The 144,179-nt window shown below is 35.1% G+C and overlaps 1 long non-coding RNA gene across 1 annotated transcript; it reads right to left on the bottom strand.

Moving 5' to 3' along the window:
* Positions 1 to 29,269: 29,269 nt before the first annotated feature.
* LOC141495245 (uncharacterized) lies at positions 29,270 to 126,554 on the bottom strand. Its single transcript, XR_012470708.1, has 5 exons — positions 126,023 to 126,554; positions 74,909 to 75,035; positions 74,559 to 74,696; positions 73,920 to 74,003; positions 29,270 to 29,721 (listed from the first exon to the last, which is right to left on the bottom strand). It is a non-coding gene; the product is annotated as an uncharacterized LOC141495245 (long non-coding RNA).
* Positions 126,555 to 144,179: the final 17,625 nt, after the last annotated feature.

The following is a 144,179-nucleotide window of genomic DNA, read 5'->3' as shown; positions in this document are numbered from 1 at the left end:
TGTAGACATAACTCACCTCAGAACATGTAATGTCCATAGAATGTTCCATTCTCAACTAGCGTAGGCTGCTATGTTCATTGGGAGACTTGTTCTATTGCTTAAATTCTATTATTTCTCTATTCTATTCCAATAAATGCTTTGCTATTTCAAATAAAAATTACCCCTGAAATTAGTAAGAAATCCTCAACTTGATTTTTCACTTAAATCATTAATGGGGTTATCCCTAGGCAAAATTGTAAAACAGTCAAATTTGGTTTATCTTACTTTTTTGCTTGCCTCTAAATGGCCGCTCTATTCTAGGAGTGATTCCATGAACTTCCAAGCAGTATCCCAATTTTGCTGTACCTTTTTTCACCTTCTTCCCCAACAAAGCTTTCCTATTCCATGATACATTCCCTCAGGAATCTCATTTGCTCATATGCCACTATGATGTCGCTAGCCCATCTGAGAAAATAATGATGGGCAATGATATCTTAATGTGTCATTTCTTCCAAGAACATTTGTGCAATTTAGCAGCATGTCTCAACTTCCACCATAGAAAGGGGTGAGTAATGGAGGAATTAATTGGGGAAAGCAAAGATAGGGAAGAAGGGATAAATAATTTTAGATTAAGGAAAGTTTTAGGGACCATAAATTACAGCTCATATATAAATACCTGGGTACGCCCACCTCATCTGGTATTTTAATGAAAGGACTTTGCAAACCTTAAAAGAGTATCAAAATATGAATATGACAATAACAACAATGATGATGGTCATGATGATGAAACATAGTACCAGTACCAGTTTGATATAAAGCAATGTCTATAAGTATACATGTATATACATATGTGTATGTTTATCTCCCAAAAGTCTTAGAGTAGTTTGAAGCTATTAGACTTTTGAGACACCCCTGTATAGATAACATGCATATTTATACAGAGCTAAGAAAAAATAGTCAGTATTTAAATCAGGTCTTCTGTTTCCAAACCTGGTACTCTTTCCATTATATCTCACTGCAAAGATTGTTTTCTGCACCAATGAAGGAAGAACCCGCATGAATGAATTCACAGAGCTGGGGTGATTTCTGCTAAAGCAGTTAAGTATGTGAGTGTGCATATGTGGACATATACATGCACATACATGCACATTCAGGAACTTGCATATGTTTAGAAATAGATCATAATATGAGAGATTAGAGACAGAGATGTATGTTTTGTGAATTATTCCTTTTCCTGCATTGAAATCTAAAGGAGAAAATTGAATGCAGGTGTGCAGCAAAGCTCTTTGGATTTGCTGTACAAACACACAACAGGGACCCTGGTAGTTTGGCTTTGTTCTCACAGATAAGATTTGTCTTCTGGGGGTTGGGGGGTGGGAACTATGCTTGATGACTTATTAGTTACAATTTGCTGCAGTGCAACCCAGCATTCTGGGAAGACATTTTCAAACCTGAATCCCAAACTGAGGCAATGCCTTCTTTGTATGAGGAGCTTGTACTGAAGGCATTTTGCAGCAAGCTAATTTTTGCAGAGTTCAGGGTTTTGGTTTGTTTAGAATTTTTTTTTTATTTTCCTTAACCTGCCTTCTATTTCCTGCACACAACGCTCAATGCCATCCATTCTTTGTCTTGATGAGGATAAAGGACCCCCTAGCATCATTCTTGCTGCAGAATCCAGGCCAGAGCTGGTGATTTGGTTTCTGGGAAGGGGCTGCAGAAGCTGGCTGCCAGTTACTGGGGACTGGGTTGGAGGAAGTTGACCTGCTACTATAAATTTAAGGCATTTGTCAGGTTTCTGAAGAAGGTGGACTGTGCTCTCTCTCTCTCATTATCAATTGAAGCATTTTCCCTGATTGAATCCCTTTCTGCTGAGTACAGAAAAGTGCCTTCAGCCTAGAGTGGCCCCTCCCAGGGTGAGGGTGTAGATACCTTGCAGTTGCCATCAGGGCAGGGTCACTAAGCACAGGACCAAGGTCTTACTTTGGGAACTGCTCTATCCCTTGGCCCTTTGACCAGGAGGGACCACAATTGACATTTTCTAGGGGAAAGAGTGGGGAAGGAAGGAGTGGTAATATCTCATCTTATTTTTTCTAGTAGAATAAAGTGGATAAAGTGACCCCACACCTAAATAATAAGATTTTTCAATATTATATACTGGATTGTATCTATGTGTGTATATTGGATCAATGGGGGGGGGGGTAAAGACCTTTGGAATTAGAGTCAAAAGATCTGGGTTCAAGCTTTGCTTATGTCAATTACTACTAGCTATGAGATATCAGGCAAGGCATTTTACTTTTCCCAGTCTCCCTTCACATTTATAAATTGAGAGAATTGGGCTAGATGATCTCTAGGCTTCCTTCCAGTTTCAGATATGATTCTGCAGGGAAAGAGGGGTAAGGCATGAAGGTACTGTGCCCAGGAAGGGTTTTTGGAGTCAAAGAAATCAGGATCCAATCCTGGCTTTGCTGTCTACCAGTTGTGTAACCTTCCAGTATATCACTTTCCTCATCTGTAAAATAAAGGTGTTGGTATAGATGATCATGAAGAACCCTTTCAGTGTTAAATCTATGATCCTTATCATGATCAGGATTCAAATCCAGACTCTAACTCTGGGCAAGTCACTTAACTTCTACATATATCAAACAACTCCCTCAAAAGGATATATACTTCTACTTTTCTTGTGGAGTAGAAACTATGACAAAAATCAAAAGTGCTTTATATTCTATCAAAAAAATACCATATCCTTGTTCTATTGTGCACCTTCTGAAACCCACAGTGCCTAATCTACCCTTCTTCCCTCACTCCCTCTCTCTGTTCCCCATTCTCTTCTTTCTGTGTATATACACACATATGCACATATACGCTTACACATATGTATGTATGTGTGTAATCATAGGAAGATGCTCTATCCCTATGTACTTAATATTCTCTACTCCCTGACTCTTGACTTCCCCATAGCCCATGTTCTTTACTGTCCTGATGCCTCATCCAAACTTCTCTGTTCTATGCCCAGTCCTCTTATAGCTCTGCTTTCTTCTAGAGACAAGATAACTGATACACTTTTTCTTATAAATGGAATGAATAGGAATGGGTTAAGCCACTTGGCATCCTTATTCCAAAAGTTTAACAGAAGAGACACACAACCCCTTTCTGTACTAACTACCCACAGTCATTGTGAGAGTTCTCATTACTGACATCTTGGCAGATCTTAAATTAGACCAAAGCAGCTTCACACATATAAACATGTCCTTGGGATCCTGGGGGAGCCATGCCTGAGAGCTAATGAGCAGAATTATATAGACTCAGAGTGGAAAGAGATTGAAGGCCACATCATGTCCAACCTATACCTGAGCAAATCTCCCATCTCCCACATTCAAGCCTCCCCACTCCAACCCTTACCTTCTGAAGAAACACACATTACCTCAGGTCTTAAATGGGATTGATGTCACCATTCCCCTTTCAAAAACCCCATTATTTGGAAGTTTTTTCCTAGGCAAAGCTTAAATTTGTGTTTTTATTATTATATTTTCTTGTGGAGTAGAAACTATGACAAAACTTGGCAACCTTCTGGTGCCAAGCAGAATATGAATGAATGAAGCTAAAAACTGAGGCTACAAATAAAAAATTGAAATAATTCTGGCACTTAATTATTTTTATAATAATAAAGGAAGATAATATATACATATATATATATATATATATATATATATATATATATATATATATATATATATATAATGTGGGTGGCAAAGAATTGGGTTTTCTGGAAAGTTCCAAGGATTAAAAATGACCATAAAGAGGAGTTGCAAATTTTCAGGAGCCATAGCTGGTTATATAACCAGCTAGTTAGATAGTAATATAGCTATATTTTTATACACTCACACCACTCACTAGTTAAGAAAGCAGGGATTCTAGGCTATGCATTCAAAGCTCAACATGCCAATTCAGTTCCTCATGGAATGGTCTCTGGGGTGAAATAGTCCTAATCTACATAACAAATCTTCAAATATCCAAAGACAGCAAACATCTCCTTCCCCCATCTTCTGTTCTCTAAGCTAATCATCCCTATTTCCTTCATCTGACCCTCCTGAGCTATGATCTTCATTATATGTTTGCCCTCATCTGCACCTGAATATATTAATTCCCTTCCAAAAATGTGACACTCAGGACTGAATACAAAATTCCAGATGTGGTCTGAGCCAATCATAGTATAGCAGGACTATAATAAAATCAACCCTGTGTAGTCGAAGATGTAGTGTTCTTTCATACTCATACTGAGCTTGAAATACACTAAAGCCTTCAGGTTTTTTTTTCAGAAGAGATGCCTATCCTTGTCCCAGTCAGTCCTTTTGTTGGAAAGTTACAGAAGAATCAGGGAGAACTTTTCATGGTCTGTGCATTAACAAATTGGTACATTCGACCCTCTAAGTACACAAATCACACCTAGATGCACAAGGACATCTTATGTCAAAACTGATGTAAGTCAAGTTGACTTTCAGTATTTAATATGCCCACTTTTAGGATTATTTTGCTTTCTTGAATCCTTCGTACATGTCCAGTGACTTCAAACTTCCTCTTAGCTTTCCAAGGTCTCCTAATCATTCAACCAAGAATTATTTATGGGCCAAGCACTTGGTTAGGGGCCTCTACAAGCTGGTCCTCCCTAAATAATGTTCCAGGCATGTCTGTGAAATTTTCTCCCTTCCTCCTGGGGTCAGCAAAATTTTCTCTTAACTAAAGATACAGTTGAAAATGACCTGATGTAACATATTGGAGAGGAAAGAGCACTTGGTAAGGGGCCAACACATGTGACTTCTAACTTTTCTAACTTATTATGACTTTGGATAAGTCACAGTGGAAAATAAACTGGATATAGAGTCAGAGGTCCTGGATTCAAATTCTATAACTGATGCTTCATATTCATGTGATAATAGGCACAACAGTCTCTGTTTTCTTATGTGCAAAATGAAATTATCATATCTGTACAATTTAATCCTTTTCTGTAAAATTTGTAAAATGGACTAGCTGGCTTCTGAAATCTCTTCCATCTCTAACACTAATTTTATAATCTCTAGACCTCAGTTTCCTTATCTGTAAAAGTTCACTATGTTTAGTGAGTCTCTATAGTGGACAAAGTGCTATGCTAAATACTAAGGGAAATCAAAAGATGGACCAGATATGATTTCTTCCCTAAAGGAGCTTGCAGTATGTTGGGTGCTAAGACATAGACTAATAATAATAAATTAAACTCAAAATAGAATGTCCTAGGGTTTCAGAGGAGGGGAACAAGGTTTAAAAAACTATACAAAAGAAGAATTTGAGCTGAACCTGGATGGATGGGTAAGATTTCAAGTTAGTCATTGAGCATTATTAAGCATGTTAATTACCTACTATTTGCTAGGCATTCTGCTAAGTATTTTACAAATATCTCATTTATTCTTCACAATAACCATGGAAAGTGGAGGCTATTATTACGCCCATTTTATTGTTGAAGAAATTGAGACAGACTAAGGTTAAGTGACTTGATCAAAGTCAAAAACTAGTCATGTCTCTGAGACTGGAATTAAATTTATGTCTTATTGACCCAATGCTTATTCCACTGTACCATCTAGCTGATAGAGTACTGGAAGGGTATACAGGAACCAAGTGATGAAGAACATGAAAAACTAAACAGAGGAATTTCTATTCAGTCTTAGAGAAAATAAGAAACCGCTGTGTGCAAATGTAGATGCTTATAGGAAACCATTTCACACAGAGAGAATGGCATATGCCCATTGTAGAGATGAAACAATATGTTCAAAAGAGTGAGTGTCTAGTTATTTTTAAGTAAATTTGATTGATACCTTTTGAAGGGGAAGAAATATGAAAGGATTTGAAAAATAGGCTGGAGACAGAGTGCATAAAATCTTGAATGGGTCCTATATTCCAGGTTACAGAATGCCAAGCTGGGAAATTTTGACTTTATTAGGTAACAGTAGGGACTCTTATTTTTAACTGACTTGAATTTGAACAAGCAACAATGCCTTTAACCTAAAGGAAAATATCTCTAAGGGCAGTTCAGTTATCATCTACAGGACAGCAGGGAAGGTATTTGAAGCTAGAACCAGATGGCTTATAGTGCTTAGGCAGCTGTGGCTTCACCCATTCTTTAGACTGTCCCTTCCAAAGCAATCCCATGAATGATTAATTCCATTCCAGGTTTGTAAACTTACCTACTTTGTCCTTGATGAACTATTTCTTCTTTTTCAGACAATTTCACTTGTTTCAGCAGAGAGAACTCAGAATGTATGGGATCCTTGTCCTTAATGGATCACCATCTCCTCTTGTGCCTTAAGGAGGTAGATCATTAGCTACTGGTGGGGCAAGCAATAAGGATATTTGGATAATCCTACCTTACTTAGTCTATAATGATCTTCTCAACAGTAGTACCTGCTATTTGCAAACTACCTTTTACATTTCAAAGTATGTTGATTCATGGTTGAGGGGAAAGAACACTGTCCTAGGACAGGCAACCTAACCCTAGAATCTACTAATTAATTGTGTGACCTTGATTCATTGATTATGCAATAAGTATTGTATGTCAAGAATTATCTACTGTCCCAAGAGTAAGGAAGTACATAGAGTGTTGAACTAGGAGTTAGGAAGATCTGTGTCAAATCCAGCCTCAAGCACTTACTGGTTGTGTGATCCTGATAAAGTGATTTAATCTCTGTTTGCCTCAGTTTCCTTATCTGTCAAATGGAGATCACCTACCTTAAAGGGTTGTTGTGAGAGTCAAATAAGATAACGTACATTAAATGCACAAACAGTCCCAACCCTCAAAGCATTCACAATCCCTTACAAGGAGACATTATACAAATAACTATGTATAAACAAGACATAGCATGAATTAGAAATAATCTCATATAGAAGGAGTATGAAAAACTTGCAAAAGTTGGAACTTTTGCTGAATCTTAAAAGAAAACCAAAAAAGAAATTGAGAACATTTGAAGCATGGGAAATAGGCAATGAAAATTATTCCCTTCCTCTTCATCTTTAAAAGGGATGTCTTCATTTCTAAAAATGGAGATCATTAATCTCAAACTTAAGTTTAATTATACTTGATTTTAGGCTCAAAATTTCCTGACAATGAGAGCAGAGTAGAAATGAAATAGACTACCTCAGTGGTATTGAATTCCTTCTCCCTAGAAATCTTCAAGCAAAGGCCATATGATCATCTGTTTGGTGTGTTGTAGAGGGCAGAGATTCCTGATCCATCTGGCAGAGGTTAGTCTAGATGGCTACTTTGGTTTCTTCAATCAATTAATAAATTATCAATGAATAAACATTTTGTTAAGTGCCTGCTATTACTATTAACCAGACAATGTGCTAAATGCTGGGGATACAAAAGGAAGCAAAAGCCAGTCTCTACTTTCAAGAAGTTTACAATCTAATGGAGGAAAGAAGTTGCAAACAAATACCTACAAAACAAGTTATAAACAGAACAAATAGAAAATAATTAACAGAGGAAAAACACTTTATCTCTAAAAAGCTGTGATTTAGTGTGATTCTTACAAGACTAGGTGATAGGTAGAGCAGGTATTTGTATTGTTTTACAAACAGTAAATTGAGATACCAAAAAAAGTTACTTTTCAAAGGTAAACACATGTTTGGTGTTGGAGAGCATAATTCTAACAGTGTTTCAATACCTGGAGTTCTCTACTGAAAAGAAATCAGTTGCATGCAACAATCAATTAATTACATCATCCTTTAAAAAATAAAACAAATTATGGTGTTTGGATGTAGATGGAAATTACAGATCTCCCTTAATACGGTCAATGAACTGGGTAATTAAAACTGTGCCTCAATAATTCAGGTCCTAATTGCAAAGAATGTTTTAGGATAGTGGTGATATGCAGAATGCTGTGTCATCACTTCTGGTCAGGAAACTACATTTTTTCAAGAGTTTACAATAAATGCATCACATGGGGGAAAAAATAAATCTGCCAAGGCCATAATGAGGTGTTCTTGGGATGAGGTTCAAAGATGTAGAACTAGAAATACCCTTAATCTCATTCACTCGTTGTGCATTGCAAATAATAGCCCCAGAGAGACAATGTTGCCCAAGGTCACCCAAATAGTACAACAGCCAAAATCTGAATCAAGGTCCACTGACTACAAATAGATTTTTCAAAGCACCGCACCATGATTTGGATAATTTTCCTCTTAAAAAAAAGCAACACAAGGAAACATGAAAATATAAATCTAGACGATCCTGTGTTTTACTGTAAGTTAAAAATTATCATGATAGAATATTCAATCATTTAAATACTTATTAGTTATAATAATCACAATGACATGAATTTATATAATATTTTTTCCAGTTATAAAACACTTTAACATATTTTGTCTCACACAGGCCCCATCTCCAACCCAAATGAGAACACCTTTCTACAAACTCCCTATCAAAAGATAGGGTAGTCTCTATCCTGACACTTCCAGATATCAGTTATTCACTGTCTCACTAGGCAGCTCATTTCATTTTTGAGGTGGTTGGTATAGCAAGGAAAGTATATTGATTTGTAATAAGTTTAAAACTGACTACTGATTTACAGCTGAGTAACCACAACTTTATTTAGTTTCTCTAAGTCTGTCTTCTCTTTATAAAATGGGGAAAAGTTTTGCTAAAACTAAGTACCTTGGGAGGCTAGGTGGTGAAGTGGATAAAGCACCGGTCCTGGAGTCAGGAGTACCTGGGTTCAAATCCGGTCTCAGACACTTAATAATTACCTAGCTGTGTGGCCTTGGGCAAGCTATGTAACCCCATTTGCCTTGCAAAAAAAAAAAAAAGAAAAAAACCTAAAAGAAAAAACTAAGTACCTCAAAAGGTTGTTGTAAGGCAAAGTACTCTATAAACTGTAAAGCTTTGAAATATGAATGTTTCATTATTGATAGTTCCATTTCTGTGAAAGTTGATCCTTTAGGGTTTTCTAGAGGGATAGAGTACTTAGGCTTGGAACATAAAGACTCCTCTTCCTGAGTTCATATCTGGCCTCAGACACTAGCTCCATGCATATGTGTATGTGTATATGTATGTGTATGTATGTATGTGTGCGTGTGTGTGTGTGTGTGTGTGTGTGTGAGTGTGCCTCTGGGCAGTCATTTCATCCTACTTGCCTTGGTTTTCCCTTCTTTAAAATGAACTGTTGCAGGAAATGGCAAACCACTCCAGAATCCTTTTCCAAGAAAACCCCAAATGGGGTCATGAAGAAACAACTGAACAACAGAAATTATTCTTTATATGGAATAGAAGTTTGTCACTTTTCAATAAGTTCTAGCCCTCAGTTCTAGATTCTGTGTTCTGAAGACATATAGAAATGTCTCTTCCATGTGACACATCATAAATTATTGTGATGTAGGACACAGGAAATAACTTGTGTTGGACTTAAAAGTCATGCACAGGAAAGACTAGTGCATAGACTGTCACTCATATGCAATAAACACTGTCTTTTTTTAAATCTGTGAACTTTGTAGGCTTGTGAAATAAAAATTCTGAGTTATTTCAACTCCAGGACTAGTCATGATTCTTTATTTTCACAAGAGCTCTCAATCTTTATTGGTGACACCAATTTCTCCTGCAACAATTAGCCATTATGACAGTCAATCAATATGAAGTACACACTATGTGCCTCCAACTCCATATTTTCTTTTCCCCAAGTTATTTCACAAATTCCCTCATTCCTTCAATTAGAAGGTTTTCATTTTTATGATAATTGAAAATTTTAGATAATAGACATACAGATTTAAGCTGTGCATAAGTTTAGAGGGTTCAGGGACAAAAGAAAGGAAGAACAAAATTGGGATAATGTATATAAGAAAAGTAACATTAGAACCAGGACTTAGAGACTAATTTGATTATCCCAGTCAATTAAAAATGGAGAAAGCCTTAGGTGTCCTTGAGAAAGTTGTTCTCAATAATTTTCTGAACAGTTACTGAAGTTATAGTTCTGAGAACCCTTCTCACTCTTATCAAATAAGATAATCCCACATTAGCCTAACACCTTTAATATTCCCTGAACACAACTAAGTGAACTAAACACACACTGGAAATCATAACAAGATTTTCTTATTCATAGAAGAATTTGTTCATGTTGGGTTCTGAAGTTTGCTTTTGCTTTGAATTTATATTCAGAGCTTAAGCTACTCATGAGGACTGCAAAGGTTCATAGAGCTAGAGAAGAAGGGACCTCAAACACTTGCTAATTCATGCAATCCATAGAGGTTAAACAACTATATGTTACAATGGGAAAACTCTCCTTTGGAGTCAGACATACTTGAATTCAAAACCTGACTTTGCTGCTAGACCCTCTGTACCTTAATTCTCATTACTTATGTTCCCTGAGTCTCTTTTCAGATTAATCATTTGCAAAGGAAGAGATTAAATGACTTCAGTCAAAGAACAAGGCAAGCAAGGGCAAAAAATATGAATGAATGAATGAATGAATGAATGAATGAATGAATATTAAAAAATAATTTAACTACATGTGTGGCACTGTGCTTTCATGGCAGTGCAGATGGCAAGATAACTTGGGTAAGTGATTCTCCAGGATGTGAGCATGAACTCATGCAAGTCTTGCTAAATACAATGGACTGGTAAGTTTGCAATCTTTCAGTCACTAATAAAGTTAAGTCCCAGTTCAAGAGTTCAAAAGTTCCAGGAGCACAGAGAAAGAGCAAAATTACTAATACAAAAAAAAAATTCTCTGGGAAGTTTCACATGGAGACCTATGCCCTTGGAGGTGAATCTTGTTTAAGTAAAGGGTTAATAACAATAAGGCTGGGTGATCCATAGAACAAGCCCTGACACATTATAACCAAATGATAAAAGAGAGGGACAATAGTGAAGGAATGTGTCATAAAGCCATTATATAGTTGAGTTCATGATAATGAAGGCCTCATAGACCAGATAGGTTTAAAGGAGAATGTTCTGGGTATATTAATCTGGGACTGGTCTTATCTGTCTGGGACCTGGGAAGCAAACATCTCCAGAATTTGGGAAAAATGAGATTCAAAAGAAAATCAGTTATGAAAGAGATGAGTACGCTCCAGCTCAGGTAACTATTGCCTAATACTTTCTAACTTGACCTAAAATGTCTTCTTGTGTTTTCCTTTATTATCCCATCAAGAGCTTTAACTAAAATTATGTGGTCGGGGTTTTGCCCTAGGGTTCTGGAAGTTACAACTAACATCATTTCATTATCCAGTAGAAATAGAAGAGATCAGCACCTAGTTAATAAGAATAATTATTTTAAATAAGTAATTATAAGTTGGTTTTCTTCACCATTTTTGTTCCCCATACCCTAGATGAATTATCAGACCAGATCCTCCCTAGGCCTGCTTCATGTGTACTTTCCTTCAACAGTGGCCTCTGATTCACCTCACTGCTTGTCTTGGGAAGTCATGTAAGAATTAACTAGTTTCAACTCTAACCAAATCATCTCTTCTCCTTCCTTGATCAGGACTTCAAGTTTTGTGTTGTATTATATGTTATTGTGGCTGTTGTTGCTGCTGTAGTCTCATGCTAGTCATTCTCCCTCTCTCATTCTATGGTTATAATGTTAAATACCTAAGGATCATATAGTAGGTTCATCTTTCCTAAACCTTGAAACTAGAGGACTAGGGCTCAGAGTTGAAAGAAGGTTGGAGAAAGAAACAAAGAGAAAGAAAGAGAGAGAGAGAGAGAGAGAGAGGGAGGGAGGGAGGGAGGAAAGAAGGAAGGAAGGAAGGAAGGAAGGAAGGAAGGAAGGAAGGAAGGAAGGAAGGAAGGAAGGAAGGAAGGAAGCAAGGAAGGAAGGAAGGAAGGAAGGAAGGAAGGAAAATAGAAAGGAAGAAGAGAGGAAGGGAAGGGAGGAAGGAAGGAGAAAGATAATCTTAGCTATTCATTTCTCCTCTAGATCTTACTTTAGACTGGTTTGTGTAAAAGATTTTATCTTGAACCTTGATCTAAATTCATTTCTGAAAAGTTCACTTCTTATGATGTTACTCTGGTTTTTTCCATCTACTGGGTAACAAGATTCTGAGTCAAGACAAGTCACCACAAAAGTCAATAAAACTGCAGGCTATGTCTTGCTTTTGGGGCTCCATATAGAGAATTTAAGGTTAAGCAAAATATCTCAACTAGTATGAAAATCTCCCAATACACAAGTAGGTGTAATTGAGAGCCTACTATGTGCTTGAGATCATTTTGGGTACTGAAGATAGGAGAGATATGAACCAAAAAAAATGTGCCAGAAACTTACTTGGAGCCTATTTTCACGGAGTTTGCAGAGTTCCTAGAAAAATAAAATGTTAGTGCCTGGAAGGAAGTATTATGGAAGAAAATGTCTGGAGCACCTGATCCATTTCCCTCATTTAACAGATGAGGGAATCAAGGCCCAAAGAACTAAAGCAGCTTGACCATAATAGACACTGTGAGTGAGGACTACAATCAGGAATAGAATGAAAGTCTCCTTTTCCTGGGCCAGTGCATTTTCTACCACAGCACAACACCCTGATATTAGTACAAAACTTTCTAGGACTAGATAGTACAGTACATATCAAAGCACTAAATTTTGCAGGATTAGTAATTACAGAACAAAGTAGCATACAACAAGGTGAATTATTGTTCAGTGAAGGGAAGGAGTTCAAAAGGAAAAAGAAGGAAAAAAAGTTGAATGAGTTGTATCCCTCCTGGAGAGCTTCACAAATTAAGTTAAGAAATGATCTCATTTTCTCACTATTCCTGCCATCAGTAGAAATCTCATATCCACATATACTAACATTGATGGAGTTGAGGGAAATTGTTCAAGGTTAGAATCATCAACTATCAGATTTGGAAAGGACCTTGAAAGTCATCTAGCCTAATCTTTGCATGAACATAAAGACCTTCAATAATATTTCCAACACTATATTTTTCCCCTTCTCATTTCATTGTACTGTAGGGACAGTCTGTTTTAGTCCCAAGAGTAAAGATTCAACCTATACACTTAAAAGTCACATTGTGAAGGCTTCTGTGGGGAAGAATATATAAAGGCATGAACCTAGTAAGAGGATTTTTAGCATATGCCTTGCCTCATTTTCTATCCTGACTTATTCTTCCACTGTCTGTAAATATACTGAATCCCTGACTACAATAATCCCTTCCACTTCTCAAGGCTTAGACATAAGGTGCCCAGGCCATCTGGTAAAATACTTTGGCCCTCCTTTCATACCAGAGGGGAAGTCTGAATCTTCCCCCCCCCCCCTTTTTTTAGAATATTTAGAATACCTTCTTGTAAAATTTGGGTTAAATATTTGGTTATAAGTTCTGTGTCATCTACTGGCCCTCATGTGTTCTCTGAAGCTTCAGCAAAAATCCCCAAAAAAATTCCCATTTAATTTCTTAAGTCTACCCAAACTATGTCAAAACCACAAGAGGGAAAGTCCTCATGTGGAAGAGATAATTGTAATTTGTTTCAACAATAATAGAAAGAAGTCTAGCACAGAAGGAGAAGAGCTAGATTCAGAGTCAGAGGACCTGAACTCCAATCCCAGCCCTGACTATTTTTTGTCTATGTAACTTTGCGAAAAGTCACTTAACCTTTCTGGGAACCTCCAATTCCTCATGGGTAAAATGAGAGGGTTGGATCAGATAACCTCTGAGGTCTTTTCCATTAGTGGATTATAGAGTTAGAATGCTTTCTAGTTCAAAATTTATGATGGAACATAGTGCTGTTACTTTGGCTTGAAAGCACTAAAAACCTTAGTTTGCAGTTGCCTGCCAGTGGAGCTAACTTGTAGATAAGCCTGCTCAAGGACACAGCACACAGGTTCTGAATAGACTGGGCTCCAGACTTTAGGATACCAGGTCATCTGTCTGTGCTCACAGGACCCACAGCAAGAGAGGTCATTTCAGCCCCAGGATATCTATTTTTTTCCCATGAAGAACTATTGTTAGAGCACTAGGCAAAAAACTTTGGCTCTGGAACTATGGAATTTGGGTCCAAATTCTGACTTTGTTACTGCTGCCTTATGTGACTTTGGGCAAATATCAACAGATACAGGTATAGGAACTCTGAAATGAGAAAATGAAACTAGATGACCTTAATGATTCCTTCCTGTTCTATATCTAGGATCCTTTGAACATCCAACAATCATACTGGAAAACTAGCTGTCACCTAAACTATCATCCAGATGTGGCAGTGATGGGCAGCTCAGAGGAGACAATTTTTCAAGGTCAATGCTTGAAAATAGAGAGAAGTACTTGCACTTTATTAATGCCTTTTTTATGAATATAGCAGCAACCCAGAAGGGAATGGGCAGGCTTTGATATTAACCACCATGGAAAATTTCATTGCTTTAAATCACCAACCCAGCTAATACATTGTCATGGATGAGACACACACATAGCAATCTGACTTTGATAAAACACCTAGAATAATATTTAAAGATCCCCAAAGCTAGTATTTTCCATTCTTGTAAGATTCAATTAGAAATCCCAAATTGTGTAAATCTTGGCATTCTTATTGCTCCATAAAAAATATTAAACAAAAAAAATTTTGCTAAATGATCTAGGCTGTGATTCACTTGGCAATGGAGATGATATATATTTTACTATCATAATCATCACATTACTTGCGGCAAACAGCTGCTTAAAGTAATTTCGGTGGAGATCATTCTGTTAGATGTAGGTCTGTAGAACAAGGATTATGCACTTGGTCCAAAGGTCCCATGACCACCTTCTGGAGATAGACAATGGATGAGGACAGTTCTCTAGCTAATCCTCCTCTCTTTTTGGTTTTGCCTAATCCTACTTATTCTATATAATCCTATATCAAACTGTATATCTAAAGGAGGATGGCCAGGGCATTGAAGCAACCCAAGATAATGTCCCATGAGGATCACGTTAAAGCACTTAGGATGCTTAGCCTGAAGGATAAAAGACTTAGAGAGAACAAGACAAATATTTGTACAACTTGGAAGGGTCATCATATGGAAAAAGAGCAGACTGGTTCTGTTTGGACACAAAAGACCAATGGATAGAAGATAGGATCACTATAATTCACCAGGGATCTCAGAAGATATTGAATCCAAAACATACCTAAGCAGGAAGAAATCCCCTCAATCACAAATCTTAAGAAATGGTCAGTTTCTACTTGAAGACCATCTAAAATAGCACCTTTGGAGAAACTTAGAGGTTTTTAACTGCATCATGTTAAGATCTGTTTATTAAACTTCTACCCATTGCTCCTAGTTTTGCTAACCAGAACCAAGCAGAATATTTCTAATTCTGTTTCCACAATGACAAAAACTTGAAGACAGTTATCTTAGCCCTAGTTAAATTTTAATTTCTCTAAGCTAAATATCTTTATTACTTCAAATGGTCCAATATGGTGTGGCTCTGTCCTTTCATTCTACAGTCATTCTTTGTAGTAGTTTGGCAGTTCTTTACCAAAAACCTGGCACTCAGAATTGTACACAATAACCCAATAATGGTTCAGAAGGAATTATCATATCTTTTGTTCTGGATGCTATTCCTTTATTAAAAACAGATAATAGCATAGTGTTTTAGGGTTTGCCAAGTGCTTTTGCAAATATTTATTTTATCATCAAAATAATCCAGAAAGGTAGATGCTGTTGTTACCCTATTTTATAGATAAGGAAAACTCAGACAAACAAAGATTAAGTCTTTTGCCTATTAAATATTCTGAGGCTAGGTGAACATAGAACTTCTTGACTGTGGGTCCTGATATTATCCATTGTAACATCCAGGTGCTGTCAAATGAAGATGGAATTGAGAAGGAGTAATATAGTGAGCTGACCCTAAAATCAAGAAAACCTAGGTTCAAATCCTGCCTATAATATGCAGTAACTTTTCAATCATGGGTAAATTATTTAACTTCTCAGTACACAAATGATCCTTTAACTCTATGATATAGAGAAAAGTTTTTCATCAACAGTGGAAGAAATTCTCTATTCAAATGCAATTTTACAAAATTAAATCAGATTTTTGACTATTATAACAACATATTGAATTACCTTGAGCATAAAGTCTACTTTAACAAGAAATTTAAAAAAGGAAATGGGAAATGGACAACAGAAATGACATCAATACTATTTTAATAATTTCATCCAGAAATTTAACTAGCATAAATTAATTGCTACAATGAAAGGATTAAAAAAGCTCAAAAAGGTCTTTTAGTATATATCTTACTCTGTTGCCAATCAGAAACGACTGCCCCAAAACAACATCAGATTAAAATATGAACTTGTTTGCAAAATCTTATGAAGAAAGATGATGGAAAATGAGCAGTATAATTTCATGAGAAAGAAAGGAGAGAGAGAGAGAGAGAGAGAGAGAGAGAGAGAGAGAGAGAGAGAGAGAGAGAGAGAGAGAGAGAGAGAGAGAGAGAGAGAGAGGGAGGGAGAGGGAGAGGGAGAGAGAGAGAGAGAAGGAAAGGGGGAAAGGGGGCCAGGCAAAAATAGTATAAAGTAAGCTTGGCAAAATATACAAGTTAATAGAATCATCAAGTCATTTGAAGATTAGAATGGGAAAAGGTAATATAAATATTAGAAACAGATCTGTGAAAACCATTTCAACAAACTTTTCTCATGAAAAATAATGATGTACAATTATGATCAATAGTATCTCATATCAGACAGATTCTATGTAGGGTACAACCAGTTTAAACAAAGTTCAACAACTTATCCAGCTAAGTAATCATCCCAAGGGCATTCAAGGACAAAATGGAAGTGAAATGGAGGTGATCTGTGAAAATCATTAAGCAATTTTCTCCATCAATTGTGCTGGAAGCATCTGCTTTGAATGTTAACATGGCAGTCGCAGATATCTTTCTAAAGGAGGTAAATATGGCACATAAAAAGACAAAGCAGCAAGAAAGCATGAATCAAATCGATAGAGATAGTACCAGAGATCATCTATCTAAAGTAAGCATAGTAGAGAGATGCATATATCTAAAACACAACTTGTGTGAGTGTATGTGTTATAAAGAGAGAAAGAATAAAGAGGTAGAAAGACAGAAGCATGGGGGGAGCAGGGAAGGAAGATCCATGTCAGAGTTGATACAGTTGTAAAACTATTGAAGAACCAAAGCTTCTGTATGAAGGAAATAGACCAAAGGTGTAGGGAGAAAAATTTTAAACCATATTACTCAATCAACCAACAAGTATTTAATTGCTTATTATACATCAGTCACATCTGGGAATACAATGCTAAAGCAGTAAAATTTTAAGAATTTAAAAAAACATTCCCTGCTCCCCCCAATAATTTATATTCTAAATTAAAATTAATAAGATAAATACATTGCAGATGGAAAATTACCTTAGAAAATGGTAACAGAGGCTAAAGGAAAAGAAAAGGCATCCTGAATGAAGTGGTATTTGCACTCAATTTAAAGGGGAGCCAACCAAGTATCTGAAGAATCAGAAAGTGGGGAAAAAAAGACCATTCTATGTATGGGGAACAGACAGTGGAAAGGCACAAAAACAGGAAATGGAATGTCATGTTCAAAGAACAAAAACAAAAAAATAGGAAATAGAAAAATGGGCAGTATAGTATGCAAGGAACAGAGTAGAATGTAAGAAGATGGGGAAGATAGGAAGGGGTCAGAGTTAAAGCCAAAGAATTTTATGTTAAATCCTAGAGATAATAGAGAGCCATTAGAGTTTGTTGAGCAGGAAAGTAATGTAATCAGACCTACAATTTAAGAAAATCATTTTAGCAGCTGAGTGGAGGTTTGAGTGGGGAGAGAGTTTGATAAAGGACAACCAATTAGAAGCCTAAACAGTAGTCCAGTAAAAAAGTGAAGAGGGATTGAATTTTCATGCTGGTTATATGAATAGAGAGAAAGGAACATATGTGAGAGAAGTTGCAGAAAAAAATTATAAGATTTAGCAACTACATATGTACGTAAATCAGGCAAGAGAGAAGAATCAAGGATAAGACTGAAATTGTAAAACTTGGGCAACTGAAAGAATAGTATTCCCATCAACTGTAATAGAAAAGTTCAGAAGAGAGGAAAATTTATTGGAATAAACAAATTTTTTTTTGGACATGACTATGGGTCCAAGAAGTCTATGGAGTATCCAATTATAAATGTCTAACAATTTATATCTAAGTGTGTAACAGAATGGAGTTTGGGAGAAAGATAAGGACTACATAAATAGAACCAGATTATTCTTTGAATACGGATGGTAACTGAATCCCTGGGAGCAAATTACATCAATAAGTGAGAGAACAGAAAAGAGGGCCCAAGACAGTCTTAAGCAACACCCTCAGTTATAGGTCATGATGAGGATGAAAATGTGAGACTGAGGAAGTTGGATCAAATAGGTAAGAGAATCAAGGAAAAATAAAGTCCTAAAAGCTAAAACTAAAAAAAGTCACCAAGATAACAACAATAACTACTTAACTATATGTCTTTTTTCATGTCTATACAAAATTTTTACGAGAATCTCCTTTAAACAAATGAAGAGCATCCACAATGAAGGTATTAATAGGGAACTAACACAAGAAATGTTCACTAATGGACAATAAACTAGGTATGTAACAGTAAAGAAGCAAATGTACATAAAAGCATAATTTGCAATAAATCCAAAGACCTCAACTTTGGGGATAAGGTCTCACTATTTAACAAAAAATACTGGGAAAACCAGAAAATAGTATGGAAGAAATTAGGTTTAAGAGAATACATACATATATATATATATGTATATATATATATATATATATACATATATATATATATGTACATACATATATATATATATATTCACAATATATATTTCAAAAAGTTCCAACTGGATAAGGAACATAGATATAAATGATAACATAATAAATAGAAGAAGAAATATTTTTGTAAGTATGAATAGGGAAGAATGCTGGAATAGATTAATTATATTATTGAACAAAGGAGATAATATGGTCAATTTTAGTTACATAAAATTATTAGAGTTTTTCATAAGTAAAATCAATAGACTTAAAATAAGAAGAGAATGAGTTAACTGAGAGAAAAATATCTCTGCCAGATATTTCTCTGAAAAAAAGGCTGATATCCAAAATATATAAAGAATTGATTCAAACATTTAAGGATGACACAGATAAATCATGAAATATAATAGACATTTTTCAGAGGAAGAAATCTAATCTATCAATGGCCTTAAAAATGATCCAATTTTTCTAATTAGATAAATGTGGATTAAAATAACTCTTAAGTATCCATCATATTTTTTAAAAATGGGGAATTTAAGATGGGGAAAGTGGGGGGGTGACTGAAAAGCAATTGTAAAAGGAGAATTTGGAAAACACTCTAAGTAGCCCAGTGGATAGAGACAGGATCTGGACTCAGAAGACAAATACAAATCTAGACTCAGATATTTGAAAACATTGTGACTCTGAGTAAGTCATTTAATGCATCTGCCTCAGTTTCCTCATATGTACAATAGAAATAAAAATAACTCCCAATGTTGTTATCAAAATAAAGTTATAATATACATAAAAGATTTTGCAAATATTAAAACTCTTTATAAATGCTAAAAAAGTACTCTGAATTGGTCCAACCATTCTGGAAAGCAATTTGGAACTCTGCCCCAAAAGTTACTAAACTGTGCTAAAAAGAGCTTTGTATTAAAAAAATTTATAAAAGCTTTTCTAGTTATATAAAAGAACAACCAATGAATTGGGGAATAGCTGAACAAATTATGGTGTAGAATATCATTGAATATTATTGTGCTTAATAAATAATGAAAGGCATGGTTTTAGAGAAACTGGGTATGATTTCTATAACTACTACAAAATTAAGTAAACAGAACCAGCACAATTTATACAGTAGCAACAACATTGTACTTAAAATCTTGAAGAGACAAAAAAAGGTCAATAAATGACCCACCTTGCTAGAAGACTGCCAATAAAAAAGGAAAATCCATATTAACCATGTTACAAAAAAAAAAAAAAAACCAAAAAATCCAGTAAGAAAAAAGAAAGTGAAAATGTATGCTTTAATTTACATTCAGACTCCATCTCCATCAGTTCTTTCTGTGAGATGGAAAGCATTTTTCTTCAGGAGGTTTTTGGAATTAGATTGTCTTGATCAGAGTAGATACATATATATATATATATATATATATATATATATATATATATATATATATATGTCTTTTTCCTTTTTCTTTGATTTCTTTGGGATGCAGACCTAGTAACAGTATTACTGAATCAACAGGTATGCATAATTGTATAGTTGTAGAGAGTGCATATTACTATGCACAGAAAGCCAAGTGACATGCAGTAAGGTCCATAACTGGGGAGGCATAAACAGTATCAGAGTCAAGATTTGCACTCTGTGAGCCTGATAGAGGTAACACTGACATGCCCCCTTTGGTCAAGCAGACTGTCTCACCAGGTGATTTTTCAGGTGGCTAAAATCAAGATCAGCAATACTAAATATCATATACACATATATGAAATGCATCAATATAGACTATGGAAAATGAGCTTATGTAATAAAAGGACACACAAACATTTTGCTGATGACATACAAGGACAAGCAGCATGTAAATGTTAATTGTATGCACTCTACCCAGTTTCTGAAGGATTGCACAATTTGAGGTGAGATACTAGTCACTGTTGACTCACCTCATGTCTTTCCTCATATTTGAGGCTAAAATATGCAAATTCAACTGTTTTTTTCTGTGAAAATGACTAGAAACATGACTATAAACTACATATACATATACATATAAATATATATATAAAACACAGGTCATTGAGCCAGCATTAATATTTATTTTATTTTATCATTGTTATTATTATTATTATTATTATTATTTGTTTTGCACGATGTCAGAAGGATGCCTCCCCTGACTACACATCCTTCCTTTGGGCATAGTTCCAAATTGTTCTCCAAAATAGCTGGACCAATTCACAATTCCACCAACAATTTATTAGTGTACCTATTTTTTCATATCCCCTCAAGCAATTGTCATTTTCCTTTTCTCATACCTTTTTTCCCCTTTCAATACTGACTCTTCTTATCTTTACAACCTGCTATTTCCCAACCTGGATTGGTTCTTCCCTCCTTAGGCAACCTAAAGGTCCTTATTTTCTGAACTCAACATATTAATGCTTAATTTAAAGATGATCTTAACTCACAATTCCAGGGTTCAAGAGATCTATAAGAGACTTCTACTATAGCTGCAGGTATTACATGTATGTAACCACCACACCTGGCCATTTCTACATTTAATTTCATATGATATTTCTGGCACTTTAGTAGCTTACTTGCTGTTCTTTAGAGTTAATTTCAATTTCCCACTTTTGTGCCTATATACAATTTGCATCCTCTACTTTTAATGTGCTTCCTTCTTACCTTTATCTTCTAAATTCTCTATCTTCCTTCAGAAGACAACTTCCTTCAGTAGGTACCACCTAATACAGGAGTATTTTCTTGGGACCCTTAGATGTCAGTGTTCTTGATCTTCTCAAATATTTTTGTATGTTTTCTTTCTGCCTTTCATTCTGTAAGCTTCAGAGGAGAAAGGACTATATTTTATTTTGTCTTTATTTCCATAGTATCTAGTACAGTGTCTTGAATGTAACCAGAATTTGATAAAATTGTTTATTGAACGAGTTGGTGGATTCCCTCCAGTTTTCTGACATTTGTAAATTTGATAAAACTAATAATATATTACTCAGTGGTTATTTTTATTGTTGATTTCCCATGGTTAACCTTGCCCTCTTAATCGATTATAGGTAGATAGCAAATCATAATGATGTCCTATGATTCTTTAATCTCTCATAATGTACTCAGAACTGTGCTATGCACATTGAAGACATTGAACAAATATTCAGTGATTAGTTGAGTGCTGTCATATGATTTTTCACAAGAGAAGAGAATTCTTGATGCCACTAGGATGATGCAAGATGTCTAATTAATCTCCATGGATAAGAGGCCACTTTCTTCTGGCATGCAATCAACATTCATTGCATATCCTGCCTGCAAAGCAAATTAGTCAACCAGCGCAGACAAGGTCAGTAAAGATTTACTTGAGGTGTTTATCAGCATGAAATGATCATCCAAACACAGCAAGCTCTTCTGTGCTTCCACTTGGCAAGTTTGCATTTCCTATTAACGATGGAGCCATCAAAGTTAAACATTCTAAAGCTAGAAACAATAAGGTAGGAAAAGAGTCTCACAGTTTAAATCCATCAGTGACTGGCCTCAGCTATGCTATGAACAACAGGAATATAGGCAATAATCGTGATGCTACACATTTTCACCTAGTCCTTTCTCAAAGCATTTTCACATACATGTTTTCATTTCATTCAGTCATTCATCAAAACTTTAGGACATTTATAAAGTACAAGACACTATAGTAGGTACAGTAGAATATAATCTATAAGCAACAGTTCCTATTCTCAAGTATATACATAATTACTTCCATGTTGCTGTGACCTAGAAAGTCTGCTTTAAAATTTTTTATCTTTCCTTCATACCAGAGAAGAAATCTGAATTATTATGGTATTAAAAGATATAAAATGTTGATAATATAAATGCCATACATATATTTTATACATTTCCAAGTTTTTCTGTATTACCAAAAAGCTCCCTCCCCAAAATCCCCACTTTTTTCTCAGATAGCAACCCCAAAGGGCAAGGTACCATTGGTAGGGGTAACAGATTCTATGACATTTATTCTTCTTCTGACCATTTTTCCTCATTCTATCAACAATGAGTCCTTCCATTTCTGTCCTATGACTGATTACCACTGCATGTATTCATCAGTTTGACAATCTGCAACTCCAGTTCCTTTGCACTGTTTATTAACTATTAATTAAGCAATGAGAAAAAATGAGACCAGCATGAAGAAGGACTTCTCAGGCTGCCATTCCTCTTTTCTTTGAACCATTGATCCTTCACTGTCCACCTAGCCTCAATCTATATCACATCCATTGCATTTGGCACATTCGTTTCCTAGGCAACTTGGTTAGCACACTCATTTTCAGTACCAGACAGTGGCAATTATATGGAGCAGTGAATAGAGTGCCAGACCTGAAGTCAAGAAGACCTGAGCCCAAATTCAGCCTTAGACACTTACTAGCTATGTGTGACCTTGGAAAAGAAGTGTAACTTCTGTTTGCTTCAGTTTGCTCATCTGTAATAGGGTATAATAACAGCACCTACTTTCCAGGGTTATTGTAAGGATCTAATGAGATATTTATAAAGTATTGTGAAGTACAACCTGGCTTGTAACTAAGTATTACATAAATACTAGCTTTTAACATTATTATTTTAATAATAGTAAAATATTTAAAGGAAGAAGAAGGCTAGGCTGGGTTGAGGGGTACTCTTACTACACATATACAACCTTGTCTTCCACAGGAAATATTTACCTAAACCAGAATGGCCTACTTATTGTCCCTAGAACATACTTTCCACATTCCACTTTGTTCATATTATGTCTCTCTACCTTTACTTTTCCTTCAAAGTTCGGGATAGATCCCTACCTCTTTTGTGTAGTTTTACAAGAATTGTATGCATACACATCCTTAAATACTCATACATCCCAATCCACCAGTATCTCCTCTCCCTTCTGGCTCATACTTCTTTGGGTGGTTTTCCCTATTATTTCCTAATTATTCGTAATATTTCACAGATATTGGTTTTTAGGAATGTGGGAGCTCTTTGATTTTTACTTTGTTTTGTTCTGGCAAGAAGATTCTAGAAAGACCCTTGAACATTAAGTTTATCTCCACCCTCTCTGGAGCCACACTCTTTCTTATCAAATATCTGAAACCACTTATCATTTCTACCAAGGTTTTTTGCTAGAAGCTCCAGGATTGCTTATATGTGATTTATCCACAATTATACTGATAGGCAAAGTTTTTGAGTTCAATGCTACTGTCTCCTTCTGGAATCCTTTAATTTTTATCAAAATTAAATAGTAGTGAGATCTAAGAATTTCTTTTCCTTCTTTATTTCTTTGACATTTGGTCCAACTCCATTCTTGCTCAGAACCATGTCATTCTTCATTGTGTCATCTTGATTCAGATGAATGCGAATTCTTTAGTCAAGAGGTTAATTAAGAGTTCTAATTAGTTCTGGTTAGTTAAGGGGGAGGGGGAAGCTACTGCAATGAAGTTATTATGATGGTGATCATCACTACCAAAATTATTTAGTAGATGTATGTATTTGCGGAACCAAAGAGCTATAGAAAGTAAAAGATAAAAAAAATATGGATTTAAGAGATTTTATCCACTTGCCTAATTTTAAAAATAAGGAAACATACCTGAAGAGGTGATGTGATCTGCCCTAGGTTGAACCATTTTTACTCAGAAAAAATAATTTTGATCCATTTAAAAAATCAGGAAATTAATTAAAATATGCTTACTTGGATTTCTGATAGACATAAAACAATATTGCAGCAAATTCAGTTTATAAGAAATTCTAGTTAATTTTTTATTGTTTGGCACTTTAATTTGTTCATCATTATAAGGAAGTTCCAGAATCTTCAGAGAAATGTGAAACCATCAAGGCTATATACAAAAACAATCAATTCCTTGATTAAAATCTGACAGTTTAATTAATTAGTACTTAATCACTCAACCTTAATTACAATCTACATGGTTATTTGATGATATTCCTAGATTTTCCACTTTGTTGTACACACATGTGTTTTATCAGCTGATTACAAAGAGATGAACTTGACCTCAATACAATGCAAAATGCCAAGAACATGAAAAACTTAATTAACACTCAATTTCTCCCCTGCTGGGATTTTCTCATACTTAATAATTTTGTAGCTTAAAAGTTCTTTGAGATCCTCAAGTGAAAAAAGACTATTCACCACCTCCCACCTCCATAATTTTGGCAATTTTCTGAAGTGTTGAATTAACAATCCTGTAACTCACTGACTCATTAAAGAGCTCAAGCTTTGACTTGCTAATTTCAAGATTTCTTTTACTGGAAGGTTGAGATGAGAGAAAAGGGAGACATTCTTAGAATTATGTGTATTATTACTAGATTTCTAGAATGACATTGAAAAGGGAATAAGAGACAAGATTGAAGAGCTCCAAAGAAAGAAAAGAGTCTTAAGATTCTAAGATTAAAATGGTATTCAAGGGGGCAGCTAGGTGGCACAGTGGATAGAGCACTGGCCTTGGATTCAGGAGTACCTGAGTTCAAATCCAACCTTAGACACTTAATAATTACCTAGCTGTGTGGCCTTGGCCAAGTCACTTAATCCCATTGCCTTGCAAAAACAAAAAAAAGTATTCAAAATATTAATATATTCAGATGGATGTTCCATCTAATCCTTGAAAAATGAACCAGAGGTTCAATTCAGCACAATTAAATCTCTGTGCATGGTGCTGTGATGGGCAAAAATTAGATAACTCTTGCCCTCAAAAAATTTTAAGTTCTATTGTGTGGTAGGGTGGAATATAACATGTAGACAAGTAAGAAAAAACAAAATTTACAAAATTATATAAAGTATTTTTAAGAGAGGGAGATCCTTCAGAAAGACTCCATTTTTATCACATTATAACCCTTCTCAAAAACTTTCCAAGACTCACTAATACCTAGACATTCAAGGCCAAATTGCTAAGCCAAACATTCAAAAGCCTCACCTGACTATAACCTATAACACAATCGTTCTGAACTGGACCTGATTCAGGCTAGTCCTCTGGTATTTTAGGTTCAATATTGAAAAAAAATGAGATACTCTTACACCATTCATCATTAGTAAAATGAGATTTACATAGCCATAATGAGAAAAAGATATTTAATAAGGAAAGGCAGCAAGAATCACTTAAATTGATTCAACTAAGCAATGTTCCCATAGGGATTCACCAGCAAAATACCTGAGAACCCCTCTCCCTCCTTGAGACTCCTTTGTACTTGGGGAATGAAAAAATAAGGTCAATAGTCTGAATCCTTAGTCTTTTGAAACAATCAAGTCTTGAAGAATGTCTTAATACCTTCCTTCCAGGAAAAAATGGCCCAATCTATCTGGGGAGGTGTGGGGTGAGGGGAGAAGAATTTGAGATCCTACCAAACACATATAACCTAGCCTACTACATAAAACATCTAACTAAACATGGCTGAAACAGTCACCATCCCTGAAACATATTTTACACATTCTAGAGCTTGCGCTTTCCCCTTCCTTTCATATGTATTTACCCATACTTTTACTTCATGCTAAGCTATATGACTAAATTCTCTGAATAAAGAAGTGAATAAACTACTAATGGTTTGAACTCTCCATTTGAGCATGATATTCCAATTCCTCCTTCTATGCCTTCGCCTTGACTGTCCCCCAAGCCTGAAATGCTCATCTTAACTCTTCTTAATAGTTCCTCTGAATTTCATCATACAAAAACTCAAATCACACCTTCTTTGGAGGTTTTTCTGATCCCTCCAGCTTAGGTTTTTCCCTTCTCAAAGTATCTTCTATCTACTCTGTATACATCTTGTAAGTAACTAGTTATTTATAGATCTTTTCAATTAGACTGTTATCTCATTGAGGTCATGAATTATTTTTGTCTTTCTTTGTATCCCCTTGCTTAATACAACACTTGTCATATAGTAGGTGATCAATTCATGTGTGTTTCCTTTTAGACAGTGACTTTCAAATAGCCATAAAATTAGATTAACATCTTCCAACATCCCTGAAGTAGCCTGCCATAAATAGTAGTGAGCAGCAGATGAGGACTGGTTGACTAGAAGGCTGAATTCTATGATGACACTACCCAGAAACTTCCTTTTATATCCAGGATGCTAGGGCTCAGTATCTCCTACCACACACATATCCCATGGTTCTACTCTCCATATCTGTTAAATGGTTCAGAGTTTGCACCAATGCTTCTCCAAAACTTGGCTAAGAACCTGGGATCTAGAAACTTTCCTTTCCCCAACAAAGAATTCATGTGATTCACTCCCAAGGTAGTCATTAAAATGGTTGAAACTCAATTATTCTAAATTGCTTCAATATATAGAAAACCCTAGACAGCCTTAAAAAGTTTTTATAATTTGGAAATGTCCCATTTTAGTAAGCACTGACCAAGATTTGGCCAAGTGATAGTCACACTAAAGTTTCATTTTTTATAAAACATGATAATTACCCTTCTCAAAGAGTTTACATTCATATCTTCCTGACTTAGCATAACATAAGTTCTCAAATATATTTATTATAAAAGATATTTTCATTTAATTCATTGTCTGCTCACTGATATACAGGCTGCTTTAGAGAGAGTAGAAGACATTGATCTGAGAAGTAATGTGAAAATCACTCTCCAAAGGTAAACATTTTTTATAAAGGAAAGAATCACAATTTTAGAACAGGATAGAAAGAAAGAAAGAAAGAGAGAAAGAGAGACAGAGAGAGAGAGAGAGAGAGACAGAGAGAGAGAGAGAAAGAAAGAAAGAAAGAAAGAAAGAAAGAAAGAAAGAAGGAACGAAGGAAGGAAGGAAGGAAGAAAGAAAGAAGAGGAGGAGAAGGAAGGAAAGAAGGAAGGAAGGAAAGAAGGAAGGAAGGAACGAAGGAAGGAAGGAAGGAAGAAAGGAAGGGAGATAAGATGAAGATGATGAAGATGATGATTATAACTTGCTAGAATTTATTAAGTGCTTTCTATATATTAAGCACTAGAAACACAGATTTAAAAAAATAGTAGTCCTTTACCTTCAAGGAACTTACATTCAAATGGTGACTGGGGATAGGAGGAAAGAGCACATAAAAGAGAACTGCAAAGCAGAGGAGAGAAGTACTTGTATGAATAGCCTAGGCATTTCTTTTTTAAAGGTAGCCCTAGAAAGGAAATCAACATTTGGAGAAAAAGATTATAGGGGTAGAGGCATCTTTGGAGTGAAAATACTGTTGAGAAATAGAGGTGGGAAAATCCAGAAAGTTAGGAATGATATTATCTCCAAAAGTTTTTCTACTTTTAAATCAAAGATTTTTTAATGATTATTTATTTGCATATTACAACAATAATCTTGTTGTGAAAGTAAGCATAACCCCCTTCCCCATAAGACAGAGAAACCTCAAGATAAATAAAGTGAGAAAAAAGTGTACTTCATTCTGCGTTGATGAGTTGCATTTGTTATCATGTAGAGCAGGAGGAATTTCCCCTTTGCCCACAGTTTTCTGACCCTTCTGTACCAAAAGAGTGGACAAGACTATAAATGCCAGGCCTGCACTTTATTTGTGGCATGCAAACTTGCTCAATTCTCAGCCCAGTAAATTCTCCTGTCTGTCTGTCTGTCTGTCTGTCTGTCTGTATGTATGTATGTATGTATGTATGTATGTGTATCATCTGTATCTCTCTCTCTCTCTCTCTCTCTCTCTCTCGCTCTCTCTCTCACACACACACACACTCACTGAAATCCCAGCTAGCCTTTTGTAATTCAGTCCTGTTCTCAAACAGCTTACAAATTGCTTACTATTTTTTCAGAAGGAGAAAAGATTTTAATCTGTATTCTTTGCAGTTTATATAATAAATCCTGGGTGGTTTTAAGATCCCAGTTCAGTATGTGAATTCTTTCACCTTTCAAGGTCTCTCAATCTTAAATTGGCAACACCAATCTCTGGCAACAGTCTCAGCCTCACTGAAATGGCTCTATTTTCCCCAAGTCCACCATGAAAAGACAAAGTTTTATTCATATGAGTCCTTCTCTGGTTTCTCATTGAGCACAGTACTCATATTAGTACCAGAGGAATATTTCTTCCCAAGTTCTAATTGGCTTGAACCCTTATTACTCATTTATGAAATGAAAGAGTTGAACCAGATGACATCAAAGGCCCATTTTGATTAAACACATTATCCCATAACTCTATGTAGCATTGTTGGTTATATTAGTTCTATTATTTTAAAACCTAGTCAAATCACCAAACAGTATAATCAATATTCTCTTCTCTTCAACTCATGAAGAGAGTCTAAAATAATCTCTAAAAGGAAATGATACCAAAGGTGTCAAAAGGTGGGCATATGATCCATAAGTACAACCCAAACCAAATTAAAATATAATTGGGAAATGTTTTAAAAATAAATAAAATACAAAGAAAGTAAGATAATGTTCATTTGGGGCTTTCTAAATCAATATATTCTCCAGAATAAAAATGGTTTAGTGACTCCATTTCTATATAACACCTCTGTTCTATACCTCTTACAGCAAGCGTTTACATTCATATGGACCTGGAGTCAAGAAAAACTGAATTTGAACATGACCTTGGACATTTAATAGCTGTGTGACCCTTTCTTAGCAAGTCACTTAATTTTTGTCTGTCTCAGTTTCCTCAACTGTAAAGTGTGCATTATAATTACAACTACCTCTCAATGTTGTTGTGAAGAGTGAATGAGATAAAGAAGCACTTAGAACAGTGTAAAGCACTTAGAACAGTGCTTGCAACATAGTAGGAAGTTAATAAATATTTGTTTCTTTTCTTCCTGCCTTTCTTTCATACGATTTTACTTTTTTACTTCATGCTAAACCATGTGACTAAATTTCCTTCATATAGAAGTGAATAGACTACTGATTGTATTAACTCTCTATTTTACTATAAACACCAGTCATTAATTACATAAATTATGGAAATCAGACAAACACAATGGGCACTTACAATAGAAGGAATTTGAGTCTTTCCTTACTGGGAAATATCTTCTCTCCAATATTAGTTTCCATTAATTTTCAAATGCATTTTTACAGAATTTTTCATTATTTTCCCAGCATGAATCTAATAGGAAACAAGAAATATTTTTTAAACCCTATTAATGTTTCCTAATGGAAAATCTCCAAATATTACAATTACTATAGGTTTTTATTCTAGAGTTAACCTTTGGGAGCATTTAGATACTTTTGGGGACACATACAGAAGACTAAGGAAATCTTTCATTCCCACTTCATTAGAGAGCTTTGCATGCTTGACTGGTCTTAGAACTGCTTATTCCTCATTTGTTTCTTTGCTTGGATATTGATTTGACTCACATCATGTATCACAGATGCATATTTATATCAAACTGTGGAGACATAGGGAAAATTGGTTTAATAGTAAACTTTTAGCTCTTTAAGTCCATATACTGTTTTCCTTCGGCTATTCAACTTGTTGCTGCCATTCATTTTTTAATATTGTGATTCAAATAACAAGAAATACTAACTAATAAGAAGAGAGAGTTTTCTTTTTTTAACATTTGGTACTTTATTTTCTCCCAATTACATATAAAAGCAATTTTCAACATTTGTTTTTAAAATTGAGTTCCAAATTCTCTCCCTTTGTTTCCAAACTCTTCACTGAACAGAGAATTTCCAAAAAAAAAGAAACACAAATTGCTAAAAATCATTTGAAAAATATAGTCAAATTCAACAATAATCAAAACCAAACAAATTAAAACAAATCTAAAGTACCACCTTGTATTCATCAATTTAAAATATTGAAATACAGTGCTTGGCTATTCTGTGGAGAAAGATATTCATTGTATTAGAATTACAAACTAATAAAATCTTTGGGGAAAGAGATATGTAATTAATCAGCAAAAGATACAAAAATAAGCATATCCTTTGAATAAAAACAATAAATATATTCTACCTATTTTATAGTTCACACAGGTTATGGGATTCAGAGGATGGTAATACATGGCTCAAGCCCCCATCTATTCCCTATTCTACTAGTCAGTTGGGAAGATGCAATAAAACAAATACCAAGTGTTTCATTTGGACAGAATAGTAAATGGGGTGGGTGGGGGAATGGGGAGACAGGAGGAAAGAAATTAAGCAGTAAAAGCACTATCCCTTCCAGAGACAATTAAGTGTAGACTTATGTGGGAGTAGGAAAGATAAATAGCCTTTTTCCTGAAAAAAATCCCTGGAAAAACTCACATTCTAAGGTGAAAGACAGTTTAGACATTAGACTCTGCTGTTAGAAGACTTCTCCTGTCTGAGTTTGAATTGCTTATTGCTATTATCCCCAAAAACTTTTGTTTGTTCTCACCACATCCTCCACTCTGATGCCACTCTCTCTAATACTGTTGTTACTATTTGTTTCTGGTAAAATTACTGCTGCTATCTTTAAGGGTCCAACAACTCTGCTTTTTTAGGAAATTGCTATTATTTGTTTAGAATAAAAGAAATACTTAGATTAGTATAATCAATTTAAAACTAAAGGGATTCACCAACCATGTAATCAATATTCACTTCCCCTCAACTCATGATGATAGTTACATTTGAAAGGAATGATGTTCTATCCATACTGTTACAGACCTAGTTAACAAACTTTTACCTCTGTTAACCAGACTCACAAATAGATTGCTAACAAACAACTTCTTAGGATGCTGAAAGACTTCAATGCTTACCTTTCTCAACAGATCTCCAGACTTATTTCCAAATGAATCTCATTTACTTCTTTTCTCCCACAGCATTCTACAGTGTGACTCCCACATGATCAATGCATTTTTTTGAGACTGAGAGGACATACTCTTTTCCCCTTCTATTTGTTTTTCCAATTCCTATTATATTTCTCACCCCCAATTTATTTATTCTGAAGCTTTGATAAGCTTCAAAAGGCAGGAAAAGAACTGATACAATGACAAAATTATTGCCTTCTGCCAATGTTTCTGCCTTTAGGATTAGAATATTTATATTTTAAAATATCATAGTAGCACTATTTATTTCTAAGTGTCAAAACTGACCAAACAATCAAAAAGAACTTTATTCATAGTTCAAATCTTAATGTCCAACAGTAGCATAGACAAAGTATAGGATGCAATTAAGAAATTAAAGTATATTATGCAATTAAGAAATCTGAAAAAAACTTTTGTCAAATAATGTAATAGAAAATTATAAAGAAGACCATAAGACATAGGTACACCCAAATCATGACCTTATGAAAGATAAAGAGAATGAGAATGAGTAGTCAAACAGAAATACTAAAAGGTTGCTATGACATTTAAGCCAATAATGATCTAAAAGTATATTATTGTAAATAAAGTTTAGTTGGTAATCTTAATATAAAATTCTAAATTTATAAGGTAACATTTTAAATGAAAACTTGTTGAACATGGAAGCTCTGATCTAAATCTTCAAGTAAACACCTCTAAGGTTAAAATTCTTTCAACTGTTTTTGATGTAGGAAAGATCAGAAATTGACATTATCCAAAAGTAGGCAGACATGGAAGAAAAATGAGCAGTACGAAACAGAGAAAAGTTGAGTAGATTTAGAAAATTCCCAAAGGAAATGTTATTGTATGGAAAGGCGATAGAAAATAATTTTGAGAAGTAGACATTACAGAGAAAACTCTGACTTACACCTCTCTTCTAGCTTAGCAAATAGGAAGAATATCTCCCCAATACTTAAATATAAATTATGCAAATTCAAAATTACCTGGAGAAAGGATATAAAAAAAAGAAAAGAAAAATGGAAGATCACAGGCACAGCAAAAGCTGTAATGTCGGTAGTGTTTTCTCACATTTACATTAGAAGATGTCTTCTTCTAAAGCCTCTGGCTTTTGTAGTATGATTTAGTATAGGATTAAATATAAATCAAAAGATAGCATCTACTCTACCCCCCTTGTGTTATTAATGAGGAAACTGAGGCTCATAAAGATTTGTGATTTTTCTAAGATTTGAACTTCAAATTCAAGTTCAATATATTAATTCAAGAAAATCTATTAATGACATGATGTTTTAGTGATTTATTCCTCTTAAATTTATGCATATATTAATAAAGGACTACTTAAAACATAATGACATTATCTAAAAGAATGAAGAGTAAGGAATCTATCATTTTCTTTTCTATTTTCTTGTGGGTTGTTGTAAGAATCAAATGAGATGATATTTTAAAAAAGAAGTATTTAGCAAATTCCCAACGTCTAATCTATTTTCCTTTTATCCTCTACTTCTCTCAGCTTCTGAAGCATCCTGATGCAGAACATTGTGAATAGAGAAAATTTATAATAAGAAACGAGTTCTGTAATCTTTAATGCTGTTAAATCTTGTTAAAGGGTGGAAGATTCTTTGCTCTTGAGATACAAATTGAACTGTATTGTTTCATTGTTATATGTAATTTTTGTAGCCTGTCTCCTCATTCTCAGCCCCTGCTTCCAACTTTCTACTTGGGTTTTGATAATGTAAGGGGTGGGGGGAGGAATTTCCTCTTGCCCTCAGTGTCCAGATAAGGGGCAAGGCAAGGAGCAAGATCCAAAACTAGGTTGGATCTCTGTTTAGGGCCGATCCAATTTCTGGTCCAGTCAACTCTCCCTGACTGTCTTTATTCCTCTCTTTATCTCCCTCTCTCTCTCTCTCTCTGTCTCTACCTTTGTCTCCCAAGCAACCTCGCCTAGCCTTTTGTTATTCACCCTAACCTAAAGTGCTTGCTGGCTCTCCAGGAGGAGGAAAAGTTTTAGCCTGTTTATTTCATTATAATTTGTAATAAAATCCTGAGTCATTTTAAAATCCCAGGGAGCACATGAATTCCTTCATCTTTCAGTAACCCTAGATTTCTATCTTCAGTTGTCAACCTCAAATCCCATTGTCAACAATCCTACTTTTAAGCTCATTGTCTCTGCCCCTATATTTTGATAATAACATCTCAGCCAGTCTTCTCATCAAAGGACCTCTCTAATCAGTCAGGCCCAAACCCTATTGCCAAATTAATCTTCAAAACGCATAGCTCTAGTCCTATAAGACCCCATTGCCTAAATAATAAATTTCAAATTCTTTTAGTTTGTATTCTAAATCCTACATAACCTGCCTCAATTTGCCATTTTCCTAATTATCTCACACTACTCCTCCTAGCACTCCCTAGATTCCAGGCAGGTTGAATTCTATTCACTAATCTCACAGAAAATTCAACAAATTCCTTATTCTCCCAGATCCTTTATCACTCTCTCTCTCAAGAAAACCTATGTTCATGAAGAATTCTCTCTCTACCCTTACAGATCCTTATCTTCTTTGTGGAGCATTTTTTAGTCTTAGAGAGTTACCTGGGATGTTCTTGAGTGGCTAAGTAACTTGCCCAGTGTCCCACAGTCATTTGGTGTCAGAGGCTTGCCTCAACAGAACATCCTTACACAGATTAAATAGATCTAGTAGAAAAACAAAATAAAACAAAAACAAAAGTATGTGTAACAAATTATAATACTACATACATATACTTAAATACATATTTATGTATATGTATTTGTATATATATATATATATATTGTTTATGGGGAGGGGGAGAGAAAGAGAAAGAAACCAAAGACTGATGGGAGACTAACATACCTGTTAAATCATAGTTATGGGTATGAAGCCCCACATACAATTTTAATTCAGGAGCAGCTGAGTGTGTGTTTTTTTTTTATTTTTGCAAATAATTTGATTAAATGGTGAAGCCCTGTACTGAACTTGTGAGACACCCAGCTGTCAGTTACCTTACTAAGCTTGGATTTGTCAAAGCCTCAGTTAGTTAATATTATGGAAAATAAAGCTATAAACTCTGCCAGGAAATTATCAGGCCTGGAAGAATGTAAAGGAATGTTAAGCCTCATAAAAGGAGGAAACAGTATTGAAAACAAAGCAAGATGTGGGAATAAGCAAAGCTGGAGTTGCTGAAAGAGAGATTCACGGAAGATAAACAAAGCATATTTGATAAAATGGAAAATGAAATTGCAACAGCCTGGTGAAGTGGTACCAATAATAGGTAAATAGACTCCCTCAAAGACTGCTAAATTACTTGGCAGAGTTTCAAGAACCTCTGAATGTGCATTTTTCATTGTATTCAGTTACTCTACATACAAATAATTGGGGTAGGTAAGGGAGTTAAATCAACTCATTGGTAATGTGCATTTTTTAAAATAAATCTTTAAAATGGTAGCCTTTCACACTCCAGCTCAAAAAGCAAAGCCTTCTTAGAGGTGCTATGTCTGCTCTTTAGCCAGCACCTCGACTGGAGCCTTAGCAAAGGAGCAAAGATGTGTTGCACCAACATGCACAGTATATAGAAGTAATATATTGTTTCCTGTAGTGGTAGATAGAACTGCTCTCATATGGGTCTTTGTGGGAGGAGAGTTCAGTGATTCCAGTGATAAAGTCTTGATTCTGACTGGGAGTGCAGGTATAAAAAGAAAATAAAGATTTATTAAGAAGCTACTGAAACATAAAGAAAGACATAAAGATAGTTAGAAGTTCTTAAAGTCCTTTTGGCCATGGCAGTTTAACCAGGCAGGCCAGTCTTTGACATAAAAAAAAAAGTTGGGATACAACCATGTGATACCACTAGTCAACTCCAGGATAGGGAGAGAGAAGGGAAAGAAAAAGAGGGAGGCCCTATGAAGAAGGGAACCACAGAAAACATTATACATTGCCTACAGGAGATGGGATGAAGGGTATGAGATGTAGTATAAGAGGAATGGGTCATTCATAGCAGAAAGATGCATACAGAAGAGGGGTGAAAATCTCCTGCTTCCTAATTCATGATCAGCAAAGGATCAGCCTCAGTGAGTTGGGGATGGAGGTGGGAGAGCTTAGTATATGGTTATGCAACCCTGGTTACCAATATCTCCCATGTGACTGGTGAATAAATCATAAGTTGGACATAAAAGGCATTTGTTTCACAAAGACAAGATTTACATTTCCTCTAATTCTGTTATGGTGTACCAACTCAATTTTCTCAGACTTTGTAACTCATTCCCAGAAAAATTTCTCTCTCTGGCTTTCTGTTTTTAGTCTGTCTGACTCTCTCCTCTCCCATCTCACTTTGATAAGAAGATGACTCTGAATACTTAAAGGCATTCTTATGGTGTGATATATAATATGCATTCTGGGGAGTCTTAATAGACTGAAAAGGCTATGTCTGGTTTGTAAGGAACAGCTATTCATTAATTGACCAAATGTCCATTAAGAAATTCTTTGTCTAGATTCTAGTGTAAATAAAATACAAAATGGTCATCAGTTCTGTAAAAGTAATGATATAGGAAACAGAATAAAGAGGGGTGCTAAAAAAGTTTCAAAACCATCTATAAACATTACCAGTTATTATGCTACATGTAAGATCCATGTCCAGTAACTGATAAACCAGCACACTACTATAAAAGGAACTGAGCTCTATCTATAGTAACATTGTCACTCTAAATAAAACTGGTATATAAGGGAAGAAATCATTGCGTAGACGGAGTTCACCTTCCTCATCATCATCTGCAACAATTGTTCCCTAATTGCCATCAATGGACATAAGCACTTTGAAAATGTTTGCATCTTCCAGACCACCAATTCTGCTTCACAGCTTCATCCAAGGAAGGAACTCCTGTGGAGAAGGGTATAGCCATCCCCCAACTATCAATCAAATGCTGTAAAAAGAAAAGGTGAGCCAATCTAACTGAAGTAGTAAGGCATTCTGGAAGAGAGATAGGAGGCAGCATGTACTAGCCAAGTCAAAGCACACCCTCTACCTTAACTATCTCCCCTCATATTCTGATAAAGACAATCCAAGACCAAGTACCCCTAAACTTCAAGAACAGCAATGCTATCTCAACGCCTAAAGTTTTCATCTTAGAAACAACTCAGATTCAGTCTGGCAACTACTCCTACAGGAGCTATAATCACAAGTACTGGAGATTCAGAAAACAAAGTTCTTGCTGCCAAAGTCTTTGGCATTGTCAACTGGCTCAACCTCAGAATCAGAAGAGGATTTGATTTTTTATCAGTAGAAGTGATATTGAATAAGAAGCCTTTACATTTGTATTGTTATTTCATGATAAGAATCATGGGGCCTCTCCATCTGACTTGTAGCAGAAACCTTCCATATGTGTTATTTCCCCAATTAAAATGTAAGCTTCCTGACAACAGAAACTGCCTTACTTTTTACCTTTCACAATACTTTGCATGAAATAAGAGCTTAAATAAGTGCATTATTCATTCTTTCATAAGGAAATTACAGTTAATAAAGGGTTAGCAAATCACTTCTCTTTCAAGAAGTTGGTAAAGCTAATTTGATCTTGGACCCAAAAACCAGAATCATGATAAATATAAACAAAAAACCTCCACAATGATAATTTAAGACTATGCATAAAATTATATTGTAGCGTTTGAGAAAGTTGAGAATTTTTACAAAGAATCCTATAAAACCCTACAAACTGACTTGATATATACCTTAATACTCTGTGATTTTAATGTCAAAATGGGTACAGGAAAGGACTGTTATAAATGTCAGAAAATATGGTTCATAATAAAGAATCAAAAGATTATCAACAGTTAGTACCTCATTAAATAAAAGTGGTGAAGGGAAAAAAGCATGTTTTCAGAAAGCTTAACATGAAACACAATTGATCAGATCATCCCAAGATCATTTGAAAATGAAAACAGAAAGAAAGGGGGAAATGGAAGAGATTTGTCATTATTCCAATAACAAAATAATACCTTAAGAAAAATCAGTTTTCTTCTCTGGTTCTCAGTTTCCTCCTCTGTAATATGAGATTGTCAGACTAGATGACTTGCAAGGTCCCTTCCAACGTCCCTTCCATCTATGAAAATAGAATCATAGATGACCTTGGGACCACATTATCTGAACTACTACCTAAGTCACCAACGTCCTAAATGAGGAAGATGAAATGACATTAAAGGATGAGAAAAACTGAATCAGAATAGAACTACAAAAAGAGCATTTAATCCATACTGGTGGGCACATGATTTATAGAGATTTTGAGGGACTGAGTCCTTAGACATCTTAAAGAACAGAAGAGAGCAGATGATGCGGGGGGGGGGGGGGGCATTCCAGGTATTACAACAGCTTGAAAAAAAAATGCAAGTGAAAATACCTCAAATAACTGCCAACTTATGTGCTTGATTTCTAATATCAATAAAATCTTTATGAGAATTATATATGTGTGTGTATGTGTGTTGTATATATCTATACATAAACATCTGTGTGTATCTCAAGCGTATCCTTGATTTAAAAAAAAGAGGATCATGAAACAGGCAGTTGCTTTTTTTAATGGTTTTCTGAAGCTGAACATATCTTTATAGTTACACAGTTGACTAAAAGGTACTAAAAATTCAAGGTTCCAGTTTGTTAATTGTTGCTTTTAATAAAGCAATTAATACTGAAGGCAGCCCCCATGATGCCTTGTTATCTTTGTTAAGATTATATTAGATTTCATAGGAAATACAACAGAATAAGAGATAAGGTTTGAGAATAGAACTAGATTTCATTGGTGCAAGGAATTACTAGTTGAGGATACCCTTTACTAGTGGAAGCCTACACCTTCTCTAGAAATTAGTCTCTGAGAACTGCATGGAATACTGCTCAGTGTGTGAATTTGAACCAGAAAGAACTTGATCCCATTTCTTCCTGTCCTAGAATGCAGTTTTTTACTTATTATCCCATGCTGCCTTTCAGTATAATAGTAGTAGTAGTAGTAGTAGTAGTAGTAGTAGTAGTAGTAGTAGTAGTAGTAATTTATCAGAATTGTAATGTATAGTAATTATATAACATTTTATACCTATAATCTTATTTGATATAACAAAGATAACATGATTTACTATCTTTTAATAGCGAGTTTTAAACAAAACATATGACAAAGAGATGGTAATGGATCCTACATGTTTTCTATGGTCATGAATACAAATTCTAAATGAAATAGGGATTCCTTATTAAAGGTGTGATGCTGTTGTAGATGACATCATACAATTGCTTCAAGCTTAAGAATACTACAGAGCCTCCTTAATGACATCTATAGTCATTCAAGTGAATTCAGTCTAATAACTTATAGAAGAAAAATAATAGTTTTATCAAGCTTTTCTCTCTCTGAGGGTTTAAAATCAGAAAATCTTCTATGAAAAGGACATTCTACATTCTATAGAAGACAGTTCTATTGTTTGGTTTTCTATAAGTTAGTTTTCTAGAATTTATGAAATGCGAACTGATCAATAATTTATAGACAAGTTTTATGGAAAGTCAGACCCCTTTGACCAAGTAGTCCAATAAACATTTCAACATTTTCATTTTGGCTTATATTCATCTGCTCAATTCTCAGTGTTTTTTAAACACTGTCCTATTTGTGGTTATGTATCTTTCTTTTCTCTGTTCCTTTGTGTTGGCTGTCCCAGAAGCCTGGTATGATCTTCTTCATCTCTGCTTCTTGGAATACCGAAATTCCTTCAAGTCTCAGTTTAAATGCTTTCATTTAAATGTTATTTTTTCCTCCTCTTTCTAGTAAGTAATGTCTTCCTCCCAAAATAAATATATTGATTTGTATATACTTTTATGTAAGGATGTGCCTCATTTAGGTTTTAATAGTTTGTATACTGTAAGAGCCAAGGGGTGAGGTAAAGAAATGTAAGGATAAGATGTTTTGAAAATAATTGGATCGTTCTATAACCAGTAGGAAATGTGAAGAATCTGGTAGTGAATTTCCATATGAAAAAAGTCAGTAAAGAGAATACCTCCATATTATTTTCCCAGTCACTCATTTCCATTAACCAACAACAAAATTAGAGTTTTAAAAAATGAAGGGACAAAAAAAAGCTAAAAACAAAAGAGGGGTGGCTAGGTGGCATAGTGGATTAAGCACCAGCCTTGGAGTCAGGAGTACCTGGGTTCAAATCCAGTCTCAGACACTTAATAATTACCTAGCTGTGTGGCCTTGAGCAAGCCACTTAACCCCATTTTCCTTGCAAAAGAAAAAACCTAAAAAATGAAGGGACACTGAATTCTAGAAATGTTTAACCACACCTGGGCAGACAGTCATTGCCAAGTTATGACCTAGCTTGCAGAGATGAAAGTTTTTTAAGATACTTTATGATTCTGGTAAGTGAGAATGACAACAAGGAGTGATGTCTTGACTTGCCTATGAATTAAATTTAAGTGAGGCAGTACTGGGCAAAGTTATCAGTTTCAAACTCTCTTCCAGAGTCATGCAAGTACAATGGCAAGACAAAAGTCAGGATGACTGCAGAAAAACTGTAGAAGTTGTTCCAGGTTTTGGGAATAAATGTTTTGTACTGATTATTCTTATTTGAGTAAGTGCCTCTGCTAAGAATTAACTGAGTTTCCAGACTGATCATTTATAGGGAGAACACTGATAGGGAAACAAGAATGAAACGCAGTGATGATGGGGAAATGTCCTTAGGGAAAGAGGGCTTAATGGTAGATCTATGGGAGTTCATTTGGGAATGGAAAAATTCAACAACTCTCTAACTCAGGAGGTTACGAAAGACTTAAAGTTTAATTGCATTCATCACTGCAAAGTTCACAATCTACTACAAAAAAATTTACAGATGACCGCAAATAGTTTACAGGTTAAACTCTCTGGAAAAGCAGCAAGATAGTAAGCTACTTATTGGACAGGTTGATTAGTAGAAATTTAGGTTAAAAAGACTAAAGTGCTTAAGAGGAAAAAGGAGCACATATATTAAAGCTACAGATTCCACTAGAAAAAAAATCAAAACAAGTTTTCAACAGTAGACATTGTGGAGGGTCATCAGTGAAAGCCTGTGGGGGTTGGGGAGGGGGAGAAGAAGTAAAGCCCAGCTAGGCAGGAAAGCAAGAAAGCCAACTGGAGGCTTTTAGCCACAATGCAGCCCAGGTCCTGGTGGCTAGATAGAAAGCCAGGAAAGGTTTCAACCCCAGGTAAAGTCTGAACCCCGGGAACATTGGGACAAAAGACAGGACTGGGTTGGGTACAAATGACTGCAATAGACAAAGCCTGGACATAATGGCAGAAATAAACCTCAGCAAAGGCAACACTTGGGCTGTTTGGACAACATCTGGACCAGCAACCATCCAGGGATCAGACCTCAGCACTAGCACAAAAAGCTTGGATCTATACCCTCTGTATCCCAGGAGGAGAACTCAAGCAATCAAAATGGACAAAAAACTAAAAGAACACTAACTATTGAAAGTTACTATACAGATAGAGATGTTAAAAATGCCAACTCAGAAGAAGAAAGCAAAGACAGATTACCTACATGGGAACTCTCAAATGAGTCTATGAATTGGACTCAAATTCAAAACCTCATAGAAGAGCTTAAAAAGAATTTAAAAACCAAAGAAGAGAGGAAGAAGAAAAATGGAAAAAAAAAGATATGAGAGCCATGGAGGAAAACTATGGAAAAATTGACCAAAGAAAAATAACCAACTAGAAAAAGAATATAACTCTACAAAAAAAAAAATCAACCAACTGGAAGAGGAATACAGCTCATCTAAAACTCAAATAGACCAACTGGAAAGGTAATACAAAGTAAGATTAACCAAGTGGAAAAGGAAACACAAAAGCTAACTGAAGAAAATAAAACCCTAAAAATTAGAACTGGATAAATGGAAACTAATGAATCTATAAGACATCAAGGTTCCAGCAAACAAAGTCAAAAGACTAAAAAAGCTGAAGAAAACATGAAGTATCTTTTAGGAAAAATAACAAGCTGGAAAATAGATCCAAAAGAGCTAATTTATGAATTATTTGTCAACCAGGAACCCTAAAACAAAAAAAAGAGCCTGAAAAATATCTTTCAGGAAATTATCAGGGAAAATTGTCCAAATATCCTAGATCAAGAAAAGAAAATAGCCTTTAAGGAATACACATAATACATCCAGAAAGAGAGAGAGCCCAGGATAAAAATGTCAAATTCCAAAATTCTCAAATAAAGGAGAAAATACTGCAAGCAGCCAAAAAGAAGCAATTTATATGCAAAGGAAACACAATGAGAATTACAAAGGACTTATCAGCTTCATGATTAAAGAATTGAAGGAGCTGGAATATAATATTTTGGAGGGCAAAGGGCCTTGAATTACAATCAATAATTTACTGCCCTGCAAAATTCAACATATTCTGTCAGGAAAAAGATGGATGTTCAATGAAATAGAAGAGTTCCAAACTTTCCTCATTAAAAAACCAGAACTGAGCATAGAACTCAATCTGAATACAAGACTCAAGAGATGCATAAAAAAGGTAAAAAGAAAGGGAAAAATATTAGTTAAGAAATTAAATTACATATAACCCTACAAGAGAAGATAACACTTGTAACTCTTGAGAATGGTATTTCTCTTAGGAAAGTCAAAGGGTTGAAAATTGTTGAAAAGGTTGTCCTTTGCTATTAAAGAAGACCAAAATGGCATCACTATGTTTGAGACAAATTACAATGCATCTGACTGTGACTAATCAGACCAATATGAGTTTAGAATGCTCTATAACAAATCAGGCACAAATAATCCAGGTGAACACCTGGGGTGTTTACTCTAAACTCATATATCTCATATTTCTGTTGAACTACTTTAATTCTGCTTTGGTCATAAAGCTCAGCATATTCTCTGATGAGGGTAGCCTATCCTGGATGATCTTCTGCAGGTGTCTCCCATGCCTTACAATAAATGTTAAAGTTCTTAAGAGAAACCTTCAGGGTGACCCAGTACTTAGTGTATTTAGAGGTTCTAGACATAATTAAATCAGAAGTGACTTTACTAAATACTTAGACATTTATAGTATAGTAGGGACAAAAGGTAGGATTGAAATTAGAGGGTTAGAAATAAAAAGATTAGGAAATGATCTTATCTTAATCATACTTTAGTTAATGAGGGTTTTAGTATCATGGTTGGGGTGCTAAAGGGACAATGGGTGGACATATACCTGATGCTTTGGTTGGGAAACATTCTAGGACTATGGTTGATATACTATAGAGACAGAGGGAAAGAGTTTTCTTAGAAGGCCTGGATATTAAAGCATCATGACAAGACGTACTTTGCTTGAAGCCTTGGCTACAAAAGGAGGATGTATGCTTGCTTTGGGGGGGGGATGAGGGTACAAATGGTTCATGAAATGATTTGACTTTGCATGATGCTTTGGCTCATGAGGATTGGGTATACTTAGGGGGTACTTGAATAGGGGGTAAAGCATAAAGTGATTATAATTTGATATGATTCATGAGTCTTAAGAAGTATATTTATAGTGAGACAAAAGAAGGGAGGGTACTTAGTGATTATGAAGCAAGGCTGCTTAACAGTCAATCAACTCTGAGGTTAGCTATCATTCAATCAATCAACCTTTGATTGATTGTATTTTGATTTGCTAGTACTTTGATGCTACTTCTATCAGGACTGATAAAAGGAATGTATTTTGACAAAGGGTTAAAACAATAAAAATATAAAAAGAAGGACTACATTAGGAAAAGACTAGGAATTAGTGGATAAATAACACCAGGTGAAGAGGCATAAAAGCCTATTATAGTAGAAGGAAAGAAGGGGAAATGTGAACACTCGGTAAATCCTACTCCATAGATTTGGCCCAGAGAGGGAATAACATACATTCCCAATTAAGTTTAAAAATCTATTCTATTATACAGGGAAATGGGGGGAGAAGGGAAGAGGGAAAGAAAAGGGAAGAAGGGACTTATAAAAGGGAAGGTGAAGATATATATATTTATATATACATAAATATATATATATATATATAATATGTAAACAAAGTTAAAATTTAATAGAAAAGTTAAAGGGGAAAGAGAGCAAAACATTTGTGAGAAGAAATAAGAGTAAAGGAAAGAGTAAGGTACAAACAGAAAGATAACATGGAGGGAAATAAAGATTCAGTAATCTTAACTGTAAATGTAAAAGGGATGAACTCTCTCTCACAAAATGGAAGCAGAAATCAGAATGAATTAAAAACAGTCTTTTCTTGCTCCAAAGGACATGATCTGCTCTGAAGTAATATAAATCAGTACCATATTGCTGATTTATACAACATCACCTCCCATTCAAGAAGACTATGAGTTTGAGGGTATAGAAAATGAAGCATTAGCTAGAATATTTTTCCATGAAAAAGTTGCCAGATAAGTTGCCACTATATTTTTACTTTGTATTATATCTGATCAATGACAGATTATGAGATTTTATTCCCAATGATAGCAGATTTCAGAGCAAAGAAACATTCCAATTGAATCAAGGAGGGTGGAGAAAGGGAGGGAGAGAAGAGAAAAGGAGAGTAACATTATCCATTTATGCAATTTTTCTACAAAAGAAGAAATGATAATAACCTAAGCACAAATTATACATGGTTATACATTTAATGCTTTCTAAATCAGAACCAGTTGACAAATAATTAGAAACTGAGAAGATTCTTATCAATTGAAGAATTGCTGAATAAGTTATGCTATATGATTTGGATATAATACTTTTGCTCTGTAAGAAATGATTAAGAGGGGGGCAGCTAGGTGGTGCAGTGGATAGAGCACCAGCCCTGGAGTCAGGAGTACCTGAGTTCAAATGCGGCCTCAGACACTTAATAATTACCTAGCTGTGTGGCCTTGGGCAAGCCACTTAACCCCCATTTGCCTTGCAAAGAAAACCCTAAAAAAAATGAGGAAGAGGATGGTTTTGGAAAAATCTAGGAAGATATATATAGGAACTAATACAATATATGTACGCAGAACCAGTAGAACAGTGTACTCAGTAACAGCAGCATTGTAATGATAATTAATTGTAAAGGATTTAGCAAGTCTGCCAATATGATCCCAAATGATTGAGGATTAAAAACAAATGCAAGAACAAAAACAAAAACTAAACAACTGCCATCTACCTAAAGGGACAGAACTGATGTAGTCTGAAGGAGATTGAAACAGAATTTTTTCTTTTTATTTTTCTTGCTTTTTTATCCTTTCACAACAAGGCTAATGCAGAACTATATTTTGCATGACTTCATATTTATTATAGCTACTATATTTCTTGCCTTTCCAATCAGTAGAAAAGGGAGTGGGAGAAAGGAGGAATTTGGAAGTAAAAATAAAATTTAAAAAGAAAATACTGAATATATGAATGAATAAATGAATGAGTGAGTGAGTGAATGAATAAATGAAAATAAACTGAGACCACTGACTATGACAGAAAATAGTTAAGATCATAAAAATTTGTTGGTTCCAGGAAGGAAGGTATGAATGAAATTTTATTTGCTCTTCTACTCTTACCTGTAATCATACTTGTTTGAATTTGTGGTCTCCTAAGTATATCAAAATAATTAGTATTTTTAATAAGACTACTTATTATATATCACAAGTAGGTATGAATTAGAGAATGAATAATGAGGACCCTATCCATCATCTATAATCACAGCTAATATCACCAAGTAAAGTCCTCGGCTTAATGGAAGCCAAGAAATGGCTATAATGCCTGATAAAAGAATTAATAATGGGCTTTCATGATGTAGATTAAGTTAAGCAATTATTTCTGTGATATTATTTGAGGACAGTTATAAAGGCAACTTGTCCCAAAATATCTAACCCCTCCCATGGTACCTGAAATTGTATTCAGCATATAAAGCTGCTATTCCTAAGCTATGATCTCTAAAGGAATTTCAGAAAGTCCATAAACTTGAATGAGAAAAAATATTGCAGCTTTATTTTTACCATTCTCTAAATGAAATTTAGCATTTCCTTCAATTATTTGAAAATATTGTTATGAAAGTGATTCCATGAATTTCATCAAACTTCAAAAAGCATCAGCGACTCAGAAAAATTAAGAATACCTGGTATAAAGGTTAGACCTAGAATTTAACATATCTTACATGACCTAAACCCAGTCAGTGTGAGATTCCCTCATCAAAGTTAACTCCTCAGTAACATGCATGAATGAGGCCTTTGTTCTGTCTTTGAAAGCTCCTTGACAAGGTATGAATACTGGGAATTAATAATACCACCTTGATAATTAATTTCATGCCCTATTAATACCACATTACTGATGAATTTCATACTTGAGCTATACCCTTAGTCCTGACCTTTAGAAAAAGAGAGAGCTAGAGAGATGGAAATAGTCAGTGAGAACTAGAGCTAAGAATAGAAAGCAAGAAATCAGATATATACAGACTGGCTCCTTGGATAAAAATCCACACAATCACATGACTTTGACCACCATGGAATAATATGCATCAGAGAATTTGGTATTCCAGATATGGTCTCAGAGGTGCCAGTGTAGCCAACAGTAAATTAATGAGGAATTCATTGATTACCTTGAAAACTAAAGAAATACAAGCTAGAAGAAATAGAATTGTAATGACAGAGTAAGAGAGGGCCCCATGGTTAACCAGATGTATTCCTGAACTTAGTCTCCTACTTAGGAAATAATTCCTAAAAAATTCCATATTCCTGGACTAAATGGAATCAATCATGGGATTCTAGTTTTAGAAATAGAGGTAACCCTTGCATACCCTACATCAAATTGCCTACCATTTAGGGAAGGGAGAAAGGAAAAAAAATTTGGAAATCAAAATCTTGTAAAAATGAATGCTTAAAATTGTCCTGACATGATTGGAAAAAAATACCATTAAAAAAAGAAATAGGTGATCAGGGGTCATTCAGTCCAACAACCTCATTATACATATGAAGAAAATCAGTGCAGGGGAGGGCAAATGACTTGCCCAAAGTTATAGAGAAAACAAATATCAGAGGTGTGAGTGAACCCCCATCTTCTGACTTCAGAGACAATGCTATTTCTATTGTACCATTCTACTAAGTAAGAACAACAAGGAACTGAATACAGGGAAGAAAAGCAAATTCATACACCCAAAGGGCAATAAAAATGTGCACATCCTTTGATCCAACAATACCACTACTGGGTCTATACCCTGAAGAGATCATGAAAAGGGTAAAAATATCACTTGTACAAAAAATATTCTCTGTTAGTGGTGGTAAAGAACTGGAAATCAAGGGGATATCCATCAATTAGGGAATGGCTGAACAAATTGTGGTATATGTATGTAATGGAACACTATTGTTCTTTTAGAAGCCAGAAGGTATGGGATTTCAGAGAAGCCTGGAAAGACTTGCATGAATTGTTGTTGAGCAAGATGAGCAGAACCAGAAGACCATTATACATAATAGCAACAACATGGGGGTGTTGATCAACCTTAATGGACTTACTCATTCCCAGTGCAATAATCTGGGACAATTTTAGGGTAATTGTGACAGAGAATACCATCTGTATTCAGAGAAAACCTGTGGAGTTTAAACAAAGACCAAAGACTATTACCTTGAATTTAAAAAAAAAAAGTTGTCTTATATACTACATAATTTTGCTAACTCCAATATTTTATTTTTTCCTCAATGATATGTTTTTTCTCTCAACACATTCAATTTTGATCAATGCATAGGATGGAAACAATGTAAAGATTATCAGATTGCCTTCTGTGGGGGGAAGGGGGGAGGAAAGTGTAAAATTCAAAATCTTACAAAAAATTATAGGTAGAAACTACTATTGTACATAATTGGAAAACAAATAAATATTAAAAAAAAAAAGAAAAACAAATTCAGATTCTGCCTTTTACTAGAACTGGCAGTTGTATGCTGGTCCTGGGAAGTGAAACCTGAGTGTTTTATCATTTCTGGGGGAACATAAGCTCAACTCTAAGGTAATACAATAAGTATCAATGACTAAACAGATATAGGAAAGAAGTAAGGTTCTCTAGAAAAATGAGTTTCTTGACTCCAGCAATGATGAATATCTTCTCCTTACAGAGGAACATGGATAGGATGATGATATGGTAAGAGAGATACTAGACTTCTAGACAAGATGGCTGCCCAAACAATGACATGCTCCATAACTCCCACATACCTTCTCTAGCAAAAACCTGAATTTCATATTAGGCTAAATGATAATCCAAAAATCCAATGGAAAAGTATCTGAAGAGACCTCTACCACCTCAGAATTATGCAGAAAGTCAATCAAAAGGCTCTAGGTAATAGGAAAAGAGGACTACTAGAAGGACTGGAGCCAGTACAGGCAACCAAGTCTTCAACCTCCCACCAGAAATGGCCCAAAGACTTAAAAATACAATACTTTGTAACCAGAAACAACAGAATCAAAGGTTTCCTTCCAGCTAGATCATATAATCTCAGGGTAGTCAGAAAGATTCAAAGTTGGATATCCCATATCCCAGAGCTCTGTTCTAAGATATTAAAAAGTCCCAGAATATCTAATACCTCAGAAACTCAAAGATATAGGAAAAACCTCAAAGAACCAGAAGATAGAAATTAGTAAATGAACCCAGGTGAGCCCAAGGCAATACAAAGCAAGACCTAAACCCCCCACCCAAAAGTTCATCGGAAAGAGCAACACAAAGTCCCAATGCAGAAACAAAAATTAAAAACTGAGGACATTGAAAATATGAACCACTATAATAAATTGTTACAAATCTATAGATTTCCAAAATAGGGAGAGAAGTCTCTGAAAAAAATTAGGAAAAAAAAATGTTTTTTTCTCAAGGATTATATGAATACCTAAAAGAAGTAAAGCAAGAGGCTTAAAAAAATAAATAATAACTATGATAAAAAAGAATAAGGAGAGGATAATGAATAACAGAACAGAAAAAAAAAAAACAAAAGCTCAACAAAAAGATACCCTGGAAAGGAGAATACCCCTGAAAGAAACCATTTGCTCCATCACATTTGTGTAGGAAATTTAGGAAAAATTTAAAAGATTGAAAAATAGAATAAAATATGAAATATCTGATGTATAACAAATGATTTGGAAAACAACTCAAGGAGAGCTTATTTGAGAATCACTGTACTCTCCAAAAATGATTTTAAAAATAAGCTCAAATATTGTAATAAAAGAAATCAAAAAGAAATAACTGTCCAGATATATCTGCTCAGATATTGTCAAAGTTGATAATTTTTACAAGAAAAAGATGAATTGATCTTATGTCATAGAACTCAAAAAAGATTTTGAAAATCAAGTAAAGGAAGTAGAGGAAAAATTGGGAAGAGAAATGAGAGTGATGCAGGAAAACTGTGTCAGCAACTTGGTGAAGATATACAAAAACACTGAAGAAAATAACATCTTAAAAATGAGTTTGGGCCAAACAGAAAAAAAAAAGTTCAAAAAGTTGGTAAGGATGCAGCAGCTAGGTGGAGCAAAGAATAGAGCACCAGCCCTGGAATCAAGAGGACCTGAGTTCAAATGTGACTTGACACTGACACTTAATAATTACCTAACTGTGTGACCATGGGCAACCCCATTGCCTTGCAAAAACTAAAAAAAAAAAATTTAAATAATGAATAAAAAGTTGATAAGGATAAGAATGCCTTAAAAAGTAGAGTTAGTCAAATGGAAAAGGAGTTACAAAAGCTCACTGAAGAAAACAATTCCTTAAAATATTGATTAAAGCAAAGGGAAGCTGATAATTTTGTGAGAAATCAAGAAACAATAAAGCACAACCAAAATAATGAAAAATTAGAATAAAATGTGAAATATCTCATTGGAAAAACAACTGACCTGGAAAACAAATCCAGGAGAGATAATTTTTAAAGTATTGAACTGGGGGCTGGGGACAAGATGGCAGCAGGAAAAGAGTCTCTCTTAGGTACTCTCTCCAAAATATTTCAAAAATCTTAAAATTATGACTCTAAATAAATTATCAAGAGATAGAACCCACAGAAAGATCCAGTGAGGCAATTCTAGAGCCCAAGGTAACCTGGAAAATAGTAAAAAAGTCTCTGTTCCACGGAGTTAGAGGAGTGGCCCCTCCAGAGCAAAGGAACTTCAGCCTACCGGGAATAGCCCTAAGGCATCGGGGAACCATGGCTCCCAGTAGCATAAGTAGTTTCCTTACCTGCACCCCAGGGAGCACCAAGCACAACTTGGAAGAACAGCAGGGAGACCTCTGCCAAAATGAACGCAAAACCCAGGCCCTCACCATGGGTGCTGCAGCCCAGATGTAGGAAACAGAAGCTGGCTACAGCTTCCAGCAAGAGCCTCCAAGCAAATATGCCCTGAGTGCTCAGCCAACCAAAGGTAAGTGAGTGGAGGGAGACTTCTGAGATCTCTCCTTTGTCCCTGAAACAGGATTCTGGGGCTCTGACCACATTCAGATCCTGATCGCAGTCTAGGTTCCCCCATAGAACAGGGATGCCCCGCCCCTCAGCCCTATGTCAGAGGGGTGTGTTTATGGTCATTCACAGACCAGGAGAGCAATAAGAACCTCACACATGTTGTAGGGATGTCCCACTAAAATTCAAAAGCTCAGGAAGCATCCCAAAACCAGGAAGAGACTGGGGAAATGAGTAAACAGGAAAAAAAAGGAAACAGACAATTACTTTGTCTATGATCCCATGGAGGATCAAAATACTCAATCCAAAGATGAGGAAGTCCAAGCTTCTGCATCTAAAGACTCCAAGAAATATAGAAGTTGGACTCAGGCTATGATAGAGTTCAAAAGAGATTTTGAAAATCAAGTAAGGGAAACAGAAAAAATTGGGAAAAGAAATGACAGAGATGCATGAAAACAAAGTCAGAAACTTAGTCAAGGAGATCCAAAAAAAATGCTGAAGAAAATAACATGTTAAAAAAAACAGCTTAGGTCAAATGGATAAAACAGTTCAAAAAGCGATTGAGAAGAATGCTTTAAAAAGCAGAATTGGCCAAATGGAAAAGGAGATAACAAAGCTCTCTGAGGAAAACAAATCTTTCAGATATAGAATGGAGCTAAAGGATGTTGATGACTTTGTGAGAAATCAAGACACAATAGATCAACACCAAAAGAATCAAAAATTAGAAAAAAATGTGAACTATCTCATTAAAAAAACTGATCTGGAAAACAGATTCAGAAAAGATAACTTAAAAATTATTGGGATACCTGAAAGTCATGATCAGGAAAAGAGTCTTGACGTCATTTTTAAAGAATTCTTTTAGGAAAATTGTCCTGATATCATAGAAGCAGAGGGTAAAATAGAAATTGAGAGAATCCACCAATCTCCCCCAGAAAGAGATCCAAAAAAAAAAACCCAATGAATATTATAGCCATGTTCCAGAACTCTCAAGTCAAAGAAAAAATATTACAAGCAGCCAGAAGGATACAATTCAAATATTGTGGAGCTGCTATCAGGATCACACAGGACTTAGCAGCAATTACATTAAAGGTTCATAAGGCTTGGAATATGATATTCCAGAAGGCAAGAGAACTTAGAATGCAAACAAGAATCAACTACCCAGAAAAACTGAACATCCTCTTTTGGGGGAAAAGATGGACTTTCAATGAAACAACCTGTTAAAACAACCAGAGCTGAACGGAAAGTTTGATTTTCAAGTATAGGACACAGGTGAAGCATAGACAGTGGATGAGAAGGGTAAATTATGAGGGATTTAATGATGATGACTGCATATATTCCTGCATGGAAAGATGATACTGATAATAGTCATATGAACCTTCTTATTGAATAGAACAGGTAGAAGGAGCTTTAATAGATGAGACACAGGAGAGAGCTGAATTTAAAGATATAATACATTGTAAAAATTAAGTCAATGGCTAAAAAGGAAATGCACTGGGAGTAAGAGAAAGGAGAGATGGAATAGGCTAAGATATTTCATATAAAAGATAGTTTTTACAATGAGCTTTTTCAATGGTATGGAAGGGGGAAGGTGATGGGGAATGAGAGAACCTTCATTCTCATAAAAAATGACTCAGAGAGGAAACAGCATACACACTCACTTGGATATAGACATCTAGAGAAAGAAGGAAAGAAGGGGGCACAGGGGGAAGGGGGGATGTGAGTAATAGAGGAGAGGGTAGATCAAAGGAGAGAATAGTCAGATATAACACATTTTCTTTTTTACTTTTTGCAAGGTGATTGGGTGGCCTGTCCAGGACCACGGGGCCAGGTGGTTGCTGGGTCTCTGGGGTGGTATGTGAGCTTCGGACCTCTTGGCCCCAGGGCCAGTGCTCTGTCCACTGTGCCACTCAGTTACCCTATAGCACATTTTAGAAGAGGGACAGAGTGTAAGGAGAGAGAAAATATGATATACGGTAGTGGGGAGGAATGGATGAAGGGAATTATAATCAGCAACAGCAACTATGGGAAAATGTGGAAAAATAACTTCTGTAATGGACTTAAGATAAAGAATGTGATCCACCCAAGAAAAAGCTGATGGTATCAGAACACAAACTGAAACACACTTTTTTCTCTTTCTTTTACTTTATTTCACATGAGGTTTTATATTTTTATGGGGGAGGGGATAATAGGTTTACTCTGAAACAAGAATATTTTAGTAAGGTATAAAGAAAAAAATAAAGTATTGAACTACCTGAAATTCATGATCAAACAAAGAGCCTAAATATCATTTTGCAAGAAATTATCCAGGAAAATTGTCCTAATATTCTAGAGGCAGTTGGTAAAATAGAAATTGAAAAAAATCTATTGATCACCTTCTGAAAGAGATACTCAAAAGAAAACTGTCAGGAAAACTATAGCCAAATTTTAGAACTTCCAGGTCAAGGAAAAAATATTACAAGCAGCCAGAAAGAAACATTTCAAATATTGTGGAGTCACAGTCAGGATAATATAAGATTTAGCAGCTTCTACATTAAAGCATCATTCCAGAAGGCAAATGAACTCATATTATAACCAAGAATCAGCAAAACTTAACATATACTTTTAGAGGAAAAGATGGACATTCAGTGAAATTGAGGGCTTTCAAACTTTCTGATGAAATACCAAAGCTTAACAGAAAATTTGATCTTCAAATAGCAGACTCAAATGAAGCATAAAAAGGTCAACAGGAACAGGAAATCCTAAGAGACTTAATGATGTTGAACTGCTTATATTCCTGGATGGGAAGATGATACTGAAAATTCACATGAACTTCTGATTTATTAGGGCAGTTAGAAGGAAGATATATAAGAAAGGCATGAATTTGAAGGTATAATACATTAAAAAGGTGGAGTTAATGAGTGAAAGAAGAATGTATTTGAAGAAAGGGAAAGGGGAAGGTAGAATGGAATAAATTACTTCACATAAAAAGAGACAAGGAAAAACCTTTTGCAGTAAAGTGGAAGGGGATGGGGGTAGGGGAGATGAGGGAGCATGAGTGAGCCTTACTCTCATAGGAAGTGGCTCAGAGAGGGAATAACATATACACTCAATTGGGTATATAAATCTATTTTACCCTAGAGGAAAGTAGGAGTGGAAAGGGATGGGAGAAGGGAGTGAGGAGGTATTAGAAGGGAGGGAAGGTTATGGGAGGAGGTAGTCATATGCAAAACATTTTTGAGGAGGAATAGGATAAAAGAAAAGGGAGAATAGAATAAATAGGGATGTGGGAATAGGACGGAGGGAAATTCAGTGACTGATTGAAAAAATAATTGAAACAAGTTTCTCTGATAAAGACCTAATTTCTCAAACATAGAGAACTGAGTCAAATTTATAAAAAAAAATAAGAGCCATTCCTCAATTGATAAATGATCAAAAGATATGATTAAAATGATAAAAAAGATACTATTGATAGGAGAAATGTGTGTTAGAATCTAATACCCATTAGATTTGCTAAAGAAAGAGTAAATGACATATGTTGGAAGGAATTAGGGGAACTGTTATAGTAATGCTTTGTTGGAGGACTTGTGAAATGCTCCAACAATTCTGTAAAGCAATTTGGAACTATGATCAAAGGGCCCTAAAACCATGCCTACCTCCTGACCTAGCAGAGTCACTACTGGGTCTATATTCCAGAAGAGATGAAAAAAAAAAAGAAGGAAAAGGACCTATATGTATAAGGATATTTATAGCAGTTCTGTTCTAGTGGCAGGGAGTAGGAGACTGAGGGGATGCCCATCCTCTGGGACTGGCTGAATAAATTGTGGCATGTGATTATGATGAAATGCAATTCTGTTATTAAAAAAATGATGAACAGGATGCTCTTAGTAAAACATGGAAAGATTTACATGAGCAGATGCAATGAGAAATGTACTATATAAAAAGTAACAGCAATTTTGTAGGATGATCAACTGTGAATGGCTTGGCATTTCTCAACAATGCTGTGACCCAAAACATCTCTGAAGGATTTATGATAGGAATACTATCCAGCCTAAAAGACAGAGGTGATGGTATCTGAATAAAGATTGAAGTGTACTTTTTTTTAACTTCATTTTTCTTGAGGATTCTCTGGGGTTATTTTTGGAGGGGATTATATTTTTTTCAACATGACTATTGTGGTAATGTTTTTCATGATTACAAATTTTAAACCTATATCAAATAACTTGCTTTCTCAATGAGGGAGATTGGGATGAGAGGGAGAGAATTTAAAATTCAAGGTTTTAAAAGTGAATGCAGAAATTTGTTTTTACATGTATTCAGGGGAAAATTTAATTTAATTTAATTTTATAAAAAGAAAGGCGGGGAAGTCAAGGGGCTGAGTGAATAGAAGTTTGACCCTGGTGTGAGGAGGACCTGAGTTCAAATTCAACCTCATACACTTAATACTTACTTAGCTGTGTGATCTTTGTTTTTAGGTTTTTGCAAGGCAAATGGGGTTAAATGGCTTGCCCAAGGCCACACAGCTAGGTAATTATTAAGTGTCTGAGACCAGATTTGAACCCAGGTACTCCTGACTCCAGGGCCTGTGCTTTATCCACTGGGCCACCTAGCCACCTCTTGCTGTATGATCTTTCATAACCCCATAGCCACCAAAAAGAAAAAAGAAAGAAGGAAGGGAAAGGTTACAATATATTAATAAAGGATGATGATGTGATTCTGTTACCAAAGCTATCACTGCCCAGGCTTCTGAAGGCTGAAATTCTCTGCCTCTTCTGACTATTGATCTCAATGACTTCCTTTAAATCTAACTAAAATACCACCTCCTACACAAAACCTTCCCTAACCACTCAATTCTAATGCTTTCCCTCTGTTCATTATTTCCTATTTACTCTGTATATATTTATTTGCATATTGACTCTCCCTTTAGAGTATAAATGTCAGGTATTGTCTTTTGCCTTTTTTTAATATTCCCAGCAATTATCCCAGGACCTAGCATATACTAGGCATTTAGTAAATGTTTATTGAATTTAATGTAACTTATGTCTTAAATTTTAAGCAGCTGCAGCTCTCAGTACAATCTAGTGAACAAGGTATACACACAACAGAAAATACAGATTTTCTACAGGGAAGCCATCTAGTCTGTCTCAGAGCTGTATGTTGCTAATGGCCAACCTGAGAGCAAAAAAGAGGCTGACTCTCTTATTAAGATTATTGGCAGTAGATGTTATCTTCCTGCTTCAATAATGCCTTCCTGCTTATGGTAAGATATTCAAACTGAGAATGACTTTGCTAATAACTGTTCCAAAATTTGCAAAATGTTTTACTGTTATAATTGTATAGTTGATCTTATATGGGTGTAGCATGAGACATGTACATAGTTCATTTTTCACTTCCTTAGTTTCCCTTCTCTACTTTACTACTGACCCTAAGAATGTTGCAGATGGTCTTACTCTGGACTTCAAAGACCACATAAACTTTAGGTGCTGCCTTGAACTAACCAGATTCCTGAATCAAGGATATTTAAACCTAAGAAGTCTTCTCCAATTACCATTCTCTTTTCAAGTTCCCAAATCAAGGGCAAATTACTTTACTTTAGCAAATGGAAAAGCAGTCACACAATAGGAACTGATTTCCTATGTGATATTAATAACATCATATAGCAGCTCTTCTTTGCAATGTTTAGCATATGGATTATCTGTAGGTTCCCTCCTACCAATTATTAATTCTTACATGTTTTCTTTATGTTACATAATGAAAAAATTCATTTTTGCAAGTGATTGCATTACTAAGACCAACAAAAACAACTTTGGCATTTTTACTTAATTTCATACCTGTCAGTTAAGACAAAATTCACTAAGGGGGAAAGAGGTGAGGGAATTACCATAACTAGCAAAACATTCATACAAATAAGCATGAATTAGAAGAATTTTTAAAAGTACAATCTATTATTTGGATAGGAAAATGTCAATAAACAAGATCAGAAGAGCAATTGAATGGGATGGATGAATGAAGAGATAGAAGGGTGACATTATGAAAATTTCCCTAGGGCAGATACAAATTAAACCCCAACCCCCTTTATATCTCTAGTCACAACTGGAAAAAAGAATGGATGTTCCAAATGCTGATACAGACACCCTACAAGGTTGCTAATTTTTTTTGATAGGTTAAATATATTCTTACTAAATTAAGAAAGGAAATACTTTCATTTTAAAAAACACATAAAACATCACAGAAGTGCCAAATTTTAGAGATGGAAGACCATCTAACCCCCAAAATTCTAAAAAGATAAATCTCCATGATAAAATGTATGCATCCTCTAATAAGAAAGATACTACTCTTTTCTGGAGTATCCAGGAAATTTCAATTAGGATAGTTCAAACCATTAGGAAGCTTTTCTTTTCAAGTCAAAATTTTCTTTTTTATAATTCCCACCTATTATTCTAGTTTTTGCCATTGGATGCCAAGTAAAAGACTCAAATTCCAATGCACTTGAAAAGTCCTTGAAAGACTCAAAGAAAGTTAACATGTTCTTTTGGTGTCCTCCCTTTTTCAGACTAAACAATAATAAGAGTTGGATGGGAAAAAAATCAGCCCCCCATTTATTCAAGAAATTCCAAAGAGCAAAACCTTCCATTAATCAGGCATGCTAGTCAACTCTTATTTATATAATACTTTAAGGATACATTCATTTATTTATTCCTTCTTTCAAGAAGCAATACCCACAGCTAGGTGGCGTAGTGGATAAAGCACCAGCCTTGGAGTTAGGAGTACCTGGGTTCAAATCTGGTCTCAGACACTTAATAATTACCTAGCTGTGTGGCCTTGGGCAAGCCACTTAACCCCAGTTGCCTTGCAAAAACCTAAAAAAAAAATACCCACTATATGAAGATCACTGTGCTGGGGGAGATACAAAATTTAGATTGAAAAATGATCTCTGCTTTGATGGAGCAAAAAGTCATTTAGGGAAACAAGAACCAAATACTAGCAATACATAATATTATGTGATAAATGTAGTAGCAAGTTATACAACCAGAACCTTTATGAGGTCCAAGAGGGGAAGATAATTTCCTAAAGCATGGATTTGATGTCACTATCATCCTCAATAAATTCCTGGGCTCCCTATTACCTCTAGGAAAAACTGTAAAACACATTTCACTTTATTATCACCTTTGTATTCTATCTTCCAGTTATCCTGGTCTACTTGCAATTCTTCATACATTATACTCTTTCTCCTTCTTTTTGCCTTTCCATGTCCTGTGCCTAAAATGTTTTTCTTTCTCATCTCTGTCTTTTAGAATCCTTGACTTTTTTGGAACCTAAACTGAAGCAGATCCTTCCTGGGTTGGAGACCCTGCTCTTAGTGGCCTACCCTTGGACAGTACCTTGTATCTACTGAGTGGGATAAAGTCTGAGATTTCTTCAATAGAATATTATAGAGTGGAGAATAGTTAACTGTGCCCCTCCTCCCTTGACAAAGCAATTTTGGGGATATTGGTGAAGAGTCAAGTGACCCCACCATATGTGTTGAAATCCGGATGACCATTCAATTCCTGGGGCTGAAGAGATAATCTGGTTTTGGTCTGAATTGTATGCTCTTTTCCTTAGATTAGTCTAGATTGTAAAACTACATTCCTCATTAAGGAGGGTGGGTGGGTGGGGGGGGGATCGAGTTAGGATAAATGTGATTCTTTGACCTTTTGCTTTTGCCTCAATCTCTGTAATTGATTAAGGCCCATTACTCAAGAAAGGAATGAAACTTTCTCTTCATACCTTGAAAGATCTCCAGAAATTTATTTAAGTGGTAATTTGTCCCACACACTACTGTGTCTATACCTATTTATGTATATGGTGTCTTCCCCATTAGAATGCAAACTATTTGAAGGCAAGAATTTCTTTTTCCTTTTCATTAATATCCTCTGTGCATTCATAGTACCCGGTTCATAGGAAGTATTTAATATTTGCTGATTGACTGATTCAATCTAACCTCTCCCAGAATTTCTGCTACTCTTCTACTCCCTATCATTTTCTTCTTCCCACCCTTATTTTATTTTTTTAAATTTCTCCCCCACTGCTTCTCTTGGCTTTTCAGTTCATACACCATATGACTTCTGTAGACATTAGGAGCCAATCAGAGCATTCCTTTCCTACTCTTTGATGGACCAGTCCATCACAATTCATTTTGTCTATCTTTAGAGATTACTATTACTGAGGACCTAAAGATTATAAATTCATTTTTAATGATTCTTCTTTCCTTCCTCCATGTCTTCACTACTTTTAGATTTGAGACTGTTCTAAATAAAAGAACACCAGACTCATTTCTAGATAGCTGAATTTTACTGATTTTTTTTGTAAGAATTCAAAGGACAAAAGAAATGTACTGTGAGGAGTTTCTTTGACTTGATGGAGGCTGATAAAGCTAAACTACTTGACAGCCAAGTTAGCTTTTTAATTTGGATTCAAGTAAGAAAGCTCAAAAGTCAATCAGTCAGCCCTGAAGAAAGTGAGCCTGTCTTCCAATCAATGGCTTCTCAAACCCCTTTGATTAAAGTCTGGATCTGTCATTTTCTATTGTCTGAAGTTAATGAGTCACTTTGAATTAGACCCTCTATAGACTGCTTTTGATGTTCTGGAAAGGAAGGCTGTAGGGAGTTTTAAACAATGAATCTTCTTCCTCTCAGATAGGGTCTTTAAATGTGTTTCCCCAGAGTAACATTCATAAAGCTTTCCATTAACTCTCCCCTCCACCACTATCCTCATAAGTAGAGAGTCCTGTGTCTTTTTTTCTCTTTTAAGCAATCAATAATAGCTTAGCTCCACAAACCAAAGCAAGCAACTGGTCTTTTATGGGGGGAGAAGGGGACAGGGAGAGAAAAATACAAAAATGTATAAGAAAATTGCAGAACCCTCTCAGAGTTTCCTGTATGGTTTGAAAGACAGGATATCCAATAAAAGTTAACCAGCAATAAATACAGTTTGTTAATTAAATAACTCTTCTCTCCTCTCTCCCCTCATTCCCTTACCTAAAACAAAAGTGATAGAAGTTGTAAGGACTGGATGAGTTTTTGAGACAGAGAAATAATTTCATTTCTGACCTAATCAGAAAGGACTTCTCAGAACAAGCCATCAAGGGCAAGGAAGGTCCTAAGCTGTGAAATGACTTGACTGTGACTAAGTTATTTGTGTTGGTGTACTTGTCTAGAGTGGTAGGATAGAGATAGACTGACTCATAAACCTCTCAGCTTCATTCCCTAAGGGAAATTGGGAAACCGTTGTTGCTTGGTGCTCACAGCATAGTTGACAGAACTTTATTAGACTAGGTTCAGCAGCCTGATCTTAGAATGAACTCTGAGCTTAATTCTGTTGCTGTAAATACCTCATATGAATAATACTTCCTGGACAAGTTTAGCAAGTTAGAGCCTCAGGTTAGGGAGGCTAGGGCTAAATGTTCAGTTCCTTGAATGAGCTAGTTGGCCTCAGTTTCTTCCATCTGTAACCCTTTTTTTTAGGTTTTTGAAAGGCAAATGGAGTTAAGTGGCTTGCCCAAGGCCACACAGCTAGGTAATTATAAGTGTCTGAGGCTGGATTTGAACTCAGGTACTCTTGACTCCAGGGCAGGTGCTCTATTCACTGTGCCACCTAGCCGCCCCTATAACCTTTTTTTTGATGGTTCTTTTATCTTATTACAAGTCTAAGTAAGTTTTGGATGGTTATCTCATTTGTCTAGTTCATAACCTTCTCCTAGATAATTTGATAGTTTATTGTCTGAGGTCATGAAATATATTGTCACTAACTCTACTTGTAAGCATACAGCTCACAAGGCTCAAATAATGAATATTTACTCAATAGATTTGTTACTTATTGTATTTATGTTAGTTTGGAAAAGGAGCAAGTAGAGCTGCTTCCCCATGTTCACACTCCCCTCCAGGGTACTCTCTGGCTGTCTCTCATGCTCTAATTGCATACTCCTTACTCACCCCAGCTCCTCAAATTCCTTTGCTTCCTTCAAGGATCAGCTAAGGAACCTTCTTGTCTATGAGACCTTTTCTTGACCTCCAGGGTTATATGTTTCCAAACACAAATGCAACCAAAAAACAACTTTGCCTAAGGTACTTTCCCCTTTATTATGTGGACTTTTTATTTACTGAGAAAGGCACAGACACAAAAAAGAACATTGTATGTGAAACAGAAAAGCAGCTTAAGGAAAACAAACAGTTTTGAGAGAAAATCCATTCCTTAAATGACATTGCTTGAGGAGAAATACATAAAATTCTGAAAAGACTGAGTGAAAGCTTGACCCTTAGAGATAAAATACTGACTAATTATAATTGTAATGCACTGCTTCTAAGCAACCAATTTATGTAATATTTTTTATAGGTCTTGGAAATTTATTGCTTAGAAGTTCTTAATCAAAGAACTGTTTAGGGACTAAGTGTATATAATAATAGTGACAAAAATAACAATTATATAATTATTTATGGTTTTAAAAGTGCTTTCCAAATATCTTATTTTAGCTCATTTTTAAAATGTTATTGTCATTTTATTTCATTAATTTCCTCAATATCTCATTTTAATAGTTTATTAATATATGTCATACCTGGCAGAAATATGAATTTGAGCTATTTAATTCTTAAATAGAGGTAAGAAAACTCACATAAGGAAGTCTTGGTTTGAGGTACTAGAAATCAAAGGGGGAAATTACAAAAGAAGCTGCTTATAGAAGACCAAAACTTCAGAAACCAGAACAGAGAACCCAACAAAACTAAGGATACAACAGAACTGAGAAGTGACTGGAGCTGAGTACAGTTGAAATCATGATTATTATAGACTCTATAGTTGAAGGGAGGAGCTGATCTGATTGGAGGAAACTTTTAAGTCTAAGAAATGATGGAAGAAAGTAAAAGTTGAACCTATGCTGTGAGAAGAGCTGACTGGGGAAAGGATCTCTTGTTCTCTAATCCCATAAACAGCCAAAGAGATCAAACTCATCAGAGGTTTCTTCAGACCTATCACTTTTTACTGTTCTCTGTTATTTGATTAGGGAAGACCTCTCCATCTACAGAGAACAGAACTAAATGGCTTTGTAGATTCCAAGTTTAAGAGAATTGCATTTCCCTTAAAAGTACAATGTCAGGGGCAGCTAGGTGGCATGGTAGATAAAGCACCAGCCTTGGAGTCAGGAGTACCTGGATTCAACTCCAGTCTCAGACACTTAATAATTACCTAGCTGTGTGCCCTTGGACAAGCCACTTAACTCCATTTGCCTTGCAAAAAAACCTAAAAAAAAAAAGTACAATGTCATCTCAGCACTCTGCCAACTGAAGAATACTGGGAAGTTCTGCAGTTCCCAGGCTTAAATTTGCTTTTGGCCAAAAACTTGACATATCAGTAAGGATTCATAACAATACAACATAATATTCACCAAACATTGTTGAGCATCTATAATGCAAAATAGTTCGATTCAAAAAGCATTAAATACCTGCTAGATTCCTAATACTGTGCTAGGCATTGTTGGAGGAACACAGAAATACAGTCTAGACTACTGCTCTTAAAGACTGACAGTTTAGTTGAAAAGACAAAATAAATAACATAAAAATTTAAATAACAATAATCCAGAATTGTGATTTCATGATGGAGGGAAGTGTTTTTCTTTTGATGGTTCCCATTTAAGTAGGGGTTCACAACCATGGTCCTAGGGGTTCAGGATAAAAATTCTTTAATGGTACCTTAAGCAGTATATATATAGTTGGAAAGAATGTTAAAAATATTGTATTCAATTATCCTGGGGACTTATAGTACATTCTTTTTTGTGAAAGGGGCTTCTGAAAAAAATTTGAGAATCACTAGTGTAGAGAGCTCTATTAAAGCAATTCAGTGTCTTCTATTCAACATATTGTCTTAGAGCTCTTGCTCTTTCACTGACAAGTGATTTGTTCAATGCTAAACAGTCAATTAGCATCAGTGGCAGGATTTAAACCCAATTCTTCCTGACTTGGAAGTCATTTTCTATTTGCCATAATACACTAATATTGGTTACCCAATCCATTATCAAAAAGGACCCAAATGACATGACTATGTTAAAATCAAGTTATAGGATGTCTAATGTGTACTAATCAGACCAATATGAGTTCAGAATGCTCTATCAAAGGTTGGGCATAAATGGACCATGTGAACATTTGTGAGAGATTCTCTAATCTTATGTTTCTCTCATTTCTTTTGAGCTACTTCAATTCTCCTTTGCTCAGAGAGCACAGCACCTTCTTTGATGAGAGCACAATATGCTAAGCAGCCTTGTGCCAGGATCTCCCATGTTATGCAATCAATTCCAAGGTTCTGAGAGACCTTGAAAGTTTCCTTTTGTCCTTTCATTTGGCCATCATGTAAGTTCTTGTCTTGTTTTGAGTTCTCCACAAGATAGTACTTTAATCAAGTGGATCTTTGGCATTAGAACCACGTAGCCAACCCATTAGAAGTGCTCACTCTGCAGGTAAGTTTGAATGCTTTGCAGTTTATCTTTAAAAGGGTTCAGTATTTTATCTTGTCTTGTGAATCTTCATATGAAGATTCACAAGACAATTCAAAAGGAAGTGATTTAGTTTCTTGACAAGGTAATGGTCTACAGTCCAAGTTTCACAGGCATTCAACAATGAGGTCACCAGAAGAGCTCTGTAGACCTTCAGTTTAGTAGTCAGTCTAATAACTGTACTATATTTTCCCTCAGAGCCTTCCAAACACTGATTGAGCTCTACTGTAGCCAAATTTCTAACTAAAGAAGAGGTTTTGAATGCCATTAGACTCCTCTCCTATGACAAAGTAACTGGTTTGATTCTATTTCAGCTGTGATTTACAAGGTAGGACTGGGTGGGCCCATTGCTCAAGCTAATAGTTTCTAGATTATATGGCAAGAGGAGGTTATCCCCCAGTATTTCAAGGATGTTTCCAATGATCATTACTATAAACATTACTAATGTAGTACACAAGAGAGATTAAAAAGTACTGTATAATAAGGATCATGTAAGATAAGTACTATGCAAGCAGAAGATCACTAAAGCAAAATAATAAGGGACGACTTCATGGAGCAAGAGGTACTTGAGCTGGAAACTGAGGAATAAATGGAATTTAGAGAGAGTCTTCAGCCTGATATACACATGCCTGTTCACTTTAAATCTCCCACAATGTCTTTAAACAAAAAGTCTCACCAAAACAAGGTAGATGAAACTAAAAATTTAAAAATAGAACCTCAGTGTGCTGAATATAAAGCTTCTAAGATAAGCATTGTGATAAAGGGGTATGAAAGTATGGAGAAAGCTATGTTAGTTATTATACTGGGTTTCTACTAAGAAAATGATGGCTATCTCCATCACTTATCTTGAGCCTTCTGACCTCACAGTACAATCACTGCTTAGCCAGCTTGTAAGCCAGATTTTCAAGCAGCTTTGCACCCTAAACAGTTGGTAAAGTATTGCTTAAGAAACCCCTGTTATTCTAAGAAAATAGAAAGCTCTTTATATAAAAAGAGCAAAGAGTTTAATGCTTCTGGAGAAAAAAAAATGTTCTAACAGACTAGTTAAGTTACCAGTGGGAAAACCATAAAAACATAATAGTAGTTATTCATTTGCATAGCACTTTTACCATCTCCATAGCAGTTGATCCCCACAAAAACTCTCAGAAGTAGATTTTATTATTAATATCATCACCATTTTACCCAAGAGGAAACAGGCAGAGAGAAGTTAAGTGACTTGCATGCAGTTACACAGCTAGTAACTGTTTGCTTGGTTTGTACACCGGTCTTCCTGAATCCAGGTCCATTGCTTCACTATTGTACTATTGTCTCATCTCATCACTATGGGAATAACAGTCTTCACGTGGGAATGATGTTTTCTAGATTGTTTGGGCTCTTATGATTGTCAGTTGGGTTTCCAGTAAAGGTCGGGGTGGGGGGGAGGGAGGTAGGAGGAGAAGGAAGGAGGAAAGATCTTTTAAACAAAAGAAAAAAAATGGAAGGGAAAAATTTTTTTTCTTACCATAACTTGCACTCAGTTGTACTATTATACTAAATTCTAATTACCCTATTTCAAGAAGGACTTTGTCATGCAAAAATGTGTAGGAAAAAAGTAATCAAGATAGCAAAGGAGTGGGAAACTGTGTCATAGAAGATCATTTGAAAGAATTATGGATGTTTAGCTAAGAGAAGACTTAAGTGAGACATGATAGGTCTTTTTTTTAAGTTCTGTCATACAAATCAAGGATATGATTATTTTGCTTGGTCTCTCCTCTAAAAACAAACAAACAAACAAACAAGGAGTAAGGGATTAAAGTGGCAAAGAGGCAGGTTTTATTTCAATAGAAGGAAAAATTTCCTAGCAGAATTGTTCCCAAAATGGAATGAGATTCCCTAGGAAGAGATATATTGTCAATGAATGAAGGTATTCAAGGAAATGCTGGGTGATTATTTTTTAAAAAGATTGTAAAGGTGATTCATATTCATTTATACATTAGGCAACAACAAGATTTCTCAAAATTTTATGTTAGGACCCTTCACACTCTTAAAAATTATTGAGAAATTCAAGAGTTTTTGTTTATAATGGGCAATATCTAATATTTACCCAATTAGTAATTAGAACTAATACCTTTAATATTCATTGATCCATTTAAAACATCAGTTTCCTATTACAAGTTAATATTCATAGCATATTTTTAAAGCCATATTTTCCAGGACAAAAAATTTTAGTGAGAAGATTTTTTTTAGATTCTTTTGCAAATTTCTTTAATATCTGGCTTAATAGAAGACAGATGGATTCTCATATCTGCTTTTGCATTCAAGCTGTTGAGACATTGTTTAAGTTAAAGTATGTAAAGAAAATCTGACCTCAAATAGATATGTAGTTGGAAAAGGGAGGGTGGGAAAATTTTGCAATTGCTGATCTAAAATGTCCCTTGCATATCTGAGATTCCACATTTCTATAAATATTACTACATTCAGTGGAACAGCTAAGTGGCACAGTGGATAGGAAGCTGGACCTGGAATCAGGAAGATTCAACTTTCTGAGTTCAAATCCAGCCTCAAATATTTACCTGCTATGTGACCCTGAGTGAATCATTTAATTGTGTTTGTAAAATGAGTTGGAGAAGAGAATGACAAACCACTCTAACATCTTTGCCATGAAAATGAGATTTATGAGACAAAAAAGAGAGTCAGACTAAAAAATGACTAAACAGCAACAACCATGGAATCAGTGAAAGTTGATAGAAGTGAGAGAGATCAGTGATTCTTAGATTATTTCAGTTAATCTACTATTTTGGCAATGCCAGAGGTCCATACTAATAATTGGCTAATAAAGCCATCACCTGCTACTCTGTCCAAAATATGTCCCTGCAATGTGTTTCAGTGAAATATATATACTGTTTGAATACTGACTCTAAATTTCCTAATATAGATAGAAATAGGATGATTACTGAACTTGATATTAATGACAGTTCATAGAATCATAGATCTAGAGATGGACAGGATAAGCACAGCCATGTAGTACAAGCTATTCATTCTGTTAATAAGGAAACATATCAAAGGCCATTAAGTGATCTTCCCAAGATCATCTAGTTACTGTCAAAGGCAGGATTTAAGCACAAACTAGAACCAGCACTCTTTTAACTGTACCATGCTCTTTAGTTGCTGTTCTTCTATGAATAATTTTTGTGGTCTTGTCAAAAAATTTAAAATCCAAAATGTAGAATCACATCTGATATTCAAGTTTTTAGAAAAATTCATATTTTGTACAACAGATAGAGAGAATGACTTAAAGCCAGGAAATATAGATTGAAATACTGCCTCAGATTCCTATTCTTTCTGTGTGACCTTGGACAAGCCACTTAATCTCTATTTCTCTCAATTTCCTTATCTGTGAAATGGTAATAATATCTCCTACTTCAAGGGTTATTGTGAAGCTCAAATATGTAAAGTACTCTGCAAACTTCAAATAGTTATACAGGCTAGCCCAAATGTCTTCATTCAGTTTCAATCTACTAAAGATCAAGTTATAAAAAGAAATGAAGACTTTTGCAATATGCCATATTATTGCAAGTTATTATTACTAGTAACATAATTATTGTTTTTTGTTGTTGTGTCTGTTGTTATATTACTGAGATACAAAGATTTTAAACATCAGCCTTTAAAAAGTAGCTTGGTGTAGAAGAAAAAGAAATGTTTTTGGAGACAGAGATCCTAAATTTCAATCCTTAGTTGCCACATACTACCTGTATAACAAGGTTACTTTATCTCCTGAACCCTTAGTTTTCTCATATACAAGATGAGGGTTTGGAACTAGCTCTAGATCCAGTTTTTACAAATGATAATTAAATGATTTACTTAATACCACAGTACCAGTAAGTGTTAGAATTGACACTTTAGTTCCTCTCAAGCCTACACTACCCATAAGCTGGCCCCTTTATCACATGCCAATGAAAAAACTTTTTATTTGTGGTCTAAGTCACACTGGATTCAGGAGATCTGAGTTGAAATACAGCCTTAGAACTCACTAGATGTGTGAACCTGGGCAATTCACTTAACCTCCCTTTGCCTTAATCCATTGCTGAAGGAAATAGTAAACCACTCCAGAATCTTTGCCAAGAAAATTCCAAGGGCAGTAGGATCCACAAGATCATGAAGTCTCAGAAACAACTGAACAACTACTACAACATCAACTACTGGAGACAGTGATCCCTTCTATTATTTAATACAGAAGAGAATCTCCTGATAGAAATTTTAGGAGAGAATAGGATTGTGGCCTCTGTTTGCTAGGACTAGCTCTGTAGATAATCACTAAATCATCTCAAAGATCATTATAAAAAGGAGTGACTTTGTTTTTCAATCAGTTTTTAATTACAGACAACTCTGTATGAGTCTGTTTGGGATTGTCTTGACAAAGATACAAAGATGGAATAGTTTGTCATTTCCTTCTCTGACTCATTTTTACACACTAAGAAACTGAGGCAAACAGGGTTAAGTGACTTCCTCAGAGTCACACAGTTATTAAGTGTCTGATGCCAGATTTGGTCAAAGGGAGATGAGCTTTTCTATCTCCAGGTCTAGTGCTCTAACCACTGTGCAACCTAAATGCCCTGTAGGTTGTTAATATTCATTGATCTTTCTTTGGAATAGCATTTTTTCTCTATTGGTTTCCTCTCTTAAGTTCCCCCCTTTTCCAATTAAGAACAGATCAAAGTCAATTCTCAGTGTTCCTTGGGTAGTATAAAAAGCAAGATCTCTCAGATTAGAATTCAGAATACTAATTCTGTCATTTATTAACCATATAGCCATAAGAAAATAATTTATCCTTTCAGAGACTCAGTTCCTAAACCTGAAAGATGAGGAACATAATATTTTCACTCACTATCTCAAGTTGCTGTGAGAAAAGCAATGTATAAATCTTGAAATGTTATATAAATTAGCTATTGTTGTGATTATTTTATTATTATTATTAATATTATTATCTATTTGGGCCCTGGACAATTTAATATTCTCCCCATAATAGATCCAGAATCATCTGATATTCTACTGACATCAAGGGCCATTTGGATATTTATAACATCATTGTCAGGTCATACAAAATTATCACCTCATAAATTAATCTGCTATATTTGATCCTATATTTAATTAATTCACATCTTAAAAGCTCCTAGATTTGTTGAATTTTTAGTCCTACCTGTCATTACCTAGACAGTGCCATATCAAATGATTTTTCAGAGTCCCAGGGTTGTTCCTTACCCTTGGACTAGTATTTCTAGACTTAATATTGGAAGGAGATATCACTTCTGGCTAGGTTGATAAGAAAAGATTTTGTAGGGAAACTGACATTTAAATTGGATCTTTTCGGATAGAAAGGATTTCAAGAGAACTATGGAGGCAACAAAGTGGAAATGTCAAACAGAGAATGACAGGATCAAATGGAAGGACACAATGTTTGAGGAACTGACTCAAGTTTAGGTTTATGTCGAGAAGTAGTGAAAGAGAAAGCTGGTAACGGCTGAAGCCAGAAGGTAGAGAATTCTGAATGCCAAGTTCAAAAATGTAGATTGTATACAATGAAGTTTAGTAATTAAAAATTAGGAAGATTCATCTGAGGATAAGAAACAATGGATAGAAAACTGGCTTTGAAGTCAGTAAATTCTGGATTCAGATCTCATCTCTGACTATTTGTCCCATCACACTATTTGATTCTGGGCTATTCACTTAACCTCTCAGTGCTTCAGATGACTCTTTAAGTATATTGTGTTGCAGAATAGTGTTCACCAGAATTTCCTTGCATTAATGAAATCATGTTCTCTTCTCTTAAAGAAAAGAAAAATTTGTCAGCAATGTGGAGAATGGTTTGAAGGGAAATAAAAATGAAAGCAGGGAACCTAGTTAAGATGACTATTGCAGGGGATGCTAGGTGGCACAGTGAATAGAGCACCGGCCTTGGAGTCAGGAGTACCTGGGTTCAAATCCAACCTCAGACACTTAATAATTACCCAGCCGTGTGGCCTTGGGCAAGCCACTTAATCCCATTGCCTTGAAAAATCTAAAAATAAAAGATGACTATTGCAAAATTCTAGATTGGGGCAGAGAAATTCAATAAATCTAGGAGATTTTTAGGAGTAAATTAATTAAATGTCTGACCAAATATAAGAGGCTAATATTTAAGCTGATAATTTTGTATGGACTGTAAATATCCAAATGATCCTTGGCAGAAAAAAATGCAATAATGGCTCAGCTTAGAGTGTAGCAGTGTGAAAGAAGATGAGGAAAGAGCAACATAATTGGAAAGCTGATGTAGGAAAAGGTCCAACTGAGAGGGTGTGATGTAGAGGAAAGGGTCCAGGAGGGCTGTGGGGTTTTTCACCTGGGTGAATGGAAGGATGTTAGTGCCAGTAACAGAAAGAGAAAAGTCTACAGAAGGAGCAGGTTTCAGGCAGAGGGACGATGAATTTTATTTCCAAAGAACTGCCAGCTGCTTTCTTTACTTCTAGCTTGTCTGTTCCAAATTGTTACCCTAAAGATTCCTTCCTTTTCCCTTTTGAGAACAGCATTTGGTTCCAGTGGTGTGCGAAGATAATAAATAGCAGACTCCATGCTGTAATTGATTGAGAAGAACCATAAAAAGCATAGTAATTTCAATCAGTGGAAATACCTATTATAACCCAGAGAATATTGAAAGACTAGGGGCAAGATTTCTGCCATAGGGAATTATGAGCCTAGCCTAAGAACAATATAGTTTTTTGTTATAGTATTCCAAGAACTCATTTTCTTCCTTTTCTTCATTAATCTCCTTGTTCTCCCAACTCCTTTATAAGCTCTCTTTACTCTTTTCCCCTTTCTTCTCCTTTAATTCTTCCTTTACTTATCCCTTCCTCCATTTTCTTGTTTAACCCATCAAGGGGCATTCTGTCTAGTTTCCTAACTTTGTAGTGATAAAGCTCCAGATACCTATAATCCCTCAAAATAACTTTGGCCGTTGTACATCCCCCTCAAAGCCTGAGAGAAAAACAATTTCAGATTATCAGAGAATTTCTGTCTCTATTTTCATGACTTCCTTTTCATTGGAGGTAGCTACTTACCATGTTAGCCTAGTGAAGATGTGATTGGTATGAACCTATTTGAATGATCCCTAATCAGGTGACCTTAGTATAATGGAGTTGAACTTGCTTCAATTGATTTTACTTGGCTTGTTCTAATTTATCACCAAAGAATTACCACCAAAAAATTAAATTACGTTAATATGACTACCATGAGGACTACATCTTCGCAATCTCTCTTGGACCAATTTCTTCAACTGTCCAAGAAATTTACCCAACCCAGGAGTTCCTAGACACAATTCAAGTACTTGAACGCATCCTCATTTATTGCCAATGACCCAAATACTAAATTTAGAAAGGTCCCCAGAACCTTCCCAGTTACAACCTAAGTATTCCCCGAGTAGATTTCTCTATAGATTTCCATCAAGTCATGTTGGGGAACCAGAAACCGGGTCTTAACCACCATGATTTTCTTTTCAGAGTTGTCTTGATGGCAGCCACCTGCTATTCTAATTCATCACTAGTGGAATAGGATGGTATGATCAAGAGCAGGCCAGATACAGAGAAAAATTCCTCTTGTTATCATTGTTCCTTTTTTTACCTTACACTAATACTCTTCTAAAAGAAAAATCTACTCTGTCTGCCAGTACTTTTAACTGTTTCTAGACCCAAGACAATCTTCAACTCTTTTTATCTTGTTTTAACTTTAGATGTGAGGATGATCCAAGACATCATTTTATCCTCCTACTCAATAAATCCTAGTAATTCCCTGTTACTTCCAGCATTAGAAATTCCTTCAAAATTTGGTCCTTTCTATATTCCCTGTCTTTTTATTTCCCCACCCACCTACCTATAGTGATACTGACCTATTAACTATTCCTTTCACACCAGCCTCTACCTCCTGCCTCAAAGAGACCTTTCACATCTGCTTCCCCTTTTCAATTACTATATATATATATATATATATATATATATATATATATATATATATATATGGTATTATCTAATTATTTATATATTGTTTCCTCTATCAGACTTTAAGTTTCTTGAGCACAGGAATTGTTATTTTTTTTTCTTCCTTTGTATCTCCAGTGCTTAGCACAGTGTATGGCACATACTAAGTATTTAAAATATACTTTGTTGATAGACTCATGTATTGAGATGGGGAACATATATAATATTTACTATATTTTCTTTCCCTTCATCCTTCTCCTATGACTATAATTTATTATTACAATGGGAGGTGAACGAAGAGGTAGATCTGTATATGGCAGTATGTATAGAGGATTTTTAAAATGATATTCCAATTTTTTACTTAGATCAATATTGGATCTGGCCAGCAAGGAGTTAATCCAAAATGCTTTATGACTTTAGGCTTGGTGGTAGAGGATCAGCCTAGGCATTTTCAGGCTAAATGTCCTATGATGGACAGTGGTGATAATGCCATTTCTTAAACAGGGCATAATTCTGGCATGGAACAGAGAAAGCAAGTACAAAGCATTTGACTTTGTCTCCAGTAGCTTATCTACAAGTGAGCAATGCAGCTAAAGCATTCCCTTACTTGATAATAAATACAGATACAATATCTTCCTTTAGGTTTATAGAGGGCAGCATTGAATACATGCAATCAAATAGCCCCACATGAGCACCAGTGTCACACTATAATTCCCCTTTCTTTTACCTTCTATTTTGCTTTACTCTTTCTCCTCCTCTTCCTTACTCTCTTTCCCACCTATTATTTTCCCTTCTCTTAGGTAGCAGTTTGAACTAGTTGACCTTCAAGGTCCCTTTCACCTCAGATTTGTTGATTCTCTGTTAATCTCTTCCTCCTTTTGTTAGACTTACTATTTCCTTCTTTCCACCTACTATGGCATTATAATGTTATCTATTGGGGGATTTTTTTAAAAACTTTTTTGTTGAATTGCTTCACATGAGCTGAAACTTTTTTGGGAGAGGCAGAAGATAAAAACACTTGTTTGCAGTTTTTTACTAGATTAGAATTTCATGCTCATAGCCTTCTCTATGTGAGTAGGCTGAGGTAAATAACAAGGGAAATCTCATTTCATTTTCTAGAGAAGTAGATTCCTTTATTTTCTGGTCATTCTTTATATTTCTTAATTAGTTTTCTTGACTGGAATCATTCTCAATTCCACAGATACTTAGATTTCCCCCCTCTTTCTTGAAAGTGGTCAGTAATATTTGCTTCAAATTTTCAGACCACTTCAATTTTACTTTCAGAAAAATAGTATAAAGACATTGTATTTTTGTTCAGACACTATAAAATATAAATGAGGCAGCATAGTAAAAAGAGCCCTGGATTTAGTCACATCGAAACCCAGAGTTGGTAATCCCACCTCTGTCAATGATTAGTTTTATGACTATTAGCAAATGATATAACCTAAACCTAAGTTTCCTACTCATGAAAGGATGACAATTATTGTACTTAACTCACATGATTTTTGTAAGGACTCACTCAATTCAACAATAAGCATTTATCAAGCATCCCATATGGACCAACAAGTGGGGGAACAAAGAAAAACGAAAACCATACTTTCCTTAAGGAGCTTGTGAATGCAAGAGTATTGTTCTACCCATATAGAATCTATATACCATGCAGATTAGTAAATACCAATGTACAAAAGTAAATATGTACAAAATAAATCTGAAACAATTTGGAAGAATAATTAAAAAATGTCAAGAAAGGCCTGTTGTAAGAGGTGAAACTTAAACTGAGCCTTGAAGTTAATTTACTTTTTAAACTTTACCAAGCATTTATAAGTTACCTACTATATGTTAGGCATTATGTTCAGCACTATAAATATTTTATTTTATCCTTACAGCAACACTGGGAGGTAGATGCTTTTATTTTCTCTGTTTCACATATGAGGAAATCAAGGGGAAAAAAAGTTAAGTAACTTGTCCTGTGTTAGTTACATGTCTAGGAAATGTTTGAGGTGAGATTTGAATACAGGACTTCAAGATACTAGTCTAAAGTTCTATTTATTATTTTAACAAATTGCCTTTATTTTAAAATGTGCTATATAAATATCAATCATCAGTAACCTCTTCCTTGAGGTACATACTCATAATATTGTGTACTCATTTCCTATATTTTCTTTTTTCTTTTATTTTTTGCAATTACATATAAAGGTAGTTTTCTACATTCATCCATTTGCAAATTTATGAGTTACAAATTTTTCTATCATCCTCCCTTCCCTCCCCATGGAAGTGAAAAATCTGGTAAATGTTGTATATTTACAATTTTATTTAATATATTTCCATATTAGTCATGTTGTAAGTGAAGTTTCCTATATTTTCAAAGGCACTGTTCATCATTTGATAATGAACTCCAACTCAACAGCTGTGTCAGAATCATGAAGCATATATTGTATATTGAAATTATCTGTGTTTGTATCTTATCAAAATCCTAGACTGTGATCTCCATGACTCTAAGGTCCATGTCTTAGTTAAATTTTGCATCTCTACCAGAACCCAGCTCAATACTCTGAACAAAATAGACATTAAATAAATGTCTGCTGGTTAAATGTACCTAATAATAGTTCAAATGCCAGACCTGGTGTCAGGTGTTCCTGATTTCAAATCTGATCTCAGATACTTACTAGCTGTGTGACCCTTAGGCAAGGAACTTAATCCTGCTTGCTTCAGTTTCTGCATCTATAAAATAAGCTCAAGAAGAAATGGCAACCACTTTAGTATCTCTGCTAAGAAAACCTCAAATGGGGTCACCAAAAATCAGGCACAACGAAACAACAACTGGTTAGTGGAGCTCTGAATTGGTCCAATTACTCTGGGAAAAACATTTTGAGTTGGACTAATGAGAGAAAAGTTCTGAAATTGTTCATATTCCTTGACCCAACAATTCTACTACAGATCATATACCCCAGGGAAATAAAAAAAAAATCAAAAGGAAGATCCCATATAAATTAAAATATTCAGAACAATGCTCTTTACATCACCACCACCACCTCCAACAATAATAATAAAATGAAGCAAAGTGGGCACAAAATTGGGAAGTCATGATATAACTCTGGTAAATTCCTGTGATTAAATACCATAATGTCATAGGAATTTAGAGAGGAATTTAGAGAGATTTATATGAACAGATACAAAGTGAAGATAGAAACAGTAGGCTACAATATGGCTACAATTGTATATGTATGGCTACAATAATATAAAAACCACAATCCTTGAGAATTCAGAGAAAACACAATCACCAAACTCCGTTCCAAATAATTGATAATAAAAATATTCCTTCTCTACCTTTCAGTGAAAAAGGTATTATATTATGGGAACAGAATTTGGCATGCATTGTCAGACCTGTCCACTGTCCCAGTACTTAACTATTTTTCTTATTTCATGGGAGAGTTCTATGTCGTGGAGGATCCAACTCCCTGAGTTTTGAGTACTCCAGTGACTGCTGAAGATAACATAATTTCTAATTGGTAGATAGAATGCTGACCTATGCTACTGATTTGCATGAGGGATAAAGTAGGTTAGAGATCTCCTAAGAACAACAAAAGCTCTGTCAAGGCCATGGTATTATCAGCATACTTACCTAACATTAATCACTGAGCAAGCATTTCCTCAGTCAAACTGAGACCTGGAAAAATCCTTACCTCAAAAAGGCCAAAGTTTCTCATTGCATACAAGATAATCTTCAGAAGACTTGATCTATATCTGTCCACTGGACCTAGATTGTTCTGGAGGAGAAAGTGAGGCTGATGACTTTACATAACCATCCCTCACTTAAATACAAGACACTTGCATGGCATGGCATCACTTCCCTAATGTCATGGTCCTCTTGGAGAATGAAGGGAAAACAACAACAACTCTACCTACAAGGTATGCCGCCTTCCATGTATGCAGCATTACTAAAACTCCTACACTTGAAATTGAAGTTATATTCCACAAACAAAAAAATTAATAAAACACTGAAAAATAAATTTTTGTTGAATGAATTAACTCAGAGGCACCTCTACTTATTAGCTTGTTAATTTAAGCAGTATGTAGGATGAATGCTAACATGCTGTTCTCACATATTATGAGAAGAAAATTTTAAACCTATTCTGTCTAGTGTTTTGCCAATCTCCTAGCGATATTGATTGTCTTATCTAATTTTCCTCCATTTCTATACTATTCTCTCTCATTTTGTTTTGAATAAATGAATAGCTTCTCTTTCCCATCTGATCATTATGGCTTCATATATTTGGCAACTGTTACTTTAGATCTACTCAAATAATAGCACTCACACATACCTGTCAGCAATCTCTTCCCAATCTTCTAAGTTCTTCATTATTTCTTCCCAGGCCCTCTCTTTTGATCCTTCCTTTGTGCCATTGCTCTGTTCTGAATGCCATTTCAACTCTCCATACATCTTGCTGAGCCAGCATCTTCTGTAACCAAGATTGCAAGGAGGATTAAAATCTCAGGAAAATAACAGATGGCAGTTATCTTTTTCTTCTCAGAAATGAGGACACCAACTGATCATTTATGATGAGGTTAATTAAAGCATATGGTTCTTTCAATGACTTGTGGGTAGAATGGCCTCACCTACGTATTACCCAGAGTGGGAAGGGGAGCTTTCCCTGAAACTTCTCTTATTTACCTTAGAAAATATCATTGTTGGAACAGTTAGGTGGAACAGTGGAGTCAGGCGAACTTGAGTTCAAATCCATCCTCAAATACTTATTTCCTAGCTGTGTGATGTTGGGTAAATCACTCAACCCCATTGACTAAAAAAACAAAAAAGAAAATTCCATTGTTTTCCTGTCCTCTAAGCAGCTCCATCTACCTTATTGATACTTCCATAAACCTTCTGTTTCTCTTTCTTCATCTAAATTCAGAACATAGTAGTCCCTTTCAGCCTTCTACACTGATATAATGGATAGGGTACTAGCCTTGTAATCAGGAAAACCTGGGTTCAAATTCAGAAACAGATATTTACTATGTTACCAATGACAAGTCACTTACACTCTCTTAAGTATCAATTTTTCAGCTTTAAAAAATGGAGGGGAAAAATAATAGCACCGCCCTTCTCATGGTTGTTCCCTTCACATGTGGGGATCAAAAAATAAAATATGAAAGAAATCACTTTGATAACCTTAAAGTACCATATGAATATGAATTATAATTATTCTCTTTCAAATTGAGTTGCACAGACATCCAAGTTTCATCCACAAACAAGAATTTATTAAGCACTACCTATGTCTCTATTATTCTGCCAAGTATTAGAAATAAAAATAAAACCTTATTTGAAAGTATCTTATACATTTCTTAATAATGGGAATTTTGTTTTGTTTTGTCATTATATGCCCAATATCTTTCATAGTGTTTTGAACATAGCATGAACTTAGCAATTACTTGTTGAATTAAATTATGCAGTAAACAAAAGTTAAAGAAATCAGATGAAGAGTTCATTAATGAGTTCTTTTTGTGTGTCTTAAAGGTATACTGGAGCTTTACATATTCCCACATCACCTAAGATGGAAGAAATCATCTGAGAAACATCAGGAACCTGATTCTGGGAAAATATATTCTATATTTTCCTACCATATGGATGGCAGCTTCTTTCCATTGGCTACATCTTTAAATATACTTGACTGAAGCATAATCACTCTAACTGGTGGCATCAAGTAGTGAAGGACTTGTTTACCCAAAGCAAGGAAACCATGGATTATGTTTAGCAATGGAGAAGAGTTACTTTCTCCTTTTCTGTTTAGATCCTATAACCCCAAGAATTGAACTTGAGATTTTGTTATATTCTAGGCAAAAGTGATAAAGTCTCTGAAGCCAGGAGCTCAAGACAAGATGACCTTGGAGGCAGGGAATCCATCTAGGTCAACTGTTGTTGCCACCCTAAAGGGAAGCCTTGAGAAACCATGAGGACTTTGGAACTGAAACTTGATGGGATTTATGCTTTATTAAAAAAGCAAACAAAACTGTAAGCCTAATCCTCCTCCCTTCCTGGTAGTCAAATTTTGTCAAAGATGGAAGGTCTGAGAGCAAAGATTATACTTACAATTAGTCTATTGTGACACAGGTTAGGTTGTATCTGCTACCACAAAGTAGAGGCAAGTGCTTGCCTGATGTTGATTTGCCATGGTACCTCATTGATACAGAAGGACTAGAAACCATTTAAGGCCAAGAAACTCCTGCAATAGTTCTGTTTCCTATTAAATCAGGCCCTGGAATGGAACAATTCTGGTATAGGCAAGTGCAAAGGCTTCCTTGCACAGCATACTCCTCACCATAATAAACATAATTGTGCAACTCATGCCTCTACTCATTTGGTAGGTTGGTATGTTCTTCAATATCAGAGGACTAGTAGTAGTAGAAGTATCAAAAACATATAAGAGATTATTTCTAGGTGCTAGGAAAAAGTTTGTACATTTGATCTTGCTATAGCTTTTAAGTAAATATTATTTTGCAAAAGCTATTCTAAGCTCAATGATTTTAGAAAGACTTAGACAAAGTAATGAAGATCAAAATGAACAGAACCAAGAGAATACTGAATATAGAAACAGCAATTTTGTTTTAAGGATGCCTTTGAGTGAATAAGTTATTTTGACTATTATAAATACTCAAATTAACTATAAAGGATTTGAAGAAAGATAACTGCATCAAGAGAAAAAACTGATAAAGAAAAGTACTTATACATATTTTGGTTTAATGATAGCCTTCTCTAGGGTGGGGGAGAAGGGAAAGAAAAAAAGAAATTTATATGATAATTGTATTGCATATTTGAAAGGAATAGCAAGTTGTGTATAGTAGAATTTCAAGTTCTTATGCAATCATTTGTATTGTGCTATAGAAATGCTTGATTCATTCCATAAATTCCTTGAAAATAAAACAAAATAAATATTATTAAAAGTTTTTTCTGACTGATTAAAACAACTAACCTGGACCTCCAAAATTGATGTAGAAAACAATTGGTGAGGACTTGAGCCACTGATAGATATCAGATACTCCTCATGTCATTAAATATAACAAAGAAACATGGGGGAGGGGTTCTGGCATCCAAGCTGTGGAAAGTAGGTTAATCACTATTAGACTGGAATCCAGGGCTCTTAACAATGGAAAATATGTGATTAGAATTCTAGGGAAAAGTTTGGAATGAAGAAATGAATTTCAGAGAAATCAACATAGGTGCAATACACAATTAAAGCACCAAAGGAGAAAAGAAAGGAGAAAACTAATAATTCAGGTGGTCAAGTGAACTTTAGCCAAGAGGATACCACTTCATTCTCTGAGGCTGCAAAGAAGGAAATAGGGAAGGTCCTTTACAGGTTAAGAGCAGAGGTAGAATGAACCAGAAGGAATTCACATTGGTCAATGTTGATTTTTTCAATAAAATAGAAGACAATGTTATTTGCTAAGGATAAGGTAAGAGGGTGTAATTGAATATTTCAGCCTTCCTTCTACTTACCTGGTGGTGTCTTAGAGCATTCTTCTCTCTTCTTTGTCTAGACAGTCACTTCAACTAGAAAATAAGGGGTACTAAGTAGAGAATGACCCATAAGGTCATGTACACCTCTCTAGTTCTATATAATATATATATATATATATATGAAATCCTACTACTACTATACAATAACAACTACTACTACTACTACTACTACTACTACTACTACCATAAGCTATTTTTCCTATTAAAACTTAAAACTTCACTAAGACTTTTGGAATATCCTTTATAGTTTGAGGTTTACAGAATAATATATATATTTTATATAATATTTGAGGAGGTGACAAAGTAATAAGTATCTATAAACACATTTGGGTTCCCAAAAAATCCTGTGAGAAAAGAAGTACAGGTACACAAATTACAGATGACAAAATTGATTGAGTCCCAAAGAAGGCAAAAGTCATACGTTATGTAAATATCAGAGGTTTGAAATATGGTGATTTGTCAATCTGGAATTTGAATGACACTCATGAAGAGCTCAGGCAAAAAAAAAAGCAGGTGGCATGGATGAGTTAGTTCAAATGTCTTTTTTCTAGAGCTCATTTGGAATGCATTTAGGTTGATTAGAATTTTGATTATGATGCTGCATCACATTTACTTTTATGAGCAATTTTAATTGTACATTCAATGGTCATTAGTTAATGGAGGTTTTTTAAGAGATTGTCCCCAAATCAGCACAAAGAGTAGCTATGCCCCCACTTTGCTTATTTTAGCCTCAATTAAGAGTGACCCAGATTGATCTAGTGGTGCTTATAAACCAAGATTGCTTTTCCTTCAGGATACTAAAAATTGATGATTTTCCTTAATCACCAGGATTAAGGTAGATCTGTTTGAATTCAAATTCTAAAGGGAAATAAGACTATTTGACCTGTAATGGTGAATCTTATTGAAACTATACCAAATTTCAAGACCAATTGTTTCTCACCATTGACCCAGGCAATACTAAGTATTACAGTAGGACATCCCAGTGAATAAGCAAGGGAAATCAGAATTTTTGTTAGGAATCAAATGAAATAATGCATATTAAGCATATTGTGAACCTCAAATTATTTTATAAATGTCATAGTATTAATGTTAGAAGTAGTAATAGTTATATTTATTATTATCATTATTGTCATCATCATCTATACTGTCTCAGTTTCCTCAGCTGCAAAATATGGATAACAGGTTTTTTGTGAGAATCAAATGAGATAATATTTATTTTAAGTAGCACTTAGTAAGTTCCTGGTAGGCACAATAATAATGATTATTCCCTTCCTTCTTCCTTTCCCCTTATCTTTTTTTGTTTTGCTTTTTTGTTTTTTGTTTTTTTTTTGGGGGGGGGTTTCCCCTTACTCTTTTTAATCAACTCTATACAGTCATTCTCTACATCATTCAGTTGAAACTGCTCTTTCCAAAGTTATCAATAACCTCTTAACCATCAAATCTAATGGCTTTTTTCACTTCTCATCTGTTGACTTCTCTAGAGCTTTAGACATTGTTGATCATCTTTTCCTCCTTCATTCTTTCTTCTTTCTAGACATTGTTCTATCCTGATTCTCCTACTCCTTCTCTGATTACTCTTCAGTTTCCTTTTGAAGATTTTTATCTGAGTCATAACTACTAACTCAAGGTTCCCTCAAGGATATGTCCTGGATCCTCTTCTCTTCTTCCCTGTATTTTGCTTTGTAAAGTACCTGACACAGTTCCTGACACATAATAAGTTTTATATAAATGTTGCTGTTTATTATTATTGGTGGTGTATCATATTTCAGTTGTATCCAGCCTTACCTCTTGTTTTGAGGGTTTTCTTAGAAAAAAATACAAGGTGGAGGAGGCAGCTAGGAGGCACAGTGGACAGAGCACTGGCCCTAAAGTCAGGAGGACCTAAATTCAAATCTAGCCTCAGACATTTAATACTTAATTACCTGTGTGAACTTGGACAAGTCATTTAACTACATTGCCTTGCCAAGAAAAAAAAAGAAAAGATACTGGAGTGCTTTGCTATTTTCTTCTCCAGTTCAATTCACAAATGAGGAAACTGAGACAAAGTTAAGTGATTTGCCCAGGATCACATAGCTAATAAGTGTCTGAGGACAGATTTTAACTCTTTGATTTGTTTCTGACTTCCAGCCCAGTACTCTAGCCACTGAATCACCTAGCTGCCCAAATAGGGATGCAAGCTATTATCATTATCATTATTATTATTATCACCATCATCATCATCATTATTGTTATTATTAATCCTATCCACTTTCATGAATGTAATTATCAGGTCTCCACAGATAATTCTCAAATTTTGCATTCAGTCCCAGCCATCTATTAAACATCTTCAATTAGATGTCCCTTAGATATCTTAAATTCAACATGGCCAAAATGAAATTTATTATCCTACAAGCGCTCCCCTCTTTCCAACTTTCCTATATATTGTCAAAGGTACCACAATCCTTCCCAATATCCAGGCTCACAAACTTGACTCTCTCTCTCTCTCTCTCTCTCTCTCTCTCTCTCTCTCTCTCTCTCTCTCTCTCTCTCTCTCTCCCTCCCTCCCTCCCTCCCTGTCTTTATGGGTTTTTCCTTTTCTCTCTGTGTATGTATTTCTCTTGGTCTCTGTCTCTCTTCATATCCAATTTGTTGCCAAATTCTGTCAAGTCTGTCAATGTTACCTTTATACCACCCCTAAAATACACCTCCTTCTCTCCTCTGACTCTTCCACCACCTTGGTCTTTAATCTCCTCTTCTCATACCAAGAATATTGCAATTGCTAGTTGGTCATTCTGCCACTCTAGTCCCTCCTCTTCTCAGCTGTCAAGTTTCTCTTCCTAAAGTGTGGTTCTGACTTTCTCATTCTCCTATGCAATAAACTCCAGTGGCTTCTCTCTAAAAGCAGCTAAATAACTCAATGCTTAGAACACTGGGTGTATAGTCAGGGAGATCAGATCTCAAATATAGTCTCAGATAATTATCAGTTATGTGACTGTGAGCTACTTGAAAACAAGTACTGTTTTTTGCTTAGTATATCGTAGATATAGACTTGTTAAGTAGATATATGATACAAAAATACCTGGACAATTATAGGAGCAACATGGAATAGTAGAGTAGAAAAAGCTGGGTTGAAATCAGGCCCCTGATATTCTCAAGTTGAGTGAAATGGGCAAGTCATTTAAATCCTCTACCTCTCTGAGCCTCAAGCAAACTTCTAAGACTCTAACTCATGCTACTTTTTGCCATCTCAAACCATCCCTGCCCCCTATTACATCAGAGCTACATCAGGGAACCAAGCCATTGGGTATAATATAAATCTTATATGTGGACACTCCTCAACAACAGATAACACTCAAACAGGTAAGTTTAATCATGATTACTAATTATTAATTAAGGATAAGCAAGGATAATTATTAATACATGATTACTAACAATTCTTTACCTTTGAATGATACTTTATTATTTACAAATGTGTAGGAAAAATGTTTTCATACATAAAACAAAGTTTTTAAGTAAAATAAATAATTGGGTATTATTCTCATTGATCCTTCCCACAAATTCTTAACTATATGTAATTTCTATTTATCTAGCCATGGTTTTATTCCTTGGTGTGCCTTTATTTACCATGCAAAGCATTTTTATCTTGGAAATGCTCCTTTCCCAGGATGTCTTTAGGGTTTCAAGTCAGCCCAATTCAACAAATTGAATGGGGATAAAAAGAAATATACCTGCTATAAATGGTCCCTACACAAAAACTGACTATGTATTAGGGCATAAAAAACCTCATAATCAAATGCAGAATGACAGAATTATTGAATACATCTTTTTCAGATCATGATGCAATAAATGGTCATGGAGAGATAGAGCTAAAATTAATTAGAAACTAAATAATCTAATTTTAAAGAATGAGGGTCAAATAACAAATCATAGAAATAATGAATAACTTCATCCAAGACAATGACAATAAAAAGACAACATACCAAAATTTATGGATACAAACAAAGCAGTTACTAGGAGAAATATTTTATCTCTAAATGCTTATATGAATAAAATGGAGAAAGAAGAGATAAGTGAAATGGGAATGCAACTAAAAAAATTTAAAATCCCCAAATAAATATCAAATTAGAAATACTGGAAATTAAAGGTGAAACTGATAAAATCAAAAGTAAGAAGACTATTGAACTAATAAATAAAGCTAAGACCTGGTTTTATGAAAAATATATAAGAATAATAATAGATCATAAATAGATAAACCTTTGGTTAATTTGATTTAAAAAAGGAAGAAGAAAATAAAGTTACCAGCATCAAAAAAGGTAAAGGTGAATTCACTATCAATGTGGAGGAAATTAAAATAATAATTTGGAACTATTTTTCCCAGTTGTATGTCAATAAATTTCACAATCTAAGCAAAATGGATAAATATTTACAAAAATATAAACTACTTAGGTTAAAAGAGGAAATTAAATGCTTTAAAAAATCCCATCTCAGAAAAAGAAATTGAACAAGCCATCAATGAACTCACTAAGAAAAAATCACCAGAGCAAGATAAATTCACAAGTGAATTCTACCAAACATTCAAGGAACAATTAATTCCAATTCTATATAAACTACTTGAAAAAAAATAAGTGGAGAGGAGTTCTGTCAAAGTCCTTCTAAGACACCAACATGATGTTAAAACCTAAAGAGTTATAACAGAGAAAAAAATTATAGAACAATTTCCCTAATGAATATAAACAGAAAAAATTTTAAATAAAATATTAGCAAAGTGATTATAGAAAATTATCCTGAGGAAATACACTATGGTCAAACAGGATTTATACCAGGAATGCAGAATTGGTTCAATATTAGGAAATATATCAGCAGGATTGACTATATCAATAACAAACCTAACAGAAATCAAATAATTATTTCAATAAATGCTAAAAAAACTGACAAAATAAAGCATCCATTCCTATTAAAAACACTAGAGAACATAGGAATAAATTGAGTCTTTCTTAAAATGATAAGCAGTATCTATCTAAAACCATCAACAAGCATTATATATAATGGGGGAAAGCTAGAAACATTCCTTATAGATCAGGGTGAAAGTAAGGATTCCATTATTAGCACTATTATTCAATAATGTATTGGAAATATTAGCTTTAGCAATAAGAGAAGAAAAAGAAATTGAAGGAATTAGTATAGGTAATGAAGAAGCAAAGCTTTCAGTCTTTCAGATGATATGATGGTACATTTAGAGAACCCTAGAAAATATTCTAAAAAGTTACTAGAGTAATTTCATAACTTTAGCAAAGCCATAGGATAAAAAAATAAATCCACATAATTTCTCAGCGTTTCTATTCATTACTAACAAGATACAGTAGCAAGAGATAGAAAGAGAAATCCCATTTAAAATTTGAGACAACATAAAATACCTGGAAAACAGACTCAGAAACTCCATGTAAACAACTATAAAAGACTTTGCACACAAATAAAATCAGATCTAAATAAGTGGGCAAATATCAATTCCCCCTGGGTAGGATGAACCTATATAATAAAAATGACAATTTTACCTGAATTAAATGCTTATTCGGGGCAGTGCCAAGATGGCATTATGGAGGCAGGAATTCTCAGAAACTGTCCTCCAGAAAAAAACAAATATCTTAAAATTATGACTCTAACCAAATTCTAGAGTGGCAGAACCCAGTGAAAGACTGAGTGAAACAATTATCTGGCCTACACAACTTGGAAGTTCTGTGGGAAGGGTGTGTCCAACTAGGGTTGAAAGGGACCACATCATGGCCCAAGCCATGCCCTGCATCAGGGAAATTTTCCAGCCTTCCAGGAACAGTCCTCAGGGTGTCTGGGTCCCTGGGTGCACTTGGATCCATGGCCTCAGGACAGTTTCCAAATCTCTCAGCCCAGAAATTGCCCAGGATCCCTTGGAAGGTCAGTAGGTAAACTCTGCCGCACCAGAATAAGCATAAAGCCCAGACCAGTTGGGCCTCAGCACAGCCCTGCCCTGAGAACTAGAAGCAGACCTGCAAAACTCACCTAGTAGCTACTTCCAAAGCATTCAGTCCATGAATGGTTAGAGGGTTGGGAGAGTCTGTCAAGGTCTCTCCACGTTTCCTGAGGCAGAACTCTATTACTCTGTCAGTACTTAGATCCAGGTCACAGTCTGGGTCCCCATACTACCATAGAGGAGCAGGGACCCTCTTCATAGTTCTAAGGCAGAGGGGAGTACTTATTGTCATTCACAGGTCAGAGCACAGGCCAGAAGAGCAGTCAGAGCTTCTCATAAGATCTTGAAGGAATTAAGGTCCCTGGGGAGGTGTCCAAAAAAGACTCAAAAGCTTCAGAAGTATGTTAAAACCAGGTCACAGATTAGGGAAATGAGCAAACAACAGAAGAAAAAGAATCTGTCCATAGATAATTATGTTGGTCCTATGGAGGATAAAAACACACACTCAGAGAATGACAAAGTCAAAGCTTCTGTATCCAAAGCCTCCAAGAAAAATAGGAATTGGTCTCAGGCTCTGGAAGAGTTGAAAAATCAAATAAGGGAGGTAGAGGAAAAAATGGAAATGAGAGCAATGTAGGAAAATCATGAAAACCAAATCAACCAAAGAAAATATCATGTTAAAAACAAGTTTAGGTCAAATGAAAAAAAGCAGTCCAAAAGGTCAATGAGGAGAAGAATTTCTTAGAAATCAGAATTGGCCAGATGGAAAAGGAAATAAAAAAAGTCTTTGAAGAACATATCTCTTTCAAATGTAGAATGGAGCTAAGTAAGGGAAGCTGAAAATTTTGTGAGAAATCAAGAAACAATAAAACAAATTCAAAAGCATGAAAAAACTAGAAGAAAATGTGAAATATCTCATTGGAAAACCCAGTGACCAGAAAACATATCCAAAAGAAATAATTTAAAAATTATTGAGCTACCTGATGGTCATGACCAGGAAAAGAACCTAGACTTCATTTTTCAAAAAATAATCCAGCAAAATTGCACTGATATCCTAGAAGTAGAGGGTTAAATAGAAATTGAGAAAATCCACTGATAATCTCCTAAAAGAGATCCCCTCCTCAAAAAAGCTCCCAGGAATATTATAGCCAAAGTCCAGAACTCCCAAGTCAAAGAGAAAATATTACAAGCATCCAGAAAGAAACAATTCAAAGATCATGAAGCTACATTCAGGATTACACAGGATTTAGCAGTGTCTACATTAAAGACCTATAGAACTTGGAATATGATATTCCAGAAGGCAAAAAGAGCTGAATGACAGACAAGAATCAACTACCCAGCAAAACTGAACATCATTTTTCAGGGGAAAAAATGGACATTCAACAAAATAGGGATCTTTCAAATTTTCCTGTTGAAAGGACCAGAGTTAAACAGAAAGTTTGATTTCCAAGTATAGACTCAAGTGAAGCATAGAGAGGGGTGGATGGGAAGGACTAATTATGAGGAAATTATTAATATTGAACTACATGTATTCCTGAATGGGAAGAAGATACTGATAATTCATATTAACCTTTTCATTTATTAGAGCAGTCAGGAGCATATATAGGCAAGGCACAGGAGGGAGCTGACTATAAAGGTGCAATATTATTAAGAGGGAGTCAATGAGTTAAAAAGGAATGTACTGGGAGAAAGGGAAAGGAGAGTTACAACAGGCTGAGATATTTTACGTAAGAGTCAAGAAAAAACTTTTGGAATGAAGTGGAAGGGGGGAGGTAAGGGGAAGAAGTGAACCTTCATTCTCATCAGAAATGATTCAGAGAGGAAACAACATACACACTCAATAGGATATGGAAATCCATCTTACCCTAGTGGAGAAAGAAGAGGAAGGGAATGGGAGAAAGGGGACAGGGGGAGGGTGGGGTGTAGGAGATAGAAAAGAGGACAGATCATGGGAGAGGTTAGTCAGATACAACACACTTTTGAGGAGGGACAAAGTGAAAGGAGAGAGAGAGATATCAGAATAAATTACGTGAGGAGGAATATAATAGAGGAAAATACAAATGGCAATAGCAACTGTGGGAAAAATATTGAAGCAACTTTTCTGATGAACTTTTGATAAAGAATGAGATTCATGCAAGAGACAGACCTGATGGTATCTTAGCACAGACTGAAGTAGATTTTTTTCTTTTTCCCTCACTTTATTATTCTTGAGGTTTCTGTATCTTTGTGCAGGAAGAAAACTATGTTTATTTTACAGGAAAAACTTGGAGTAATGTGAAAATAAATATTTATTTAAAAAAAAGAAACTAGATGTCTACTACTAAATCCTTAAAACCAGCACAGAGTCATTCAAGGTAAAGAAAGAAGTCATACACTGGGAAAAAGTGCTTATTCAGTGTCATACCAACCAAATTTCCTGATAATTACTTTATTGACCTAGAAAAATAGTAATGAAATTAATATAGAGGATTGAAAGGTCACAAATATCAAAGGAATTAATGGAACTATGCAAAGGAAGGTCCCTCAGGTAAAGCAGATCTAAAATTATATTATAAAGCATCAGTTATCAAAACTGGTACTTGGGGGCACCTAGGTGGGACAGTGGATAGAGCATTGGCCCTGGAGTCAGGAGTACCTGAGTTTAAATCCAGTCTCAGACACTTAATAATTACCTAGCTGTGTGACCTTGGATAAGCCACTTAACCCCTTTTGCCTTGAAAAAACCTAAAAATATATTTAATAAAAAAAACTGGTACTGGTTAAGAAATAGAGTAACGAATCAGTGGAATAAATTAAGTGCAAAAGGAATGATAATAAATGACTAGAGTAATGTGCTGTTTGATAAACCCTAAGATTCTATCTTCTGGGATAAGAACTCTGATAAAAAACTGCTGGGAAAAAAACAGAAGATAGTATGCTTGAAACTAGGCATAGACCAATATTTCTCTTTGCCAAGAAAAGATCAAAATGGGTACATGACTTAGACATAAAAGATGATATCATAAGCTAATTATGGGATAATTTATGTGTTAGATCTATGAAAAGGAGAGCAGTTAATGACCAAAGAAGAGATAGAGAACATTATAAAATACAAAATGAATAAATTTGCATTAAATTGAAAAGTTTCTCCACAAATAAAACCATTGCAGCCAAGATCAAAAGGGATGCAGTAAGCTGGGAAAAAATTTTTACAATTAGTGTTTCTGACAATGGACTCATTTCTGTAGAGAACTTAGTAAAATTTATAAGAATACAAATCACTCCCCAAATGATAAATGGTCAAAGCATATGAAAAGGCAATTCTCAGATGAAGAAATTGAAGCTACCTATAGTCATATGAAAAATGTTCTAAAACATTTTTGATTAGAGAAATACAAATAAAATCCACTTTGAATATCACCTCAAACCTATCAGACTGGCCAATATGAGTAAAAAGTAAAATGATCAATGTTGGAGGGCATGTGGGAAAACTGCGACATTAGTGAAATGTTGGTAGAGTTGTGAACTGATACAACCTTTCTAGAGAGCAATTTGGAATTATGCCCAAAGGGCAATAAAATTATGCAAAAAAATCTACATGTACCAAAAATATTTGTAGGAGCTCTTTTTTGTAGTAATTAAGAATTGGATAATGAAGGGATAGCCATCAGTTGGGGAATGGTTGAACAAATTGTGATATATTAATGTGATGGTATACTATTGTTCTATGAAAAAGGGGGATAGAACTTCAAATAGCATGGAAAGACTTGCATGAACTAATGCTGATGAGCAGAACCAGAAGAACATTATAGATACTAACAGCATTATGAAGTAATGATCAATTATGATGGACTTGATCATTTCTACAGTACAATAATCAAAGACAATACTAAAAGACTTGTGATGGAGAATACCATCCATACCTTTTAGTGCAGACCAAAGTTTACTATCTTCAATGTCTTAAAAAAATTGTCTAATGAATTATGTCAGGGGAGTTTTCTTTTGTTTGGATGTGATTCATCTTTTACAACATGATTAATATGGATCTATGTTTAGTATGGTCATAGATATAGAGTCTATATTACTTTACTTTCTGTTAGTGGGAAGGGAAAGGAAGGGAGAGAGAGAATAAATGTAAAAAATGATTGTTGGAAATTACTGTTACATGTAGTTGGAAAAATAAATAATTTTTAAAAGATTGTATGTTTGAGAAAAGATGACAACCTGCATCCTTAGAGGAAGTTCTTCAGTGGGAACTTCCCATATAAATTCTATCACAGTCTAGTTCCATTTTCTAGATTTTTATAACTCTTCCTCTCATCTTTCAATCATTTGGCACTAATATAGGAGAGAATGGATGATGACTGAGAATCTCAAGAGAGTTCCTCCCTGATGGTTTCTATATTCTCTGAGGGCAGCTAGGTTGCACAGTGGATAGCACACCAGCCCTGGAGTCTGGAGGACCTGAGTTCAAATCCAAACTCAGACATTTAATAATGACCTGGCTGTGTGACCTTGGGCAAGTCACTTAACCCCATTGCCTTGCAAAAAAATAACCCACATGTCTATATTCTCTGAGAAGTAGAGAACTAAATTATCTATTATAAGCGTGGGGTTTGGAAGGCAGAGATGGTTAAAGGCTTCAGTACATAGAGGAAAATGTTTCTGTTAAGATTAAGAAACCTAGGAGAAGGCAGAGAGCTGCTGTGTTAATGTAGCTATCATCTATTGCTAAGTACCACTTGGATTTTAAAAGGGCCCCTCAAGACCTCTCTCATTTGGCATGTCAGGTGGGGAATCTGACCCTTAGTTATATTTGTGGCATACCACAGGACAATGTTTGTTGAATGAGTGAAATATATATGTGTATATATATATATATATATATATATATATATATATATATATATATATATATATTTTTATTTATTATTTATTTTTATGCCATCTATCAAGGTGGTATAAAGAGGAGGGAGGATGGAATTTGCAGATTTAACACAGGTTTTGAATATGGAAGGAAGGAAGGAGGGAGGGAAGGAAAGAAGGAAGGAAGGAAGGAAGGAAGGAAGGAAGGAAGGAAGGAAGGAAGGAAGGAAGGAAGGAAGGAAGGAAGGAAAAGAGGAAGGATGGAGGGAGGAGGAAGGTAGGAAGGAAGGACCTTCAATTTTGAAAATTCACAGCTAGTTCCATATGAGGTCAACAGAGAGTATAATCTAAACCTAAGCCAAGGCTACATGTGGAGCTGACCAGAAAGTGAGCCTTCCTAAGTAGTCACTACAGTAGGCAAGCAGATGAATAGTCATTCATCAGATTGGATCTTTTACTATTTATCTAAACCATCATCACTTTTTGGAGTTCTATAGTCTCCATTAAGACAACAATACGCTTGAGGAGAAGAAAGCAGACACAGATTTTGGAGAGTGTTGGGGATCAGTGTGAATGGTGTCTTGGTTGTAATGACAAAGGACTAATTATTATGAGAAATCAAATAGGGATTCAATGAGAGTAGAGTGAATCAAGGTCTAGATGGTTACACACGAAAATTCATTGAGCTTGACTTGTTAAACTTCAGATCTAATATCCCCATTGGCCAGGGGAAGCCTATTTTCCTTCTAGGTTAATAGAGTTAATTAAAAAGACAACCTTAATAATCATCTTTATTCAGAACAGTATGAGAACAATGAAAAGAACAAAGTCAAAGAAAGGATCCAATTTGCTACCTGCATGACCTTAGACAGGTTACTTAAAAAGTATATGTATCTCAATTTCTTCATCTGAAAAGAAAGAGGTCATATTAGATTTTTTATAGTCCCTTCTGTCTCTAAAGCTATGATACTGTGATCCTATCAGCTGAAAAGGTCTACCATTCTCTCTCTCTCTCTCTCTCTCTCTCTCTCTCTCTCTCTCTCTCTCTCTCTCTCTCTCTCTCTCTCTCTCTTTCTCACTCTCTCTCTCTCTCTCTCCTCACAGTTAAAATAGGTAATTATAGTCATATAAAGTATTTATTCTCCTGACAGAGTCAACACCCTATGTTTTTCCTGATTAGACAGTAGTAATTTTCCACTCCACTTAAAAATGGAAGAAAATTCCTTTTCTTCTGATCAATTTTTTGAAACAGAAAGGACTGTTTACTCATTAAGTACTAGCCTTAACAGTATTGCAACCCTACTAAAATATTTTAAAATTGCCTCAGGTAAAAGAACCACATTCCCTTTCACAAAAAAAATTGTTTTTTTAAATTAGTTTTAATTAATATCCTTTATTTTTATACCATATTCATTCCCAAGATGTCCACTATATTGAGCATTTCCTTTTGTAACAATGATTTTTTTTACAATGGTGCCTTCTCAAACTTGAGGCCAGATTTTGTCATTATAATTCAAAATATTTACTTTAGATTGTTATTTTTGTTATTCTTACCATTTACAAAGCTATAGTTATTGTGTATATTCTTTTGTGTTTCTACTTTTTCTTTGATCAATTCATATGTCTTCCCACAAAAGAACATTGCCTTTAAAAACAACATAAATAAGCATTTACATGTTTTTTGAATAAGTATTTACAGTGATTTTGTTATACTGTGTAAACCCCAAACAAAATCCTAGTTCCACAAGATTGAGGAAAATCACCAACTTGAAAAGGGTAACATATAAGGGAATATTAAACAATGAAGAAACAGATTATTCAGTAATGGAACTGTATTATGGGTTGCCTTGAGAACTGCTAGAATTGGTTGAGAAATTCCTGATATGAACATTAAAATTGTTCTCAGAATGGAGTGATATCAAACAAAATTAATCAACAAAAAATCAACAAAAACAATCAACAAAAATCAACTATTAAGTATTTCTTAAGTGTCAGAAACTGTACTAAGTGCTGAACATGAAAAGACAAAAATAAGAAATTCTCTGCCCTAAAGAAACTTACATTCTAAGGGCAGCTAGGTTAGAGCACTGGCCCTGGAATCAAGAGGACCTGAGTTCTAATCCAGCCTCAGACACTTAATAATTACCTAGCTGTGTGGCCTTGGGCAACTCACTTAGCCCCATTGCCTTGCCAAAGGAAAAAGAAGAAAGAAGAAGAAGAAGAAGAAGAAGAAGAAGAAGAAGAAGAAGCTTACATTCTATTAGTAGAGACAACATATACACACTGAATGAATGTTGAAGAAATCCTCTCCCAGCACATTACCAATACCACCATTTCAGATCAGATACAGATTTCCATTGACAACAATGAAGATACTTTTATCTGACTAATTGACAGACCTCAAGGTTACAAGTTATTCCCCAATTGATAAATGGTCAGGATATGAAAAGGCAATTTTCAAATGAAGAAATTAAAGTTATATACAACTGAGGCGGCTAGGTGGTGCAGTGGATAGAGCACTGGCCCTAGAATCAGGAGTACCTGGGTTCAAATCCAACCTCAGACACTTAATAATTACCTAGCTGTGTAGCCTTGGGCAAGCCACTTAATCCCATTTGCCTTGCAAAAACCTAAAAAAAGTTATATACAATTATATGAAAAAATCTCCAAATCATTATTGATTAGAGAAATGCAAATTAAAACAACTGTGAGATACCATCCTATGATGACAAAAGGAGAAATGATCAATGTTGGAAATGTTGTGGGATGATTCAGACATTAATGCACTGTTGGTGGAGTTGTGAACTAATCCAACCATTCTGGAAAGCAATATGGAACTATGCCCAAAGAGTAATAAAATTCATCATACCCTTTGACCCACCAGTTCTAATACTAGACCTATATCCAAAAGAAATCATAAAAATTGGGAAAGGTCCCACATGTTCAAAAATATTTATAGCAACTCTTTTTGGAGTGGCAAAGAATTGGAAAGTGAGGGGATGTCATCAATTGTGGAATGATTGAACAAGTTATGGGATATGAATATTATGGAATACTACTGTTCTATAAGAAACCATGAATGAGGGCAGCTAGGTGGTGCAGTGGATAGAGCACCAGCCCTGGAGTCAGGAGTACCTGAGTTCAAATCTGACCTCAGACACTTAATAATTACCTAGCTGTGTGGCCTTGGACAAGCCACTTAACCCCATTGCCTTGCAACACACCTAAGAAAAACCATGAATGAGGGCATCTAGGTGGCACAGTGGACAGAGCACTGGCCCTTGAGTCAGGAGTAACTGGGTTCAAATCCAACCTCAGATACTTAATAAGTAACTAACTGTGTGAACATGGGCGAATCACTTAACACCATGCCTTGCAAAACAAAAACAAAGAAAAAGCTAATGAGGTTCAATTAGTTGATTGATAATGAGAGGTATGCTGGTGGGGGTTCAAAAGCTGTAGGATATAAAACCCCAGTCCTTCAGGGCTATCCAGAACCCTGAGGGAAATCATTGCTCTGGTAACATGTCCAAATGTGAATTAAGAAAAGACCCCAGAGAGGTTGCTATAGGGTAGCTAGGTGGTAAAATGGATAGAGCACCAGCCCTAGAGTCAGGAGGGCCTGAATTCAAATCTGACCTCAGATACTTAATAATTACCTAGCTGTGTGACCTTGAGCAAGTCATTTAAATAAATACATAAATAGGTACACAAATAGCTAGATAAATATTTTTAAAATAATAAATATAAATTAATGGATAAATAAATAAATAAAAATTTAAAAAGAAACCATGAATGGTTGAACTTTAGAAAGCATGGAAAGAATTACATAAAGTGATGCTGAGTGAAGGGAGCAGAACCAATAGAATATTGTACACATTAACAACAACATTGTAAATCAACTATGATGGATACAGCTCCTCTAAACATGGATGCAGCTCCTCTCAGCAATTCAGAGATCCAGGACAACCCTAGGATACCTGTTCTGGACAACACCATTCACATCCAGAGAGGGAAAAAACCCCAAAACTCAATCTGAATGGACACTGTTTACTTTTTTACAACTTCTCTTATGCTTTTCCTTCCTTTCCCATGGTTTCCTTTCTTTTCTCTTAGTCCTTATTCCTCATACACAAAATGACTAATATATATAAACCTGTTAAACACAAATGCATATATACAACTTTTACCAGATTATTTATCACTAAGGGAAAAGGGGAGGGATGGGAATGTGGTAGGAAAATGTTTAAATTATAAATATAATTAAGTATAATATAAAATATAATAAATATAATAAAAATATAATTATGAGGGATTTAATGATGTTGAACTGCTTGTATACCTACATGGAAAGAAGACATTGATAATTCATATTAATGTCATTTATTAGAGCAGTTAGAAGGAGCATATATAGACAAGGCACAGGAAGGAGCTGAATATAAAGGTACAGTATTATAAAGAGGGAGTTTATGAGTAAAAATGGAGAAAGGGAAAGAAGAGTATTAATATATAGTAATATAATATAAATATAATTATAAATTATATATAAATGTAATAAATGTTGTTATTATAATAAATATACATTATAAATTAAAATATAAATATAATGAATATAAAATGGATAAATGCTGAAAATAAAATGTAAGTGGAAAAAGAAAAGGAATACTGATGGTAACAAAGTCTCTTTGACTTCAGCCTGTAAGACAATCAGACAATAGCATCTAGGAGAAATGGTGTTAGTCCTCAGAAATCAGGAAAAAACTTCATACTAAAGGTAATATTTAACCCAAAGCTTGAAGATAACTAAAGATTCTAATAGATGCAAGTAAAGAGGAAGTGATTTCCAGTTATGGAGAATAAACAATGAAAAATATATATTGACTAGAAATTAAATATCCATCAAGAAGACCAGTTTGCTTTACTGTGGAATATGGGAAAGAGAATAATATATGGTGAAACTGAGAAGGTACATTGGGGGAAAGTTATGAAAGGATTTGAAAAACAAAGATTTATAGTTGATCCTAAAGGCAGTAGGGAACCATTGGGATTTATTTAGGAGTGGAGTTCAGAGAGAAACAGGAAGATATTGCAATAATTCTCATGAGAAGTGATGAGGGCCTAGAATAAGATGTTCTCTAGATAATGAAAAGAGGATAAGTTTGAAAGATATTGCAGAGGAAGATATGGTAATATTTGAGAACTGATTGGATATATGAGGTAAGAAAGAGTGGGGTGTTAAGGATGACATGGAGATTACAAACCTGGGAGACTTAGAGAATACTATTGTCCTCAAATAGGAAATTTAGAAAATAGGAAAGATCCACAGAGAGATAAGACTTAGAAGAAATATATTTCTGTCACAGTTAATTTGAACTACCCACTGGTTTAAGTCACATTTGACTCTGTGATCCCATTGGGGCTTTCTTTTTTATGATTTGTTTATTTATTTTCATATTACTACAATAATCTTACTGTTAAAGTACACATAATCTCCTCTCCCCCCTCAAAATAATAGAGAAACATCAAGAAAAATGAAATGGGGGTTGTTAGGTGGCATGGCAGATAGAGCACCAGCCCCGGAATCAGGAGTACCTAAGTTCAAGTCCATACTGACACTTAATAATTACCTAGCTGTGTGACCTTGGGCAAGCCACTTAACCCCATTGCCTTGCAAAAACCTAAAATTAAAAATTAAAAAAATAAAATGGGGGGTAAGGGGTGGGATCATACTTCAATCAGTGCTCAGATACCATTGACTCCATCACTGGGATGGGTTGCATTCTTTTATCTTAAATCCATCAGAGAAGTTGCTTCAATTTTTTTTCCCACAGCTGCAATTTTTAACTGTATTTCCCTCCATTCTATTCCTCCCCATTTCCATTTATAATATTGTCTTTCTCCTTTCACCCTGTCCCTCCTTCACAGTTTGTAGTATCTGACTACCCTGGCCTAAGACTTTCATCTCTTCTATCTTCTACACCCCTCCCCTCCCCCATCTTCTTTCTCCCATCCCCTTCTTCTTCTTTTTCCTTTAGAGTAAAGTAGATTTCTATACCCTATTGAGTGTGTATGTTGTTTCCTCTCTGAGCCACTTCCAATGAGAATGAAAGCTCACTCATTCCCCTCACTTTCCCCCATTCTACTCCATTGCAAAAGCTATTTCTTGACTCTTTTAAATATCTCAGCCCATTGTAACTTTCCTTCCCCTTTCTCCCAGGACATTCCGTTTTCACTCATAAACTCCCTCTTTATAATAATGGTGCCTTTATATTCAGTTCCCTCCTGTGCCTTGGCTATATATGCTCCTTCTAACTACTCTAATAAATGAGGTTAAATATGAAGTATCAATGTCTTCTTCCCATGCAGGTATACAAGTAGTTCAACATCATTAAATCCCTCATAATTTGCCCTTCCTGCCTACCCTCTCTATTTTTTTTCACCTGTATTTGAAGGTCAAACTTTTTGTTCAGGTCTGGTCATTTCAACAGGAAAGATTGAAAGTCCCCTATTTCAATGAATATCCATCTTTTCCCCTGAAAGAGGATGTTCAGTTTTGCTGGGTAGTTGATTCTCAATTGTAATCCAAGCTATTTTGTCTTCCAGAATATCATATTTCAAGCCCTACAAGACCTTAATGTAGATGCTGCTAAATACTGTGTAATCCTGACTGTAGTGCCAGGATAATTGAATTGTTTCTTTCTGATACCTTATAATACTTTCTCTTTGACTTGGGAGTTCTGGAATTTAGCCATAATATTCCTGGAAGATTTTATTTTGAGATCTCTTTCAGGAAGTAATTGGTGGATTCTCTCAATTTCTATTTTACCCTCTGCTTCCAAGATATCATGGCAATTCCCTGGAGAAATTCTTCAAAAATGAAATCTAGGTTCATGACTTTCAGGTAGCCCAATAATTTTTAAATTATCTCTTTTGGATCTTTTTTCCAGGTCAATTGTTTTTCCAATAGGATATTTCACATTTTCTACTGATTTTTCATTCTTTTGATTTTGTTTTATTGTTTCTTGATACATCATAAAGTCACCAGCTGCCTTTACCTCCATTCTACATTTGAAGAAGTTTTCTTCAGAGAACTTTCTTATTTCCTTTTGCATCTGGCCAATTCTGGTTTTTTAGGGCATTCTTCTCCTCATTGTCCTTTTGGACTGCTTTTTTCCATTTAACCTAAACTGGCTTTTAATGTGTTTTTTGTATTTCCTTCATTAAACTGCTGATTTAGCTTCCATGATTTTTCTCCATTGCTCTCACTTCCCTTCCCAATTTTTCTTCTACCCCTTTACTTGCTTTTCAAAGTCTTTTTTGAGCTTTTTCATAACCTAAGAGCAATTCCTATTTTTCTTGGAGACTAGATACAGAAGCTTTGACTTTATCATCTTCTAAGTGTATATTTTGATCCTCCATGGGATCAGAGTAATTGTCTATAGTCAGATTCCTTTTTTTCTGTTGTTTACTCCTTTCCCCAGTCTAATTTTCAAACCTTATGAGAGGCTCTGATTTCTCTCCTGGCCTGTGCTCTACTCTATGGATGACTTCAAGAACTCCCTTCTGTCCTGGACCTAGAGCCCAGCCTGGGCTCTGGATCTGAGTGTGGGCAAAGCAGCAGAGTCCTGCCCCAGGGATAGCAGAGCAACCTCTGCAATATCTCCCCACTCCCTGTCTGTGGGCTGAGCAATCTGGAAGAAGCTGCTGGGTGACTCTGCAGGTTCCTGGGGTGAGGCTGCCCTGAAACTGCACTGGCTTGGACTCTATGTTCACTCTAGTGCTGCAGTGTTCTTCCACCAATCCTCTAAGTTGTCCCCTGGCTCAAGAGTTCTGGAAACCACTCCCACTATCATGGACCCAGATGCCACCAGGGCCCCAGGTGCCCCTTGGGCTGTTCCTGGAAGGCTGGAACTGTTTTTGCTCCAGCTGCCACTTTTTCTAACCCAGGTCCCAGTGGAAGAGACCTTTGCTGTGAATCTTCCAAGTTGAATTGGGCTGGAAAAATGTTTCACTCAGTTTTTCTGTGGGTTCTGCCATTCTAGAATTTGGTTAGAGTCCTAATTTTATGTCATTCAAAATTTTCTAGGAAAGAACTTCTGGGAATTCCTGCCTCCACACAGACATCTTGGCTCCAACCCCTGCACAATCCCCAATGGGGTTTTCTTAGCAAAGATACTGGAGGAGTTTGCAATTTCCTTCTTCAGCTCATTTTACAGATGAGGGAACTGAGGTAAAAAGAATTAAGTGCCTTACTTAGGGCTTCATAGCTAATAGGTGCCCAAGATCAAATTTGAACTCAGGAAGGTAAAACTTCCTATGTTCAGGTCTGGAACTCAATATACCCTCTGGATATCTCTAACCACAACTATAGAAGTTTCTGTTAAAAGGAGAGCAGCTGATATTTTTTTTAATTTGCCGTGTAATAATGAATAGATGAATAAGTAAATGATAACAGCATCTATTCTGAGCTTATTATGTGCCCAGAGATGGGGATAAAAAAAGGAAGAAATACTGCCTTCCCACAAGCTTCCCACATTCTATTTGGGGGAGAGGTAAAAATATATCAAAGCATGATAGATGGTAAAGCCTAGGGGTCCTTATCATCAGCATCAGTAGATCGGAGAATAATGTCCAGGGAACTGGAAGGCATAGCAACAGGAAAAATAACAAGGCCAGGAAGATTTTTAGGATATAGTGACAGGGTAAATGGTAAGATCTAGTAGTCATTTTCTTCCTCTAAATCTTGGATTTGGTGATTAACAGTTCATTTAAATCATGACATCCAGACAGGGTTATTGTGGGACAAGGAGGAAAGAGGAAAGCAATATATATATATATATATATATATATATATATATATATATATATATATATATATACACATATATATATATAAAACCTACTCTTTGCTAGGCACCATGCTAAATGTTTTGCAAATATTATTTAATTTGATAATTTACCAAGAAAGGGTAGGATGAAGAGCACCCCAACCACCACTTCCACTCTTCCCTGCCCCATTCCCCACAAATACTATTCCAAAAGAGATTTCTAAAACAATTGAATCTAAGTTTTAATTAGTCAACTCTCTTGGCATTAAAAAGATACATTTTCTAAAGAAAATTGTTCTTGTATATAACCCCAGCAGATTAAAAAATTCAAATAATACCTGCACCATAATATCTGTTTTCCTTCCAAGCAAATTTTAATAGGCATGCCAGTGTACTGAAATGTCAAATAGTTGCTGACTTGTGTAATTCATCACTGAATTGAAAACATTACATATGGTAAAAGCTAAAATCTAATTTCAGTATATTTTGATGTGAATTGATCTTTATGGTTCATTACATGAAGTAATCTTTGCTAACATAGCTTTGAACTTGTCCTAGAATGGGGATTAGAATCTCATCTCAGGCAAGGGCAGAGGTTGATAAAATGATATTTGCATGCAGATAATCTGTTAGTTGCCTGGATTTTAAATTTAATGAAAATCATGTTGAAAGTAAGTTTACTAGTTAAAAGAGAATAATAAAGTATAGTAAGAACAGGAAATATAACCTTTGGACAGGGCTGGCCTTGTGGTATTGGGTATACTGGCATTCATGTAAAGTAGGTATTTTTTGCCTTTAAAATAAATTATTTGAGTGAAACTATCACACATTTTGTCAGAGCCTTCTGCCAGGAAAAAATTGAAGGAATTAAGAAAGAGACATGGCCTGAGGTGTATCTAGAGAAAAAAGGTACAGATCAAAAGCCAGAGAGCACCTTGGAATATATGACCTTGGGTCTGATTGGCAGAGTGTAGCATATCACGAGACATAGACAGTGAAAACCTGAAGCATTTGTGAATGATAGAGATCCAGGAGACTAATTGAATAGACAAGTCCATATCTTTGGACTTTCCTGCTAATTGTAGAACTTGTGAACCTTACAATCCTTAGACAAAGGAAATTGTCTCATCTTGGCAAGTAACCTTCTTACACACAGACAAGATTAGCAATACTAATAATATTTCATGTTTCTAAGAAGTTTTATAATCTACAAAACACTTTCCTCATTACAAGTATATGAAATAGTGTATTATTATCCTGGTTTTTATAATGAAGACCATGAAGTTCAAAAAGAGACCACATATCCATGAAATATCAAATCCAAAACTTGATTACTCTTTAGTCAGTATTTGCTCTCTTACTCATGCTAGAAAACAATCTACATTCCTTATTAGGTCCCAAACTTTCCCCACCTCAGCTAACAGAGCAATAAGGACAGCTCCAGCATAAAGAGAATTTTTTATTTTCATAACAATGGGACAGGATTGAGTTTATTTCAGCTTGCTTTTTTATCATTTGGGTTTTTTCCTCCTAGAAGTGGGTTGCTGTTTTTTATTAAGTTAGGAGATCAATTTAAGGAAGTTCCATGTTTTATTTTATTTTTTACAATGATAAATATAATGGTCTTTTTTGGTTCAGGTCAATGGTTCAGTACTCCAATACTCAAATGGACCTAAAATTTCAGAGATTAACATTCAATAATGCCTATTACAACATATCCACATTTGACCAACCTAGGCAATTCTTGTCTATATTCTCCCATAAATTCACCACTTAAAGAAGGTCTTCCCAAACTGCTGTGGATCTTTGCATTCTTTAATCATCTTATAGTCACGAGTGAAGCATTCAGGCTACTTTTTGATTAAGTGTTGCTCTTAAATTATTGTTCATCTTCTGTTTGATATACATGCTTTTGATGACATTCCTTCCACCATGTATCCCATGTGATTCATTTTTTAATGTGCTAGAAGTTATTCATGGCCAACATGTCCTAATCCTTTTTACTTTGGGAGAAACTACAGTGTTTGATGACTTAAAGTCATAACATCACTCAGTGAAAAATGATTCCAACAAGAAATTAATTTTCCAAAATCAATCTAGCTTCTTCTCATCCTTCTATTCAATTCTGGTCTCAGATTATTTTCCATTTGCCAAATCTTTCTATGATATACATATGTACATATATATATATATATATATACACACATATATATATACACACACACACACACACACACACACATATATATATATATATATATATATATATATATATATATATATATATATATATATATGTATGCTGATGGCAATTACAATAGGTTGCCTACCCAAATACACAACATAAGATATCTGAGGGTTTTACACTACTTCATAGAGTTATAATGAGGAAAGTTCCTATCTACTTGAGCAGTTGGAAAATTATGAGTCTTAAAGCTTAGTCCCATTCTCTTTTTAAGAAAGACTAGCAGGGTGGCTAGGTGGCACAGTGGATAGAGCATGGGCCCTGGAGACAGGAGTACCTGAGTTCAAATCCAGCCTCAGACACTTAATAATTACCTAGGTATGTGGCTTTTGGCAAGCCACTTAACCCCACTGCCTTGCAAAAGAAAACAAAAATTAAAAAAATAAAAAAGATTAGCCTTCTTTTAAAAATTGTACTTAGTATGAGAAAGGGTAAAAAATTTGCCCAGCTGCCAGGCAACCGTCACCAAACAGTTTATTCTGTGTCCAATTTCATATTCACTTGTTGTTTCTCACTTTTGTTTACTGTGAGCTCTCTGTTGGTAATTTCAAAGTGTCTGTCTGTCTGGCTGGCTTTATCTATCTAGCTATTTAGCCAACTCCTTCCCTCCCTCTTTCTCATTTCCTGTTCTTCTCCTCTTCCACTGAAAGAGGAAGACCTAAGCTTTTAATCATAATCTCATGGTTCAACAAACAAGTTAAGTAAGCAAGCTTTTATTTACCCCCAGTTAATTAAGTTTGGAGGAAGGGCATTATTCATCCACTTAGATTAGCCTGGATGGATGGTTAGGTAAAACTCTTTTTAAGATAATAAAACTCATTTAATTTTCTCTTCAATATTCTGGAATTTGACATAATCATCAAAATATTATCCATAAACAGAAGCATCTGGAAGATCTTAGGATGCATATATAATTCCTCCTCAACTTGTGCTCTTTGTTGTATTTCTTCCATGGCAATGACAAATACTTTTTTTTACTTTTTTTTTATTTTGTATTTTTTACAATTTTTCCCCTAATCTTGCTTCCTTCCCCCAACCCTGCACAGAAGTCAGTCTCTTAGTCTTTATATTGTTTCCATCATATACAGTGATCTAAATTGAATGTGATGAGAGAGAAATCATATCCCTAAGGAAGAAAAATAAAGTATTGGGCTTGATTGTTGCACTAATAGAATGAGCAAGTCCATCAAGGTTGATCATCACCCCCATGTTGCTACTAGGGTGCACCATGTTCCTCTGGTTCTACTCATCTCACTCAACATCAGTCCATGAAAATCTTTCTGGGCTTCCCTGAATACCCATCTCTCCTGACTTCTAATAGAGCAATAGTGTTCCATCACATATATACATATACCACAGTTTCTTAAGTCATTCCCCAATTGAAGGACATTTACATTAATTTCCATTTCATTGCTACCACAAACAGAGCTGCTAGGAATATTTTTTACAAGTAATGTTTTTTTATACATTACTAAAATATTCTTTTTTTGAGTAAAAATAATACCCCCGCCCCCCAAAAAATATCATGAGAAATAAAGTAAAGGAAAGAGAAAAACAGTGTGTTTCAGTCAGTGTTCTGTCTCAGCTCTGTCTCAGGTAGATCACATTCTTTATGATAAGTCCATCAGAAAATTAACTTCTATGTTTTTACACTGGTACTTTTGCTAATTGTAGATCCCTCCATCCATTCCTCCCCAATACCATATATTATATTTTCTCTCTCCTTTTACTCCATCCCTCTTCTAAAATGTGCTGTAGGGTGACTGAGTAGTGCAGCGAACTGATCACCAGCCTTGCGGCCAAGAGGCCCCAGGCCCACATACCACCCCTGAGACCCAACAACCACCCAGCCCCATGGTCCCAGACAGGCCACTCAAATCCCAGCCCTTGTGAGAAGTAAAAAAGAAAATGTGTTATATATGATTATCCTCTCCTATGATCTACCCTCTCCTCTATCACCCACATCCCCCCATTCCCCCTTTCCCCCTTCTCCCTTTTTTATTCTAGATGTCTATACCCTATTGAGAGAGTATGCTGTTTCTTCTCTGAGCTGTTTCTGATGAGAGTGAAGGTTACCTCATTGTCCCCTACCTTTCCCCTCCTATATCATTGCAAAAGCTCATTGTAAAAAGAAGGAAAAAAATTTTATATGAGATTTCTTAGCCTATTCCACCTCTCTCTTACTCCCAGTGCAATATATTTACAGTATATTATACCTTCAGATTCAACTCTCTCCTGTGCTTCATCTATAAAAGCTCCCTCTACTCTATTAAATGAAAAGTTTCATATGAGTATTATCAGTATCATTTTTCTATGCAGGAATACATGTAGTTCATCATCATTAAGTCCCTCACATTTTACCCTTCTCTTCAGCTCCCTATGCTTCACCCGAGTCCTGTATTTGAAGGTCAAACTTTCAGTTCAGCTCTGGTTGTTTTAACAGGAACATTTGAAATTCCCTTTGTTCATTGAAAGTCCATCTTTTCAGTTTTGCTGGGTAGTTGATTCTTGGTTGCATTCCAAGCTCTTTTGCCTTCTGGAATATTATATTCCAAGCCCTATGAGCCCTTAATGTCATTGCTGTTAAGTCCTGTGTAATCCTGACTTCAGCTCCATGATATTTGAATTGTGTCCTTCTGGCTACTTGTAATATTTTTTCTCTTTGACTTGGGAGTTCTGGAACTTGGCTATAATATTCCTGGGGGTTGTTTTGGGGGGAATCTCTTTCTGGAGGAGATTGGTGGATACTCTCAATTTCTATTTTGCCCCCTGTTTCTAGGATATCTGGGCAATTTTCCTATAGGATTTCTTTAAAAATGAGGTCAAGGCTCTTTTCCCAATCATGACTTTCAGGTATCCCAATAATTTTTAAATTATCTTTCTGAATCTATTTTCCATATCAGTTATTTTTTCAATGAGATGTTTCACATTTTCTTCTAATTTTTCATTCTTTTGGTGTTGAAGTATTGTATCTTGATTTCTCATAAAGCTCATAAAGTCATCAGCTTCATTTAGCTCCATTCCTCATCTGAAGGATGCGTTTTCCTCAGAGAGCTTTCTTATCTCCCTTTCCATCTGACCAATTCTGCTTTTTAAAGCATTCTTCTCATCAGTAACTTTTTTAACTGTTTTATCCATTTAACCTATGCTGGTTTTTAATATGCTATCTTCTTCAGCATTTTTTTTGGATCTCCTTGACTAAGCTGCCAACTTCTTTTTCATGTTTTTCCTGCATCTCTCTCATTTCTATTCCCAATTTTTCTTCTATCTCCCTTACTTGATTTTCAAAATCTTTTTTGAGCTCTGTTATAGCCTGAGCTCAACTTCCATTTTTCATGAAGTTTTTAGATACAGTAGCTTGTACTGTCTCATTTTCAGATTGAGGAGGATTCTTGGGATCACAGACAATGTATTTCTCAATGGTGTTCCTCTTTTTTCTCTGTTTACTCTTTTCTCCAGCCTGTGCCTGGTTTGGGGGTGCTTCCTGAGCTGTTGAGTATTGTTGAGACACCTGCTTTGTGTGTGACCATTATTCCTCCAAGGGCATATGCTCTCTTGCCTGTGCTTTGATATGTAGATGACCACGGACACTCCCCTCTGCCCTGGAGCTGTGAGGAGGATCCCTGCTATCTTAGTATAGAAGGCCAAACTGCAACCTGGATCTGAGTGTGGACAAATAGCAGAGTCCTGCCCCAGGAAGAGCAGAGATATTTCTGTAGTCTCCCCTGACTCCCTTACCATCTGTGGGCTGTGCTCTGGAGGTGCAGGCTGGCTTTCCCTGATTCTTGATGCAGGTTCTGCAGCCAGTGCTCCTCACTCCACAATCATTCTGGCGTAGCAAAGTTCTCTCATGACCCTGGTTGCCGGTGATCCCTGGGCTGGGCTGGCTGGGCTGGGCTGTGCTGTGACCATGACTTTTTTCCAACCCCCAGTCCCAGTGAAACATACCTTTCTCATGGAACTTCTGAGTTATCTTGGACTGGGAAAATGTAACATTCAATCTTTCTGTGGGTTCTGCCCCATTAAATTATGGCTAGAGTCATAATTTATTGGCTTTTGGAGTTTTGGGGGGAAGAATTTTCTGGAAAATGCTGCCTTCACACTGCCATCTTTTGACAAATACCTTTAATGAACATATATATATACATATATATATATATATATATATATATATATATATATATATATATATCACCCCATTTTATGCTTCAGTATAACTTTGTCATATTCAGAGACCTTTTAGTCAGGAGATTGCTCTGTAAAGTTGAATGTCTTTTTAAATAGTCAATGAACTATAAACATAATTTTTCTCTGTATCTTATAGTCAAATATATAATGTTAAAGAGATAATCTGAGAAATATTGTTTGGGTATATTTCCACAATTCATAGAACCAGTTGGACTGTTTTATTGATGAGATATTTTGGCATCTGCCACATATTACTAACAACAAGCAAAAATCTTAATCAGGGAAAAACAATTAAAAAAATTGTGATTTAGAGTTTTGATTATACTTCCATTATGAAAGATGAACCATATTACCTTCAATGAAATCTGTATATATTGGTTATAGTATTAGTGTAAAAAAAAGAAGGCACTGACTGCTCCTCAGTTCATATTTTGAGACATGATTCGATTTTATTGAGAAGAAAAAGCAAACCAATTATCATACTCAGAAGCACTAATGAAATTGACAAAAACAAAAACAATTTTTCTAAAATAAGGAAACAACACTAGTGATAGAGTGTGAACTGGAACCTAACCAACAATTTCACTCTTGGTTCATCTTTGACTTGCATTAAAGTCTTCTACTATTCTCAGAATTCCAAAGAAATGGGAAAAAACTTTGTGAATTCTTGAATGTTACATTGTTCGACTAAAAAGACAACCAAGCCACTAGAATTCACTCTTCATTGCCAAAGTATTCTCCAAGTTCAGCCTTGGAAATCAGACTATGGATAACATTGACTAATTTTTACCTTCCTACATTAGAAGAATTCCTCTCTACAAAGGGAAACTGAGAATATAATTTCCCCTGGGATCTGTTTCTGTCTCATTCATATTTTTAATGGCCAGTTGGGGAAAAGACAGAAATAGAATAAGACAGAGAGACAAAGACAAATAGACAAAGAGCAGAGAGTTAGTAAGAAAAAGAGAGACAGACAAATAGACAAAGAGAAAGACAGAAAAATACTGGCAGATGGACAGAAATGATTGATACTATTAATAACACTTTTAGCTTTTCAAAGTACTTTGATGCTTGGTATTTATTTGAACCTAAATTATGTCATGACTTGAGTAGGGCATTATCCCTATTATTCCCATTTTGTTGAAACTTTAATCAACCACTTATAAAACATACCACTGATTTCTATAACTCTAGGCCAAACTGGTCCAGGGAGAGTAGGTCCTATTTATTTGAGAAATTGGGCATGAAATCCTGGCTCAATGACCATTAACCATTTCACTTCAATACCAAGAGACTCAGTATTAAAGGAATGAAAAAATGAAGCATCTATTCAGTGCTTACTATATTTCCAGAACTATGGTAAGTACTAAGAATAAAACTATAAAAGTAAAATAGTCTCAGAGGAGGTTATATTCTAAAAGAGGGAATTAACACATATGAGGGAGCAATGGCCAGGGAAAGGAAATTTTATCTGGAGAGTCATAGAGCATACCTAAGGCATTTCATTGACATGATCTTTCTAGAAATAATGGTATTATTTATTTGATTATTGTACACAGCACATGGGATATAAGGCAAGAGGGACTCAAACAGAAGAGCAGAGCAGTATTTGAGATGACTGTAAGAATGACATAAACATTGTAATTCACATCAAGGCCTAACAGCAAGCTAAATGTCATTTTTGGAAGTTAAATCATAATCATCAATAGAATTAAATTAAAAATACAAACATTTAAGGGATAGAGGAGTTTGAACAAAGAAAAAAGACTATTGTCCTCAAATTAGAAAAAAACATTATCTTATTATGTAAATTTGCTCTCATACTTCATTTTTCTTCCTTAAGGATATGATTTCTCTCTCACATCACATTCAACTGAGATCAATGTACACCATGGAAACAAAGTAAAGACTAACAGAATGCCTTCTGTGGGGGGTGGGGGAGGGAATCAAGAATTGGGGGGATTGTAAAGCTCAAAATAAATAAAATCTTTCTAAAAAGGGGGGGGCGGTAGTAACACAGGGAATGGACCTAGAATCAGAAGGACCTGAGTTCAAATATGACCTCAAATACTTAATAATTACCTAGCCTTGTGACCTTGAGCACATCACTTAACCCCATTACTTTACAAAAACCTAAAATATACAAACATTTAAAATTAGTATCTCTGAGGTTAAAAGGGCAAGTACTATATTATAGTCTCTATCTTGCTTACATGTCCAAATATTGTTCAAACTCAATTTATGTTCCATTAATTATTCTGATTTAAATACTAAAAAAGGAAAGTTTTACACTTAGAAATTAAACTTGCTGTGAGCTTCCCAATGTCTACTATGAACTAAAAACAATAGGGATAATACTCTAATCATGGACTTGGGTGGGGGGGATTACTTTGCTTGTAGTCCTGCCTTCCTTTTTTCTAATCACCCTCAATTGTATCCTTCTACAGAGTTTAATATGTGTATGTGTGTGTGTGTGTGTGTGTGTGTATACAGAACTTGAAGGCTTTAATCTACTTTTATTGACTTACCTTTTTGAGTAAATTTCCTTTTTTCCATTTTCCTTCAGCACTTATGAAATCCATCCAGAAACATATACTTGCCAAATTTCCAAGTCTGACAGAACCATTGATGAATTTCTTCTTCAGGAAAGATGGACTAGAACTAGAATCTCTCAGGAAGGGTCACAAAAAATTTTAATTTCAATGGTACATGCAAAAATCAAGGGAGAAATCAGACCCTCCCCTTATACTATAACTCTTTGTCTTGGGGTGGGAAGGTTGCACTTAAATGAGTGAAAAGGCAAGTAAAAAGAAAGGAGAAATACCAATATGCCTTAATCAGTGATGATGAGGTGTTTAAGTACTTTGTAGACCCCAGGAGCAGAAAAGAGAAAATATTTAAACCAGCATTTGTTCATTTTTACAACCATTTATTAATTACCTACTATGTGCCAGATATTATGCTAGTTGATATGAAAAGACAGAAAAAACTAAATCCTTCTAATCCCCAAGGAAAGTGACTTGTTTTCTACAGAATGAAAATAGCATGTATAGCAGAAATAAAATACTAATTTAGTTTAAAAAGTAGTTATAAAGTAATTTCTAAAGGAAGGGTACATGTATTATGGGGAAAGAGGTTCCATAAAGCACTGGTAAGGATGTATATAGGTACATGGACTCTGCAAACTCATGGACACAGTGTCATCATTTCCATCACTTATGGGGCTGAAATGTTAGGCACAAAGAAAGCAAACATATCTGTTTGACTAAAATATAAAGTAAGTAAAAGAGTTATGGGAAATATACCTGGAAGGATAGACTTGATCGTGTTTATCCTTAATCCAGTAATTTTAAAAATCTACCCAGAGGAGTTTGCATCTTATTCTTAAGACAAAGGGGAGTCATAATAGGTTCCCAAGAAAGGGAATGATATGGTCAGACTTCTGTTACAGAGGTATTCAACCAGCAACTGGGCTAGCTAAAGTAGTGCAATCAATAGAACACTGAGCTTGGAATCAAGAAATTGATTTGAATTTATCTTCATAAGTTCAAATCTGGCCTCAAACATTTACTAGCTGTGTGACCCTGAGCAAGATACTTAGCCCTATTTTACCTCAGTTCCTCATCTTTGAAATGAGACAGAGAAGAAATGACACACCAATGCAGTATCTTTGTCAAAAAAAAAATCCCAATTGGTGTCACAGAGAATCTATCTTGACTTAAAACCACTCAACAACAGCAACATTTGGCATCTGTGTAGAGGGTCAATGGGAGAAAGGAAAGAATGGATTCATGGTAACCAGTTGGGAAGCTAATGCAAAACCTATTCCAGGGGTGATGTGTGAATAAAGAGAGGGGGACTGATAGGAAAGAGATATAATAGAAATGTAAGTAGGTAGATATATTAAATAAATAGGTAAGTGGAGAGATGGATAGATAGATGAGATAGACTTAAACTTAAAAATAATTGAATGCGATTAGTGAAAGAGAGGGAAATATCAAGGATGACTCCTAGGTTATAAATCTGGATGACTGAAATGATGGTGGAATCCTCAATAAAAATGGAAATATTTGAAGAGGGAGTAGACTGGGAGAAAAGATACAGAGGTTTCTTGTCATAAGTGCTCTTGTCAAGTCAATCTGTCTTTTCTGAGAGTAGTGTTCTAATATGTGAGAAGAAAACAGTCAATTAAAGTTCCAAGGAACACTAAGAGGCTCAACTGCATTAATCTACTCCCCCTATCCATTTTTGGGTCTCCTGACCATCTGAGAGAGACAGCAAGGAATTTGTTTAGTACAACTGTGTGTTTCTCCTATGTGCACAAGACTCAACAGTTGGAACCTATGTAATTCCAGAGCCTGGCCCTGTCACACAGCATACTGCATGTCTGAGAGATTGAAAAAGTGAAAGTAGGTATGTATGTGTGTGTACATGTGTGTCTGTGTGGGACAAAAAGAAATGGGGTCCTTTACCATAGCCTATGAAACAGTTTATTATACTGCAGCATGCTCTGACTGACACATCCCTATTATAACCATCACAGGCAAAAGAGAAGTTTGGAACCCATAAGAATAATTGTTTCTGGGCTTCTTTTTCAAATAACAATCAAAGATCATAAAGACACAGCATAAAGAAGGGATGCAGTGAAATGCAAAGTCCTGTCAACATCTTCATTTATGATCTTCCAATTATAGGAACTGGTGGTCATGCCAAGCCAGCAGCAAAGACAATGGTTGGGTCAAAGAGAAAAGAAACTGATTTATGCATCACCAGTATATCTGCAGAGACTAATGAGTAAGCTAGCAGGATTGCTGAAGAACTGTGAAATAGCATCACCACAAAGATTTCTTTTTTATTACAACAACCCTACTTTAAATGTGATTATAGGGCCTTGACTATTATGGCCTGAAACAAATTTAAAATAGATGCTTACATATCAGTACTGGAATACAAATAAATGCTGCAAATAAAGTGGAAATAATTTGGTAACAAATTTTATAACATGTGATTTCTTTCTTTTAAATTTTAAGGAGTAGCACAAGCACATTCCTGTTTCTGTAAGGTTTTAGAGTGGAACCGAATGGATGTTGCTATACTGACACCTAGTGGTAAGGTGGACAACCATGATATAATTTCAGCATCAACTTTTAAAAAAGAAAAATTCACTTCCTATTCCCATTGAAGCTGGGTGGTGGCTGTTTTTAGATGGGGCTCTCTTTTTGTGTCACTTTCGTAATGGAAACTTGTTTCTGTTCAAAAAAAGCCATGGAAAGCTGTTCAAATAAGCCCATTTTAGCTGTTTCCTGGATCCTTGTCTTTGCGGGGGCTTGTGTAAACCACCAGGATGATACAGAAAAAGGAGATCTCCTCCCTCATGTGATGCTCCAACCTGCAATAGCATTGATTCACAACTTCCTTAAATCCTCATCTTTTGGAGCAATTTATATAAATTGGTGCAATGTAATCAGCAAGTCAAGTTTTCAAAAAAATAATTTTACTTCTGATGTATATAGAGCCAGCCAAGATTGTGACTACCTACCTCAACCATAACAGGAATTAAGAACTAAAGGCTTGCCCTGCCCAACAATATCTTCCCCAAATGCTTCCTACAGTGCCTAAAATGACATCATATATTCATTTCACTGGGTTTATATCCTAAGGAGAAAGCCAAAGGATAACAGCTAAACAAGCAGACTCTAATTTAGGGAGTCTTATATTCAAACCTTACCTCTGACACACATATTAAATGGCCCTTAATAATTCACTTAATCTTTCAGCACATAAAACAAATCTATAAGATTAGAATTTGTAGGATAGATACCAATTGGTAGAGATTCCCTTTACCAATGAATTCATTTGTTGTTTTTTCAAAGTGTCCTAAAATACAAAGATGAAAGGGATTTTGGAAATAATTTCATCTACTCAATCATTTCTTATCTAAAGAAATGGAGGGTGGAGCCAAGATAGCAGGGGGTGGAACCAAAACGGTAGCAGGATTTCCCAGGAACTCTCTTTCAAAATATTTCAAAAATATTAAAATTACGACTAAATTTTTAAGTCAGAACCCACAGAAAGACCCAGTGAGGCAATTCTCCAGCCCAAAGTAACCTGGCTCTGTTCCATGGGGTTGGAGGGGGGTGTCAGCACAGCCAGTATTACCTAGAGCAAAGAAGCTCAAGCCTTCCAGGAATGGCCTGTGGGGTGCCTGGGTCACTGGTGGTGCTAGCTCATGGCAGCAGAGACAGTTTCCAGACTTCCCAGCCCAGGGAACACCAGAGACAACTTGGAAGATCAGTGGGTAAACCTCTGCCAGAGTGAGCACAGAGCCCAGGCTAGCATGGCCCTCAATGCAGCCATAGCCCTCGGCAGAGCCCAGATCCTGGGAAATAGAAGCAGACTCACAGAGCCACCCAACAGGGAGCAGCTGGGGAGCTACTCCAAGAACCCTCAGTCCATGAAAGTAAGGGGGTGGGGAGAGACTCAGGACTCTGGTATTTTGTCCATATTCAAACTCTGGTCTCAGTCTTGGGCCTCCCATTGCCATAGAGTAGGGACCTTTATCACAGCTCCAGGGCAGAGGGGAATGGTTGTGGTCATCCTCAGACTAGATCGCAGGTCAGGAGAGCAGTCAGAGTTTTTCATAAGACATTAAAGGAACTGAGGTACTTTCAGGGGTGTCCCAATAACACTCAAAAGCTTGGGAAGCACCTCAAAACCAGGGCACAAGCAGGGGAAATGAGTAAACAGAAACAAAGGAACCTGTCCATAGACAATTACTTTGGTCTCATGATGGATCAAAACACATATTCAGAAGATGACAAAGTCCAAACTTCTGTATCCAAAGTCTCCAAGAGAAACAGGAATTTATCTCAGGTTCTGGAAGAACTCAAAAAAGATTTCGAAAAACAAATAAGGGAGGTGGAGGGGGAAATGGGAAGAGAAATGAGATCAATTCAGGAAAAACAGGAAAACTAAGTCAACAGCTTAGTCAAGGAAATACCAAAAAAATGCCAAAGAAAACAACATGTTAAAAACCAGTTTAGGTCAAATGGAAAAAAGCAGTCCAAAAAGTTAATGAAGAGAAGAGTACCTTAAAAAGCAGAATTGGCAAGATGTAAAAAGAGATAAGAAAGTTCCCTAAAGAAAATAACTCTTTCAAATGTAGAATGGAATTAAAGGAAGCATATGACTCTGTGAGGGATCAAGAAACAATAAAACAATACCAAAGGAATGAAAACTAGAATAAAACATGAAATATCTCATTGGAAAAACAACTGACCTGGAGAACAGGTCCAGAAGAGGAAATTTTAAAATTATTGGGCTACCTTAAACTCATGATCAGGAAAAGAGCCCTGAATTCATTTTTTTAAAATTTCCACAGGAAAATTGCCCTGATATCCTAGAAGCAGAGGATAAAATAGAAATTGAGAGCATCTACTGATCTCCTCCTGAAGGAGATCCAAAAAAAACCCAAGGAATATTATAGCCAAAATCCAGAACTCCGAAGTCAAAGAAAAAATATTACAGGCAACTGGAAAGAAACAATTCAAATATCATGGAGCTATAATAAAGATTACACAGCCCATAGAACATCCACATTAAGGGCTTGTAAGACTTGGACTATAATATTGCAGAAGGCAAAAAGAGTTTGTAATTCAACTGAGAATGAACTACCCAGGAAAACTGAGCATCCTCTTCCAGGGAAAAAGATGGTTATTCAATGAAATAGGGGAATTTCAAATGTTCCTGTTGAAATGGCCAGAACTAAACAGAAAGTTTGATATTCAATTACAGGACTTAGAAGAAGCATAGAGAGGGTGGACAAGAAGAACAAATTTTGATGGATTTAATGATTTTGAACTGCATGTATTCCTGCATGGGAAGGTGATAGTGATAATACTCATATGAACGTTCTCATTTATTAGAGCAGTTACAAGGAGCTTATTTAGACAAAGCACAGGAGGGACATGAATATGAAGGTATCATATATTGTAAAGATGGAGTCAAAAGAGAATGTACTGGGGAAAAGGGAAAGGAGAAGTAGAATGGGCTAAGATATTTCACATAAAAGAGTCAAGAAAAAGCTTTTGCAATAGAGTGGAAGGGGGGAAGGTTAAGGGGAATGAGTGAACCAAAAAGAAGCAATTTAAATACCAAGGAACCACAGACAGTATTATAAAGGACTTAACGACTTCTGCATTAAAAGATCAGAGGACCTGGAATATGGTAATCCAGAGTGAAAAGACCTGAATTACAACCAAGAATCAACTACCCTGCAAAATTACACTTTTTTTCATGGGAAAAGATGAATTTTCTTTTTTTTTAATTTTATTTAGTTAAGGCAATGGAGTTAAGTGACTTACCCAAGGTCACATAGCTAGGCAATTATTAAGTGACTGAGGTCGGATTTGAAGTTGGGTCCTCCTTACCTCAGGGCTGTTACTCTATTCACTGCACCACCTCACTACCCCAGAAAAGATGAATTTTCTTTTTTTGTTTTTTTGTAAGGCAATGGGGTTAAGTGACTTGCCCAAGGTCACACAGCTAGGTAATTAGTAAGTGTCTAAGACTAGATTTGAACCAGGATTGGGGCTCTATCCACTGTACCACCTCACTGCCCCTGAAAAGATGAATTTTCAACAAAAATAGAGGACTTTCAAATTTTTCTAATGAAAAGACCAGAAATGAACAGAAAATTTGACCTTCAAATACAAGTATAATTCTGACTGTATTGCCCTCCTCCTCAATAAACTACATTAGTTCTCTATTACTTTTAAGATCAAATATAATTTCTGCCTAGCATTTAAAGAATTTCACAATTTGACCCTTTCCTGCTCTTGTACTCTTAATTACTCCTCTTTCCATAAGCTATGATTTATTCATATTAGTCTAATTGCTGCTCCTTGCAAGATTCATTTCCTAGTATTTTGCATTTTTACTGGATGATCTCCATATCAGAATATTTTGTTTCCTCACTTCCACATCTTGAAATCTTTGATTTCCTTTTATGGGGAATACCTTGGCCTATTAATTCCTCACCTTGCAGCTAACCCTTGCACCTTGAGAAAAATCAGTTCATGACACCTTCTACAGAAAGCTTTTTCTGATTTTCACAGTCCCTTCCCTTCTCCAAACTACATAGCATTCATTTGATATATGTAGTCTCACTCCTACCTCAGGTAACTTCAGGCAATCCCCTGAATAAAAGTTTCTGACATGACATACTACATAGGCAGAGTTTTGACTGCTGATTGGCTGAAACACTTCAAAGAGAGAGGAACAGAATTTGAAAGTGATTAGAGTATTGACTTTGAAGAGTGTTTCTAGGGAAAATTAGCACTGATACTTGTCCCTTAATACTTATCACCTAAACCCCCAGAGACTGCTAAGAATGGACTTCCTAGATGAGACTATTCTCTCTTTGGTTAAACTGCAACTCTGGAGTTGCAGAGTATTTTTGTCTTATGTATTCTATCATAACCTAATCTAATCTGTATAACTTCCTCAATTACTGTTGCTGTTTGCTTTGATAAATATACTTGCTTACTATCCATGATGGTCTTTTGTATAATTAGAATTTGATGGGAAGGGAGCTAAATTGACTATGGTTAATCTGTTATCCTGAATGCCAAAAGGGAATTGTAATTATAAATTGCAATTAACTAATACATAATAGACAGAGATAATTATAGCTCAATACTCCTCTTGAAAATAGGAAAGCAAAGAGATGCCCAGTTATGGACATTCTTCTACTTTCTACAACAGAGGAAATAGAAGTATTTCAGAAGTCATGGAGTAAGCCCATCCATATCATATCTTTCTTGTTCTCTGATGAAACTAAGTGTATACACACACACACACACACACACACACACACACATATATACATATGCATGTATGTATATTCTGAATGCAGTCACATATGCATATGTTAGAATGTAAGCTCTGTGAAGAGAACAATAAACTCACCATTACCTTACTTTATCATTTAACATAGTTTCTAGCACAAAACAGTTGCTTAATAAATATTTGTTGATTGATTTTTGCATATGATCAAGCTGAGACTCTGAGAAGATAACTTGAATAGTCAAATAACTAGAGAGGGTTAGGTAGGAGTCAGATCTTCTTGACTACTGGTCTAGCATTTATCCAGCACATCGTTTTCAGAGAGTTTTAGGAATTTTGGAAAAAGTCATTAGGTAAGTGACTACTTAATCATTCTATTCAAGATCAATTGTGTGGGTAGGTAACTGTCTCAAGTACTTCCATTTAAGATCAATTTTGTGGTTAGGTAACTGTCTCAAGTACTTTTGGGTAGATCTGATCAGACAAGAATTGGGGCATTTATTTCCAATATGCTAACAGAATTGGAATGTCATCATGTTAATTAAGTTCTCCCTCCCTTGGAGGTTAAAAATGAAAGGGAGCAAACCCAGAAGTGGAAAACCCAGGAAACCCAATTAAAATCACAAATTATACTGGTATTTGGTGAAGAAAACAGAAGGGAACAGAGAAAGGGAAATATACTCATATTTGTCTCATATCTGCAGGGGATGAGTTTTTGTTGGGTCAAATTTAAGTCCATACTAGAACCATTGCCACTTTCTGATCATTTCTAGGTCAGCCTAGTATCTTCAGTATTAATTCAGAATGACACCCCGCCTAAAAGGGAACTCAGCAGAGTTCTACCTATAATTTCCCTTCTGTGTGGTGAGGGAAGAAAATCATTTAAATGAAAGGCTTGAAATATACTCCCCAATCATGCTATCTCTGTTCCCTAGCTTCCACTATTGCTGTTATTTCAAAATGCTTTTTTTTACAGTTAAGATAACATGGTATTATAATATTTTAAAGGCAGAAGTCATTTAGTCCCTCAATTTCATAGATGAAGAAACTGAAGCCAAGGAGAAAAAATCATAAGATCATAGTTCTAGAGCTAGAAGGCACCTTAAATGACACTTTGTCCATTTTGTACAAGAAGAAATTTAGACCTATTAGGTACTTCAAAATAAATGATTTCAGAATTGGGATACAAATTCAAGTCCACTGATTCCAAGGTTAGAATTTCAAGTGGTAGAATTTGTTTTGTTTTGGTTTGGCTTGGTTTTTTTGCAAGGCAAATGGGGTTAAGTGGCTTGCCCAAGGCCACACATCTAGGTGATTATTAAGTGTCTGAGACCGGATTTGAACCCAGGTACTCCTGACTCCAGGGGCAAGTGGTAGAGTTTGAACAAGAACTCAGAGCTCCCAACCTCAAAGTCCTTTTCACTAGAGTATAACCATCTTCTGTTATTTGGGAAGAATAAAATATTGGTATATAGAGCAGCATATATTAGTTAACTAACATATCAATAAGGATTAGTTTATTTAATCAATCTATTAACATCTTGGGGTAGCAATACCATGAAATAATGAAACAGAGAATATTAACTTTGATGGGTTACAAGAGAACAAGAAAATAAGATGCTGCTTAGAGGATAAGTAGGAGGATGGGCAATAGGAATAGTAAAGAATATTGCATAGAAGTAGGAGGCATAGAAAAACACCAAGGTCAAACAAGGTTCCGGATTTTGGGCAAGGTCTTTTTGATCTTGAGAAAATGGTCAGGCAAGTTCCCCCAGAAAACTTATATGTAGCTCTTATAGTGTAATCTGAGGTAGGTTCTTTTCCTAAACTCAACTATCTATCTTCCACCCCCATGTATGCCCACAGTGTGTCCCCCTTCCACTCTATACCTAAAATGTATTCTTTCCTCCTCTGTTTATCAGAATGCTTATCTGCTTACAAACCTCAGATACTATCTGCCTCATAAAGATTTACCTGATCCTAACATTTGTTAATACTTTTTCCCTGCTCTCAAATTATATTGTCCTATGCTTAGCTGTGTACATATTGTATCTTTCCTCTAAACAATATCTGCTCCTTGAGGGAGATGACTGTTTCATTTTTACTTTGTATCTCTGTTGCTCTAGAATATCTTACATACAATAAAAGCTTAACAACTATTTACTGAACTTCATTTAAAATTGGATTGGTGTTTAACTTTATAAATATCTTCTTTTATACTTTGTAAAGTTATAGGCCAACATAAAGAACAATGATCTATTTCATTTGAAGAGTGCCAAGGCTTAGAGTTCAACTTTTTTTTTAGCATTGCTCTGATTTATGATTAAGATTCATAATGAGTTGAAGGTTCTTCTAAATACTGACAACTGAATCTTTATAGGGACAAGTAACTTGCCCTCACACCTAAGTACTAGAAATAGATGTGTTTAATCACATCAAATGGATAAAGAAGAGAATTTCTCATGCAAAGAAGCAGAAGCAGTCACCTTGTGTAAATATGGCTAAATCATTTCCCTTCTTTGGGGTTCAGTCTCTTCATCTGTAAGATTAGTGAATTGAATTAGATGATCTTTAATGCTTTTGTCCATTTTTAGAGACTTTGATTTCAGTCATTCTGAATCATTCCATACTTGTGGTAGCCATTATAGTGGATAGACTATAGGACTGGTAGTTAGGAAAATCTGGTTTTAAATCCCATCTCTCTAGATCTCAGGTGCTCCCCTCCCTTAAATCCAATTCACTTGCATGTCTTAGAATCATTTCCCTGATGTCCTGGTCTTCTTCAAGAATGAAGTAGAGACAACAGCAATAACCACAAAATCTCAGATGAGTTTGGACAAAAGACCAAGAAGTGATGATCCTCCATTGAGTATCAAATAGGATTTAATACTACTTATCTGTGATCATTGAAACAGTGTTTTGATGATGATGATGATGATAATGATTATGATGATAACAATTATATAGCACTTTATAATCTGAAGATTGTTTTATCAGCTATCTCATCTGATCTTCACAATAATCCTTAAACACTGATGATTATCTATTCCAACTCTATTATTTTACAGATAAGGAAACTGAGACTAAGATTAAGTTATTTGCCTAAGATTACCCACAATCAAGGAACAACTGATACCTAAGTTCAAATTTTTCCATAAACCACCTTCCTTCCTTAGAGAAGACTGTGATCTATCTTTTGGTATGTTAACTAGAGTAACCAATTGTTCCTTACTGATGTTGTAGCCATTATTTTGAGAGAAGAGGGGAAATGGATATTTTTTTAAGTTTTGATTTTGATCATTTTGAATTTTGGGATTGAAGGGTAGGGATTAGAATAGGGTTAATGACATATAGAATGGCATATAGGATGGAACCCTTTAGACCTTTTCAATTGTGAGATTAGTGACTTCTGCAATAGCTTTTTAACTCACCTAAAATGTATTCTTTGATGAATTTGTCTTAGACAAAAAAGTATTTTCAAAGAAAACATCCTGATATTTCTAAATTCTGCCAAGGATTCCAGTCATGTGGGTTATGACAGAGAAATTACTATGTCACAAAGTTTGGGTTGAACAAATATAATTCTATATTTATCTTTAATGAGTATTTGCTACTGAATTAGCTTTTGAGGGACAATGGAAAATAGAATAGGCTAGAGCTTAAATTAGGAATTGAACAACAAACAATTGGAGAACAATATAACAGTGTTTAAATGTTCAAATATGTGGAGGGTCGTGAAGCCTATAGATTATTAGAGGGAGGCAATAGTGTTGGGCAAAGGAGGCAGAGTAGTCTACATAGAAGATAAGAGGTCTAAGCTGGACTTTGAAACCTAGTATAGGATATAGATGGATAGGCAAAAAGGAATGGGGTCAGCTAATTAGGAAAAAAAGAACATAAAAAGTCTTAGACTAAGATAGTAAAGAATATGACATGACAATGGCAAGACTGGAGTGGACAGTACTTGTAAGCTGAAATCAGTGGTTCTCAAAGCATGGTCAGAGGATACCTGAGGGGCCAGGGGTGTCCTTGAGACTCTTTCAGGAGATCCAGAAAATTATTTTTCATAGTAATGCAAAGATGTTTTCATTTTTACTCTAGTAAATACTGAGAGATATTTTAAAAAGTTCTTTAGGACATTCTCAATAATTTTTAAGAGTAAAAATAGGGGTTCAGAGACCAAAACAGTTTGAGAACAACTGCTTCTAAGGAAAGCCATAGTAAGTTTTTAATCAGGAGATTGAAATTATTCACTTCGATTTAATTCATTATATATTAAATACTTTCTATGTGCAAGTTATAATAATATGAAAATTAGCATAAGCTAAATGAATGAAAGTTACATAAATTATGATAAAAGATAAAGGCAAGGGGAGGTTCAGTAATGGTCCAGTGAAGGATTGACATACAGAATTGTACTTTAGGAATATCAATTTGGTATATAAATTGGAGACGGTAGTGCAGTGGATACAGTTCAAAGTCAATAAGACTCATTTTTGTGAGTTCAAATCTGGCCTCATACACTTAATAACTACATGACCTTGGGCATGTTTGTCTTAGTTTCTCATTTTCCTGAATTCAAATATGACCTCAAACAACTATTAGTTGTGTGAACATGGGCAAGTCATTTAATCCTGTTTCCCTCAGTTTTCTCAATTGTAAAAATGAATTTGCAAAGGAAATGGCAAACCATTTCAGCATCTTTACCAAATGGGGTCATAAAGAGTTAGACATAGCTGAACAACAACACATTACTCTCTTTTATGCACTCTGGGTTAAGAACAAACTTTTTGGTTTGGTCATCCAGAAACTGGACATTATAAATTATAACTCTCTGTTTTTCCATACTATTCCCCATGCCTGGAATGTACTTCTATCTCACTTCTGCTTTCTTCAATCCCTTACATCTTCCAAAACCAACTCAAGTGCCACTTCCTACACAAAGCCTTTTCTAGACCCATACTTGCTAGTGTCCTCTACTTCTCTCAACTCTAAATAAACTGCTTTGAATTTACATTGTATTTATTTTTTTTATTTACCTGTCTTTGTAATTAAATACAACACTTTGTACACTTTTCCCCCCCAAGACCAATAGGATGTAAATTCCTTGCAGGCAGGAAAATGACTCTTGCTTTTCCGATGTTGCCCTTATTTACTTCTTAAGTTGCTATTAAATTACCATTACTGAGCCCATCCACTTTGATATAATAAATTGATTTATGTTATATAATAGCCTGAAAAATGTCCCCCCTTCTAATCACCATCCTCTTTGGGGGAAAAAATTACCTAGCATGGTACATTGTATAAAGTAGGCGCTTAATACTTTTTCTGAATATTGAATGAATGGGTGAAATGTTCTGTGAATCTCAAATGTGATCAATGATGATGATGTGATGAGAAGAAGATGATAGTGACAATGGTGATGGCAATGGTACTAATGAAGGCATGGTTCATAAAGAAGAGATAGAACTTCTGGGAGAAAAATCAACTAAGCTAAACTTGCAAGAGTCTTTTGACAGCTGTTTTCACTCTTCATGCTTCTTTGGAGTCATATAATCTCACAATGAATCCAGAAGAGCTCCATCAACACTCTTTCCAAGTCTGTCTCCTTTTTTCTCATAACTTAGAAACATTAAAGTACCCTGTGGAGCATCAGACAGGGCAAATAAAAGATAAGTAGATTAGGATGATAATGACCACTTAAGTGATGCCTAATTTACCAACCTTTTGATCTAGATGCATTTCTCTTTTTTTTCCCCTTTCAAATTTTATTTTTTATTCTGAACTTAACAAATTCTCAATAAAATAAACATTTCCATATACAAAGTAAGACAAGAAAAGAGAATTGGACCTGAAACTGCAAATCTCTGTTATGTCTAGCTTGCTTTTCCTTTCAAGAATGAAATCAATTCAATATGTAACTCTCAAAGCTGTCTTGCTTCTCTGTGTCTAAATGCTTTTCAGTAGAAAAAATGTCCTTGCTGAAGCAAATTCAATTTAAAGAGAGGTGGATAATGCAGCCACTATGCAGTCCTGGAGACAGTCCTTATGGAACCCTCATGGAGAAGGGTCCTAAAAATCCTTTGGAGAAAAAAAATCTAATGAAGAAGAAAAATGTTCACCTTGAGGAGCACCCTGCAAATTGCTAACTACAAGGATGATCCTCCTCTGGTCATGTGTATCTGGAGCAATGGATTGCAAAAGAGGTAGTATAATCTAGGAGGTAGGACATGATTTGGATTCAGGAAAATCTAAGTGAAATTCTATCTCAGTCACTTACTACCTATGAGCTAGTAGGCAAGTCATTTAACCTCTCTGGGCTCAGTTTCCTCCGCATAAGTAGACTGGACTCCATGGACTCTAAAATTCCTTCCAGTTCTAAATCTATGATTCTAAAATGCTCTTGGAAAAGAAGGGGATTTAGGATGGGACTGCATAAGACTATGGCTGCAGATATTATATAGTCGAAATCCATTTATTAAATAAAAGTGGTACTAAAAAATGGCATAAAAAGTAAACAGAAGCAAGCTACTTTAGCTTCTAAGTGCTTTTTGGTTCTTCAGTCATTAAGACAGGGAGATCTTAGAACAGGATGTCCATGGATTTTTTGCTCAAATAGGTCTGTCTTTTCTGTAAGGAATACATGGATGCATATCAATATATTTCCACACATGTGTATGTGTATATATATATATGTATATATATATACATATATATATACACATATATATATTATGATATTTTTTGGACTAGATCTGCTATTTAATTGCTATAGGGAGTTCTCAATTAGGAATCCCACTACTAAAGTAGAACGAAATATTTAAATCCAAATTTAATCTTAGAGAAGTTATTCTGACACTGAGCTCACCATGATATGCCCAGGGTTGAATAGTCACTATGTGTCAGAGGCAGGACTTGTATTCAAATCTTCCTGAATCAGAGATAAGGTCTCTATCCACTACACATTATGCTGCCCTTTGTGTATAACATACACTTACCAATTTTACCCTAAGTCTCTTAAAGTATTTTTAAAAATTTATCTTTGGCTTGAGCTGATGAATATAATTTTTTACATCCACCAAGGAGTGACTTTAGTGACCAAGGAAAGGATAAGGATGGGGAAGGGAGCTGAATGTGAAAGAGTTAGACATGCCAATCAATAAGATCAAGATCACCTGTGTAAAAGATAAATAATTTGAATATATCATAGTTTGTCATCTGCTGGTCTAAAGGATCTGACTACTGAGGTTACTTTCTCATTACAAAGTAGCCACAAGAAGTTCCAGGAATACTCTGAGACATAGTTGTAAATCATGATAAGTAACTCAGGAATGGAAGCTTCACTTAGTTGAACCAACTAAGGTGGCTTTGGTGCTGTTCCTTGTTGAATATACTTCTGCTATAACTCAGTAAATCTATTTTTGCTAAAAGTTGAAGGACATACATATGCCTTGTTTTGTTGTAATACCTAACCCAACCACCAGGAGATTGACCTGAGTCAGAAACACATCCAAAAAAAATTTTTTTTGCATTGTAATCTAAAATATTAGCCAGCCTCTGAGCCTTGGGCTATCATCACATTTCATCATATATATTTTCCAACTCTTTACTATTATATAATAAGGCATTATTCCCATTTTCTAGGTGAAGAAAGTGAAACCAGAGAGATTAAATGGTATAGTCAATATTCAATAGTCATTTATAATTACATTGAGTACAATAAGTGTTTAGAGAGTCACTTTCATATGTTCAGACCACCAAAAGCTATACAGTATATCTGGGATCACAGAAATGAGTCAAACATCTGGTTTAATTTCTAATACTAGTGTCTGAAGTGGTTTTCTCATGAAATGGGGTCAGCCGTACAGAGTCAAAAATCTCCTAATTAAGGCTTTCCTAAGCACAGAAGATCCCATTTAAAGGGAATGTGGAAATGTCTGTAGTGGAAACCCCACTGATTTTTACCCCTCTGGTTCACATATAAACAGTAACTGTTGATTTAACAAATTGTTTATAATGAGCCCATTCAAACTTAATCACATTGTACTGCAACACAAAGTCCACAGAACCCAGAGGAATCCAAAGCCTTTCTGATGTACAATTTGTGAGCTATTTATTATATACAAGTTATTTAGCACTGTCTCTATTTTGTTTGCTCAACAAAACATGACCTAAAGAGAAGTGGTCAATATTTTATTAATTTTATTGACCCTGGGTGATGTTTTGCAGAGAGAGAAATTTGCTGTAGTTGTAACTACAGAAAAGAACAATTAATTGTAAATGGAGCATTCAAAGATAACACTTCAGTGGAAGCAAGGTGAGTTGGATTATCTAGATACAGTAACAGATCCTAATTATGTAGAGTAACCTCTCAAGGTCTCAATTTCTCTTTTTGTAAAAAAGAGGGAGTGCTAGATCTACAACCCCTGTGAACATGAAATTGATTGTTTCAACTATGGGGATGTAGGAGAGAGAAAGAGACAATTGGTTTTCATTGAATTAATGGATTAAAAACCATTTATTAAGATCTCACATGGGTCAAGCATTGTACTGGCTCTATAAATACAAATACAAAGAGAGTCATTATACTCATGGAACTTGTATCATAATGGGAGAGTATACACATGGGGATGTCGTGACCAGAAAGGAGTAATTTGATCCAGAAAATTACAGAGATAATAAATAGGGTAATAGGGGAGTAGATTAACATACTCCAGCAGCAGAGAAAGAGGTGATTTGATCCTGATTTCAGAACTTAGAAGACAGGGAAAGAAGAACAGTATGTACCAATGGGTAAGATGGCTGGGTGAAAATATGTTAAGAAAGTATTAAGTGAAATAAAGAGATCTACAATTCAGGATATGGGAGGGTGGGCAGGAGGACAATAATAAAATAAACCCCAGAAAAAAAAAGGATTAAAATATCCAGGGTATGTATCTAACCCAAGAGGCAGAGCAGCAGGTGAGATGATGTTTGGACAAAATGGACTGAAGTAAAATATGGTGTGAAGAAGTTATTCCTCCCAATTTCTCTCTAATTGTAACTAGTCTACTTCTGAAACTCATATATAACATTCAACCACCACCATTTCTTAAGAACTGGAATCAATAAGACTTGAATTTAAGCCCTACCCATACTGGACAATGTCACTTAACCTCTGCCTCAGGAAACTCTTTAAATCTATAAGTTGTAAAATCAGTTCAGATCCACATTGGTGAAGTTCTCTCAGTGAAAGTTCCTTATATAAATTAAATCTAGTCAAAAATGAAAACAAACAAGCCAACCACAATACCATGTCTAGCCCTAGGAATACAAATACAAAAACAAAATAGTTCTGATCTTCAAGGATTTTGTTGTTCTGTCATTTTTTTCAGTCATATCCAACTCTATGACCTCATTTGGGTTGTTTTTTTTTAGCAAAGATCCTGAATAGTTTGTCATTTCTTTCTCCATTTCATTTTACAGATGTGGAAACTGAGGCACACTGTGTTAAGTGATTTGTCCAAAGTCACACATTTTGTAAATATCTAAGGCCAGAGTTGAACTCAAGATAAATCTTCCTGACTCCAGATTTAGCACTCTATCCATTGGACCATCTCCTTCTCAAGGAGTTTACATCTCATCAGTCCTAATTCTACTTTCTTTTAAGATTAGCTCAAGCTCTTCTCCTTCCATTAACTTTCCGTAACCTCTTTGGCTTGCAGAAATTGTTTTCACAAAATCGTCTACTCTACCTCCTTCATTTACAGATGAAGTAGCTGATGTCCAATAAGATTTAGTCACTTAATCAAAATTGCAAAGTCAGGATTTGAACCTAAGTTCTATAATTCCAGATCAATCACTCTTTCTCACATTATCTCTTTAAAATTATAATTCTGTGTGTCATTATATCACTCTTTAGGCAATTAATCATGGATTTAAAGTACAGTCACACACCCTTAGATTTTGAAAGAACCCCATATGCCATTTAGTATAAGACCTGTCCAAGGCATTAATCTCATCTATAATGTCCCTGACAAATGGTTATTCAACTATCACCACCAATAAAAGGAAACTTAGTATATCCATAAGCAGATCATTTCATTTCTGGATGGCTCTGATTGTTAGAAGCTATTTCCTTATACTGAATAGAAATAATCCAACAGTTCTTATAGTCTTAGGAAAGGGCTTGTGGCTCTCAAAATTAATTTAACTATGGTGACATAGTGTATGTCAGAGTCAGAACTTGACCTTAAGTCTTCATGATTCCAAAATCATCAATCTACTATGCTAGATTCCTCCTTTATGTACTACCTCTTTAACTCTGTACTCCAAAGATTGCAAGTTGAGTCTATAAGGACATGACACAAGAATACTATTCAAGAGAATCCAATGAATCTGCATGACTAAAACTACAAATTACAAATGACATGCTTACATTTAATGTTAATTTAATAAGCTTTTATTAAGATAGCAGTTTAAACAGTGACTTCAAAACATTCCTTCCATAATAATAAAATATTCTCTCTCACAAATGCAGACATCAGTATGAGGATGTGGACACAAATATAAAGTACATTGGTAATGAGACTCACATTAAGGAACAATTGTGGAGCAAAGTAACTAATGCCTCTAGTTCTGCAGAACCCCAATAATATTTCTCTTTTTGTGGTGTTCTCAGATTGCTCCCACTTTGGTAAGTCATTCAATTGTATACCCTGGGTCTGCTCCAATCTGCAGCTCAATTCTCAATTGATAGGGACAGTTCTCTCTTGAATTCATTGCCTGTTCTTTTCTCTGTGGACAACAATCTTAATCCTTGAAGCTATGATAACAAACTGACTCTAAGAGTCTAAGTCTATCTGTAGAGTGTGACTCTGTTCATTGTTGAATGGGGAATGAGATAAGATAAAGACCCCTCCAAGCACTGCTATTTGGCAGAAGTGCAGGAATCACACTAAAAAAATTTCTCCCAGATGGCTAATAAGCTATGTTTTTAGGGTCATTGAGGCATGGCCAATCTTCACCAAATGCATGATCAGCCCATCCCTTTCCAATTTTTTTATTTTTTTTTTGTTTCTGTTTTTGTTTTTTGCTAGGCAGTGGAGTTAAGTGGCTTGCCCAAGGCCACACAGCTAGGTAATTATTAAGTGTCTGAGGCTGGATTTGAACTCAGGTACTCCTGACTCCAGGGCCGGTGCTCTATCCACTGTGCCACCTAGCCAGCCCTCAAAGAGGTTTTTTTTTTTTGTCACTTTGTAAAGGGAAGACAGAGTCTAGACAGGTCTTTGTATTTCTGTAATATATCAATACCTCCTTAGCTCTGCTATCTGCCTCTTACTTTCTAGTGATTAAACCAACTAGTTGTTATGGAAGAAGTAATTAGAGCAATTAAAAAGCATCCAATGGAGAAAACCCTGGGGGGGGAATCATCATAAACTTTGGTACACTGTGAGACAGTAAGTGGAAAAATGAATGGCAATGTCTGTTAGAGTTCAGAGGGTACAAATTCAAAGAACTAGGAAGGCATAATTAAAATAAAGGTCATCCCAGCAAACTGAGAAAAAGATAGGTAGGAGACATTAAGTCAGATAAAAATTACAAAGGAAATAGTGCTACATATTAGCAAGATGACAGTTCATCTGGCTAAGATAATGCTCTTTTATACCAGTTAATAACAGCCTCCCTCTTTGCTCTGCTTCATCAGCATTACAGTGAGGCAATAGGTTGAACCACATCATCTCTAGATCTATCTCAGCTTTAACCTTCTCAAATCATTTTCATTGACAGGAATAGTCATATAACATTTATTATGTATCTTTCATATTCATGGCTCAGTTATGCCATCACAGGTATTAAAATATTGAGTTCCTACCCTGAAAGCTTTTATAGTCTTAGAGGGACAAAAAAGACCAGGCATCTAAAATTAATTCATATAAAATGGCTGTGTGTAAGCATAATAATAGTGACTGACATTTAAATTCTATAAAATACTATACAAACATTATCTTATTTGATCCTCAAAATATATCTGTGAGATATGGTATAATAAAGTAATAAAGGAACCAGGTCTAATAGTGGTTAATGTTTCAAGATCACAAAGCTAGGAAAATCTGAGGTGGAATCAAAGACCATTTCTTCCAGATTTGATACATTTTACTACTCATGTATTCACTGCTCAGAAAAATCTAGCAATAAGCATTTATAAATACTTATTTTGTTCCAAGTACTGTGGTAGGTGCTGAGGATACCATATATCCTGGGAAAAGCTTAGTAGATAGAATCTTACATGTGAAGTCAGAAAGACCTGAGTTCACTTCTGGTCTCATACTTGCTAGCTGTTGTGATCTAGGACAGTTCACTTAACCACTCAACTTTAGTTTCCTTAACTGTAAAATGCAAATAATAGTGGTACTTACCTTCCAGGGAGATAATATTTATAGGGGTGCTATTTTCTTCTCTTCCTCCCTCCTCACCTCCTTTTCTCCCTTCCTTTGCAGAGCAAAGAGGGTAACTATTATAAACTTGTATAAAGGAACATTGTCTCAGCAGAAATGCTCCATGAGATGATTTGTTCTTCCTTTCTACTCAGAAGTGATTTGTGGGCAGGAAAGGGTTAAGGAAAGTAGGATGTGTTATTTTTTCCAGATAAAAGTTGTATTGAAATTTATCTGTGTTTGGTCCAGAAAGACATCCTGGAGGAGATAGACTTTAAGATACATTTCTGCATGTGGTAGGATCATACAACAATAAAGGAGGAGAATGTTATTCTAGATAGAACACTGTGAAATGGGGCAGTTGTAAGAGAAGTATAGATAAAAATGGTGAAGTTAGGCCACTTGTTTCCATTTTTGTCCTCAAGCAGAAGGATATTTAGGCATCTCAAACTCAACATGTCCAAAATAGAACTCATTATCTCTCCTTCCAAATCCTCCCTTATGTGGAATTGCACTATTACTATTTAGGACATCACAATTTTTCTGGCTACTAAGGTTCTAAACTTTGGTAAGATTCTCAATTCCTTCCTCTCACTCATTCCACATATCCTATCAATTGCCAAAACTTTCCCTTTCTGTCTATGCAATAACTTTCTCATGAGTTCCCTACTCTCCAACCACACAGCTACCACTCTGATTCAGACTCTGATCATCACTTCCCTGAACAATTAAAAAAAAAAGACTCCTATTTTACCTCTACACCTCCACAAGCCTCTTTCAACTCCAACCTATCCTCCACACAATTGCAACAAGCCTGATTTTCTTGTATGCAGGTCTGATCATTTCACATCCCCCCATCTACTTTGGTAGATAATTCCAGTTACTCCCTGTTGAATCTAGAATCAAATTTAAACCATTTGGTTTCACAATGAAATTTCTTTACAGCCTAACCCCTTTCTGTCTTTTGACTCTTCTTGTATATAACTCTTCTTGTGTCCTAAAATTCAACCCCTACTGAACCCCTACACAACTTGCTGTTCTGTACACAGACCACTCCAATTTCTCACTCTGGGTCTTCCTATTGTCTATGCCCCCCTGAATATCTGCCTTCTGGAATCCCTACTCCAATACTCAGTTTAAACACAGCATTTATCAGGAATGAAGCCATTCTTTATTCCCAGTTACTAGAACACTTTTCCCCAAGTATATTTATCTGTATTTTGATTATGTGATATATGTGTGTATGTATGTATATATGTATATATATATATGAATATATAAATTGCTTCTCCCATTAGAATTAAGTTCCTTGAGGGAAGGAATTATTTCACTTTTGTCTTTATATTCCCATAACTTTGAAACAATGACTAGCACATGGTAGGCACTTAATAAATATTTGCTAGTTTAATTGATAATTGATATCCATTGCAACTGAATGAGGTACACTGATACTCTAAAAAGACACACTGATACTCTGCTTTGCTCTGGGCAGAGGTATTACAGCTGAGACCAGGTACATTCTAATACCTGCTACTTTGTTCATTATTATACCTGTCCATCTCCATGCTAGCCCTTTGTGGTTTTGCTATCATGGATGAATTGCTTGGGTAGTCTCTAAAAAGACAGTCTGATTACTTATTCCTTTCTGATTCTCTCTCTGTTTGAACCATACCTTCCTTGACTCAGATGTATTCTCCCCTTCTATTCTTATTACTTGCCCTTAATCACCAGCACCAATTGGTCCTATATCTACAGCAAATAGGAAGCAGATGTTATCAGCATTTCACTTCCTCAAAATTTCCATCAATGTGCCAGAAGCTATCATCTTCACCTTTTAATTCTTTGGCTAAATAACCTTGAATACTGAAATCAGTCCCTTTTCTGGACCAAACTAAAGCTAAGACCTCCTGAGACTTGTTTTCTATAATGATACTGTGGGAACATGAGACTACCATAGGTAGCAAAGTTATTTGAAGGAAAAAAGTTCAATTCCCTAGGGTTAAAATAATAACCTGAGACTGTGGAGGGTGGAGGCATAGATTAGAATTGGCAGCCTGAAGTTGTCATTACACTGTAAGTACAATGCCCCATTCTGTGAAAATTCTAGTAAGCCCTGGAACTGCTTCCTGTGTGTGAGTTAGATGATAGTTCTATGTGACTCATAACTACTAATTATATTTGTACTAGTATGGTTCACAATAGATTTGCAAAAAGCAATAGGTGGGAATTGAACTGAACAGTCAAGGGTGATCAAGTTGCATGAGAGAATCAGCTGGAAGGAATTATATAGGTCATTCTAATACAAATCCCTCATTTACAGAAAAAGACTAAAGTCTAGAGAGTCAAAATTACTTCATATTTATAGCCATTTAGAACAGAATAAAGAGCAAGTTGTTACCTTTATTTGGAATAAGATCATTTCCTTCTCTTCACTTATCTAACTTCTACAGTCTGCCTCATCCATGAAGAATTCTGTTAATTTTCTAGTCTCCACTGACTTTCCATGCCTCTGAATTCTTTCAACACTTATGAAAGTGTGAAGAAGGAGTGTGAAGAGACAGGTTTCTTTATCTTGATAGCAGTAATAAAGGAATGGTTTCACTATCTATGCTCTGTCCTCTCCAGTATGGTACTGGAGATTCAGGGTCATTTTTGTGACTGTAAACTATTGTAACAATACCTTGGGGTTCACTCATTCAATTCACTACACTACAAACTAATTATTAGGTCCCCGATGCTAATTAGGTCCCAGAGGAGTAATTATTCCTAAGGTTCTAGATCAGGAGCAAGGAACATCCACAAAATCATTGGTTTGTTACTGCCACAGCAACTGCAGGCAATACTTGAAATTCAATAACTCTAGGAGCTTTTTAGGGGTGAATTAATTAAATGTTTTACAAAATACACCAGGTGAATGATGTCTTAAATACCCAAATGGTCTTCAGTAGAAGCTTCTAGAGGTAATCCTATAGGTGGCCAAATCCTTTTTAAAAAATAAATGGGTATTGATATCTTTTGTTTTCATATCATCCAAATTGCTCCCAGTGTCCTCTCCATTTTTCCTCTCAGAGATCTATTTCATATAACAAATTATATTTTTGAAAGAAAAGGAGAAAGAAAAAATCAATAAAACTGAATAGTATATTTTAAAAGTGAAGACATATGCAGAATTGTACCTCCAAATCCTGCAAAAAAAAAAAAAAACAGGGAGAGGTTTCTCGTATTTCTTTTTCAGGAACGTATGATTTTTTGGTAATTTTGCAACACTTAATTTTTCTTGCTTTATGACTTTTGTTCTTTGCTATTAATTGTTGTAGTCATTGGGTATATTTGGTTTCTTAGTTCTACCTACTTCTTTTTGTGTCAATTCATGTAAGTCTTTCTAGGTTTCTTTATATTTGTTTTATTTTCTCATTTTCGTATAGCATAGACATGTCTTATTGCATTTAAGTACCATAATTTGCTCCCAAAATGATGGCTATCTACTTTATTTCCAATTCTTTGCTACCACAGAAAGTGCTTATATTAGTATTTTGAGTAATATAAAGCATTTCTCCTTATCAGTGACCTCCTTGGCATCATCTTGACATAAAAGAGCACAAACATTTTAGTCATTATATTTCAATAATTTTGAATTGATTTCCAAAACGTTTGTACTGATTCACACCTCCACCATAAATGTACTAACATGACTATTTTCCCAAAACTGTTAACAATCTTGACAATTTTATTGTTTATAATCTTAATCAGTTTGAGGGCGGGGAGAGTTGAAACATATAAGGGTGTTTTTGATTTGCTTTTCTCTTATTATTTATTACTTGGAACACTACTTATATGATTGCTCATAGTTTGAAATTCTTCTTTTGGGAACTGTTTATTAATATACTTTTATCATTTATCCATTGGGAATGACTTTGGTCGCACATACATAAGAGATGTTAATCAGTTTATTTTGATACAAAATCCTTACTAGTGAAATTTTACATTAATTTTTTTAATTTACCATTTCCATTCTCAAACAAAATGCATGAATTTTGTTTGCTCATAAGTTTCCCAATTTCATGGTTTTAAAAATATTTTTATAATTGCCTCTATTTTTGTTTGACTGTGAAAGGCATGTGATCTGCTTCTTTTCTATTCTTTTTCTATTATATTTAATACTGTGATCATATATCCACCTAGAATATATTGTGGAATATGACATAAAATATTGACTTAAGCCTAATTTCTGGACTGCTATCCAGTTATCTGATTACTTTTGATCACATAAGGAGTGCTTTCCTTGGTAATTTATGTTTTTGAATTCATTAAACACTGAGTTATTGAATCCTGTTATTTTTTTGTTCTTCTTTGTCCAGTCTGTTCTATAGAGATACTATTCTGTTTGCAACCAATATCAAATTCTCTTGATAATTATTACTTTATAATACTGTATAGAATAAGTTCTGGAAGTGCTATTACTCCTTTCATTCCTATCTTTTTTCATTATTTCTTTTGATATTTTGATATCATTTCTAGATTTCTTCTAATTGACTTTTATTATTTTGTCATGTTCTGCAAAGTATTCCTTTGATAGTTTAAGTAGTTTAGTATTAAAACTATAAATGAATCAGTAATAATCACTTTTATTATGGCAACAAAGTAGTTCAATAGATACTCTTTGACACGTAATTGGGAAGATCTTGGTTTAAATTCACCCTGAGACATGTACTATCTGTGTGACACTGGGCAAATCACCTAACTGCCCTCAGTCTCAATTTCCTCATCTATATAATGGATATAATTCTTCCAACAACCTATCTCCAAAGTTGTTATAAAGATCAAATGAGATAAAATTTGTCAAGCATTTTGCAAACATTGAAAACACTACAAAAATTCTAGCTATTATTATCATTATCAACATAATTAATAATGTTATTGTTAAAATTGTTCTTTATTTCTTTAAGAAACATTTGGTAAATCTGTTAGATAAATATTTTGCATTCTGTGGTAAATAGATTTCCAAATGTCTTATGCATTTTATAGTTATTTTGAATGGAATTTACCTTTTTTAGAAGTGACTCTTGAATTTTGTGATTTATTATATGGAAATACTATTTTTTTGAGGGTTCATTTTGCAGTCTACAACTTTACTGAAGCAATTCTTTGCCTTAATTAGTATCTTTATTAATTCCTGAGAATTTTCTATGTAAGCCATCATGAAACAACAAATAAATATACTTTTATTTCTTCTTAGAACAAGATTTTTTTTTCCTTTGGTAGATCCTCTCCCTCTAAATCTGAAATTGAATTATTTAAGATCTTAGTTTGAACTTCTGATAATTTGGGTACTTTATATTTTATGGTAATCTTCCATTTCTAATGCTCTCAGTTTTGTTAGCATATAATTCACAAAGTACATTCTGATAACTATTTCTTCTGATTTAGTTGTGATATCACCTTGCTTATTTGCTAATTTGGTATAGCATGAAAACTATATATTTTTACCATATGGTAACAAAATGGTACAATGGATAATCCTAGACATGTTAATTTGTTTTTATGCCCTCTCCTTTTCTCCCAAGATAGCTAAAAGTTTTAAAATCTGTTAGTCTTTTCAAAAACTAACATTTCATTTATTATTTCTATATATTCTTTTTGGTTTCCAGTTTATCTATTTCTTCTTTAATTTTCAGTATCTCAGGGGCAGCTAGATGGTACAGTGGACAGAGCATTGGCCCTGGAGTCAAAAGGACCTGAGTTCAAATATAGTCTCAGATACTTAATAATTACCTAGTTGTGTGACCTTGAGCAAGTCACTTAACCCCATTGCCTTACAAAAATAAAATAAAATTTTCAATATCTCCCCTTTTGTTTATGATCGACTTTCTAACTTTTAAATGCATATTCAATTCATGAATACTTTCCTTTTCTTTTTTTAAAAAAATGTTTTAGGAAAATAATTTTCAGCCAAAAATTTTTCTAGATGCATTTCAGAAGTTTTGGTATGTGTTGTTCATCAATATAATTTTCTTTTACACATGCCCCTTGTCCCAAGGTCTTTTGGCATGAAGTGTTTAATGGTAAAAATGAATGCCCTGATCTCTCAGAACTCTTCAATATTTAAATAAAAATAAAAATTTTGATAAATAAAAAGAAAGATCAAAGATAAAATTTTGTGCTTCTGGCTTCCATCCACATCAGTAGTTAAAGGAAAAGATTCTTTGAAAATATGAGTGGAACTGCTCATTTCTAGCATGATCTTATTCTTAGCTTGCAAAACTAAAGACTTCAGGAAATTGCCCATTGGGTGAGATCAAGGATTCACTCTGTAGTTTGAGTTGAGTTACATCATCACTAATGAGAAGGCTCCTTCATTCTACATTGTCTAGGGAATATATTGCCCCAAGAATAGCATCTCTGATTTCTATTGTATTATAGATTTTGATAAATAGGTTTCATTGATATTTGCTATGGGTATTCATTAAGGAACTGATATCTGAAGAGAAAGAAGTCAGTCCTTAAATATAAAGCTTGAGGGATCCTTTCCCCACCCCCAAAAATGACATATTGGTTAAAGTTAGATTGGATTGATCATATCCTCTAGATTTAAGGAGTTAATAGATAAAATCCCAACCTGGTACTCTGCTCTCTGAAGAAAGCAGAGTAGCCTCCAAACTTAATTTCTGATTTACCCTTCTTGCAGGAATTCAAATTTCCTTTGGAGAAAGTGATGGAAAAGATACTAGAAATATCTATCCTGTCTCCCTTCAAGACACACAATGACACCTCTATACTATATGTAGAGGGCTACTTCTCTCCACACATAGGTCTTACTAATATGTGGGATTTATTCCTTACATATATTAATGGTTTCTACTATTTGTTCTTTGACGACTCATTAGTTAGAATTTCATTGTTATATCTCCATTTTGGGTCTGTCTTATATTTGTCTTATATTCCTGAACCAATGAGTGCTTTTATTGTATTTTTCCCTGAAAGGGATATGTTTAATTTCAATCTTTTTTCACAACTATTTGTAATATCTTGATGCCCTAATGTACAGTCAATTTTTGTAAGAGTTCTATGTGGTACTGAGAAATATATATATATATATATATATATATATATATATATATATATATATACACCCTTATTTCTCCATTAATTTGCTCAATTCTGTTTTCCCTTTTATCTTTCTGTTAGATCTATACAAAAATAACAGTGGGACATCAAAGTCTCATGCTATTATTATTATTATATTCATTCACTTTCCTTTATGAATTTTGATACTAAAGGATTTGGAACATATAAATTTAATAGATATGTTGGTTTGTTATTTATGTCTTCTTTCAGCCCAAGGTAGTTTCTTTATCTCTAGTTAGATTGTGAATTTTTGCTTTTGCTTCATCTTACAATCCAGTTGACTCCAGCTTTTTGGGATTCATTTGATGCATAATAAATTTTGTTCTAGCCCCTCTTTTTTCCCTCATGTAAGTCTTTTCTCTTTTGATATGTTTCTTATAAAAAAATACACTATGAAAGGATATGAATAGACAGTTTTCAAATGAAGAAATTAAAGCTATAAATAATCATATGAAAAAAATGTACCAAATCATTATTGATTAGAGAAATGCACATTAAAACAACTGTGCATTATCACATCACATCTACCAGATTGGCCAAGATGAGAAAAAGGGGAAATGATCAATGTTGGAGAGGTTGAGGGAGGATTGAAACATTGTTGTGTTACTGGTAGAGTTGTGAATGTATTCAACCATTCTGGAGAGCAATATGGAACTAGACCCAAAGAGCACAAAAATGTTCATTCCCTTTGACCCAGCAATTCCAATTCTAGTCCAATATCCAGAAGAAATTATATAAAATGGAAAAAATCCCACATATCCCAAAGTATTCATAGCAGCTCTGAAGATCTGCAGAGGCCACAACACAGAAACTTTGGGAGGTAAAGAAAAAAGTCTTAAAATTTAAAATATGTATTTTTCTAGCCTAGAAAAAGTGGAAGGTTTGAATTTCACTACACCTGAAGAGGTTAGCAGTATAACTTGCATACTGTTTTCCAGTCATCTACATAAGATTTCCAAAGGAGAATGGGAAGTGAAAATGACTGAACTGAAACTATCTATGCTAAGGTAGCAAAGAATTGGAAATTGAGGGAATGACCACCCATTGGGGAATGACTAAACAAGTTATGATAATGAATACTATGGAATATTATTGTTTTATAAGAAACCATAAATGGTCAGACTCTAGAGAAGCATGGAATGAGTTACAGGATCTGATGCTGAGTGAAGGGAGCAGAACCAAGAGAACAATGTATACATGAACAGCAACATTGTGAGATGATCAACCTTGATGGAAGCAGTTCCTCTCAGCAGTTCAGAAAGCCAGGACAACTATATTAGACCAGCTATGGACAATAATATTCCCAACCAGAAGAAGAAAACAAAACAAAACAAAAACCTTCAGTATCTGACGAACACTTTATAAAAATTACCTCTTATGTGGATAGAGCACTAGCCCTGGAGTCAGGAGTCCCTGAGTTCAAATCTAGCCTCAGACACTTAATAATTACCTATGTGACCTTGGGCAAGCCACTTAGCCCCATTTGCCTTGCAAAAACCTAAAAAAAATTATCTTTTACATATTCCTTTCCCTCAATCCTAATTCCTCACAACGAAAATGACTAATCTGTAAATACGTTTATCAAAAATATGTATATGCAATGCTAACCTGACTGTCGCTGAGGGGAGAGGGATTGGGATGGGAGGGTGGAAGGAAATTTTGTAACTTAAAAATATACATGTGGATATAGATGAAAAAAAATATATATGTTACTCAAAAAAACCTATGAAACTTATCTTATATGTAATTCTCATTTTATCAATGCATTCAAATTTTAAATTACTAGTTAGATTCATATTTTCCTTTTTCTCAAATATTTTTCTGAATTAGGATTTTTTTTGCTCCTCTTTCTCTTTTCAGATTTTACTTTGCACTTCAGTTATTTTTGCTTAATTTATTTTAAAGTATCCTCTAAGACTTTTTACCTCTAAACCTAAATTCCTACTCCTACCTCACCATCATTTAGCACCTCTTCTCTTGTTTCAAAGTTTTACTTAACTTTTTAATACATTTTTTTTCTTTCTTTGACAATAAAATATTTAAGTCATATCTACTTTTTTCTTCCTTATGGGTTATTTTGTCAATTTTTTCACTTTGTCTCTTCTAAAAATAATTTTCCTTAATTTTCTTTTTTGATTCTCTCCATTTCTGTTTATTCAAACTTTACACTTTGGTTCCCAATTCTTATATCTATTTATTCTTTTTTTCAATTTCTGAATTGGCATATCAAGGACAATAGTTACAAAGTATTTTTTACCAAATCAGGGGCATATTTACTCATGAATACTGCCAAAAATATCATTACCAGGGTCCAAGAAAAGAAGGAGTAAATAAGATCATAATGAATAATATTAGTAAGGCACAAATGTAGAAAACACTTGTGACTAAAACAACTCTGGAAATTATGTCCTTTGTGCCACCAAATTATATCCTTTGAATGTTCACTGCTATTCAGCAAGACTGGCTCTTCATCAATAAGAATGTTGGCTCAACTAGACTTGCTCATTCTATTGCAGTATTTTTAGCTGAAAGGGTCTCATTGCTACTGAGCTGGGTCGAGCAGTTCACTGAATGGTTCTACTGGCACTTCACAAAGTTTGCTTGGTCACTAGTCTTTGCAGAATGTGGTCTAAGAGCTGAATAGGACAATATGTTGTCAGTCTACTAGTCTCATTCTTTGATGGACAGTTGCATTTGAGAATTCCCAGAAGCTCTTTTCCTTTATTTCCTTCAGTGATTTTTTTCTCTGAGGTAGCTACTTCTATGTAGCAGATAGTAGACATTTTCACTCTCCTATTGTCAAATACTTCCTTCATCCAAAATCCAATCCCTCCATTAGTCATACAAGATTTAGTAGTTTCTACATTAAAGGACTAGAAAGCTTGAAATATGACAGAAGACAAAGGAACTAGGATTACAACTAAAAAAACTTCCCCAGAAAAACTGAGTCTTTAGAAGCAGGTGGGAGGGGAGAAGGGGGGATATTTAATGAAACAGAAGAATTTTGAACACTTCTGATTAAAAGACCAGAGTTGAATAGAAAATTTGACATTCAAACACAAGAATCAAGAGAAGCATAAATGGTGATGAAAAAGAAATCATAAGACATTCAATAAGATTAAATTATTTACTTTCCTATATGGGAAAATGATACATGTAAGTCCTAAGAACTTTATCATTATTAGGACAATAGGAGTCCAAATAAGCAGAGGCAAGGATGTGAGTTGATTATATTTGGATAGTCTCAAAAACATGAAAAGTTAAGAAAGAGGGATGCTCTAAACAAAGGGGGGAAAGAGATGGAATGGGGAAAATTACCTCAACAAAAAAGAGGCACACAAAGAATTGGAAATTATTAGAGATGTCCATCAATTGGGAAATGCATGAACAAATTACAGTATATGAATGTAATGGAAAACTAATGTTCTATAAGAAATCATGAGGGGAGGAACTTCAGAAAAACCTGGGAAGACTTGCATGAACTAATGCAGTATGAAATGAGCAGAACCAGAACATCATACATACTAACAACAGTATTGAGTAATAATCAACTATGATGGACTTGTTCATTTCATCAGTACATTAACCAGAGACAAAAAAACAAAGATTGGTGAAAACTATTGTTGCAAGCAGTTGGAAAAACAAATAAATAAAAATATTAAGATTGGAAGAATTTTTATAATTTTAAAAATTAAAAAGCAGCACACAATGAAGAGCTTTTATGGTGGAAGAAGAAATGAAGTTAGAGAACAATGTTTGAACTTCACTCTCCTCATCATTGGTTCAAAGATGGAAATGCAAATATATATATATATATATATATATTCACATACATACACGTGTATATTATGTGTATAGGTATGTGCATGTATGTATATATATATATATGTGTGTGTATATAGTGTATATATAATTCCTTTGAAGTTTAACCATTTTAAAATTTATTTTAGGCTTAAATGCTCTCCTGTCTTCCTCATCTTGAGTCATATAAAAAAAACTACTCGCCTAAATTTAATGAATGTGGAATATTTATTTGATTGAGCATGAGGGAAGGGAAATCTCTTTATCTTATAGGCTTTATACCAACTTTTGGAATATATAAATGGCATTCTGCTTCAAAAAAATTTAAACTTGATTTTAAGGCACCCATTTTGTAAGCTGGAGAAGATTACTAAACACTTTAAAGTTTGTGTGCTAACTTGCAGGCAATATTTAGAGATTTTAAAAGGTTTCTCATTTTAAATAGTTATGCAGTAAATAAAGGCTAAAGAAACTTCATTTGAAATCATATAGCAGTTTTTTAATTTGAAAATTAATTTGGGGGCGGCTAGGTGGCACAGTGGATAAAGCACTGGCCCTGGAGTCAGGAGTACCTGAGTTCAAATCCGGTCTCATCCACTTAATAATTACCTAGCTGTGTGGCCTTGGGCAAACCATTTAACCCCATTTGCCTTGCAAAAACCTAAAAAAAATTAATTTGTAGAGGAATACCAACACAAAGTTGGAGTATAAAATGTTTATTGATTGGTGATGAAATTTATTTATATAGTTGAGAGACTACTTTTCAGAATCTGTTACAACTTAATAAAAATGAACAGGATTTTCAATAGCTGCAGCAGAAATAAAAAAAGAAGAAAGAAGAAAAAAAGAAGAAGGAAAAGGAGGAAGAGGAGAGAAAGGAGAAAAGTGAAAGTGAAAGTGAAAGAAAAAGAAGGAAAGAGAGGAAGAAAGAAATCCTCCCCAATAGGTTAATAGGAGGGAAAAAGGACAAGAGATAGGGGAAGGGTGGATTAAGGGAGTCAGTGTTAAGAAGCAAAACACAAATTCAGGAGGGATAGGATAAAAAAAAGAGAACAAAGCATCAATGGAAGAAAATAAGATGGAAGGAAATACAGTTATTAATCATAACCATGAATGTGAATGGGATAAGCTTAATCCATAAAAAGTAAACAAATAGAAGAATGAATTAGAAGCCAAAATCCAACAATATTTTGCCTGCAAGAGACACACTTGAAACAGAAAGACACAAAGATAAAGTGAAAATAAGGGGCTGGCACATAATGTACTATGCTTCAGCTGAAATTAAAAAATTCAGAGGTAACAATCATGATGCAAAGCAAAGCAAAAGTAAAATTAGACCTAAATAAAAGTTAATCAGAGAAACTATATTTTACTAAAAGTTGCCATATATAGTGAAGTAATCTCAACATTTTTACAGTAAGTTTTCCTGATAAAGACCTTATTCCTCCAATATATAGGGGAGAGTCAAATTTACTACTAATAATAATAATGACTTATTCCCCAATTGATAAATGGTCAAAGGAACATAGACAATTTTCAGAAGAAATCAAATCTACCTATAATCATGTGAAAAAATGCTCTAAATCATTATTGATTAGAAAAATACAAATTACAACTCTGAGGTACCATCTAAAAGCTATCAAATCGGCTAACATGACAGAAAAAGAAAATGGCAAATGCTAGAAGACAGGTGGAAAAAGTAGAACACTAGATGTGAATCCACACCTTAATTGTGAATTATTCCAACCCTTCTGGAAAAGAATTTGGAACTATGCATTCCCCAATTGACAAATGTTCAAAGGATATGAACAGACAGTTTTCAAAGGAACAAATTAAAGTTATATATAATCATATGAAAAAATGCTCCAAATCATTACTGATTAGAGAAATACAAATTAAAACAACTATGAGACTCGACCTCACACCTATCAGATTTGTTAAGAAGACAAAAAAGGGAAAACAATGAAGTTGTAGGTAGATTGGGACATTAATTCATTGTTGGAATTGTGAACTGATCCAAACTTTCTAGAGAACAATTTGGAATTATGCCCAAAGTGCAATGAAACTGGGTAAAATCCAGCACTACCACTACTACATGTGTACCCCAAAGAAATCACAAAAAACAGTAAAAACTCCACATATACAAAATTATTTATAGCAGTTCCTTTTGTGGTAGCAAAGAATTGGAAATTGAAGGAATGCCCATCAATTGGGGAATGACTGAACAAGTTATGGGATACAAATATTATGGAAAACTATTGTTCTATAAGAGACCATGAATGGTCAGATTCTAGAGAAGTATGGAATAAATTACAGGAACTGAAGCTAAGTGAAAGGAGCAGAACATTGTAAACATTAACTACAACATTGTGAGTTGATCAACACAGATGGATGTAGCTCCTCTCAGCAGTTCAGAGAGCTCATACAACCCTAGAAAACCAGCTATGGGCAATGCTATCCTCATCCAGAGGATGGAAAACAAAACAAAACAAAAATACCCCACAGAATCTGAATGAACACTCCACTCAATTTTTTTAAAAAATCATCTCAGGTATTTCTTTCCAATCTCATAGATTTCTTTCTTTTTCTTTAGTCCTTATTACTCATACTGAAAATGACTAATCTGTAGAATGTTAAATATTAGTGTGTATTACAATATTTGCCACTGAGGGGGAGAGGGTTGAGAAGGGAGGGTGGAGGGAAATCAGATAACTTAAAAATATGCATATGTAGGTAGATGAATGTTGAAAAACTTTCATGATGTGCCAATTGGAAAATATCAATTAAAAAAGAAAAAGTGAATAAATATCAATTGACATAAATTGATATAAAATAAATAAATAAAACATCAATTGAAAAGAAAAAAAGTGTGGTCTTAGGGAAGCCACTTAACCTCATTTGCTTGCAAAAAAACTAAAAAAAGAAAAAAAAAGGAAAAAAAAGAATTTGGAACTATGCCCAAAGGTTTATGAAACTATGCATAACCTTTGACCCAGTAATAGCACTTCTAGGTCATTACCCTAAAGAATTGAAAGGAAAAGGAAATTATTTAAAGGAACTTTTTTATGTTGTCAAAGAATTTGAAATTAGGAGGATGTGTATCCATTGGGTAATAACTAGACAAGTTATATCACGTGATTGCTTTGGAGTACTATTGTACTGTAGGAAATGAGAAGGGGAATGGTTTCAGAAAACCCAAGAAACACGTGTTTGACTTGATGGAAAGTAAAGAATCATGAGATCATTGTATCACAAAAAAACAGCAATATTGTAATAATTATCAACTGTGAAAGTTCCAGTTATTCTGATCAACACAATGATCCAGGACAATTCCAAAAGATGTATACTAAAGAAATGAAGAACTCTGAATTCAATTGAAGTATATATTTTCTCTAAAAACAACATGTGAAATATGTATATGTATATGTATGTATATATATATATATATATATGAGCAATATGGAATAGAAATCCACAGTTTCATATACAATCTTGTTTTTGATTTCATTTTTGTTTACAGAAATGTTCATGTGGGGGATGTTTATTGAGTTCAGAACAAAAATGCTTGTTTTTTTAAATGGTATATATTAGGGTAGAGTAGGAAAGAGCACTCAGTTCTGATTCAAAGACCAGTTCCCTACTTCCCTGGCTACTTTTTTTATTTATTAATTAACTAAAGATATGAGGATTTCAGGTCAGCAGGTTGTGAGACCTGGGCTAAATACATCAATGAGATCTAGATGTCAGACTTGAGGGTAATATAGCTACATTCTACAGAGCTTAGAAACATTCACACCAATCTCCCCAAACCATTGAAGTTCCTGGGTTAACATGGCATCTTTTTCTTGGAAGAAGAACAAAAGGAATAAATCCTAAGCAGAGCCAAAGCACTAGAATAGATTCCGTTCCTTCTCTGGGGAAATGGAAATGATCAATCATCAGCAATTTTAATCATTAAAAAAAAGCAAAGTTTCATAACACAAATCATATTGGCCAGTAGCCATCCTACTTCATGGCCCCTTCATTCTCCTAGCTGGCAGTATTCTGAAGTTGTCTTAGAGTCAGACCATGGCACTTAGTAGATAGTGACCATTTAGCCTATGTTTCCTCATTTGTAAAATGAGAAAAGTTAGATTGTATAGTTCTAAAAATCACTTCTCACACGAACATACTTTTGATGCCAAGATCTTCCAGTGAAAAATATAAGGCTATAGGAGGAGGAGGGGGGAGAGATAATGGTGGGGAGGAAAAGAGGGAGGGAGAGAGGAGGGGGAATAAAATAGCTTCTATGACTGAAGTTGTAGAGTTAAGAGTTCCCAGAAAACAACACTGTTGAATTGTGAATAGAAAATCTTTTACCCTGACCTGGGACATAGAGAAAGAGCAGGTTGGCCTTGCAATATGACCTCCAAAGTGGGAATTTTCAGTCTTCCATGTCAATCTCAGTATCATTCTTGACTCCTCATTCTTTTTCAAATCATATGTTCCTTCAATTGTCAAATCTTGTCAATTCTATCTTTATGGCAGTTCTCATATGCCTTCTCTATGCTGTAATAACATAGCAGCCAACACCCTTGCTCAGACCCTCTCACCTTCACAATTGTAAGCCTTAACTGGTCTCTCCCTTCTCCATACACCAAGTTAATTTTCAGATCTGACTGAGATACTCTCCTATTAAATAAACCTCAGTGGTTATTGATTCCTTCACCCCATAGATCTAATCAGTTGCCATATTTTGTTATTTCTATCTCTGTAACATCTTTCCCTTCTGACCCACTCACACAGCTACACACAGTTAATTCAAACCCACATCACCTCCAGCCTATATTATAACAGCCTCCTAAACTTACCTCAAGCCTCTCCCTCTTCCAAGTCTCCCTACAAACTACTGCAAAAGCAATTATCCTTAACTGAAGATTTGACCATGTTTCTTCTAACCAACTCCAGCAGTTTCCTATTGCCTCTAGGAAAAATATATAATCTTCATTTGACTTTTAAAGCCCTTCACAACCTGTCTTGAATCTATGTTTCTAGTCTCATTACATATTACTCTTCTTCCTACATTTTATAGTCCTCTCTGTTGCTTACACACAAGTCTCCCATTTCCATTTCTTTGCACTGTTTATCTCCCATACTTAAAATGCATTCCCTTATCTTTTCCTTTTAGAATCTACTTCTTTTAAAAACCATCATCCTCTGATCAACTATAAGTCATTTAACTCTTTTCAGCAACATTGACAAAAGAGTCATGATGGAAAATTCTTTGCACATTCAGAGAAAGAACTAATGGAGTCTAAATGCTAATCAAAGCATACTATTTTCATTTTATTTTTATAGTTATTTTCCTTTTGTTCTGTTTCTTCTTATACAACATGACTACTATGGAAATACACAGTGGGCAGAAGATCAAGAGGAGAGGAGTTAGAATCCAGGCTCAGACACTTGACACTAGCTGTGTGACTGTGGTCAAGTCATTAAATTGGCCCTTCATCCAGGGCCATCTCCAGTCAACCTGATTCATATCTGACCCATGGGTCCAAATAGCTCTGGAGGAGCCTGATAACTTAGTGAGGCTGGTGACTTAGCACCCCTTCACTAAAATTTTGTACTTGTCATAGCATCACATCCTTGATGTCATGGTCTTCTTCAAGAACAAAGGAAAAACATCATCATCAATATGTACATGTATGATTACACATTTATAAGCTATATAAAACTTCTTACTATCTTGAAGAAGAAAGAAAAGAGGAAGAAAGAAAACTTGAAACTCAAAATTTTATTTTAAAAAATGAATATTAGAAATTGCCTTTACATGTAATTGGACAAATAAAATTCCATTATAGCTCTAAATCATTAATTATTAGAGAAATGCAAATTAAAGCTTCTCTGAGGTACCACCTCACACCTCTCAGACTGGCCAATATGACCAGGAAGGATAATGACCATTGTTGGAAGGTTTGTGGGAAATCTGGGACACTATTACACTGTTGGTGGAGCTGTGAACTCATCCAACCCTTCTGGAGAGCTTTTTGGAACTATGCCCAAAGGGCAACAAAAATATGCATACCCTTTGACCCAGGAATACCACTACTGGGTCTATACCCTGAAGAGATGAGGAAAACGGGTAAAAACATTACTTGCACAAAAATATTCATAGCAGCCCTGTTTGTGGTGGCAAAGAATTAGAAATCCAGTAAATATCCTTCAATTGGGGAATGGCTTAGCAAACTGTAGTATATGTATGTCATGGAACACTATTGTTCTATTAGAAACCAGGAGGGATGGGATTTCAGGGAAGCCTGAAGGGATTTGCATGAACTGATGCTGAGTGAGATGAGCAGAACCAGAAAAACACTGTACACCCTAACAGCAACATGGGTGTGATGATTAACCTTGATGGACATGCTCATTTCATCAGTGCAATAATCAGGGACAATTTGGGGCTGTCTGCAATGGAGAATACCATCTATATCTAGATAAAGAACCATGGAGTTTGAACAAAGTTCAAGGACTATTCCCTTTAATTTAGAAAAAAACTGCAATCTTATTGTCTAATCTTGTTATCTCTTATCCTTTATGTTTCTTCTTTAAGGATATGATTTCTCTCTCATCACACTCAATTTAGATCAATGTACAACATGGAAACAATGTAAAGACTGAGAAATTGCTTTCTGTGATGGGGGGAGGGAAGAGAGAATAGGGGAAAAATTGTAAAGCTCAAAATAAATAAAATCTTTAAAAAAAGAAGCATATACTCTATTAAGAGAGACAATATAATATGTTGTTGCTAGATATGAGAGACATTATTTTATTCCACATAAAGAGCTAGCCCTTAAACCAGACAGTTCTTTGCTCAAGTTCTATGTTTGACACATACCAGCTCTGAGACCCTAGGCAGTTCATTGAATCTCTCAGTGCTCTAGGTAACTCTAAGATTATACATTGCAAAGTAGGTGATAATCTGTGTTAAAAGGAGGAGTTTTTTCACCTGAGAATTCCCAGCAAATCACAGATCTAGACCCTATTTCTGTATGAATTTGTACAAAATGAATGCAAGATGATTTATTTCAAAGAGGAGAGTAAATAAGGTTCATTCACCTGCAGAATATATAAAAAATAAACCTCACCAGGTATATTTTGTGTTTGTTACTTTTCCATCTCTTTGTTTCCTACTGATTCATGAGGCAGTTTGGGGGAGTAGAGGGAGGTAATC

The sequence above is a fragment of the Macrotis lagotis genome, chromosome 8 (genome assembly GCF_037893015.1).
Source record: "Macrotis lagotis isolate mMagLag1 chromosome 8, bilby.v1.9.chrom.fasta, whole genome shotgun sequence".
NCBI lineage: Eukaryota > Metazoa > Chordata > Mammalia > Peramelemorphia > Peramelidae > Macrotis > Macrotis lagotis.
Note: the sequence above shows the minus strand (reverse complement) of the source record. Positions and strands in the feature narration are given on the sequence as shown.